General features: G+C 48.5%; 1 protein-coding gene across 1 annotated transcript; it reads left to right on the top strand.

The window, feature by feature from the left end:
- Positions 1–31538: 31538 nt before the first annotated feature.
- On the top strand, positions 31539–136773 carry IQSEC3 (IQ motif and Sec7 domain ArfGEF 3). Its single transcript, XM_047067193.1, is given in 15 exon segments — positions 31539–32095; positions 65644–65727; positions 87470–87749; positions 99126–100255; positions 102262–102423; positions 117890–118012; positions 118469–118635; positions 124001–124140; positions 125255–125380; positions 127344–127443; positions 127620–127781; positions 130617–130709; positions 133007–133056; positions 136338–136670; positions 136672–136773. Coding segments are annotated over 15 exon segments (3609 nt in total).
- The last annotated feature ends 1906 nt before the right edge of the window (positions 136774–138679 follow it).

The raw sequence follows: 138679 nt of genomic DNA, 5'->3' as shown, positions 1-138679 counted from the left end.
ACCACCACCATATCAAAACTGGGTGTGTTTTCTCACAAAAGTGCTACTAGATAGCCCCCAACCCAGACCACCCAGTTCACCCTCTGTTTACACTCCATAAAAGCTCTTTCCCTAATCTGAGAGGCTCATCCCATACCTAATTTGAAAGGTTTCCTAGGAGCTGGATTGTAAAGACATTTAATCTCAGCCACTTGAGCTGCAGTGGGAATCCTTGACCTCAGGTTGGTTGGACAAAGAAAACCCACTGTCATCCTAATGTGTGAACACTGAGGCCCTATCTGCCCTTGTTGGCCTGCCGGGTCACTCCATTTATATGAGATATCCAGGATAGGGAAACCACAGAGACAATGCAGATTGGTGGGTGGTGGGAGCTGGGGGGAAGGGAGAATGGGAAGTTGCAAACTTGATGGGTGCAAACTTTTATGTTGGGGTGATGGAAAGGTTTTGGAGTTACATAAAAGTGCTGATTGCACAACATTGTGAATGTACTAAATGCCACTGAATTTTTCACTGTATTTTATTTTTTTTTAGTTTATTTGTTTTTTAATTTACATCCAAGTTAGTTAGCATATAATGCAACAATGATTTCAGGAGTAGAATCTGGTGATTCATCCCCTATGTATATAACACCCAGTGCTCATCCCCACAAGTGTCTTCCTTAATGCCCCTTGCCCATTTAGCCTATCCCCTCTCCCACAGCCCCTCCAGCAACCCTCTGTTCTCTATATTTAAGAGTCTCTTATGTTTTGTCCCCTCCCTGTTTTTATATTATTTTTGCTTCCCTTCCTTTATGTTCATCTGTATTGTATCTTAAATTCCTCATACTAGTGAAGTCATATATTTGTCTTTCTCTGACTGACTATACTGAATTTTTCACTTTAAAATGGTCCCTTTTATATGCCTTTTGCCTCGCTTAAAAAAAATGACAGTGGGGTCTAAGAAGTGCTGTGTAAGCATTAGCTATTATCCAGTATGCATTCCTGGACTTCCCCAAAGGAGGGCCCAGCCTGTGTCTTATATTTTTGTAGCCTCCTCTGTGAGGAGAGTGTACTGGATGTGAGATGGAATCAGAGAAATTGAGAGCTTGAAAATACCTCACGGGTCATAGAGATGATGGTCCGCCAACAGAGGAGAGAAGGGGCAAGGAGGCCATAGGCCGCAGGCCTTTCCTGTGTGTCAGGAAAGACACAACAGCGTCCCTTGTCACCATTCTCTCAGCACACGCTTATTGAGTGCTTGCCCCATGCCTTCAAACACGTCAGGGAAACAGACACTTGAGCAGATGATGGCCAGAGTGTGATCGTGTTTCCACACAAGCAGTGGAAGGGAGCATCGGGCTCTCAGAGGCTTGGAGTGTCCAGTTAAGATTGCTTTGTGTTGTGCCACATAGAAACCTCCCTGCAGGGTTTAAGTGTTAGGAGTTTCCTTTTCCACATTGTAGGAAAACCGGACGTAGGCAGCACAGGGCTGATACTATGGCTTCATGGTTCATTGAGGAACCTGGAATTTTCTTTCTGCTCTACCCTTAGCACATGGCTGTCATCCTTATGGGTGTAAAATGTGTGCTCCACTCCCCAGCACTGCATCTGAGTTCCAGGTGGGAAGGCAGGAAGCACAAAGCAAAAAGGTAAAAGGCAGATATGAGCCCAGTCCATTCTCATTCTCTCTCTCTCTTTTTCAAGCTTTACTTATTTTTGAGAGAGAGCATGTGCAAGCAGGGGAGGGGCAGAGAGGGAGGGGGACAGAGGATCCAAAGCAGGCCCTGAGCTGACAGCAGTGAGCCTAATGTGGGGCTTGAGCTCACCAGCCATGAGATCATGACCTGAGCCAAAGTCAGCTGCTCAACAAATGAGCCACCCAGGCATGTCTGTTCCATTTTTTGAAAGCTTCCCTAAGAATCTCTATCCAGCAACTTCCTCTTACATTTTATTGGCCAGGACTGGATCGTATGCTCTGCTAACTCCAAGGGAGTCTTGAGAAGTGGGTATTTTTCACTGGGTACATTACTGTCCTGAACAAAACTGAGATTGTACCAGGAAGAACGGGAGAATGAACAGAGGGCAGTCAATGGTGCAGTGTTTGCTAGAGTGACCTAGAGCTCATTCTGGGAGTTGGGGGTTGCCCAGGGAAGTCTTTCTATAGCGTGTGATGCCAGAGATGAAGTTTAGAGGATAAGTAGGAGTTACTCCGGTGAAGCAGGGTGGAGTTAAAGGCGTTCCAGGGGCACGAAACACCAGGAGTGTGTCAATTAAGGTAAGCTGAGCTACTGCAACAAAACGCAAATTACATAACGTCTCACTAATTAATGGAACGTCCAAATCAGTTGCCTGGTTTTCCTTCATGTTTTAACTCAGGGACACGGGCGCTTTCCGCCTTTGACTCTGCCATCTTCAACCTAGGGCTTTCAAATTTGCAACTTTCCTTAGAAGGGGAGAAAGAACATGAAGAATACGTGGGTGGTTTGGAGGAACAGGCCTGGAAGCAGCATACAACGCTCTTACTCATATTCCATTGGCTAGGGCTTGTTCAAGTGGCCACATGTAACTGCAGAGGAGGCTGGGAAATACAGTCTATCTATTCTCCCCAGAGGAAGAGGTAACCAGTTTGTGCAACAATGATCAGGATGTGAGAAAATGTACACTTGGGAGCGGAATGGGAAATAGGAGACAAGACCATAAGCAGTTTGATGTCGCCGAAGTTCAAGACAGAGAGGGGTGGGGATGAGACTGAGAAGTAAGTGGGAACCAGGCCACAATACTGGGTACCATTTTGGGAGCTCCTACTCCATGCCAGGCAATACACTTGGTACTTTACATATATAATCTCAGTTATGTGGCACATCTGAGTTGTGGAGAAGAGGTGGGAGATGGTCTATGTTTATTTGTCTTGCATAACAATCCTATTTCCTAGAAAATGTATAGAGCTTTATTGTGTGCAAAACATAAGTACATGTACAATATTGAATACTTACAAGAATCTGGTGAGGAAAATATTCCCATCATCCCCATGAAGTGTTGGAGAAAAATGAGACTTTGAGAGGTTTAAGAACTTGTCCAAGGTCAGACAGATCCACCTCTTAATAAGCACTCTCATCCACTATATTATATTACCTCTCGAAGAGGGTCTCATGTGTCCTAGTAAAGAGTCTGGACTTGAGCCAGCATGTGTCAAAACCTTGGGACCATAGCCATTGGGTCTGGAAAAAGCCATCTCATTCTGATGCCAAAACTGGGCTCCCTCAGAATTGCTCAGACTTACCTATAATCAGTGGCAGCAGGGGCAGGAAGGACTTCATGAAACCATGGATGTGTTCTTCTTGGGGCCGCACCTGGCTCTCCCAGGTGAGGAAGGTCCCCATTTTCAGAGGGGACAGGGAGCTTCAGTGCCCCTCTCTGAGCCCAAAGAGGTAGTCCTCCTATCAGCCAATACTGTAGAAGAAGCCAGAATTGGGGGTGGTAGGAGAGCTGTAAGGTATTCGAGTGAGTCATTTTGGGCTCAGAACTCACTGTGCCTTTCCTTTGAAAATGGAGACCTTCCTCACCAGTGAAAAGAGAGAGGGGAGTGTAAGTGGGACCAGAGGCAAGGCCAACTTACCCACCAGGCACAGTAACAATACTTTCAAGGGACCACAAAAATATTTTAATTAAAATCAGAAAAGAAAAATGAACTGTAGATTCAGGACGATATTTTAATATATAGTAATATATTCATCTATATGCCAACATAGTCATAAAACCTAATTTTTAATATTTTTTACGAAGTAAGGTCCTCACGAAGGCAAAAGTGCTGTCTATGAAAGTAATAATGAGGCTGGTGGGTGAAAGTGATGGAGAGACAGGGAGGTGTGTGTGTGTGTGTGTGTGTGTGTGTGTGTGTGTGTGTGTGTGTTTCAAGGCACAGATTGAGGCCCCGGAGTTTTGGGCTGTCATGTCTCCAGCTCTTAGACTCACAGTCATACTTATGGTCACAGGTTGCCAGTGTCCATCTCACTGAACTCCACGTACCACGACAGTCTCTAAGAAACTTGCACCCTGGACCCTGGTGCCCTGCCCTGCATGGATCTGCATTACAGGAGCTGTACCCCTCCTTTCCTGGCACAGTGTCCACAGCTCTGGAATCCCACTTGTGTGGGAGCTGGACATAGGGCAGCAGGACTAATCCTTGAAATAGCTCAGGGAGGATTATCCCAGCCTCTCAGCAGCAGGCTGCACAGCCGGGCTCATCCCCAGGGAGGAGGAGGCCAGAGCAGGGTGGCTGCCCAAAGTAGGAAGACTAGGGAAGGTGAATACCCAGCAGAGGTTCTGCATGGGGCACTGCGAGAAGGGGGGCCTAAGGGGTGGAGCTAAATCCTCAGAGGTGAGATTATGCAAATCAAGACAATTCCAGGCAGAGATCTGAAGCTTGAAAAAAATCCAGCGGTGGGGGGTGGGGGGGGGAATAACTTAAATTATAAAAATTTTAAAGTATGAAAGATGAAATAATCCCTTAAAGTACTTATTTAACAACCAAGTCATTCTGACACAATAAATCATATGTGAAATGTCCTCTCCCCACCCACACACACCCAAGGCACCCACCTTTCCTGCCCCCTCAACTACCATTCAAGCTCTGGCAGCTTTTCTTTCTTACCATCTCATAAACCAAGCAAGTACTGAAATCCTGTCTTCTCCAGTAGATGACAAAGATGGCAAGTCCCAATTTTCTGGAGCCCAATTCAGTGTAGGGAGAATACCTCCTGATCCTGAAAGCGTGTGAATCCGCTTAATCACTATGCAAATTGGCCTTCTGGTAAGCTCACGTTTATGCATAGAAATGATAATCCAGATAGAAGGACCAGGTAAAAAGTGGGCTAGGGGAGCCAGGGATTGGGTATGAGTCATGGGTGGCTCCCGCAGGTTGGAGATGGGGGTGCAGGGGGAAAGGGAGGCTGTTGTTTCAATGTTTGGGTGGACATGCTGAGGACAGGAGGGTCTGGGTAAATCTGGGTGATTGGAGAAAGCAGAAGATGAGTGGTAGATCTGGGGCCCAGACTGCAGAGGCCTATGCTCTGGTAGACAACAGTCATTTGTGGGCATTGAGCACTTGAAATGTGGCTTGTGTGTGCCACTAAGGAACTGAACTGTTAATGCACTGAATTTTAAGTAACTTAAACATTAATTTTAAAATGGATTCAGTTATTGGAAAACTTAAATAATGTGTGAGACAACCTGGGTATGTGAATTTACTTTTTCAACCTAAATTTTGTGGAATCTAAATACAGACTGCGTTATTTCCAATAAAAATTGAGGATCCCAACTGAAATGTGGTATAAGTGTAAAATACCAATAAACTTTTGGGACTTAACATGAAAAAAGAAAATTTTCAAGTTATCGTTTATAATTTTTAATATAAGTTTAGATATATAGATTATATAAATAATTTCACTTTTTCTTCCCCCAATTTTTTTTTCTAAGTAATCTCTAAGCCCAACATGGGGCTCAAACTCACAACTCCAAGAATCCAGAGTTGCATGCTCCACCAACTGAGTCAGGCAGGTGCCCCAAAATTAATTTCACTTTTAAAAACCTTTAAAAAATGTGGCTACTAGAAGCTTCAAAGTCACACATTTTGCTCACGTTATATTTCTTTTTTTTTTAATTTTTTAATTTTTTTTTTTTTGAGAGAGAGAAAGACAGGGGCAAGTAGGGGAGGGGCAGCGAGAGAGGGAGACACAGAATCCGAAGCAGGCTCCAGGCTCTGAGCTGTCAGCACAGAGTCCGATGTGGGGCTCGAACCCACGAACCATGAGATCATGACCTGAGCAAAGTCAGATGCCTAACTGACTGAGCCACCCAGGCGCCCTAACTCACATTATATTTCTATTGAACAGCTCCTCCCCAGATGTAAAGGCTGTTAACTCTGGCTTCAGATGGAAGAGAAAAATTAGTAAAGAAGGGCAGAAGGCTTTCTAGGACAGGGCCGAAGATAGCCTGGTGGTAGGAGCAGGGTGGTGGGGGAGAAGGGAGAACAGAGACAGCTTGATGTGGCTATGTTAAAAATATGTTTCAAGGGGCACCTGGGTGGCTCAGTCCATTAAGCATCCGACTTCAGATCAGGTCATGATCTCTTGGTTCGTGAGTTCGAGCCCTGTGCCGGGCTCTGTGCTGACAGCTCAGAGCCTGGAGCCTGCTTTGGATTCTGTGTCTCCCCTTATCCCTGCCCCTCCACGGCTCGCTCGCTCTCTCTCAAAAATAAATAAATAAACTTTAAAAAATCTTAAAAAAAAAAGCATTTCAGGAGGCGGGCCGTGTCTGTTAGTTTATATCCTGAGGCTTGGGTACCTCTATACCCCTAGATCCATACCCCTCAGTGCCGCTGTGGCCTCCTCCCCCATTCTTTGTTCCTGTGCTGGCAGAGTGTGTCCCACCTATAGTGGCCTAACCATTACTGGGCCACAAGCTTTTCCAGCACATGGATCATTGCTTCTTCCTCCTTGTAGGCACAGTATTAACATCACACCGTAGTTACAAGTGACATTTAGCAAATATTTTGCTGACAGATGGAATGACAGTCCAATTGCTGTTCGCTTCAGTGGACTAACCAGTGTGTGCTGGGCTTAAGAGACCTTAAGGAAAGAGGAGGATGGGCCCTGAGAGATGGGAGGCAGAGGGGCCAGAGCCTGCTTGGGGAGGACTGTCCTCATCCCCTGGGGAAGTTCCAGGGAGCCCTAGGAAGTGGAAGAGGACCGTGTCTGTGTCAATCTAATAACAGCCTCCCAGCACATCTTTCATCTGGATTTTTTTTTTTTTTTGCAGTAGCTTTCTAACTGGTCTTCTGCTTCCACTCTTGACACCTTCAGTCTGTTCTCAACATGGCAGCCAGAGGTGTCCTTTTGAAACATGGTAGGTCATGTGATTCCTCGGTTCAAAACCCTTATCTGAGAGTAAAGCCCTAGACCCTTAAAATTGCCTATGTGGAACAGCCTCTGAGGTGACCCCCATGATCCCCACTGCCTGGTGTTCATGCCCTGTGCAACTCCTGCCCCTTGAGCGTGGACAGAACCTGTGACTTGCTTCTAACCAAGAGAATACAGCAAAGGTGACAGGACAGGAGTGACTACATGTACCTGATTACATTATATAAGAATACAAAATTGTAATAACATGTTGACAGGGGCAAGCCCTGGCTGCCTTTGAAGAAGTGGGCTGCTGTGTTACAAGCTGCCATATGGAGAGGGTCGAGAGGGCTGGGCAGCAAGGAGCTGAGGCAGCCTCCGGTCTGCCTCCACAAGAACTGAGCCCTTCCATTTCCATCCAGCAGCCTGCAAGGAACTGAATGCTGCCATGTGAGCTTGGAAGCAGATTCTTCTCCATTCAGGCCCCGGATGAGAACCCAGCCCTGGACAACACTTTCTGTTTTTAATTAAGATATAATTCACAAGGGCGCCAACTTCGGCTCAGGTCATGATCTCTCAGTTGGTGGGTTTGAGCCCTGCATCTGGCTCGCTTCTATACGTGTGGGACCTGCTTCAGATCCTCTATCCTCCTCTCTCTTTGCCCCTCCCTTGCTCACGCTCTCTCTCTCTCTCTCAAAAATAAAAATAAAATATTTTAAGAAATAATTTTTAAAAATATATAATATACCATATAATTAGCCCTTTTAAGGTATAAAATCCAGTGGGTATATAGTATATTTAGAAAATTGGGCAATGATCACCACTATCTAGTTCCAAAATATTTTCATCACACTGGAAACTCTATATCCATCCCATCAGAGGTCATTACCCATTCTCTCCTCCCCTGCCCAGCCTCCCCCCTCCCGCAAACCACTGGTTTCCTTCCTGTCTCTGGGGACATCTTTCCTGCTGCCTTACAGAGGACCCAGTTCACTCAAGCCCAGACTTCTGCCTTCCAAAAACTGTGAGATAATAAATGTGTGGTGTTTATAGCCTCTAAATTTGTGGTAACGTTATTGCACAGCAATAAACAAGGAATACCGATTTTGGTGCTGGAATGGGGATGCTGCAGTAACAAAAAAACGGAGGAATGTGGGAGTGGCTTTGGAAGGGTGTGGTGGGCAGAGCTGGGAGAAATTTTGAGGAGGTGGTAGAAGGAGCCAGGATTGCCTTGATTTGACTGTTAGCAGCAGTGTGGACTTGGAGGGCTTGCCAGTGAGGATTAAAAGGAAGTGAGGATTTTATTGATAGCAACTGGAGGAAGGGGTCCTCATTAGGTAGCGGCAGAAAGTTTACAAACATTGTCTCCTGCAGCTCTGTGGAAAATAGAACATGTAAGTGATAAATTGGTTAATATAGCTGAGATTAACAAGCACAACACTGAGGTGCTGCCAGGTTGCTTCTAGCTACTTCTAGTAAAATGTGAGAGCAGAGAGATAAGTTGAGGCGGAAAATGGTTTAAAAACTGTTGAATGTCAGCACTCGATTTGGAAAATTCTCGGCCTCCTTACATAGCAAAAGGTGCTAAAATTAAGAAATGGCCTCCATGCACATGGAATAAATAAACACTGGTTTAGAAAAAAGGCAGAAGGTGTGAGGACACCATCTTTTGTTAGAACATCATGAAGATCAAAGGATCAGAGTAGTATTGAGTCACACAAAGGACTGTTTCAAGAGATTAAGGATGTGCCTCCCAGAACCTTTTAATCTAACCATGGGGCCTTGAGGAAGCTTAAGTAAGTTATCCCATGGCCATCTGAGCAGGAGCTGGGTAGAGAAGGGCTTATCTCACAAAGATCTGGGATATAGCTTTTGCCTAATGGAATAAACCCCACTGAAATCCGCAGAAGACACACAAAGTTTTTGAGAAAGCTGTTTCAGCAAGTGCACCGCCAGCTTGAACTGTAAGGAATAGAGTGCAAAATGAGAGGGGGCTGTAGGATCTTCCAAATTCTGCTGGCAAGAAAAAAAGCTCGTAAAACTACTCAGGTACATGGGGTATCTGCATGCCCCAGTAGGTTGGCTCAGGTCATGATCTCATGGTTTGTGAGATTGAGCCTGGAAACAGGCTGTGTGCTGAGCGTGGAGCCTACTTGGGATTCTCTCACTCCCTCTTCCTTTGCCCCTCCTCCCTCAAAATAAATAAATAAACTTAAAAAAAAAACCTATTCAGAAGCAAATGCGTATGAACTTTCATGAGAAAGGAAGGATGACCCAGAGGACAGTACCCAGAAAGCAGAGCCAAGAAACATGGATTATTCTCAGGTCTTAAAACCTAATCAGGGAACACCCAGCATTTGCTCATCTGGATTTCAGAACTGCTGTGGACCAGTGATTCCTTTGTACCTCCTACATTACCCTTTTTTGAACAAGAATGTCAATAGCTGTTATCCCACCATTGTATGTTATGTTTATGGAGGCAGATAACTTCGTTTTTTATTAAAGTTTATTTATTTTGAGAGAGAGAGAGGGCACAAGCAGGGGAGGGGCAGAGAGAGAGAGGGAGAGAGAGAGAATCCCAAGCAGGCTCTGAGATGTCAGCACAGAGCCCGATGAGGGGCTCAAACCTACGAATTGTGAGATCATGACCTGAGCCAAAACGAAGAGTTGGATGCTTAACCAACTGAGCCACCCAGGCACCCCAGAGGCAGATAACTTTTATCTTTCGTTTTACAAGTCAAGTAAGAGGAACACCTAAAGGAAGCTCATCTATACCTAAACCTGCTTTAGATGAGTTTCTGGACTTTGATCTTGGGGGGGAGGGCATGAATTTATTTTGCAAATGCGATGGACATGAGTCACTGGGGGACAGAGGGCAAAGTGGACAGACTCTGAGGTGACCCCCATGACCCCCACCTCTTTGTATTCACACCATTGCATAATCCCCTTTCCTCAGGTATATGGGCAGGACCTGTGCCTTGCTTCTATTTGATAAAGTTCACTAAAGGTGACAGTTTATATGTGATTATGCATCCATGATTATGTTATATAAGATTCTACACCTGTCTTGCCAGGGCCCTGACTCCCTTGCTGGCTTTGAAGAAGGAGGATGCCTTGTTGGGATCTGCCATATGGTGAGGGCCATGCAGTAAGGAGCTAAGAGATGCCTCCAGTAGATATCCAATTGACTGAGGGCTTCCATTCAGCAGTCTGCAAGCAACTGAATGCTGCCACATGAGCTTGGAAGCAGATCCTCCCTTAGTTGAACCCTATATAAGAACCCAGCTCTGGGGCGCCTGGGGGGCTCAGTCAGTTGAGCGTCCGACTTCGGTTCAGGTCACAATTTTGTGATTCATGAGTTCAAGCCCTGTGTCGGGCTCTGTGCTGACAGTCAGGGCCTGGAGCCTGCTTTCGATCCTGTGTCTCCCTCTCTCTCTGCCCCTCCCCCACCTCTCTCTTTCAAAAAATGAATAAACATTAAAAAAAAAAAAAAAGAACTCAGCTTTGCCCAAAACTTTGACTGCAACCTTACAGGGAATCCAGTTAAGCTGTGCCCAGGCTTCCAGCCTGCAGAAGTTGTGAGACGGTGTGTGTCGTTTGAAGCTGCTACATTTGTGCAACCCGGCAATACAGCACTGATACAGCCTAAAGCCCCTTCTCAGTCTGAGCCTCCCCCACCTTCTCAGGGCAGGAGTGCCACTGGGCCCCAGGTTCTCTCTACCGTAGCCACATGGTCCCTTGCTGGTCTTCAAAATCACCAGGAAACACCTGTGTCCTGTCTTGGCACTTGCTCTCCCTCTTCTGGATGCCCTTCCTGCACATAAATACATGACTCACTCCTTTGCCTCATTCAGATTATGGCCTAAATTTCACCATTGCAGTGAGGTCTTCCTTTGTCACCCTTTAAAAATTGTAGCACACCTCTACCTGTCCCCAACACTCCCTACCTCCCTTTCTTTATTTTTCTCCAATGTTTTTTTATCATCATTTTTGCTCATTTTATTTTTTACTGTAGCGTTCCCAGATCATGGGATGTGCTCATTAAGTACTAGGAGAGAAAATAAATGAACCATAGGGATTCGTGGATGTTGGGGATGGTTAGGATAATGAAGAGGAAGAGACTGTAAGGCTGGAGGACATTTTCTAGCTGGTAGATTTCTATTGAGTCTAACTTCTAACGTACTTTCCCTGGACATACTCCCTATTATAGAAAATCTGATCCTGCAAGTTGGAGCTGACTGTGGGTCTATCCCTATGTCCTATAAAATAGCAATGGCTATAAACACCGAATTACTTGAAGCATGTCCAGGGATTAACACCTAGTAAGTGGTTGGCAGTGATGGATATGCCTGTCATCTGACCCATTGTACACATGCGGACACCCAGATCCAGAGAAGTCAGTAAAGTTGACTAAGGTCACTCATTTATTTTATTCCAGATCTAGGAACCAGAAAGGCACTCTCCTGACTCACAGTCCACAGTTGAAGAAGGGGCTTACCAGGAAAGCTTCCCTAGGAGGGGTCAACCCACAGCAGCTGTGAGTTCAAATCCAGCTCTGCCACCAAAGTGCCCCATGTCCTGGTCAAGCTTTGTCCACCTGAAGAGAAGCTGATGTTACCCACTGAGCTGAAGGCGGGTCACTTTCTGACCAGACAGAGAAGATGAGGCGCTGCATTCGCCGGATGCTAGAGGCCCCATGTAGACACACGAAAGGGCAAGAAGCCCTGACCCACAGAGGAACAGGGCCCTCTGGGAGCTGGCCAGACAGGCAGGCAACTGGGGAAACCACAGGGCCCTCCACAGGCCTTCCTCTACACTTCCTTCTCTCCTCTTCCTTCCTCCTTCTGCCTGACTTCCTCTTTGACTCTCTGTCCCTCCTTCTCTCTTGTTTCCTCTCTTCTTTATCTTCTTCTCTTGGGTTTCTCAGTCCCTCCCTTCTGCTCCCTCTGCTGCCCCTCTTCCTGCCTTTCTCAGCCTCCTCCAAGCCCAGTCTCTGTGAGGCAGCACACCCCTCTCCAGACCCCAGAGCTGGTTGTGGTCTATGGGGAGCTTCAGTCAATCTGTGGAGAATGTGTGTACATGGACTGAAGTAATGGACTAAAGTAATTCCTGTGCATGGGGAATGCTTTGCTCCGACTTCTTCCCAGCCAGGTCAGTGACGGAGGCATCTGCACTGGGGTCTACACTTCAGAGACCAGTCACAGCCAGAGGTCAGGACTGCATTGTGGGAAAATCGATGAACCTGTTCCTCTCCTAATCGAGCTGTGTGACTTTGTGAAAGTCACCTAACTTCTCGGACCCCCACTTTATGTGCAAAATAGAAATAATAACCCACCTCAGTGGGTTTTTTGAGGATTCAGTTCAATCAAATAAGCATTTCCCTAGCAATTTCAATGTGCCAGACACTGTGTTAGTTGCAGAGGAAAACAAAGATGGATTAGATATGCGCTCAAAACTCAAGGCAATTGGGAGAAACTGACATTTGAATTAAGCTTTATTCAAGCAGAATGAAAAACGCTAAAGAGAGGTGTAGGAAAATGTACTATGGGAACAGAGGAATATGTGATGAGCCCTGATTGGGGAGAAGGGTGAGTATTTCAGAGGTGTTTTGTCAAACAGAATCACAATAGGCAAAGGGAGGGATGGAAATACAAAGACCGAGGAAGGGATGTGAGCCAAGCTATGTAAGCATGAAGAGGGATAGTGTTTGGAGGAATGTCCTGGTTTGGATAGAATATAGGATATGGGAACCTATACACATAGTGAGAGACAGGAAAGGTAACTGCTGTCCCATCGTACCAATATTTTTTAGGCTTTTAGACCTTTTGATTGTAATCCATGTTATATCTCTGGTCAGCACATAAATATATACATCTATGTATAGATAGACCTAACTGAATCAGAAATTTCAAGAGATAGTATCTAACCTTAGCACATGTTATATACTCTACTTTCTTTTCTGTTCTATTTACTTTCTTTTTTTTAACGTTTATTTATTTATTTTGAGAAAGAGAGAGAGTGTGTGCAAGTGGGGAAGAGGCAGAGAAAGAGGGAGAAAGAGAATCCCAAGCAGACTCCATGCTTTCAGTGTAAAGCCTGACACAGGGCTCGATCTCCCAAACTGTGAGATCATGACCTGACCTGAAACCAAGAGTCAGATGCTTAACTGACTGAGCCACCCAGGCACCCCTTTGATTTCATATTTTTAAATGACCCATTACATTGATTTCATGACCCACTACTGCCCGAGTTTTGCAAAGTACTGCCGAGGCAATGGGAAACCATTGAAAATTTTGTAAGAAGGTAGTGACACAACTTCCTTTGGGAACCCCCTCTGGTGGTGGTATGGGGAGTGGTGAGCAAGGGTGGGATAGGAGGCAGAGTGAGCCATCATGTGGCCGTGGTCACTGTCCAGGAGAGAGCATATCACCAGGGCTGGGACTGATCAATGAGCCCCAGGAAAGAGCTTTGAATGTAGTTGTCCTCAGCACATGCTTCTGGAGTTGGAAAGTGTGAAGTGCTGTCTGTGGCCATGTTGAAATCCCTGGAGGATGAGGGCAGGAGACGATCGTTCCCCTGGAGCAGATCTCACGGTGGCTTCTGGGTGTGCGGCAGGCCCAGGAAGAACCCCCAACCCCGGCCTGTCATCTTGCTAGGGCTTCCCTTGGACGCAGTGATGACTGACGAAGAGAATATGGCAGAAGGCCATCCTCACGGTGATCCCCATCCCTTCCACCTGCATGTGCAATCTTCTCCATTCTTCCACATGGTTTTTCAGATCCAGGCCCAGCCCTCCAGCTGCTGCCTGTCTTCCTCAAAGAATAGGACTTGGGGTCCTATTCTCTGGGCTGTCATTATGCTCAGCCCCTGACCCAGGACTCTGGATGGGGCAGACTGAAAAGAACATGTTCCTTAATACCAGATAGCTTGGCTCCAGGCCTCAGTTTTACTACTTAGTAGCTGTGTGATCTTGGGGAAGTCACTTCACTTCTCTGAGCCCCGTTTTCCTCATAGTTAAAATGGGGTCGACCATACCTCTTACCCGTTGATAAGATTCGCGGCCGCAGGTTCTATTTTTCTCTCTCTATCCTCTTCACTTAGTGAATCTTATCAATACTTGTGACTTCAATTTAAAAACATTTTTTTTTTTTTACTAAAGCATAATTCACGTAAGTAAAGCTCTCCCGTTTTCAGTGTCCAGTTCTGAGTTCTGACACATGCATGTGGTCAAGTAACCACCACCACAATCAAGATATAGAGCAGTCTCATCCACTTCCAAATCTGTGCCCTCCTACCACATGGCAGTCAGTCCACCCCGCTCCCCCTCTCATACCACTGACCTGACGTCCATCACTAACGATAATTTTTGCCTGTTCTAGAATGTCACATAGATTGAATTATACGTATGCACTCTGTTACATCTTTCACTAAGCTTAATATTGTTGACATCCATCCACGTTGTTACAGGTACCTGTAGTTTGTTTCTTTTTGTTAAAATCAGTATTTATGGATATAGCACGATTTGTTCATCCATCAATCGCTGCACATTTGAGTTGTTTCCATTTTGGGCTGTTATGAATAAAGCTGCGATGAACATTATTTTTCAAGTCTTTGTGAGGACAAATGTTTTATTTCTCTTGGGTAAATATCAAGGAGTGCAATTGCTGGGTTGTCTGTTTAACTTTTAAGAAACTGCCTTACTGTTTTCCAAGATGGTCGTACAATTTTACATGTCTGCCAATAACGTACCAGAGCTCTGGTCATTCCACATCCTGACTAACATTTTGTTTTGTCAATTTCTTAAAGTTTTGGCCCTTGTAGTGAAATGGCCTCTCACTGTGGTCTTCATTTTGCATTTCCTTAATGACTAATGATACCGAGCACTTTTGTTTTCTTTAAATAGGCTTCACACCCAGCACAGAGCCCAACACAGGGATTGAACTCACAACCCTGAAATTAAGAGTCGGATGCTTTGCCGACTGAGCCAAAAAGGTGCCCTAATACCTAGTACTTTCTATGTACTTTCCAGCTGTCTGGATAGTCTGTTTTGTAAAGTGCCTATTCTAGCCTTTTGCATGGCTGAAATTTTTTATTAGCCAGTTTGCTTCTGTCCAAACGCACTTCTGGGCTCTGGATAGATATGCCCAGGGTATTCTTGATGCTTCTGCTTAGATGTTTCAAAGAGACCTCTGCTGAACAAAAAGGTAAACTCATGACCTTCTCCCCTACTCTTCTTTCACTCTCCACCCTTGGTCCCCCAACTGAAACGTCTTTTAGAAATAGCCTCACTTTCCACACAGTGGCACAGACCAGACACTTAGGGGTCATTCCTGATATCTCTCCTCCTCTATTCTCTGGACCCCAACAGCTCCGTCTCTTTTCTTTCTGCCTATCTCTTAGCACATTCAATCTCTCTAACCCCACTACAGTCTATGCCACCATCTCTTATCCAGTTACAGCAAGAGCCTCCTTTCTAAAGAGTCTTCCTCTATTCAGGCTGTTCTAACATATGACACTTAGTGTCAGACCTTTTTAAAACACAGATTTGATCACATTACTCTCATGTTTAGATTCTTAATGCCTTCCCATAATTTCTAGGATAAAGATAAATTCCTTAATGTGATTTGTAGGTTTTCTTTTAGCTACTATGCCAGGCTTTCTCCTATCTCAGGGCCTTTGCACATTCTGTCCCCTCTGTCTGGAACACTCTTTCCTTTTCTTCACCTCACTAACACCTGCTTATTCTTCAGTTCAGACATCACTTCTTCAGAGAAGTGTCCCCTAATTCTGAGGCTAGATGAAGTCCTACTACTATATGCCCTTAGAGAACACTATAATTTTCTTACTTAGCATTTCTCAGCTTATAAATATATATGACATTTTAACTTTCTAGTTAATGTCATTTTAAGTTTAATAATAATTTAAGTTATTGGGGCACTTGGGTGGCTCAGTCAGTTAAGCGCTTGACTCTTGATTTTGGCTCAGGTCATGATCTCACAGTTTGTGAGTTTGAGCCCTGCATGGGGCTCTGTGCTGACAGCATGGAGCCTGCTTGGGATTCTCTCTCTCTCTCTCTCTCTCTCTCTCGCTCTCTCTCTCTCTCTATCTCTCTCTGCCCCTCCCTGCTTGCTCTCTTTATCTCTCAAAATAAACATTAAAATTTAAAAAAAATAAAAGAAAATAATTTAAGCTATTATTATATTACCATTTATCTTTATATTATATAATGTAAATTTTAAATGGAAATATGAGCATTTAACTCATATTTGAAATCACCAAAATTATATGATTCACATTTCGTAGCTTGTGCATGTGTATGAATTTCATTCTTACAGAACAATGGAAATGCTGCACAAAATAAACTCCAATGTTTTTATTTCACTTTTTGACACACTCACATTCTACCCGCATGCTCTACCTTTGAGTTGTTGATGAGTAAGTCAGGTCTGAAAGGAAAAAGAGCTATAGGTCACCCCCTCCTTGTATGTAACCATTTTTAGCCTAAGTATGGGCTAATATAGGGATGTAACAACAGTTGGAAAGGGTATCAGAGGCTCCCTTGGTCATTCGTGTATTCTCAAATGTCATTGCTTTCTTTCTGTGTACAGTGTAAGTTCTGGTTTGAATGGAAAGCATGGCCTCTCAGGTTTTTGGGTGTCCCTACTCATCAGTCATGGACATCCCTTCCTTGTGCTCTGCCCATAGTGTGGGTTCACCAGAATTCTGGGATTCCGGGGCACTGAAAAGGCTGAATGGGAATGGGGTGGCAAGGAATGGCAGACATTCATACATGTCTTCTGTCTATGTGCATGCTCCATTGTCCCACTGGACTTCAGTTAGAAAACACAAATTTCAAGTTGTCATCATTAATGACTTCAGGATGGGGACAGCAGAGCATCATACTTAGTGCAAGTCTCAAGCACAGGACCCTGTGGCTGCACAGATCACACTCTAATGAAGGTGGCCCTTCCTAACATACATACATAGTGCTCAATAAATACACTCACATGAATGAATGAAGGGTTGTCACCTGATACAAGAGACAGTTCCTTTGGTTTTGATAAAAATTAAGGACCTCCCTCTTCTACTACCTTGGAGAGTCAAGGCAAACTTCAGATGGGCACCACTGCCTGGAATTCCCTGTCTTGGGGAGAGACACTTCCTCTAATATTTCAAGTGGAATAAGAGAAAAGGGAGTGAGGGGGCAGAGAAAGCCTGACAAGTCTCGCCTGTCAATTAATCACTGCACTTTGCACATACAGCATGTAACATCTTGTAGCCTGTGCTCTTATGACATGGCCTAAGTGTGAATTAAGCTTCACAGCTCACTGCCTTCATCCACTTCCTCCCCTCCCTTTCAGCCTCCACCCTGGCTCCAAGAGAGAGCTGAAGATGCTCCTTCATTAGCAGGGGACCTCTCAGACCCATCCTGGAGGGGATGGGGAGCACAGAAGCTCAGCCAAGGTTAGACTCACAGGCTGCTGGGGGATGCTCAAATTGTCTCTGGCCTTGACTTCTGGTCCACAGTTTGGCCTATGAAGGAAGATCTCTGAGAACTGTAAAGGCCAAGAGGTAGAAGACCTCAGCTCCAGATCTGGCTTTACTCTACACACTCGGTTGTGTGACCTTAAGCAACTGATATTTCCTTCCTGGGCCTTGTTTTCTCCTCTGTCCAATGAGAAAATGAACTAGATAAGTTACCTACAAGCAGTTCCCAGAACCTGCAATGTCTCAAAAATTTCACTGGTTAGGAGAAGGGAGAGTCTTCCCAACTTCAGTCAGTGGTAACAACAACAACAACAACAACGACAGCAACAAAAATAATGGCAGACACTTACTGAGTACTTATGGCCCCAGGTGTTAAGTGCCTTACGTGCATTAACTCAGTTAGTCATCACAATATTCCTATAAGATAGATTTTACCCATTTTCAGATAAGGAAACTGAGGATCTAAATTAAATGACTTGCTCAGGGTCACATAGCTAGTAAATGACAGAGCAGGGATTTGAACCCTGGCCCTAGAGTATACTTACTTAACCACACTCTTCCCGTTTTATCTAACTACCTGCCCATCCATCCACCCACCAATCTGCCAATGCATCCATCCATCCATCTATCAATCCATCCACCCATTCATCTGATTTCTGTGTAAGAGTTTATATGATAAAAAGGATTCTGCTGAAAAAATTATTTAAAAAATAATAAAAATTTGAAAACTACTGAACATCACCATTCAAACTGGAGAAGCCCTAAAGGGTGGGGTGCTTCCCACTTCCTGGGTCATTCTTAGAGCAATTTCTGTGGGTTTGGGGTGAGAAAGAGTTGGCAGCAATCAGAAACAGAGAATATTTTAAAACAATTTGTCAAACGTGACACCCACAGCTTGTGTGTAGACAGAGGCTATGTAAGAAAGCTCAGGCAGTTTGGATCTGGCTTCCCCCCTCCTTCCTTCTTTCTTATGTCCCCTGTTCTCCAGGGAAAATAGAGCTGGAAGGGGTTTAGGGATTGACTTGTATAGTGAAACTTCAGAGGGCTGAACTAGACCAGTGGGAGAAAGGGAAAGGAAAGCATGTCACAGCTCAATAGAAGAAATATCTTCCTAGCCATTTTGCCATCCTAAAATTAGATAACCATCTTGTGATGCAGAGACTCTGTTGTGGGAAAATTTGGGCAGAGACTGGTGATCAGGAATGATGTGGTGGGGATTCTTGCATTTGGGTGTAAGGGTGTGCTAGAGTAGGTGAGCTCCCAGGTCCTTTCTCCTAGATCCAGTGACTCAACCTCCACCTCCTCACTCTACTGTGGGACTCCTGAGGTCCAGAGAATGGCACACCTTGGCCCCAGCTCTGGAAGCTTATCAGGAGCAGAGAGAACAGATTAAAACCAGTAACCAGGATTCTAGACCTGCAGCTCCAACTCGAAGCTTTCTCAAGTATTCTCTCTCTTTTTTTAAGTTCATTTATTTATTTTTGAGAGAGTGAGAGTGAGAGCGAGCACACAAGTGGGGGAGGAGCAGAGAGAAAGGGGGACAGGGGATCTGAAGCAGCCTCCAGGCTCTGAGCTGTCAGCATAAAGCCCATTGCAGGGCTTGAATCCATGAACCATGAGATCATGATGTGAGCTGAAGTCAGATGCTTAACCAACTGAACCACCTAGGTGCCCCTCAAGTATTTTCAGTGACACCCCACAAAAGTCCCCCTCAAAGAAGGAGGAAAATTATTTCTATGCCCTTCTCACTGTAGGTCTTTCTGGATTGTCTCAATGTGCTTGTCATAGAGGCTGTGACCTTCTCCAAATTTAAGACAGTCCATTTACTGGGGCTAGAGATAGGGAACAATAAGGGAGGGGTGTTCCTACCTTCTGCTGAGCCTACGGATTCCATTTGGTTTACTTCCCTAACAATTTGTTCACTACTTTCCAGTTCATAAGAGCATTCATAGTCATGAGCTCAGGGAATACCAACATTGACCCATTTCACAGATGACGATGGGAAGCTCAGAGAGAGTGACTCACACACGTGCCATGACCAGAGGGGTAAAATCAGTTTTATGACTCCAGGAGCCACTCCTAAATGCTAAAAACTATTAACATTTACTCTGTACCTGATATTGTCCTACTACAACAACCCCATGATACCCATTGCATAGAGATTCAGACCAGTTAGATAACTTCCCCAAGGTCACATTGATTGGAAAAGGAAGAATGAGGGTTCAAACCCACATCTGCCTTTTCCAGAACCTATGTTCTTTTCCATGACTCTATTTCATTCTTAAATCCAGAGAAGCCCCAAGAAAATGGTATCTTGGGAAAGCAGGGTATGAGGGGTCTGTTCAAGCCAGAAATCTTGGGAGGCCTCCACAATGTCTCAGAACCTGGCAGAACTAGCATAATCCATCAGGTGGGCAACTAGGGATGAATAGGGCTTCCCTAGCCCAAAAGCTGATAGCAAGAAGGCCTCAGAGACTTCTTCTGAGGCCCGTACCATGAACGGCATCTCCTCAACTGATCTTTGCTATGTGAGATGTGGAAAAAGTCACCTCTCAGGCTGCATTTAAAGGAAGCCCTGGCTGAAAAAAAAAAAACCAGAACAGCTTTGTCTGAAGGGGGATTTCTGGCTCTGTTATTTACTAGCCTTGGGAAAGTCACTATTTCTTTGTGCCCCTGTTCCCTTTCCTGTAAAATCGGGTTAATAAAAATATTCCATAGGCATATTGTGCGGACTAAATGAGATCGTGTATCTGTGAAAGTACTTTATACATAATATAGCGCTAATTACTTAGTAATAAAGTTGATTTTTATTGGACACATGCTCTGTGCCAGACATTGTTCTAAGTGCTTCACATGCTTTATTTCATTTAATCACACATACAGCATAAAGTCATTGCTGATCAACACTCCCCCAAAGTATTGTCTCCACGTTGGATGTCCTAATATGTGGTGCAAAGGAAAAGGGGTAGGAGCTTAGAATGGGAGACTTGGGTTCTAGTCGTGCTTCTGCCTTGACTGGCTGTGTAACTTCAAGAAAACTACCCTCCCTCTCTAAGCCTTGTTTGCCACATCTGAAAAACATGCATATCTTGCTCACCACTCACTGTCAATCAAATAAAATGAGTATGTGTTATTGCACAGCACATGCACTGTTTACTTATCCTTAAAATAACCTATGATACACATTTGGTTATTATTTCCACTTTATAGTTGAGGAAACCAAGGCCCAGAGATACTTAAAAGCATAAAGTGAAGTACAAATGTTGGCTAGAATTATCATCACTATTATCATACAACAATAAGGCAACACCTGTGAAAACAGATCCAAAAGGTTATAAGGAGAGACCATATTTACTTTACTTCCCTGTAGGCTGATAGCCTAATGTATTTCTATCCCTGGCAACAGAATACATAAGAAATATATGTGAGCCAGGAGAACTTCTTGTCTGTGGGGCTTAGTTGCTCTTCTGCCCGGAGGCAGAGGGTTGGATGAAATGATTCTGAGTGCCCTGTCCAGTTGTTAAGAATCCATCAAATCTTCTGGACAAGAGCAATACTGCCACTTTCGACCCCATCCCCCCAGCCCCACCTGCCCATCTGGAGAATTGTCCAGTCAGAGTGAGGTGTGAAATCTGTGGGCCTTCTGTGCTGATAGGAGAGGATTTGTCACCAGCCATGGCAACACCCTCTGTTCTTGTCAGGTAGGTGGGGAAGGAGAGAGGTACCCTGAACCAGAAAAACCAAATGCCTTGCTATTCCTGCAATGAGACATTGATCATCAAAGACCTCATAAATATCCCTTCTGCTCCCATAAAACTGCCCTAGAATTAGGACTTTACAAATGTATATGTCAAAGTTAAGAGGAAATCTAGAAATGACTTTGTTCTACAGTCTGTTTTTATATGTTTTTATTGTTGTTTACGTATACATGTAGACAAGTACACGCACAACACACAATTTAACCAAGGTCCCACCATGTCATTTCAAAGGAGAGACATCTCTTTTAGGAATTCTTCCCTACAAGTAAGCATAATTGGTCATTATCTTCTCCCCAACTGCACTTCTTCATTCATTAAACATATTATTTGAACATCCATTGTGCTCTAGGCCCTGGGATTAGTGCAGATGTGGGGTGGGTGTTCAGATTTATAAGGCACTAATTTTTGCCCTCCACAAGATTGCAGTCCAGGAGAAGACACCTATACAGATAGCTATTAACAGAGTAGTGAATGCCAGAAAGAGACACATAATAAGGTGTTTTGAGAATCTAAAGAAAGAAGAGGAAATGGAAGATACTCATGGTGTAAATGGCATTTTTACTGAGACTTGGTGGGACAGGATTTAGATATGCAGGGATTCAGGGTGAGGAAGCCACGTTAGCCAGAGTAGAAAGTACAAGAAAGAAGAGTGTTATTGGATTTGGGGAGGAGTAAATGGTCCGGTTTGACTGGAACCTACCTGGAAGTGACGGAACATAATGCTGGAAGATAGTCTAGAATGCAGTGGCAGAGAAAGAACAGTCTGAGCACTGGAGAGAAAACACATGGCATGGCTCAGGGAAGGGTAATCCCAAGCTCACTCTTAGGCCTGTCTCATCCAAGGTTCCTCACTTCTCACAATGTATGAGAGATGAGTCTGTGCATTAGGGTCTGAAGACAAAGTTCCAGCTGCAGCTGTCCCATCTAACAACCATCCTGCTTCAGAAAAGTCACAGCATCCTTGGGCCTCAAATTTTGTGTCCTAAGAGGGGAATCATAATCCTGACCCTGCATTCCTCAGAGGGTGGATGTGAGGATCAAATGATAATGCATATGAAGAGGTCTTGCAACCTGGAAAGTGCCACACAAAAGTAAGGCATTACTTTTATTTCCCTCTAGTCCAGGAGTCCTCCACATTTAGAGTACAACAGAATCACCTGAGTACTTGCTAAAAATGTAGTTTTTTGGCTTCTGGCCAGTTAAAAAATTTTTTCTGGCCAGTTATTTAAGGACAGAAGCCAAAAATTAGGACTGCACTCGCCCTCCTACGCTCAACAATTAGAAAATTGTTATATTCCAATATAAACATATATTTGAAATCCAATTTCCAGACATTGGAAAACTATCAGCACAGGATTATGATTCTTGAGACAAGGAAAACAAACTAGGTGAGCCCTACAATCATCTTGGCTCACTGCCTAGAGAAACTTTCAAGATTGTAGGACAGGGAGAGGGAGCCAAAGCAGGACATGATGGTCTCTCTGAGTTGAGGACACAGAGAGTGGAGGAGGCTGGGGTGGCTGGAATCTATAGGGCAGAGTACCAGAGAAGAGAGAGTTACATAAAGAAAGAGCTCCAGGAATCTGCAGATAGCCTTCTTGAGTTTGCTAAGCCATACATACACAGAGTGAAACTCTATGTGACTGAGTAATTAATGACTGTGGGGGGTTAAGGTGAATAATTTCAGGGCTCGGACAGACTGGAAAAGATTAGAGTTCTGAACAGCCAGACTGCAAATACCTTGATGCTGTCCAATCAGTTGATAGAATGATCACATCATAGTAGTAAGGATAAATTAGACAAGAGTAATGATTACTCTTAGACTTGCCTTATATAAAGCTTAAAACAAGTTTTGAGAGGATTGAGTGGGTCCACAAGTAACAACTACCTGCAAAAACAAAGTCCAACACTGTTTAAAGGAAAACAACAAAATTTATCACTCAATAAACTCACATTCAAACCATCCAGCTTAGAATGAAAAAATCACTAGATATGTGAAGAGGCAGAAAAATAAGACTTCAAACTAGAAGAAAACACAAACATAATGAGATGAGAAATGGAATATATAAAAAAGAGCCAAATGAAACTTCTAGAAGTGAAGCTATCTAAACTGAAGCACAGACAGAAAAAACACACACAAAAAATTGAGGCCCACTGATCTGTGGATCAATATTGATCAGGTTAGATAGTTTTTGCTGCTATATCTTTAAGTTTATTGATTTTAAGAAACTGTTAATGCCCCCCGAGTAAAACCTTCATTTCAAATATTGTATTTTTACCTCTAGAAGTTCCACTTATTTTTTTATATTTCTCACTTCCCTCCTCATTGTATTCATTGTATTTCTTTAAATACTTACACATATTTATGACAGCTATTTTTAAATCTTTGCTAATTTCACCTGTCTTTCATTTCACATGTTGTTTCTACTGATTTTTCTTTTCCTCATATTAGATTATAACAATGATTAGATTATAACAATGATTAGATGATAACAATGATCATCATATCCAATGATCCCTGGAGTGTGGTGGCTCAGTTGGTTAAGCCTCCGACTTGAAGGCTCCAGTCATGATCTCACAGTTTGTGAGTTCGAGCCCTGTGTCAGGCTCTGTGCCGACAGCATGGAGCCTGGGGCCTGCTTTGGATTCTGTGTCTCCCTCTCTCTGCCTCTCCCTTCCCCATGCTTTGTCTCTATCCCTCAAAAATAAGTAAACTTAAAAAAAACAAAAAGAATGATCACTGACTTCTTACCACAAAATGTAAGCCAAAAGACACTGGAACAATATCTTTAAAGTGCTGGGAAAAAAATCAAAGTCAAAAACTCTATATCCATGAAAAAGAAATTTTCAACAATTGAGGAGACATAAATAATTTGCCTGGCAAAAAACAAAAACAAAAACAAAAACAAAAACAAAAACAAAAACACAGCAACATAACAGCATGTGTCACCAACAGACCTGACTATACAACTATACAATATGTTAAAGTTCTTGAGATGGAAGGATAACGATACCAAATGGAAACTTGAATCTATAAAGAAATGCAAGTGGCCAAAATGGCATATGTATGAGTAAATTAAAAAGATATTAAAATTTTAAAAAGTTTTTTAAAGATAATTGACTTAAGGTAAAAATGATAGCAACGTATTGTGGAATTTATAATAAATATAGAAGTAAATCTATGACAATAGTAGCACAGAGGGTGAGAGAAATAGAAACAAACTGTTGTAATGTTTTTACATTATATGTGAAATACAATATTTGGACATAATGGGAATTTATTTTTAAAATTTTTTTTAACGCTTATTTATTTTTGAGACAGAGAGAGACAGAGCATGAACAGGGGAGGGGCAGAGAGAGAGGGAGACACAGAATCTGAAACAGGCTCCAGGCTCTGAGCTGTCAGCACAGAGCCCGACGCGTGGCTCGAACTCACGGACCGTGAGATCAGTACATCATGGGAATTTAAACAACAAATATTGTAAACTCTAGAGCAATGACTAAATAAATAAATGAGCAGGTAGTGTCAACAAGCCACTAGTAGAGATGAAATGGAGTACCAGAAAATATGCAAGCTAAATGAAGGCAGGAAAAAGATGAAAAAGAACTAAGAACAAAAGAAACACATAATAAAATAGCAATACAGTAGATATAAATCTAACCATATTGATAATTAAATGCAAATGATCTAAGCATGCCAATTAAAAAACAGATTGTCAGGCTGGATTTTTAAAAAGCCAGTCCAAATACATGTTATGTATAAGAAAAAATACTTTAAATTTGAAGATATAGATAGATTAAAAGTAAAAGAATGGGGGGGGAGGGATGTAACATGCTGTATTGTGTTTCTGTGGCCGTCCAAATTTATTATCTTACAGTTCTGTAAGTTAGAAATTTAACATGGGTCTTACTAGGCTAAAATGAAGGTGTCAGCAAGGCTGCATTCCTTTTTGAAAACTCAAGGAGAGAATCAGTTAGCTTGCCTTTTCCATCTTCTGGAGACCACTCATAGTCCTTAGCTTATGGTCCCTTCCTCCATCTTCAAAGCAAGCAAAGCAGGTCTAGTCCTTCTCACATCACACTACCCTGACCATTCTTTTGTAGTCATATCTCCCTGTGACCACAACCACAAATGATTTTCTGCCTTTAAGGAATCATGTGGTTATGTTGGGCACAGGTGTGCCCAGAGCAAAATCCAGGACAATCTCCTCGATCTCAGGGTCCTTAATTTTAATGGCATCTGCAAAATCTCTTTTGTCATGTAGGGTAACATAATCACAGGTTCCTGGGACAGTATATGGACATTTTTGGAAGCCATTTTTCTGCCCACCACACATGCAAACATTAATAATGAGAAAGCTGTGGGGTGCCTGGGTGGCTCAGTCAGTTAAGTGTCTAACTTTGGCTCAGATCATGATCTCACGACTCATGAATTTGAGCCCCATGTCGGGTTCTATGCAGACGGCTTAGAGCCTAAAGCCTGCTTCGGATTCTTTCTCTCTCTCTCTCTCTCTCTCTGCCCCACCCCTGCTTGCGCTCTGTCTCTCAAAAATGAATAAATGTTTAAAAGAATTTTTTAAATGAGAAAGCTGGAGTGGCTATCAGACAATTGCACACAGACATTCATCAAAATAGACCATAAATTAGACCATATAAAAGTTCCAAAATTTTCAATAAATTTTAAAAGATTGAACTCCTATGGATATGTTCTCCGACCGTAAAAGAATTAAATTAGAAATGAATAATAGAAAGATTTGAAGATATGAAGAGAAATTTTAAAAATATTTTGCACTGAATAAATAAGAAAAATTTAGGATACAGATAAAACAGTGCCTGGTGAGAACTTTAGAGCTTTAAATACTTACACTGAAAAAGAAGAAAGACTTAAAGTCAATAATCTAAGCTTGCATCTTAAGAAGCTAGTTTTAAAAAAGCAAATGGAGGGGTGCCTGGGTGGCTCAGTCGGTTAAGTGTCTGACATTGGCTAAGGTCATGACCTCATGGTTTGTGAGTTCAAGCCCCACATTGGGCTCTGTACTCACAGCTCACAGATCAGAGCCTGGATCCTGCTTCAGATTCTGTCTCTGTCTCTCTGCCTCTCCCCCACTCAATTTCTGTCTCTGTCTCTGTCTCTCTCTCTCTCAAATATAAATAAACATCAAAAAAATTTTTGAAAAAGTAAATGGAAACAAAAGTAAGTAGAAAAAAGAAAAAAGAAACATGAGAGCAAATCAATGAAATAGCAAATGGACAAACAATAAAGAAAAATCAGTGACACCAAACACTGGTTATATGAAAATATAAAAATGGATAAATATCTAGCCAGACTGACTTTTAAAAATACCCAAATTATCTGGGGCGCCTGGGTGGCGCAGTCGGTTAAGCGTCCGACTTCAGCCAGGTCACGATCTCACGGTCTGTGAGTTCGAGCCCCGCGTCAGGCTCTGGGCTGATGGCTCGGAGCCTGGAGCCTGTTTCCGATTCTGTGTCTCCCTCTCTCTCTGCCCCTCCCCCGTTCATGCTCTGTCTCTGTCTGTCCCAAAAATAAATTAAAAAAACGTTGAAAAAAAATTAAAAAAAATACCCAAATTATCAATATCAGGAATGAAACAGGAGCCATCACTACACAGCCAACAGACATTAAAAGGCTAATAGGAACATATTATAAACAACTTTGTGCCAACAAGTTTGACAACTCAAATGAAATTGATACATTCTTGAAAGACACTTGTATTCATTTCTTATTGCTGCTGTTAGATTATGACAAACATAGTGACTTAAGGCAAATTTATTATCTTACAAATTTATTATCTTACAGTTCCAGAAGTCAGAAGTCCAAAATGCGTTTCACCTAGCTAAAATCGAGATATTGGTGGGATTGCATTCTTTCTGGAGGCTCTGGAGAAGAATCTGTTTCCCTCCCTTTTCTAGCTTTTATATGCCACCTGCATTTTCTGGATTCTTCTCCCCAGATAGCATCTGCCCCATTCCGACATCTGCTTCTGTTGTCACATCTCCTTTCTGACACTCTCACGGCCCCATTACAAAGACTCATGTGATTACATTGGACCCATCCAGATAATCCTGGATAATCTTTCTATTTCAAGATCATTAATTTAATCACATATTTAAAGTTGCTTTTGCCATGTAAGGTAGTACATTCACAGGTTTTGGGGACTAAGACAGAGACATCTTTGGGTGGCCATTCTCCCTACCAGAGGCACAAATTACCAAAATGGATACACAAAGAAACTTATTGGTTGAATGGCCCTGTATCTATTAAAGAACTTGAATTTGTAGTTAAAAATCTACTCAGGGGCGCCTGGGTGGCTTGGTCGGTTAAGCGTCCGACTTCGGCTCAGGTCATGATCTCACGGTCCGTGGGTTCGAGCCCCGCGTCAGGCTCTGTGCTGACAGCTCAGAGCCTGGAGCCTGTTTCGGATTCTGTGTCTCCCTCTCTCTCTGCCCCTCCCCTGTTCATGCTCTGTCTCTCTCTGTCTCAAAAATAAATAAACGTTAAAAAAAAAATTTTAAAATCTACTCACAAAAAACCCTCCAGGTTTGGTTTCAATGATGAATTATATCAAACATTTAAGGAAGAAATGAACTTTGACTCTTCATAGCAAACACAAAAATTAACCTGAAATAGATCACAGACCTAAACTTAAAAGCAAAAATGATAAAACTTCTAGAAGAGAATACAGAAGAACATGTTTTTGGCCTTGGGACAGGCAAAAAAAAATTTAGATAGGACACAAAAAACATTAAGTATAAAAGAAAATGTTTTTCTTTTTCAAGTGTTTTTCTTCATCAAAATAAAAACCTTTGTTCTTCAAAAGACAATGTTAAGAAAATTAAAAGGAAGATACTGACTAGGGAAAATATTTGTAACGTATACATCTGACTAAGACTGCTTTCCAGAATATATAAAGAACTCTTACAACTCAATACATAAGAGAAACAATTCAATAGAAAGAGTAGGCAGACAAAATAGATAAATGGCTAATAAGTACGTGAGAAGATACCCAACAGCATTAGTCAGAAAAATATCTATTAAAGCCATTTTAAAGCTACTACTCACTCAAAGTGATAAAGTTTTAAAAGGCTAAAATTACCAAGTGTTAGTGAGGATGCAAAAACACCTGAACCTCTCATACATTTCTGGTGAAAATAAAAAATAGTACAACCACTTTGGAAAACAATTTGAGTTTCTTATTAAGTTAGATATATATTTAGTATATGACTCAGTAATTCCAATCTAGGTTTTTCCTCCCAATAAAACATATGTTCACACAAAGACAGCTTTATTCAAAATAACCAAAACCTAGAAACAACCAAAATGTCCATTTTCAGGTGAATAGATAAATTATGGTTTATCCATACCACATAAGATCACTCATAAATAAAAAGGAACACACTATTGATACCATAACAGAATAAATGAACCTCAAAAGCATTATGCTGAGCACAAAAAAACAAACACAAAAGAGTATATACTCTATGATTGCCATTTACAAGAAATTCTAGAACAGGCAAAACTAATTTATCTTGGCAAAAAGCAGATGAATGGTAGACCAGGACTGAGGATAAGAGCAATTGACTGCAAAGGGGCATGAGGTTACTTTTTTAAATGATGTTAATTTTGATTACATGGGTGTATATGTTTGTCAAAACTCATTGAACTATGGTTTCAAAGTGGGTGCATATTATTACATGCAAGCTGTAACTCAATAAAGTGGATTTTTTAATAAAAGAAAAAAATTAAAATTAAAAAATGAATCACATCCCTAGTGATTCCAACACAGCAGGACTAACATGGGGCCCAGAAATCTGCATTTCTAACAAGTCCTATGGATAATAATGCAGGCTGTTTTACTTATAGACATAGTATTGTCTCTATGAGCACCCAACTCATGTAGAACAAATCAACTAGACAAGCAAAGAAAATTCAGAATAAAAGTGTTTCAGTTTTTGTGTACTCTCGTTCTATCCCTCAACTCCCATTCTTTAGTTGGGGGATCATTACCGAAGGATCCTCCCTGGTACTCTGTTCTCCCAACTGTTGGCTCAGCTGTGGATAAGCCTCCTTCCTTCATTCTTTACAAAAGGAAATTTCCTAGGAAAATAAATGGGAGGAAAGCAAAATAAAAACATACTGCAGGTGCAGAGAAACCAATATATTTGCAGAGCACATATCCTTTCCCATAAGGTCATTCAAGTCTGGCACCAGATGGGCTTGGCTGGCCCAGCTCACTGGACACATGGTATTCACAGATAGGCCTACCTTGGGGGAACACAACCTGTGTGGAGAGTAGAGCAGTACAGTAACAGATATGCTAAGAGCACTTATAGCCCAGAGGAAAAGGTCATTTCTCTGCCAAATTAGATTAAAGTGCTCTATTTCATTCCTGAGTCCCTCCTGCTGTCTCACATATCTTCTCCATCTTCTGCCCCGCTCCCCCGTTCTGTCTACCTGTTGCAATCTTTTCCATCCTTCCTAACTTAGCTGAATAACAACTCTTCCTGATCAGATCACCATAGTCAAACACAATCTATTCCTCCCCTGAGCTTCTATGGCACTTGGCTTGAAGAGCTCTCACAGAAATTTTGATTTGTATTTTAGTTGTTCATGTGCACACCATACCTATTGTATTTGATTATAATCTCCTTGATTATAGAAACCATAAATTTATTATCTATGCTAGGTATAGCCTGCATAGTTCCTAGTACATTACTTAGCAATTAATGGGTATTTCATGTACATTTGTTGTAGTAACTTATGAATTATTCAGTTCATGCTGATTCATATCTCTGATCTTTTGCTCATTCTGTTCCCCCTTTCTGGAAAATCCTTTCCACTTTAAGTGTTACTTTCTGCAAGAAACTTTCCTAGATACTCCAAGCTGTTGGGCTCCTGTAGCACTCTGGGCATATCTCTATCTTATAACATACAACCACCATCATATATCAAAATTAAGTATTTACTACCTGTTTCGCCTACTTAATTGTAGAAGCCAAAGATTCCGTCCTAGTCATCTTGATCTTACCATCACCTAGCTCAGTGTTTGTTAGGAGGATGCATTTCATAAATGTTTTTCTTTTTTTAATTAATTCATTTATTTTGAGAGAGAGAGAGAGAGAGAGAGAATCCCAAGCAGGCTCCACACTGTCAGCACAGAGCCCAATGTGGGGCTCGATCTCATGAACCGTGAGATCATGACCTTAGCCAAAATCAAGTGTCAGCTGCTCAACTGACTGAGCCACTCTGGTGCCCCCATAATTGCTTTTCACACAGAATAATCTCTTCAGAAGTTTCTGGAAGCATGAACCCATGACACACAGGGTTTGGTATATTTAGTTCATGTTCATATTAGAGTGGCCAAAATTGTCCTGAGGACAGTTTTGTCCAGAGAACACCCAGCATAAACAGACATCTCACCCTAAGTTTCCTCTTGGCTGAATGAAGGACTAGATGTTCTTAGGGTCCCCTATAGTTCTATGACTTTTGTGTCTCAGGGAATTCCCCAAGAGAATATATTGTTTAGTACAAAAGGGGCAAGTGTGACTTCTCCCCAGAAGGTCTTTTTCAAATTTTTAAAAAATACTTTTTATGTTTATTTATTTATTTTAAGAGAGAGAGAGAGAGCGAGCGGGGAAGGAGTAGAGAGAGGAGACAGAATCTCTAGCAGTCTCCCTGCTCTCAGCGCAGAGCCCAACGCAGGGCTCCATCTCAAGAGCTGTGAGTGAGATCATGACCTGGGCGAAAGCAAAAGTCAAGGCTTAACCTACTAAGCCACCCATGCATTCCAGAAGGTGTTTAAGGTGACCCCTAACCTCTGGGATGGCTGGACATAGGAAACAGAAATCATGACCTCTCAGAGTCCCATGACTTCCTCGTTTTAAATACATTTCTCTTTCCTTTTGCCACTTTCTCTCTCCCCCGCCCCCCAACATTCTCTCAGTCTCCCTCTTCTTTCCCTCTTTCCTTATCTGCTTTTCTTTTCCTACCCGTTCCACCGCACTCTCACAGCACAGGTACATCTACCTCAGCCGCTTTCCTTTTCTCCCCTGATTTATCTATCTCCAGTCTCTCGTTTATGCTGCCCCCGCGCCACCCGCCCCTCGCCCGACTCCCTCAGTCGTCTCCCTTTTCTCCTGTCAGCCCTGCAGGAGGCCGAGACTCCTCACGAAGCCCGGAGGTGGGAGGGTGGGTGGGTGGACCCTGGAGCCGCGGTCCCGCCCCTCGGTGCGTGTGTGAATGTCTGTGTGGCCGTGACGCGGCGCCGGCGGCTGGGAGGGAGGCTGGGCCCGCTGGAGAGGGAGGTGAGCGGATCGCTGGGGCTGCTCGGCTCCTGCGCGCCCTCGCGCTCCCCGCCGCCCGCCGAGGCGCAGGCAGGGCGCAGGCGGCGGCGGGCGGCATGGAGAGCCTGCTGGAGAACCCGGTGCGTGCCGTGCTCTACCTCAAGGAGCTCACGGCCATCGTGCAGAACCAGCAGAGCCTCATCCACACCCAGCGCCAGCGCATCGACGAGCTGGAGCGGCGGCTGGACGAGCTAAGCGCCGAGAACCGCAGCCTGTGGGAGCACCAGCAGCTGCTGCAAGCCCAGCCTCCGCCCGGGCTCGTCCCTCCGTCGCCAGCCCCGCTGCCCGTCACCCCGGCCACAGCCGCCGCCGCCGCCGCCGCTGGGGCCCAGGAACCGCTCCAGAACCACGGACAGCTCTCGCCCGCCGCGCCGCAGCCTGCGCCGGAGCAGCCACCGCTTCAGCACCACGGACAGCTCGTGGTGCAGCCCCAGCCGGGCCCCAGCAGCAGGGCTCACGCACCCCAGTCTCCCCACCAGCACCCAGTGGCGCCCGGGGCCGTCGCCGACAAGGAGAAAGAGCGTCCCCCGAGTTGTTGCACTGCCGCTGGAACCCTCCTTCAGCACAAATCCCCCGCCGCCCTCGGCAAGGGCGTCCTGAGCAGGAGACCCGAGTGAGTGGGGAAGAAGGGATGGGGACTGTTGTGACAGACAGGGAAGCAAATGGGTAAAAGGAGGAGATAAGGGGAAAACCAGGTGCACCTAAGAGTCTGAAGGACTAGAGTAACCTGAAGTGAAGAGATGAGCAGATGCTCGGAGGTAGAAGTGTGTCAAGGAGATTTGGGGGAAAAGAGGGATTGATATCAGTGTTTGAGAGGGCTGAGGGGATGCTGGAGCAAAAGAGAGCATCCAGACCATTACTGGGGGCAAAGGAGGAAAGAAATGGGTTTTAAGTTATCAGGGATACCGGTTTTAAAGAGGACAAGATTGGAAGGAAGTTTTGGTGAAAATTAAACCAAAGAAAAAAGAACAGTTGAATTTTTTTAAGTTAGGAAAAATTTGGAAGGGAGTTTGGGTAGTAAAATTATTTGAATGGAGAGTGAGATATGAAAAAGACAGAGGCTTGGCAAAGAGACATGTTAAGAGCTTTAAAACGGCTAGGGTCTAGGCGGAGTAGAATTGGAATCTGAGAAAATTTAGGATGCAGGGGATACAGTTGAAAAGCAGGTATGATGTGAGAAGGCAGGGGACCTGGAGGTAGAGGAAGATAAAGGGTGAGAGAAAGCATTTCCCAGAGGAACGAGTCTGGCTCTTTAAGTGATGCAGTGGGAGTCAAAGCCAGGAGTGGCTCTTTGGGGGAAGCTTACTCTGCTCTGACCTGAGTGGGCATCTTTCTTCTGAATCCCCATAGAACTAAAGGGGTGCAAAGACACATCCCACCAAGCCAGTGGAGGACTGTGTTGTAGCCTGAGGTCTCAACCTGGCTATAGCTTTTTCCTCTGACTCAAGGAGGATTTCTGTGTAGGGTGGTTGGCAATTGTGGAAAGGGAACAATGATGAAAGGGATAGTTGACAAAAGGAATTGTTGGTATTTGGATGTTTAAATCTCTCTGTTATGGCTGGTGACTGCAAATCTTGTTTCCGCTTGGTTATCTGGTGATAATAGGAATCCTCATGTTGGGTCCTGAGAGAGATATACTCATTAACCCCAGGGAGGGACTCTAGAACCTCAAGCTCTTTACTTTCAGTGTCTGTGAACTAGGGACATGGGAAGAAGAGATGAAAGAGGACTGGAATATTCCCACCTCTGTACTGGAAAGGCCGTGACATATCAGCTTCCTTCCTCTGATTATACAGGTGATGGGAGAACTGCATGGAAGAACAGCTCAGGGGAAATCAGTACCTAGTCAGCACCTGCCCCTGACAATAGTGATGCTAAAGGAAGAGCGGGGTGGGGAGAGGAAGGAGGAGAGCCAAGAATCCCACCTTCATCCAGTCTCAGCATGTTTTAGGTCTGCAGATACTTGTGAAGATTTGGTGTATTCCTTAAAAACTCATTTTCTCCTCACATCTACATAGTTAGAGAAGTTGGGTCAGGATATGTTAGCTCACAGGGTAGATTTGACTGGAACCATGGGCTCTTAGGGGTGAAGATCCAGGATGATCTGGCTTGGCAGACGTATAGCACTTGATTCAGGCCCCAAGAAAATGCGGCTTTCTTCCCCAGGTCCCTCAATGGCCCATTTGCTCTTCCTTCAGTTTCATGGTTTTCTTTCCTTATCTGGCATAAAAAGCAGAAAGCCAGTTTTCCCTCAGTGCCCATGGTTCAAAAAAGATAATATTCTTACAAGGTATTGCCTGGCTTTTCCCCCAAATGGGGGGGGGGCGGGGGAAGAACGAGTCCATTCATTTCCCTGGGGGCAGCCACAGTTTCCTGGTAATTATTGTTCTTCACCTGATTCTTCTCCTCATGCCCTTTGATATCTCCCTTCTCTTTCACACTTTCTTTTCATCCCTTCAGGGAAGCATGAGCAAGAATGATTTAGTTAATTTTTCTTGGAGGACTTTACTGTGGTCCCCAAAGTAGCTTAGAGAGCCCAAACTCTCCTTCCCAGGTGCTCTTGCTGGGAAACCAGGGATTTAGGAATCACTTGGATTCCTATCCAGCCTCACAAGTCAAAACCAGAGACAAACCATAGTGTCCTCATCTTTTCTTCTCCTTTGTCCTGCTTTTGCTTCCCATAGGAGCAAAACAAAAATAAGAAGTAATTAGAATGGTGGAGGAGAGTGGAAGTTGTTAAAAATCTTTCCCTTAGAAAGTTGTGCCAGGCAATAAGAGGTTAATACCACAAGTGGCTCCTTCCTTCCTCCAGATCCTCCAGCTTTTCCCTCTGCTCTCTCTGAGGCTGGATACCAAGATACTTAGAGAGAATGCCTTACCTCCTCCCTGCAACTCTCTCTCCCCTTGGGTGTGAATCATGGACATCTTGGCTGGCTGAATGCCTTTTGTGCCTTTTGTGCCACTCATTTCTTTCCACGGTTCTACCTAACTTCAACCTAAGTCCCCCTCCACCCCCACAGAACCTCAGGAATAAATCATTGTTGCTGACTACGTGTTTGGCCCTACCTTGCTTTCTACCCGTGACCCCCATTTTGTATGGCTGTCATCCTCTGCCCATACCTCTCGATGGTGCAGGGCTAGATGCAGCCAGCAGGCAGAGAGAGAGAGAGAGAGAGAGAGAGAGAGAGAGATATCTTTATGGATAGGGTGAGATGAGGAGAAGAGCAGAGCCAGCAGCCCTCTCCCTGGTGTTTCTCCTGGGGAGCTCCCTGCTGAATCAGTTCTCTACTGGGCATGCTGAAGTAGGAAGACGATATGGCAGATGAGGTCTTTGGATCATAATTTTACTGAAATCTTTTCTCATTTTTTACTTGTCCTTCTCTGGCCTCGTTGTAGTAAGAATGCAGCCCTGGTGAGGTTGCTGAGGGTTGAGTGCGGGTTACAAGGGCCCAGGCATTGTGTTAGATGCATTATCTTCCCACACGGTTTGTCTCTTATCCTCAGAACTCCTCTTCCTGCCCAAATCCAGGAGAGGCAAGAGCCTTGGGGAACCTGGAACCAAAAAATAATGGATCATTTAATTGTCATCAGATCTGCATTAATATGCAGCCTGGCCTCTCTCCCTTCTTCGCTGAGGGAGATGGGAAGGTGGTGGCCCTGGAGGTCAGGCCAAGGAAGCAATGATGAGGGGGTGAGTGAGTGCAGACATACCATGGAAGAAAGATGCTGGAGGGGTTAATGTTCTTTCTCTGCATGCTTCCTGGCTCTTGCTAAGCTCCAGCCCCCACTGTTTTTGCCTCTTAATGAAAGCAGTGATCTAGCTTCCTCCTCTTTATTTTTTCAATCAAGGCTCACAGCATCTACAGAATTGATTATCCCTTTTCCTGGCTGGAGTCAGAGCCTCAGCCTGATCTGGCAAAGTCTACTTCTTGCCATGGAAGCACATGACCCTCCCTGAGGCTACTGCTTCAGTGTGACCACAGCTCCTCTGTCTGAGCACATGCTTGCACACCCACCCAGCCATGCATTTAGAGCTGGTGGATCCCAGGGCTTTCCCGTGTTTCCCAACCCTTAAGCAGAGGATTACTGGAGGCTGGGTAAGATTCCTGAATTGTGAATCAAATTCAGCTCCTACACCCACCTCCAAGTAGCCATGAAGTCTGGGTGGCTCAGTAGTAGCCCCTGTCCTCTCTTCTCTTCCTTCGTCCTTTGTCTTCCTTTTATACTTTCTCTTCCTCACCACTTTTTCCTTTCTCTTTGTCCTTCCTTCTCTCTTTCCTCTTTCTTCTCTCCCCTCAAACTCTTTCTCTCTCCCATATTTTCTTCCTTCTATCTATCCGTTGGTTCCACGTAAGCTGCCCAGGGAAGTCTCCTCTTCTCTACTCCCATCCTTTAAGCATGAAATAAATCTTAGGTCAATTTTTGAGCTCCATGGTATCATACTGACTGGAGGCTGAAGGATAGTTAGAAAGTCATTAGATGTGCTTCTTAGCCTGTTGTCTAAAATGCTGATTGGAGCAGGTGTCTCTGCTCCTACTGAGTCAGGGTTGTCCTCCTGGAGATGGCAGCTCAAGTCTGGCCCATTCTGAGAGCTATTAAGAGATTGTGAAGGTCTGTCAGTCAGTCAGCTGTATTTTATCTAGTGTCCGGTCCATTCAAAACTGTACACCCTGTGCTGGGGAAAAACAGGAAAGAAGCAAATAGTCCTTGTTCAACATACATGAGACATATATCAAGAAATATCTAAATAAATATAAGCAGATTGCTGCTGCCTAGAGCCACCCTCTATCAGAAGAGAACAGGGTGAAAAGGGGGAGCATATAAGTCATATTGAGAGCCCAGAGAGGTTATCTTGGTTGGAGTCAAGGGTTTATGTCAGGAAGAGTAAGAGCCAAGGGTAGCTGGAAGGAGGACAGAGCCCTGAAGATTCAATTCACAGAGATACCTGTATTGCATATGAACATCATCCCATCCCCTAAAAGTACAGTCCCCCCTATCCTAATCACCTCCTACTAGGCTAAACCCTTTCAACAAAGAAGGGCCTTGATACTCAGAGTCCTTGTCTACCTGTAGCTGGAAGGCCTGCTTTGCTGGGGAAGCAACGAGAAGGTCAGTGCTCACCAAACTGCATATCCTCCTTTTCTTCCTCTACCCCCAGCAAGAAGAGGACTTCTTGCCGGTCAGCTGGAAAATGGGGCCAGAGTGAAGGCTCACCAAGAGGAAGGAGTGTGTGTCTTTTTGCTCACCTAGAAGCCGGCACAAAGTAGGCACTTATAAAGATCCTCTGTCCCCTGCTTGTACAAGAGCCCAGACCACTGCTCTTTCCAATTTTTCATCCAAAAAGAACACAATTCAAGAGAAACAAGTTACCCCTACTTCAGGGAAAACCCACTGGTCTCTGTCCTCCTCACAAGCTCCCTGTGCCTTGCTCCATCCTGCTCTGTCCTTCCATATCCCCAAGCCCTTCCCAGGCCCACAGAGTTAGCACCATAAGGGCCCCATACAAAGGCATCCTGGAACATTTTCCTATTAGCCTGAAACCAAGCAAGAGGAGCAGCAGTTGGTTCTGCTGATTCAGCAAATATCTGTGCAGCCTGAGTTTCAAAGGTCACTTACGAGAAAAGGCAGATGGGGTCAGGTCTGGGTGGAGAGCTAATGAAAGTGAGGCTGATATGGGAAAGGAGGGGAAAGGTGGGATCAGCAGTAGGACCTGTGGTCCAGAAAGAGACTTGGATCCTGAATTTAAATCCTGTGTAAAGATTTTTAGACAGACTGACCTTGTTGGGGACCCTCAAAACTTTTCACTGGGGCCCAAACGGACTCTCTATGGCCCTGAACACTAAGCAGCTGCTTAGTAAGAGGGTTCTTATAAGAAGTCCTGGGGACACTCTCATTGCGCCTGGCAGATCCCCAAATGCAAGGCCATCTGGCAGGATTTCCAAGGCTTGGGCGACTGCAGCACCTTCCTCTTCTGCTTCTGGAAAAGCACAAAGTGTAGGTTCTCATACAGGCTGGAAAGGGTTTCTTGTTTCCATGGAGGAAGGTGGTCACCTCCATTTCAAGGAACATGGGCATTAACAAACAAACAAACAAAGATCAGGAATAGAATGAGGGAGAAATTAGGTTTTTCAGGCTAAAAAGAACTTAAGGAAACCACAGAATCACAGAATTTTCAAGACCTAGGTGGTTAAGAACATGGCCTCTGTGGGGCACCTGGGTGGCTCAGTCGGTTAAGGGTCCGACTTTTGATTTTGGCTCAGGTCATGATCTCACAATTTGTGGGTTTAAGTTCCGCATCCGGCTCCATGTTGACCATGCAGAGCCTGCTTGGGATTCTGTCTCCCTCTCTCTCTGTCCCTCCTCTGCGCTCTCTCAAAATAAACATTTACAAAAAAATTTTCAAAAAGAACATGGGCTTTGAAATTAAACAAATCTGGGTATGAATCCTGCTCTAACATCTACGAGACTTTACATTCATTGTTTTCCCTCTTTAAGCCTCCGTTTTTTTCATTTATAAAATGAGAAGTAATATATACGTTGAAGAGTTGTTGTAAAATTTAAAAGTTAAATAGTATCATTTGTTAGTACTGTTCAGGACACATAGTAAGTGCTTAATACATTGTAGTATTTCTACAGATAAAGAAACCAGGGCCTAGGGCCCATCCACAGTCAGACCACAGTGAAAGACTAGAATCCAAGTTCAGGATTCCTCCATCCTTCCAAGCCTGCTTTCCACCTGTGCCCTTTTCTCATCTACCCCTCTACCTTTGGACAATGCATACCCAAGCTATTGCAGATATGAGAATGTGGAGCTTACCCTGAAATGCAGCCAAGCAGGACAAATCCTCTAACCCTTGGTGATCCGTGATGAGGTCCCATGACTTTATAGTTGGGAAATACTTCCTTAAACTCAACTAACTGTCTTCTGTTGCATCATTGTAAGATTATTTGCACTTCTCCTAAGGAAATCAAAGGGATCTGAATTATCACCCAGTGCCCCATGGTGATAAGAATGACCTTGCCCATTTTCTAAGTGGGGAAACCACAGTCTCATCTAGTATATGAACTTGTCAAGGATTAAAGTAAAGGGTGAGGGGAATGGAATCTGAACCAGGAGAATGCTTGCAACTTCCCTGGAATGAAAGCTATATCCATTCTTCCAAATTCTTCCATCCTGGGGATGGAAAGGTAGATCTGCTCTTTGCTTACCTCTGAGGTCAAAAAGTTGCAAACAACAGCAGAGATTGACTGAGAAAAGGAGAGTCTGATGTGTTGTGGGATTTGGGGTGGTGGTTGAGGGGAAAGGCAGGGAGCTGGGGGAGGGCTCTACTTTCTCTGATCAAGGCTAGAGAAAAAAGAACTTTCTTAGATGAAATAACATCTAGGAGAAACAAAGAAACAAACAAGCAAACAAATAAACAGAAAAGAGAGTGGGCTTCTGAAATTCCATCCCAGGGTGGTTGTGACTGTGAGGCCACCACAGGCAAAGCCTGCTATGTGTGGCCCTGGGCACCGTGGGGGCATGGGCTGTTCTGCTGTTGCTCTTTGTTTGGAATATCCCATCTGGGAGGGTTATGTAACTCTGCAGGACCAGTGTATGTGCTGAGTGGTACCTTTTGTCACCAGCAGGCAGTCAGGCTACTGTGGACAGAGGCCATGCAGTCTTGTCCAAGTCCCTGCCCACACTCTGTGCTGGCATCAGGCCATTCCCTCTGGCCACAGCTGTAGGGGCCGGAGGGCTTTAGGAGCTGGATCAGGGTCCTCCTGCCCTTAGGGGGAGTCAGAGCTGGAAAGGTACTAAAAAGTCCTTTGGTCCAAACTTCTCATTTGGCAAATGAGAAAACCGTGGCCCGAGAGGTGACTGATGCTTCCAGATGCATCAGTGGCAGAACTGGGCCTAGAACTCATCATCTGGTTCTCCTGACACTATACGGTAATGGGCTGTGGGCGTACAAGGCCAAACCTACAGCTAGTTATGGCGACTCAGGGGACCCAGGGAGGTCTCTGCCTTCAGACTAGCTTGCCTGTGCCAACAACTCCACAATTAGAGATTCCTTACGATACTTCAAGGTTATCCCCCTTGTTAAAATGCAAATTCTCCTAGGACAGGAGAAAAACAACACATTTAGCTATATCAGCCTTCACACTTCAGCATGAAAGAGGTTTTATTTGAGCAGTGTCCAAGAGCCGATTTGATAAGGAAGGAGGATGCCATGGTGGCACCGATTGACTAAGGGACCAGGCATGAGGCTCACAAAAGGTTGAAGGGCTCATGGGGGAGGCTGTTGAAAGCCTAAGTGATTTTCAGCTCTGCTGTATTTTTCAGGGAACCAGCACTGCTTTGCTTGGATCTGGCAAGCGAAGGGGTAGGGGGACCCATGGCACTCCTGCACTGGCGTGTCTTGGAAAAGTAATTATCTGGGTCGTAAAGGGATACTTTCTCAGTGAGCTTCATGTGCAAGTCATAAGGCAGGAACTTAAGGAGCATCCTGACACTTGGTAATCTCTTTTGATCCTTTTTAGGATCTTAAAATACTTTTTTAGTTGGCAACTCTATTGGGGTTTGCTATGCAGTGGGAACCTGTGGACAGGAAGGGTTAACAGAAAGGAGAGGTTGGTACTTCATGGGCCTGGAACAAATGGGGGATGAGAGGCTACCTCAACATCTCGTAGGTGCTTGATGAATACTGCCTGAATAAATAAGCTCTTAATATGTACGATCCAGGCCGGCTCAGCAGTTGCAGAGTGGAGGGAGGCAAGGGTATGGTGTCAGAGCTGAAGAAGATCTCAACTGGAGGGGAGGCCCCACAGGGGAAGTAGGTTGTACGTAAGCCCAACAGCCCAGTTTCTGCAGTTAGTATGCGTGAGAACCTAGATCAGTGGCTCAGCTCTTAAGGCCAGTTGGGGAGTGAGAGGCATATGAGGGCTCCTCCCAGCTAATAGAGCCCACCCCCATAGCTATCCATGAGCATGGAGAAGCCTCCCCTCCCACTGCCCCCAGCCTCTGACCCCAGACCAGTCTGGTCCTGAGCCTGGGAAGCTGTGTTAAGAGTTAAGCATGAGAAAGCCCTTTGAGTGTTTCATCTCAGGGCCACCCACACCACCCCCCTGATCTGCCCTTGGCCTTGTCAGAAGGCTGTATAAGAAATAGGCAAAAGGTTTATGATGATGGGAGAGAAAGGAAACCCAAACTGTGGCCATGTGTCCAGGTGGAAAGAGAAGAGAGAGCTGGATTCTGGCCTGGGAGAATGCAATGGGAACCAGTCTCAAGCTCCAGGCCTCTTTACTCCTATTTCTCTACCAGACAGTATCAGCTGTGTTGATGGAAATGTCAGGACACTGCAGGGAGGGTGAGTGGATGTGTATAAGGTGTGGACGTGCTTGCAGGACTGAGTGGGTGCAGTTGTGCATGGGTGAGTGGGTTACTTGGGCTGGGGAAATGGATCACAACGGACACCATATAAAGACATGCAGGTCTCACAGCAGAACTCAGCGGGTCTTCCCCCCACTTCCCCAGGACACCCCGCTCTGGTCATACTGTCAGAACTCTGGGTTCTATCTCCTTTCTCTGCATGACTTACTTCATCTCTCTTGGCTAGCCAGTTTCTGCTGGGTCTTCCCCTCCGTAAAATGGGGTGAGTCTATAATGCCTCCACTCCCTCACTCTGTTGCAGGTGTGAAAGAGACCTGGCCTCCAAAGGCTGTGAGCTCCTGAGAGGAAGGCTGTCTGGAGGGTGGGCAAGTGCAGGGGTTGGGGATCTGAGACTTTCTATTGAGGTACCGTGTTTGGAAGTTCAAGTAGCCTGCAGCGGTGTGATACATGGAAAGCTGCCCTGTGGTTTTCCCTGAACCTGACTTTGGGTAGCTTCGGCCAGGGCCTGGTACCACATGACCTCTCAGGGCTTTGGAGCCATCAGGTCAAACCAGCTGCCTCCCTGCCTCCAACCAGGAATACACTCCCCATCCCAGGCAGAGAGGCAAGGGAATTCCACGATTTCTTCCTTGATAAATGATTCCAATGCACCACGATTTTCATTCAACACATCAGTTCAACCCAGTGATTATTTTAAAGCAGCAACAGCAACACAAACTCTGCAAAGCAGTTGGGAATCTCTTGCTTGTGTCTAGTTTCAGTATTTCCTGTGCACAGTCTGGTCTTTACAGAGATACCCTGGATGCTTCCGAACCGGCTTATTTGGCATCTTTGACATTCTTGGGGCAACTTAAATGCTAAGAGGCAATCAGGGAGGGCCGGGGGCCCAAGGGTATTCCAGAAGCAGGCTGGACTCTGACCGCGAAGTCAGGACCCCTGAGTTCTGAATGCTGTGCCCACCCTCACAGACCCCAAGTATAAGCTTGGTGCAAATCCTTCCCCTTCTCTGGGCCTTGGTTTTTATTTTGATCAAAGGGGACAATCACTCTTTGCTCAGCTCTTCAACTCTGTCTCCCCTCGATTCGCCAAGTCCACGAAAAGGAGAGCTGTTAGGAGGTTGCTGCAGCACGAAGGACCTCGCTCACACGTGAAAAGTGGCTTCCAAATGATAAGAGCCTTAGGAAGGGAGCTCAGGAAGGGGGATAGAGGGAGACTGAATTCACTCTCCCTTTCAAGAAGATAAAGGAGACCCCTGCAGTGTAGGGCGTTCCCTGCAGGTCGGGGAGGAACGAGGTGAATGCTGCAGAGGCTACCAGCTGTAAGTGCCCAAGGAATTTCCACCGGGCTCCCTCTGGATTTTGCATGAAAACCGGGAGCAGCTGGAGGGGAGAGCTCAGGAATCAGGAACCTCTGCCCCCCGAACTCGCTCGGAAAGCCTGGGGAAAGCCCTTCCTCCTCTGGCCGCTTCCCCGGGGGCTTCTCCATGGGGAGGGCGCGTGCCGCCGGGCTTTCGGCTGCGTGGGCGGCTTGGCGAGCTGCTGACAGCAGGATGGAACCTCCGGCCCCCGCGCCGCGCCCCGCCCCGCGCCGAGCTCTGCGCTCCCCCGCGGGGGCGGGCACCCCGGCCGGGGGAAGCCGCGCGCCCCCCGCCTCCCGCGCGGACGCGCCCCGCGCCCCCAGCCCTCCCCCGCCCGGCGCGGCGCCGCTGAGTCACCGGCTCCGGAGGCGCAGCCTTGGCACCTGTGCGCTCGGGCTCGGCCCGGCCCGCGGCGCCCCCGCCCGCCTTCCGGGGGCCTGGCCGCGCTCGCGCTGCCGGCCTCCGCCTGAGGCCGCCCTGCCCCTCTCCCTGGTCCCCTCTCCCCGCGCCCCCGCCAGTCTCTCGAGTGTGACCGTTCCCCTCGGTATCTCTCCGCCCCGCGAGCGCACCGCCGCCCGCCCACGGCGTCTGGGAGCGCCCCCGGCGCCACCGCCGCCCGCGCCTTCCCGGGAGCCGAAGGGGAGGTCGGGGGGCCTCCGTGCTGCGTCACCATGCGGCCGCTGCTGCTCCTGCTGCCGCCGCCCGCGGCCCTGCCGGCTCCCCCCCCCCCCCCGACCATGACCTCTCCGCACGAGGGTGCGGATCCTTTCCCAGGCCTCCCTCCGTAGGCCCCAGCCCAGGCTGGTGTGAATGGATCCCCTTTGGAGAAGGGGAGAAGGCGGGGGCGGCTTCAGGGATCAGGATGGTGCCACCGAGGTCCGACTTCTACACAGCATCCACCTCCCCTAGCTTCCCATGTACCCAAGACATGTCGGCGAGAGAATCCCGGCTGTAACTTAGCTTCCCGTGTTTATATTTGTGCTTTATAGGATCACATAATCTTGGGATTCTGGCCCAACCTATGATGAAGCATATGGCTTCATTTGTAGCACTAGGTTTGAATCCTGACTCCGTCATGAGCTGATACTCAGTAGCGACAGGCTTGGTTTTCGTATCTGTAAATGCGGATAGGGATAGTCCTAGCTTCATAGGATTGCTGTGGAAATTAAGAGGAAATGCCAATAAAGCACCAAGCAAGGCAAGTGCCTGGCACACAGTAAGGACTCAAAAGAGCATAGTAGTTGCTGTTATTTTTAGGACCTTTGGAGTCAGAAAGTGGTTTTTGAAGGTAGAGCGCTCTTCCTTACCTCCCTGTGGCTTCCAGAGGGTGCAGAACAGGACGACTTCTTCACAATCCCTCAAACATTTGAAGAAGGGTCATCTCTTCCTTTCCTTGCCTTCCTGTCCATGATCCACACCCACCCGCCACGCCTGTCTTTTTTTTTTCCTTTCAGAAGAACACACCTAAGCCTACCACTTCCTGTTCCACGTGGCTTTGTGGGTCACTCTGTGTGGCCACCTCATCACTGCTTTCTAGAACGCAGGAGCTAGGAATGAGTCCTTAGCCCATGGAGGTATGGGCAGACCAGCCTGGGCACAGGGAGCCCCTCCCTCACCCTGTACCAGCAGGGCAGGTTCTGGATCCTGCCCAGCTTTGGATGGCACCTGGGAACCCACTGGCTTTCTCAGCCCCTGGCCACAAGTGGGACCTATCAAGTGAGGTCAGCGAGGGCTGAAGGACTCTGTCCTCAGACTTCTGGTGGCCTGTACTTGTGCAAGTGGCTTTCGTTTTAACACCAAAAATGCTGAACGTTTCACCTGGCCCTGTTGGTTTTCATTTTGTTAATTTATTTGTGCTCTTTTTAAAATTTAAATTACCCTTGGGGCTCCTGGGTGACTCAGTCACTTAAGTGTCAGATTTGGGCTGAGGTCATGATCTGTCGGGTTGCTGAGTTGGGGCCCTGCATCAGGCTCTGTGCTGACAGCTCAGAGCCTGGAGCCTGCTTCAGATTCTGTCTCCCTCTCTCTGCCCCTCCCCCATTCATTCTCTCTCTCTCTCTCTCTCTCTCTCTCTCTCTCTCAAAAATAAAATAAACATTAAAAAACTTAAATTTAAATTACGCTTTTCAAATAAATAATACATAGCACAAAATTAAAAAATGCAGGAGTTGATAGTGAAGTGTCTCCCCACCCCATTTCCAACCCCTTCATCCCCATTGCCACCCCCAAAAACTACTGTTAGCAGCTTCCCATGAGTCCTTCCACGGATAGTCCATGTACATTCAAGCAAATACACACACATACATAAATGTTTGTATATATTTGTGTTTATGTGTGTGTGTTTCTTTTTACACAAATGACAGTAAGCTATATGCTGTTCTGCACCTTGCTTCCTCCGCCTAATATCCATTTGGTGATCCTTCCATATTCAATATAAAAAGAGCCACCTTATTCTTTTATAATAGCTGTAAAATATGCCATTGCATGGCTGCGAATCTGAATTCTTTCTTCTTGTCTGCTGAAGTTTGGAAGGCAAGCTCTGGGTAGCCTGCTTCTGTGTAATTCTTTGGGGTGTGTTTTTCTGAGAGGTGGGTGGGTAGGCACACATTACCTAGGAGGGCTATTTCAACTTGGACCTCCATCAGCTGCTGTAGTCTCCTGCAGACATTGGTAAATCGCGGTGGAAATAAGATTCAGGAAGTGTACTTCCTTACCTGAAAAGTCTTCACCACTCTTTTAGCTTGGCTCCCTTTGTTGCCTACGGCCATCAGGATTGGGAGAGCTGCCAGGGTGTTATAATCTCCTTCATATGAGCTGAAGGTGAGTCCTAAAGCCCCACCTCCTTCAGGAAGTCTTCCTGGACTGACATGAGGAAGAAACTGAGGTTCTCATCACCACTCTCCCTACCTCCCACCCCTGACTGAGTATACTCCAGTCCTTGCAAAGTATGAAATCAATTCTTTATTCCTTGGTTTAAAAGTGCTTGTTTTCTTCTCTACATAAGTGTATATTCATGGCATGTGTGTTCTTTCACTTAACAAATATTTGATTGTCTACTGTGTGCCAGTTACTACTGTTCCAGGCACTGGGGTACAGTGGTGAACAAAATATCCTCAACTCCCTTTGTGAAGCTGACAGACCAAAAACTAAGCAAGATTAAGAATGAAACCATACAGCACATCTGATGGGAGGGGTGTTCTGGAGAAAAATAAAACAGAGAAGGGGACCTGGGAGTAAGGGGGTTTACAATTTCAAACAGGGGACCCTGGGAAGGCCTCCCTGAGAAGATAAGACCTGAGCAAAAGGCCTGGAGGGGGGGATTCTGTGCCATCGGGTTGGGGGGTGGGGTGAGCGCTCACAGCAGAGGCAGAGTCCTGGTGAGAGAACCCACCTGGTTGTTCAAGTAAGACAGGAGCAGAAGGACTGCAGGGAGAGTAGTCTGAGGCAACATCGGAAATGTTGGTGGGGCGTGGGGAAGGTGGGAGAGTGCAGGGGTGCAGCAAATCCTGCTCACCTGGGATCCATCAGGCTGTTTGGAAATGTGTGGGGATCTTCTAGTTGTTACAATGGCTGACAGGGTTGATGGGGAAGTGCTGAGGGGCAAGGAATACACTTAACATCCTATAGTGCACAAGACCGTTGCCATGGTGAAGTATGTTCCTGCCCAAAACACCAATGTTTCTTTTTTTTTCTTTAAAGTTTATCTTGAGAGAGGCAGGGACAGCACAAGTGGGGGAGGGGCAGAGAGAGAGGAAGAGAGACATTTCCAAGCAGGCTCCATGCCCTCAGCGCAGGGCCTAATGCAGGGCTCAAACCCAAGAACTGTGAGATCGTGACCTGAGCCCAAACCAAGAGTCGGATGCTTAACCGGCTGAGCTACCCAGGGGCCCCCAAATACCAATGTTTCTTGTTGAGAAACACTGATAGGGTCTTGACGTGCATTGTGATGAGTTTGGCTTTTACTTTCAGAAAAACTGGGTTAAAAGGAACCTTGGCTGCTGGGTTGAGTTTCAGTTGAGAATAGCCTGAAGAGGAAGAAAGCCAGAAGCAAGGACACAGGCAGGACATTGTGGTAAGGTCCAATCGAGAGATGGAAGTGGTGTGAATCTGGGGTAGGAGCAGTGACGGTGGTGACAAGCAGTCGAACCAGCAGTATTTCCTGAAGGATCAATGCGGTGTGTGAGAGAAAGAGGATTTGAGGGTGAGTCCAAGAGTTTGGGCCAAAGTTATTGGAAGGAGGAGATGGGGAAGTCTGGACAGGGAGAGACGAAAGGTGAGGTCTCAGACATGTTAAGTTTGGGATGTAGACGCCCAAGTGGAGACAATTAGTAGGCATTTGGGACGGACTGGACGTATAAATTTGGGATGGCTTTGAAAGCCCTAAGACTGGATGACATCCCCAAGAAGCGAGAAAATACTAAAGAGGACTAGGGATGGAGCCTTGGAGCACGCCAGTTTCAAGAGAAAGGCTGGAGAAGTGTGCAGTGTCCTAGCACAGAGGTGTTTCAACCAGGAGGGGAAGAAGGTGGAGGCAAGCCCTGGAGTAGGGTGAGAGACGAGAACTGCCGTCAGCCTTAACAGTATTGAGGTAATCAGTGACCTTGAAAAGCATAGCTTTGGTAGCACCACGGGGGAGCTTGATTAGTGTGGGTGTAAGGAAGAAGGGAAAAGAGACAAATCAACCAAATGTGAGGTGTGGAACTTGAGTAGGTCCTAATTTAGGCCAAACAACTCTAAAAAGACATTTTTAAGGCAAACAGGGAAATTTGAACACAGATAATGGAGAATTATTATTAATTTAGTTAGGTATAATAATGATCCTCTTATTGTATCTTTTTTAAAGTTCTTATTTGTTAGAAATATATTCTGTCTAAAATGATATTATTTCTGGGGTATGCTTTAAAGTCCTCCAGCTGGGGCGCCTGGGTGGCTCAGTTGGTTAGGAGTCTGACTTGATTTTGGCTCAAGTCATGATCTCACAGTCATGAGATTGAACCCTGTGTTGCGCTCTGCTCTGGACGTGGAACTTGCTTGGGATTCTCTCTCTCCCCGTCTCTCTGTCCCTTCCCCTCAAAAATAAAATACTCCTGCAAAAACTATTGGGGTAAAAGATTGGTAAAATGTATGTTTGAAATTTCCCTACTAAGAACTTTAAAGGATGACAGAACAAGAGGAACAGTAGACAGTGAGTATAGAAAAGTCTTTGATGAATTTTCTTATAAGGAAGAGTAAAGTAATGGGTTGATAACTGGAGGGGGACATGGGTTTAAGACAGAAGACCGCTCTGGAAGGTGGGAGAAATCACACATTTGTTTCCATCATGCAACAGGCGACTATACTTGCTGACCATCTGCCACAGAATGGCCCTTAGCTGAGCCCTGTAGGGAAACTGAGGAAGACTGCATCACTAGAGGGAAGCCGCAATAATTTAATCAAAGTGAACATTTTGTCATGCGCTTGCTATGGGCTAGGCACCGGGTTAAGTGCTTTACAGACTTATCCTTGTATATGTGCTGATGACTGCTACAGTGGGGGATGAGGCCAAAGAGGTTAGGTAAGTTGTCCTAGGGCAAGCAAGCGTCACGAGGTGGTATCCACACCCAGACCCAGGCAGTGTGATTCCAGCAGTTGGTATCTTCACCTCTGCTCTCCACTGCCTTCCTGCAGATGATGCAGTAACAGGTATCCAGATGGCTAAGAGATGCACTCGCCCCTGACTCCGCCCTGGAGACTGTCATTCACAAGGCGGTTAGTGGAGGGAGGGCAGCCGAAGGTTTTTTAAATGAAACTCTGAGGATTCTGATGCTGCTCCCTGCTTAAGAACCATTAGAATAGATCGGCCCAAGCACACTCATTTATCAACACATATACACAAATATTCACATGAGTGCTGTGAATAATTAGACTAGCTAGGGGCTGGGAAAATATTAAAAGATAATGAACTATGCTGTATAGGAAAGAGGAAGGTGGAGAGAGGGGAGCTGAGCACATTATTGTTACTTAGGGATGGAAAAATCTTATTTAGTTGCCTCAAGGGCTGGAGTCATATCTGTATATTCATTTAGCAAATATTTATTGGGCACCTACTGTGTGTCAGGCTCTGCTGCAGGTGCTGGGAATTCATAGTCAGACAAAGACTCTGCCATCACGGAGTTCATATTCAAGAGAAGACAGGTATTAAACAAGAAAATGACCATATGTGTGTGCATATAAACTCATAAGGACTCTGAGGGATAATAAGGGGATGACTGGGGGGGAGGGTAGTTTTGCTAGGCAAGACCTCACCTAGAGATTAAATAAAGCTAGGGACAGAGCCATGTGAAGACCTGAAGGGAAAACATTCTGTGCAAAGGCCCTGGGGCTGGAAGACATGGATGTATTCAAAAAATAAAAGAAGGGAAGGGGGTGGGAGAGATGGGGTTGGAGGGTCAGATGGGGCTTCCAGAGGAGTCTGGGGGGTGAGAGACAAATGGGAAGACATGGGGGTGGAACTTTGAACAGGGAAGGGTGCACTACTGTGGCAAACTGAGTTGGGAGTTCAAAGAGCAGAAGAGGGAGAGCAGTTCAGCAGAGAGAGCCCTAGAGTGCCATTCCCAATCATCTGCTATTCAGTCATTTATTCCGTCTTTCTTTCAATATCCGTGTGCTAATTTCTGCTATGTGCTCGGCATTTATGTCCATCTACCACCTCATTTTATCCACACACCCCTGATGGGAAGGTATTATTATCCCTATTTCACAGGTGTGATAACTGAGGATCAGAGAGGTTAAGGTGGCCCACCCAAGGTCACACAGTAAGGTGGTGTCTTCAAGATTCCCATGCAAGCTTTAGCCTCTCATACCCTGACATAGCCATCCCCACTCTAGGGGAGTCCTCTGCAGCATGAGAAGCGCTTCCCCTAGGCAAGTCCTGATGGGGAACCTGGCTCAATGTTCAGGGACAAAAAGGTTGGTGGCACCATGCCCATGTGACAGTTGTTCGTGTTGCTGCAGCTCTGAACTTGGCCTTTGGCCCACTCATCTCTGCCATGCCACACAGGACTAGGCTAGAGGACTGGCAGAATGCCACCCACACATAGCCACAGATGGATGATTTGTAGGTCCCCATGGAACATCATATCCTTCCAGGACCCACATGGTCAGGAGGGTTCATGTAGGGGCTAGAAAATCCTTGGGCTCTGTGGTGTGTGTGTGTGCACGCACATGACTGCACATGCAGAGTTGTATGTGAAAATATGTATATATGTCTATGTGTGTCTACATACGCAAGAGTGAATGCATGTGCATTCGCGTATTGTGTGTGCATAGGTTTTGTGTGCATAGGTTTGTATGTGCATAGGTTTGGGGAGTTTCTATTGAGTGTGAGACTTGGAGTATATTTAGGAACCATGTGCATTTTTGTGAGAGTTGTGGGTGTGTTCACAAAATGAGGTGTGCGTGTTAAGGAGTGTGTGCACATATGTGTGTGCGCAATGAGGAGCATGCATGTATATTTATGTGTGTATGAATCTCTGCACTCCCAAGCAAGTGTCTGTAAGCACACTGAGTGTTGGTGTGTAGCTGGTTCCCAGAAGCAGTGAGTGTTTCTGTGGGTTTGTGAATTGGGTTGCAGCACATGAGCAGGGCAGGTGGCTAGGAGGTAGTTGAGGTACAGGATTGGGGATTGGCTGGATGGGGTTTTATGTTTCTGTCTAATTCCAAATCTGACTATGCTATAGAGGGCAAGATCAAGGCTCTTGCTGTCACAGCCCAGAGGCCATCTCCCCTGCGATGCCTGCCTTGGGGTTGTAGGGCAAGGCAGGAGCGAGTGCCAGGATGCAGTAGACAGCAGTGGCGGGGCATGGGGCTGGAGTCTTAGCTGTGTCTCAGGAGTCATCAAACCTCCCTTGGCCTTAATTTCCTCGTCAGGTACATGGCATTAATATTAATATTAATTATTATTATAATTACATACTATGATTATTTTTACTACCATTATTCACTGGGATTATTCATAGGGCACTCAAAAATGTTACGGTAAATCAGAAACACTGACAAATGCAGCCATTGTTATTGACCAGGATCTGCCTTCACCATTCCTGGAAAAAGCAGTGAATGCCCACAATTGACTAAGGGTGGGTGAGTAACACTGTGTAGGCGTGCTTCTCTGGTACGAGGCAGGATGTGGTGTGAAGCAGCCTCTGTGGCTGGCATGGGCTGGGTGGCTCCGATCCGTCCTCTCAAGCTGGCTGTCCCCTGTAGCCAGGCACCTGTCTGCCAGGTAATAGAGAGATCTCTCATGAGAAGAGCTGGTGGGATGCAGCCGAGCGCCTGGCTCTGTAATTCTTGCTGAGCCGCCCAGCCTGGCACCGGGAGTTCTGCTGGCTGGCTCCCTACAAAGACGGCTGGACTTCAAACAAGTAGGCTTCAAGATAGGCGACTGAATGGCTCGGGGGTTGCTGGCAGGGCCACCGTGCTGGGCAGGAAGGAGAGAGGGCAGCAGGAAGCTCAGGGGCTCAGAGGAAGCCCTCATGCCTGAGGCATGGCTGGGTTGGTGAGCGTGGAGGGAGGAGGAGGTTGGGGTCCCCTGGCACACTCAAATGAGAGACCGACTTTCCTGGTCTGAGTTAGGCTTCCCCCAGACTGCCACGTTGATGCCAAGGCTATGTGATATTAAGCAAGTATCCTGTTTCTCTGAGCCTCCTCATCTGTAAAATGAGGATTAAATTGAGGCAACGTCTGGAAAGGGCTTTGTACAGCTGCACATTTGATAATAATGGTGGACAGGTCTCTGTGGCATGTACTTGGGCTTTTGTTGACATATGTACGCGTTTCACGAATGTGCATGTTTAATTCCCCGTTTTTCTCCAGCACCCTCGGTAATAGGGACTTTATTCACACATTGAGTCAGCAAATGATATCTACTGCATGCCACGAGCCAGACTGCATGCCATCCTGGATGGAGAAGCTAATTGGTCCCAGGCGCTGCTCTGCCCTGTAGAACTCACTCTAGTATAGGGAAAGGCATATACATAAACACTGGTGACGCAGCGTGGAAAAAATTGATGGTGCGGCCCACTGGGGTTGGAAGGAGGCTGGCATGGGAATCCAGAGATAAGAGGGTCCAGCCCAGACAGGGGCAGGAGCTGAGGCCAGCAGGGCTGGGGTGCAGGCACAGCAGCAACGGGGGAAGGCTTTGCAGAGGTCTGGGTGCTGGGCCCTGGAGGGTGGGCGGAACCTGGAGATCTGGAGATCAAGGCAGCCTGGGATTTCTGGTGGAGGTATCCGTGCATTTCACTCTGTTTCCTAATGATATAATTCAGAGATGGATAGGGGCTGATATTGCAAGACTTTGCATGCAACTCCAGGGCTGGGAGAGAGGAATTCTGGATCTAGGGACAGCAGGGACATATTGACGTGGCCAGGCACACTTCTGAGCTTTTTAGATATATTGGTTCATTGAATCCTCATGCTAACCCTTGAGGTAGATGCCATTAGCATCCTATTTTACACTTAAGGAAACTGAGGCTCAGCAGGCCAACCTATTAACTAGAAAGTAGCAAAACCAGACTCTGGAGTCTGGACTTGCCGTGGCCTGTATTGGTGCATGGTCCCCGTATCGGTGCATGGTACGGACTTCGATTTTGACTCTGCTCTCTGCTAAGCATTGCACTAGCATGACATGGGTTATTTTGTTTGATCTTCACAATAACCCTATGAGGTAGCTTCCTTTATGATCCTCCCTCCTCACAGCTGAAAATCTGAGGCAGAAGAAGGTCAGATGATCTGCCCAAGATCTCACAGCCATCCCAGTGGAAAGGTAGGGCCTGAATGCACGTCTTCCCAAACCTCCAGCCTGCTTGCTTTCCATGGGACTATGCTACTTCCTGTAGTTTAAGGGGCCTTGATGGAATTCTTCCCTAGAGTATGTGGCTCCCTCACTGCTCCATGCCAGTGCACCCCTAGGACCCGAGGACCTCAGTTCAATACTCATTCCACCCCTTACTGGCTGTGTGACCTCAGGGAAACCAGGTCACATCTCTGTTCCTCATCTGCAAAGGGGAATAACTGGCTCTAACTCACAAGGTGGTACAAAGGGTAAAAGATAGGTGAGAAAATGCTATATAAACTGTGAAGTGCTGTAAAGAAGGGAAGAGACAGCAGCACTGTGTGCCCATCACTGTGGTGAAGGTGACTGATGAGGACTGCACAAGGCAACACCAGCAAAAATAACCAAGTGGGATCACATCAGACTAAAACGCTTCTGCACAAAGAAAACCCTCAACAGAGGGAAAAGGCAACCTACAGAGTGGGAGAAAATACTTGCCAAACATATGTCTGATGAGGGGTTAATATCCAAAATCTATAAGATCCCCAAACATCTGGCTAAAAAATGGGCAAAGGACCTGAATAGACATTTTCCAAAGAAGACATATGAATAGCCAACAGGTACATTAGAAAAATGCTTGGCACCACTAGTCGCTGGAGATATGGACATCAAATCCCCAATGTATCCCATCACCTCATAGCTGTTAGGATGGCCATCATCAAAGAGGCAAGAAATAACAAGTGTGGGTGAGGTTGAGGGTGGAAAGGGGGCCCTGTGCACTGTTGGTGGGGTATCGGCTGCAGCCACCATGGAAAACAGCATTTTCTCAAAACCTTAAAGATATCATACCATATGATCCAGCGATCCCACGTTGGGTATTTACTTGAAGGAAACTAAAACTGAATCTGAAAGAAATATCTGCACTCCCCTGTTCATTGCAGCATTATTTATAGGAGCCAAGATAGGGAAACAGCCTAAGTGTCCACCAACAAATGAATGAATAAAGAGTGTGCTGTAGATATACACTGAAATATTATTCAGCCATGAGAAAGAAGGGAATCCTGTCATTTAAGACGACATGGATGGACCTTGAGGGTATTACACTGAGTGACATAAGCCAGACAGAGAAAGACAAATACTGCATGGTATCACTTATGCATGGAATCTTAAAAAAAAAAAAAAAAAAAAAAAAAGTCAAACTCAAGAGTAGCACGGTGATTGCCAAGGGCGGGGGGCTGGTGAAAATAGGGAGAGTTTGGCAAAAGGGCACACCCTTTGAGCTGCAAGATGAATCAGGCCTGAGGACCTCATGTAAAACATGGTGACTATACCCAGGCCGACTCTGCTGTCGGTTTAGCAAGCAATGAACAGGTAATCAGTGGCAGGCCCTGTGCACGTGCATAGGGATATAGACACACACAGGGCCCAGAGTTGGCCATTTGGCTGGAAAATGGAACAACTAATTCAAGAATGGAGTGACTGCCATTTATTATACACTACTGTGGGCTATGGGTGAAATTCCTAAAGTATATTTTCTCATTGAGTTCCTTCAACTATCCAGTGAGGTACTACTATTATTATGTCCATTTGAGTGATAAAGGAAGATGTTCAGAGTGGTTAAGAGACTTTCCCAAAGTCACAAAGCTTAGTAAATGGCAAAGGAGCTATGTACGTCCAAGTCCTCCTGATTCCAAGCCAAGGTCTTTCCCCTGTGCCTGCCACCTCCATGAAATGAAAACACTTTTTCAGAAGGGCACTGTGGTGGTCTGAGACATGGGCTGGGAGGTGGAGCTGCAGTCAGGAGGCCATAACAACGAGTGGCTCCACCCCGGTGTGGCCTTCGGTCTGCCTCATGCACAAGGAGCTCTTGTGCCGGTTGCTTCTTACGACACTCAAAGCAACGCAGTGAGGGAATGGGTTTCACAGATAAGGGGAGAAGCTCAGAGAGCTCAAGTGACTTGCCCAAACCACACAGCTAGATGCCTTTCTGGAACTTGCACCCAGGCCTCCTATTTGGCTGACTGCACATCTCCAGCTCTTTCCGTGGCAGTAAAATAACTTGGGGGCTAGAACCAGGCCTGGGTTCAAGTCTTACCTCAACATCTTCCTAGCGGTGTGACTTTGACCCTGTTACTAAATTTCTCTATTCATCTGTAAAATGGGAATAATAATATCTACCTCTCCAGTCCATCATTTCATGGTTATCGTACATCAAGTTTCTAGCAGGCAGGAAGTGCTCAACGAGTAAATGAACAAGCAAGCAGTTATGGAGTGTTATTGGCTCTGAGCTCTGTCGGGGAGAGAAAGGAGGAGAGGTGACCCTTTCTGTTAGGAAGAGAATACCCTGATGCCTTTTTAAGGAGATGTGAAGGGAGATGGGGTCCACTGTTTCTCATTTGAATTGAGTGAAAAACTTGCAAAATCCACATGTAAGTAACTACAAGCCACTTCCTTTCTCTGCCCCTGGCTGCTGGATCATCTGTAAGCACTTGCCTTACTAAGATCTTTCCAAAGCCTTCTGTGGAAGACTGTGCAGTGGCAGATTGCACCAATGAGCAAAGAAAATCTACCCCTTCGTCCGTTGCCCCCATGCCTGGAAGAGGGGGTGGGGGCCCAGGAAGAGGAAGTCAAGATGGCACCCTGGTAGGTCTCTGCTTGCAATAGCGCTGTGGTTGCTGAGTTCCTCAGTGACGAGGACTAATAATATCAATAATAGTCATTATAAGATTTTGCATCTGTGCAGGGTTTATTATGTTTCTCCCAAGGCAGTTTCACATTCAAAGTCTTATTGAATCCTTATAATTCAGTGACATAAACAGGGCAAGAATAAGAGCCTCATTTACCATGACTTGACCTTCCAGAGGGCCCACAGTTTTGAAAGGGGAGCTGGGTCTCCAGCTTAGCACTGTTACCGCTGCACTTCTCAGGGGCTCTCGGCCCCAGGCCCAGCTCCAAAATTTCCCCCATTCAACCATCCCCACCCCCAGTTTCTCATTGTCCTAGTTTCTGGCCCCCTGGACTCCTTTTGGCTCAGTCATGAGCCATCTGGTCTCTGAAAATCCAATCTAGCGGTTGAAGGAAAGGAAAAATCCGGTGTTTTTTATTGCTGCTTGGAGGGGGGTTAATAATTAGGTGATCTGGGGGCAATGGGAGGAAGAAAGTTAGAAAAGAAATTATTCTAAGGCCTCTTGATGAAGTATCAAGAAGTGAGAAGGGGGAGAAAAAGATTTTAGTCTTAAAAACATCAGCTGTATTAAGGCACAAGTACATACAATGAAATTCACTGACTTCAAGTGTATGGGTTTAGACAAACCGTCTACAGTTCTGCAACCATGACCTCAATGAAGCTATAGAACATTTCCCTCACCCCGAGGACTCCTTGTTCCCTTTTGCAGTTCACTGTCTCCTTCCCTTATCACTGAGACTGATCTGATGTCACTGTTGTTATATTGCTCTTTCTAAGAAGTCATACAAATGGAAGTCATACAATGTGTAGACTTTTGTGTCCAGCTTCCTCCATTTAGTATGATGCTCTTTTGAAATTCATCCACGTTGGTGCACATATGAGTAAGCTTGTTCATTTTATTGCTGAATAGTATTCCATTGTATAGATATACCACAATTTGCATTTACCGGTTAATGAACATTTAGGTTGTTGCTGGTTTTTTTTAAAACATGTATTTTTATTTTATTGATAAAAATTGGCTCTACATACATTTAGAACACCTGGACCATATGTGTGCAGGATAGATCATTTCCTGAATTTATAGACAGTGCTTGGTGAGGACATGTACCTGTGCCCTCCTTGTATTAACTCTGGGCCAGTTCTACTCCCTCCTACTCCTCTGGCCAAGGTGCAGATGCTCCCAAAGTGGGAACCACTCATTTTAGTCACATGGTTTAAGACATGGATATTCAAACCAAAATATGGTGTTTAACTTTATTCATTGTATTTTATTTTACTCTGGTAAGAACACTTAACATGAGACCTACTCTCTTCAGTTTTTAAATGTACAATATAGCCTTGTTAACTACAGGCACAATGTTGTACAGCAGATCTCTAGAACTTACTCATCATGTGTAATCAAAACTATGCCCACTGGTTAGCAATTTCCCATTTCCCCCTCTTCCCCAGCCCCTGGTAACCACCATTCTAGTCTCTGATTTTATGAGTTTGACTATTTTAGTTACCTTCCATAAGTGGGATCATGCTGTATTTGTCTTTCTGACTGACTTATTTTACTTAATGTCTTCAAGGTTCATCAATGTGGTCATGTATTATAGGATTTCCTTCTTTTTAAAGTTTGAATGGTATTCCATTGTATGTATATACCACATTTTCTTTATCCATTTATTCATTGATGGACACTTAGATTGCTTATAATCTTGGCTATTGTGAATAGTGTTGCATTGAATATTGGGGTGCTAATATCACTTCAAGATCCTGATTTCAGTTCTTTTGGATAAATACCCAGAAGTGGGATTTCTGGATCATATGATAGTTCTATTTTTAATTTTTTGAGAAACCTCCATACTGTTTTCCATAGCAACATTTTGCATTCTCACCAACAGTGTACAAAGATTCCAATTTCTACACATCCTCCTCAACACTTGTCATATACATATGTTTTGATGAAAGCCATCATAACGGGTGAGGTGATACCTCATTGTGGTTTTGATTTGTATTTCCCTGGTAATGAGTCACATTGAGCATCTTTTCATATACCTGTTGGCCTTTTGTTTGTCTTCTTTGGAGGAATGTTTCACTCAGGTAAACTCAACTCAGCTCATTTTTAATTGAGTTATTATTTTTTTTTTGCTCTTGAGTTGTAGGACTTTCTTATATATTTTGGAAATTAATTGCTTATCTGATACATGGTTTGCAAATATTTTCTCCCATTCCGTATGTTACCATTTCACTCTGTTGTTTCCTTTCTGGCTTAATGTAGTCCCACTTGTGTATTTCTGTTTTTGTTGCCTGTGGTTTAGGTGTCCTATCCATGAAACAATTGCCAAGGCCAATGTCGTGAATCTTCCCCCGGTGTTTTTTTCCTTCTAGGAGTTTTATGGTTTCAGGTCTTATGTTTAAGTCTTTCATCCATTTTGAGCTGCTTTTGTGTACAGTAAGATACAGATCCAAATTCATTATTTTGCACGTGGATATCCACTTTTCTCAACCCATTTGTTGAAGAGACCCTCTTTCTCCCATTGTGCATTCTTCGCACCTTCATCAAAGATTAATTGAATGTACATGTATAGAATTCCCAGTTTTATTTTACTGCTGTGAACGTTTGGTGCTATGAATAGTTTTTATCAATCTATGTTTATATTTATCTTGGGTAAATACCTAGGAATGTGATTACAGGGTCATGTGGTAAGTGCATGTTTAACTTTGTAAGAAACTGCCAGAGTGCTTTCTGAAGTGTTGCACCATTTTACATTTCCACCAGAAAGACGTGTGTGAGAGTTCCAGGTGCTCCACACCCTTTTCAACACTTGCTATTTTCAGACTTTTAAATTTTACTAATTCTGGTGAGTGTGGAATGGTTTCTCATGGAGGTTTTAATGTGCATTTCCCTAATAACTAACCACTTCATTAGTATATTTTCTTTGGCAGAGTATCTATTTTAAATCTTTTGTACATTTTTTTCCATAAGGTTGTTGATCTTATTATTAAGTTGTAAGGATTATTCATTTTTTAAACAGTGTCTTTCAAAGAGAATATTTCTTATTTTGATGAAGTCTAATTTATTAATTTTTTTCTTATGATCTGTGCTATTTATGTCCTAGCTAGGAAATCTCTGCATACTCTAAGATACACATTTTCTCCTGTGTTTTCTTTGAGAAGTTTTAAATGGTATCTGCTACTTTAGGTCTATATTCCATTTTGTATTAATTTATATATAAATATGGCACAAGGTATGAGGTTAATTTTATTTTATTTTAAAATGTTTTAACGTTTATTTTTGAGAGAGAAAGAGGGAGACAGAGCATGAGAGGGGAGGGGCAGAGAGAGAGGGAGACACAGAATCCAAAGCAGGCTCCAGACTGAGCTGCCAGCACAGAACCCGACACAGGGCTCAAGCTCACAAACCACAAGATCATGACCTGAGCTGAAGTCAGACGCCCAACTGACTGAGCCACCCAGGCGCCCCGTTCTTGTTTTTCAAAGTTGTTTTGGCTATTCAGCCTCTCCCACCCCTCAGGAATAGGAGTGACCTCTGAGCAAGGGAGTGACCTTTTCCTCCTATTCCTCATGTTTAGATAGAGAAGACTTCCCGGAGGAGGTGAAAAAATTAAGAGACAGTGAAAAAAAATTAAAGGAGCTCAGTCTTCAGGCTCTGCCAGCCCTAGTGATGATGGTACCAGGAGGGGTAGGTGTCAGGGAAGTGACGGGAAATGATTTTATAATTTCTGCCTTTTCCTGGAACTCAAGGAATCTTCTTTGGAGAGGTTCCCTGGTGGTTAGATCTGCTGTGTTCACCTCAGTGAAGGAGAGGAGGGGGTTCCTCGTTCAAAGTTGCTCCTCTGGGATCCTGGTTTTGCCTCCTTGATTCTCCTACTGGGAGTCCCCCTTCTTCATGCCTCTACTTACTGTGATATTGTACACACCATTAGTTCCTCCAAACTACTCCACCATTTTTATGGCCATGCAGTGGAATCCTGAGTCTCAAACTGAATATAGATGTGGGAAGTGATAGGTGTACAGTGTCCCAGAATTTCGAGGGCCTGGCCCTGGCTAAAGCTTTAATTAGCTCCTAGCTAAGTGCTGGTGCCCTGAGTGGTGAACACACTCTGCCTCTTTGCTGAGGATCTCGGGGACATTTGTTGAAATTCTGAACCTGACCCCCAGGGCACAGGTACACCTGGTGGCAGGAACTGGGGTGGGGGGGTACATTCTCTGCCATACCTGCATACCTGGGTCATGGCTCTGAGCCCTTCTGGTTTCTTCCCTGTCTCCTTCCTCCTCCTCCCCCTTCTCCTCATTCCTAGGGGCTATAATCAGACATTTGAGATCCAGACAATTCCCTGAACACTCTGATTTGCCCCAGGAACCAAGGGCTGGAGTGAGGGAGATGAGGGTGTCTGGAAGACGGAGCTGGGACTTTGGTCAGGGAACTACTCTAGACAAATTACTTCCCCACTCCATGCCTCAATTTTCTCATTTGGGAAATGAGGGGTCAGATTCAATTATTTTCCTTATTGCCCTTTTACAAAACTAGATTAGTTGCATTAATTATTTGTCCATAATCTATAGATTATATGTAATCCATAAGCAATAATTTATTAGATCAACACAAATCCAAGATAAAAATGTCCATGATCTGTCCTGAAATGACATTAATATTTGTGTAGGTTCCTGAAACTTTCTAGTCCTTGTTCAGGTACATATCCAATTTTAATGTATTTACAATAATGTCATGAGTAGGAATTTATATTTAACATTTTCAGCTAACATTACACCAAGCATATTTTTTCCTTTTCCGTTTTTTGCCTACTCTGTCCCAGTGCCTTCTTGCTGAGGTAGCCAGTGTGAACAGCTTAGTTATATATGCACTTAGATATATATATATATATATATATATATATATATGCATATATATATGTAGAAATACAGCGCAATGTATAGAATAGGCATTTGAGGGAGAGGGGTCCTTGTTTATTTTACAAAACTACATATGCTTCTCTGAAGCTTCCTTTTCTCATTTAGCCATACGTGTGGAAATCCATCCAGGCCAAGAGATATCACACATAATTCCATATAGAGGTACAGTGCACAACTCCCTGGTATAAAAGAAGCTATCCCAATTCATTCAACCATGCCCTGATTGGTGGGGACTCGGGTTATTTCCAGTTGTTTTGTTTCCCCCACTGAAAACAATGCTGCCACAACATTTTGTACAAATACTTTTGTGAACAGGTTACTTACATTTCTAGGGTATAAAATTACAGAGGTGGGATTGCCAGGTCAGAAGACATGTGCTCTTTTTTTTTTTTTTTTTTTTTTGAGAGAGAGACAGAGACAGAGACAGAGACAGAGACAGAAAGCAAGCAGTGGGGTGGGGAGAGGGGGAGAGAGAGAGAGAATTTTTTTAAAAAATTTATTTATTTAAATTCAAGTTAGTTAACATACAGTGTAGTATTGGTTTCAGGAGTAGAACCCAGTGATTCATCACTTACATACAACACCCAGTGCTCATCCCAACAAGTGCCCTCCTTAATGCCCATCACCCATTTAGCCCATCCCCCCACCCATCTGCCTTCTAGCAACCCTCAGTTTGTTCTCTGTATTTAAGAGTCTTTTACGGTTTGCCTCCCTCGCTGTTTTTATCTTCTTTCCCTTCTCCTATGTTTATCTGTTATCTTTCTCAAATTCCACACAGGTGAAGTCATATGATGTTTGTCTTTCTCTGACTGACTTATTTTGCTTAGCATAATACCCTCTAGTTCCACTCACTTTGCTGCAAATGGCAAGATTTTATTCTTTTTGATCGCTGAATAATACTCCACTGTATATATATATATTCTCTTTCCATACTTTGGCTATTGTTGATAGTGCTGCTATAAACATTGGGGTGCATGTGACCCTTTGAATTAGCATTGTTGTATCATTTGGATAAATTCCTAGTAGTGCAACTGCTGGGTTGTAGGCTAGTTCTATTTTCAACTTTTTTTTTTTTAATTTTTTTTTCAACGTTTATTTATTTTTGGGACAGAGAGAGACAGAGCATGAACGGGGGAGGGGCAGAGAGAGAGGGAGACACAGAATTGGAAACAGGCTCCAGGCTCTGAGCCATCAGCCCAGAGCCCGACACGGGGCTCGAACTCACGGACCGCAAGATCGTGACCTGGCTGAAGTCGGACGCTCAACCGACTGCGCCACCCAGGCGCCCCTATTTTCAACTTTTTGAGGAACCTCCACACTGTCTTCCAGAGTGGCTGCACCAGTTTGCATTCCCACCAGCAGCGCAGAAGGTTTCCCCTTTCTCCACATCCTAGTCAACATCTGTTATTTCCTGAGTTGATAATTTTAGCCACTCTGACTGGTGTGAGGTGTATCTCATTGTGGTTTTGATTTGTATTTCCCTGATGATGAATGATGTTGAACATCTTTTCACGTGTCTGTGACCATCTGGATGTCTTCTTTGGAAAAGTGTCTACTTATGTCTTCTGCCCATTTCTTCTCTGGATTATTTGTTTTGTTTTGTTTTGTTTTTTTGGTGTTGAGTTTGCTAAGTTCCTTATAGATTTTGAATACTAACCCTTTAGAGAGAGAGAGAGAGAGAGAGAGAGAGAGAGAATCTTAAGCTGGGTCCACACTCAGCTCAGAGCCTGACGTGGGGCTTGATCTCATGACCATGAGATCATGACATGAGCCGGAATCAAGAGTCAGAAGCTCAACCGACTGAGCCCCACAGGTGCCCGACATGAGTTCTTTTTTTTTCTTTTTTCTTTTTTTATTTTTTCAATATATGAAATTTATTGTCAGATTGGTTTCCATACAACACCCAGTGCTCATCCCAAAAGATGCCCTCCTCAATACCCATCACCCACCCTCCCCTCCCTCCCACCCCCCATCAACCCTCAGTTTGTTCTCAGTTTTTAAGAGTCTCTTATGCTTTGGCTCTCTCCCACTCGAACCTCTTTTTTTTTTTCCTTCCCCTCCCCCATGGGTTTCTGTTAAGTTTCTCAGGATCCACATAAGAGTAAAAACATATGGTATCTGTCTTTCTCTCTATGGCTTATTTCACTTATCATCACACTCTCCAGTTCCATCCACGTTGCTACAAAGGGCCATATTTCATTCTTTCTCATTGCCATGTAGTACTTCATTGTGTATATAAACCACAATTTCTTTATCCATTCATCAGTTGATGGACATTTAGGCTCTTTCCATAATGTGGCTATTGTTGAGAGTGCTGCTATAAACATTGGGGTACAAGTGCCCCTATGCATCAGTACTCCTGTATCCCTTGGGTAAATTCCTAGCAGTGCTATTGCTGGGTCATAGGGTAGGTCTATTTTTAATTTTCTGAGGAACCTCCACACTGTTTTCCAGAGTGGCTGCACCAATTTGCATTCCCACCAACAGTACAAGAGGCTTCCTGTTTCTCCACATCCTCTCCAGCATCTACAGTCTCCTGATTTGTTCATTTTGGCCACTCTGACTGGCGTGAGGTGATATCTGAGTGTGGTTTTGATTTGTATTTCCCTGATAAGGAGTGACGTTGAGCATCTTTTCATGTGCCTGTTGGCCATCTGGATGTCTTCTTTAGAGAAGTATCTATTCATGTTTTCTGCCCATTTCTTCACTGGGTTATTTGTTTTTCGGGTGTGGAGTTTGGTGAGCTCTATATAGATTTTGGATACTAGCCCTTTGTCCGATATGTCATTTGCAAATATCTTTTCCCATTCCATTGGTTGCCTTTTAGTTTTGTTGGTTGTTTCCTTTGCTGTGCAGAAGCTTTTTATCTTCATAAGGTCCCAGTAATTCATTTTTGCTTTTAATTCCCTTGCCTTTGGGGATGTGTCAAGTAAGAGATTGCTACGGCTGAGGTCAGAGAGGTCTTTTCCTGCTTTCTCCTCTAGGGTTTTGATGGTTTCCTGTCTCACATTCAGGTCCTTTATCCATTTTGAGTTTATTTTTGTGAATGGTGTGAGAACGTGGTCTAGTTTCAACCTTCTGCATGTTGCTGTCCAGTTCTCCCAGCACCATTTGTTAAAGAGGCTGTCTTTTTTCCATTGGATGTTCTTTCCTGCTTTGTCAAAGATGAGTTGGCCATATGTTTGTGGGTCTAGTTCTGGGGTTTCTATTCTATTCCATTGGTCTATGTGTCTGTTTTTGTGCCAATACCATGCTGTCTTGATGATTACGGCTTTGTAGTAGAGGCTAAAGTCTGGGATTGTGATGCCTCCTGCTTTGGTCTTCTTCTTCAAAATTCCTTTGGCTATTCGGGGCCTTTTGTGGTTCCATATGAATTTTAGGATTGCTTGTTCTACCTTCGAGAAGAATGCTGGTGCAATTTTGATTGGGATTGCATTGAATGTGTAGATAGCTTTGGGTAGTATTGATATTTTGACAATATTTATTCTTCCAATCCATAAGCAGGGAATGTCTTTCCATTTCTTTATGTCTTCTTCAATTACCTTCAAAAGCTTTCTATAGTTTTCAGCATACAGATCTGTTACATCTTTGGTTAGGTATTTTCCTAGGTATTCTATGCTTCTTAGGTATTCCTAGGTATTTTATTCCTAGGTATTTTATGCTTCTTGGTGCAATTGTGAATGGGATCAGTTTCTTTATTTGTCTTTCTGTTGCTTCATTGTTAGTGTATAAGAATGCAACTGACTTCTGTACATTGATTTTGTATCCGACATGAGTTCTTTTTAATTTCCAAAACAGCTGTAAAACTTCACAACCACACAGGTGGGAGACAAGGGCACGTTTCTCCCCACATTCACACCAGCACTTATTGTAACTAGTCTTTTGAATGTTTGCCAGTATGGTGGTTGGGAAATGGCATCTCAGTGCTGCTTTAATTTGCACTTCCCTATTGACTAGTAAGGTAGAGCATCTTTCCATCTATTTACCAGCGCTTTGGATTTCCTCTTCTGTCAACTGGGATTCCTAATCTTTGCCCATTTTTTCTACTGGGTCTGTCTTTGCATTATGAATTTGTGGGATCTCAATGTAGGATATGAAGGCCTTCTGTCAGAAGGATATGGCCTTCTGTCAGATGTGTTGCAGATATATTTTCCCACTTTATCATTTGTTGTTTGGCTTATGAGAGTATCTTTTTCCATACAAGATGTTTTCATTGTATGTAGTCAGATATGTTTCTTTTTCTTAATGGCATTTCAATTTCCTGTTTTGTTTTGAAGTCTCCACAACACATAAACTGTATTCCTAAGTTTCCTTGTAAATCTTCTCTTGTTTTATGTTTTCTCACTTAAGCATGAAATCTTTCTGGAATTATTTTTGTCAGATTAAGGTAGGCTCCAACATTATTTTCTTCCATGAGAAGAGATAAACTCAGCAGTTTCTTTCTTTCTTTCTTTCTTTCTTTCTTTCTTTCTTTCTTTCTTAGAGAGAGAGAGAGAGAGAGAGAGGGCACAAGTGACAGCAAGTGAGCAAGGGGCAGAGAGAGAGAGAGGATCCCATGAGGGGCAGAGAGAGAGGGAGAGAGAAGCCGGGCTTACCCAAAGCGGGGTTCATATTTTACCCAAAGTGAGACTCATGTTCACCTGAAGTGGGGCTCCAGCTTACTTGAAGCTGGGCTCTGTTCACCTAAAGCCGGGCTTGTGTTCACCCAAGGTGGGACTCGAACTCACAAACCATGAGATCATGACCTGAGCTGTAGTCAGATGCTTAACCATTAGGCACCCCAAACACAGCAGTTTCTAATCTATGCTCTTATAATCCTGGGGCCCCCAAGAGACACATGGGAGGAGGCTACCAAGACTGGGACCAGCAGATCAAGGAGGCATAGACCTCCAATTCCCTGACCATAGAGGGACCACCTTCGTTGTTTTACAAAATGGGCTTCCAGGAAAGATTGGGTTTGGACAAAGTGTTCTGAGGCTAACGGAAGTTTTAAAAATGTCTTTTGGGAAATCTTTGGGGGCCCTCCCAGGTCTGTCATTCTCTGACTCCATGATGGTGAATGCTTGCTAAGGGAGAGAAGACCACATGTCAGCATACCTTCATCCAAAATTAATTTTACTGTTAAATCCCAAGGTGGCTCAAAGTAGATATTAGAATCACAGAGTTTTAGAGATGGAAGTCACCTTGAAAATCATCTAGTCTAATGGCTCTCAATTCTGACTACCTTTTGAATCACCTGGGACCTTATAAAAAGTCCTTATAAAAAGTCCTGGACCTTATAAAAGTCTAGACCAAGTGAATCAGTCCCTGGGGGTTAGGGCCCAGGCATTGATGGTTTTTAAAGCTCCTGGTGATTCTAATAAGCAGCTAGGGTTGAGAACCACTTCTCTGGTTCAACTCATTTACTTCATTAGTAAATAAATTGCGGCCTGGAAAAGGTGATGAGGTATCACACAGCTGGCTAGCTGTAGAGTTGGCACTAGAATTTCTATCTCCGCCTCCGGGTTAGCGTTTTCATTTGCATCAAACAAATCCCTCATCAAGCACCGTGCCTTGGATTTTCAGCCAGCAACCCTAAAATCTCTGTATGAGTGCTTTCTACCTTCGCATACGATCAGCTTAAACACATTCCCTGCATACAGTTCTGTGCACGATGGGTGAATAGACCTAGTTTGGCCTTGCCAGATCATAGTAGGGAACGGGGTCATAAAGAACTATAATGATAAACGGGAGGGCTGAATAAATGGTACATCCTATGCAGAGGACAGGGCCGGGGATGGGGGGTGCTCAGAAGGAGGAGGAGGAGGTGGTTGATGGGAGGTCCGGGGACTGCAAGCAGGAGGTGGTGTTTGAACTGGGCGTACTGCATGTTGGAGAAGAGCCAGAAGCTCCTCCCTGGAGTAATGTTAACACAGGTTGAAGGGTTCTCGGGTCAGGTGGTGGAGGATGTGTCAGTGCCAGCTGGGCCCAACATGTCAAGGCCGCCCCTGACCTTCTCCCTCTTGCTCTGCCCTCAGGAATGAGACCGTGCTGCACCAGTTCTGCTGCCCAGCCGCTGACGCCGAGCAGAAGCCCGCCTGCTCCGACTTGGCCTCCCAAAGGTGGGAATGCATTGGTGGCCGTCCTCCCTTCCCCACCCCCACTGTCCTTCCCCTCGAAGCAAAGCACACTGCACAGCGCCATTCGGCCTCTTCCTCTGAGTCCTGTGTTTTTGTCTGTCTGTCTGTTTTTACCTCCTGCCTCATGCCTTCTATTGCTCTTGCCTTCCTCTGGTCCCCAGATGAGCCATTCCCAACTCTGGAGGCCATTATACCCTAATGTTCAAATGCCAAACTTAGGCTCCTTCCCCTAAAGAGCCTACATAAAATATCATCTTTTTAGAAATCAAGGGAAGTTAGTTGGATTATACACAGAATATATAATCACGTGGTAGGGTGTCTGGCACTAAGCAGGTGCTCAGTCCAGGGTTGTGCCTGCCTTTTCTATGGTAGCAAAGATTTCTTCTTTTCTTTCTAATCTTTCTCCTCCCATAAAAGAGCCAAGATGACTGAGTTTTAATTGTCAGGCTTTTCACTGAGTTAGCTGTTGACCTGGGAAGGAAGGGGGAGAATGTTGAGTCAGGGGTTGGTGTCACTGTCTCAGGCCTGCTTCATCTTGTCGTGGGTTAGTCATAGTCCCTTTCTCGTTTGTTAATTTTTTTAATTAAAGAATTTTAAATTAATTTAACTATTTTAACTAGCAAAATATCAGATCACTTCCTAGTCACTGATGACATCTTAGGGTAATAAAACTTAGATATATATACATATATTTGATGGAACGGGCCCAGCATGCCAATCTAATCAGACAGAAAATGTGAATTTTACAGCACATATTTGGGGTCTCTCCAATAATGCCAACAACATAGCTGTCTTCCGCAGGGAGTAGTCATCGTCATCACAAAACCAAATTGTTTAGCTTTTACGTGTACTATAAACTTTTCCTTTTAACGTGGAGTACCTCCACCTCTAAGTTTCTGTGCGGAATTATCATCACGTTTGCAAAGCCTGCACGGGAAGGGCGGTGAGTAACAAAGTGCTGAATGGATACAGAAACGCTGCAAGGCTGCGGGCACCGCCTGCTTCCCACAATGTGGCCCCTCTCCTCCACAGCTGTTTGCTGCAGACGTCTTACAATGTGGGACTAACACCTAACAGCCGCCTGAACAGGTGCTCAGAGAGTTCTTTGGGTTTCTTAAGCTCTAGACTCCCCTGGAACATAAGCGTAGGTAAATAATTCTGCGCCACGCAGATCATTTCCTCAGCTAGGGTAGGAGAAATGAGGAGTCACTCTGAGTAGCTGAACGCGGACCCTCTCCCCTCCACCTCCCATTTTGTGGCCCCTCCTCCTTGCACTTCTGTGCTTCTGTCTGTCTTCCACCTTCACCTGTCTCTCTGCTTCACCTCTCCCATTCTGGCCCACATCAAATTCCTCTCCTGTGTCTACATCCCGGGGCCTTGGTCACGCTTTGTTCTCTTTCCACCAATTCTTCTTAGTTCTGCACATTTCTCTCTCTTTTTTTACTTGTTTCTTATGTCACTGGGAGTCAAGATACTTGGATTCTGGCCTGAACTTGGCCTCATCTACAGTCTCCTGTTGTTGGGATGAACTTGGGCAAGTTGCTCAGCTCCCCTGGGCCTCAATTTCCCAAGAGGGTGGTCTGTCAGGAAAGTAACACTGACGCATAATCTCATTGGGTCTTTCAGCTGCTCAGTGAGGTTAGACCAGGCTTTCTCGTCCCTGTCTTATTTGAGAGCAGAGTACGTTTCAGAGCACTCAAGGGCCCTGCCTATAATCACGTGGCCAGAAAGTACCAGCGCCCAGACTTGCCCTGAAGGCATGTCACTCCTACCGCTCACCATTTCTTTGTTTGAGACTGAGTGATTCCATGATCTTTCCTCCTTTATTCCTTGGAGAGCACTAGGTAGGCATCAGAGATGGTAGCTATTGACACAAAGACACAAAATCACCCCTGAAAGGCATCACTACTCATGTTCCCTTAAAGGGAAGTCAGGGCTGGGGTGTAGGCAGGACTCTGAGGTGTCAGAGTCAGGCCAAAGCAAGTGGCACTTTGGGATCCTTCAGTCCAGGGCTGAGGGAGGTGTGCTTGTTCCGAGGGTGACCAGGTAGGATCATGGAAGGCAAAGAGAGGGACGGAGCATTGTGCCCATGCCCTGGGTGGTCTGTGGGTCAAGTTCTGTGCCCGGGGACATAAGAACAAGTAAGGCCACTTGAGTTCTGGAGGATCTCCCCATCTAGTTTCCAATTTCCAAATTGGAAATGGCTCACCTGGAAACTGGAAGTAGACAGAAATGGGAGAATGTGAGGGCAGGAGAGAAGAGAAAAGAGGACAGAGAGCGGAGTGGCATCAGGATGATCTTCGAGGAAAGAGACAGAGGGTCCTGGTTCCTTCCAATGGGCTGTCACTATTCAGACACACAGCTGAGTCTTCTTCCTAAAAATCTCCTCCTTGGCAGGCGGGGAGAAGGGCTGTCTAGTCTGCCTCCCACCCCGTCAATCCAGCTCCATTCAGTAAGCATTTAATTGCTACTACCCAAGCACAAGGCATCGGCGAAGATGGATGACAGGGTGCCCTCAAGCTCAGTCCTAGGGGTGTGGCAACAGGAATCCTTCCTTGGATTTTCCATGGTCATCCTTTCTCTCACTTCTCAGGCCTCTTATTCCTTCTCATGCCCACACCCCTCTGCCTGCCCACCTGCCCTGTGGCCCTGGACCCTGGTGGGAAGGGATGGGAGGGGCTGGTGTGCCATGTGGGAGAGAGTGACAAGTGTATGTGGGGCAGGGGAGGGGTGCTCCCCCATCATGGCTGCCAAGGGAATAGGCCTCTTTCTCAAGATTTGGAGTGGGAGGGTAGGAAATCTATTATCTTAGTTTTCCCTTGAAAAGGCAGGTGCCAAGGTGGGGGACAGAGGTGCTCTGGGAGGGAGGGTAGGGGGATGTTCGGTTATGGAGGGACTACCCTCCTGCAGCCCTCCCCTCTGGGTGGGACAGGGAGACTTACGCCCAGTTGGTCCAGACCTTCAGCTGTTGTCTGCCTCTGTTCCCAATTATTCCAAGTTGTTCTGTTTCATTTGTAGTTTCCTAGAGTGTATTTCTGCCTCTCTGTCTGTCTGTCTATTTCTGATGTCAGTTTCTTGGCTTCTCTGGGAGGAGGCCCTCTGGATGTTTTCTGACAGTCCAACAATGTATGTGTCAGTCTGTCTGTTCCTGGCTTCCTGGGGGGATTGCATCCTAAGAACGTTTTCTCCCATTAGACCCCCACATCCTTGCTCCTAACCCTATCTGTGACCCCTTTACACCCCCTTATCACTTTCCTTTAACCAGGTGCCCCACCTCCACAGAGCATAGCCCACACCTCCCCAGGAATTTCTCTGTGAGAACCTGCCAAAGTCAGAGATTGGGCTGAGGGCTAGCGCAGGGTTGATGGGTCACAAAGCCCTCTGGGCCACCCTGGGAGATCCTGGGCTGGGCTGCAGGGCTCTGAGACAAGCTAGACTCTTGTCAGTCTGGCTTCCCACCAGCTCAGCCAGGCTCCAGCCCAATCAGCCTCTGAATCTTCTGGGGATAAGCCCATTGGTTTGCACAGGAGACCCCAATAAGAAATCTAAACCAATTGATCAGGTCTCAGGGTCACTAGGACCTTTGGTGTGTGACCTCAGAGCTGGCTCCCTGACATTCTTCCTCTGCACCCCAGCTGAAGCCAGTGGTGATCAAGATCAACCCAACTTGAGGGGTCTGTCCTCTTCCTGCCCCACTCCAAGCTGTGGGACTTAGCAAGAATCCCTTTCTTAAGAACTCTGGACAAATCCCATGGGGGCCTCACGGCAGCTGATCACCCACAGCCCCATTGGTCAGCCAGTGGAGAGGAGCTGCCACAGCCTGAGGCAAACCCTCAGCCCAGAGGAGAGACTAAGGGGCCAGGAGAAACCCTCACCCCTCCCCAAGAGACAGATAAGCCCCAGCCCTGGGTTGGGGGGTGGGCGTTGCTAGGACAACCTGCCCCAGCCACCTGAAGAGAAGCCTTGAGGGATGGGGTCAGGAGAAACTCTACCTTGGGATGTGGAGCCTGCCAGGGAGTGATACCCCAGGAGGTGGGAACACCCAAAGTTGAGCAAGTCTGGAAGCTGGGTTTCTGTAAGAAAGGAGCCAAGGGGTGGCATCAGGGACTGGGGGGCAATGGAGTAGTTATGGGGCTGGCAGAGGCCTCTGAGGGGATGGTGAGACCACCAGGGAATGGGCCTGGGTTCACACACACACACCCCACCCCCCCACCCCCCCCACCCCCTGCCCAGGCAAACCTCTGTGCTTACCAGGGCACTTAGGCCCTCAGGTGAGAGCTGGGTGGGGGGCGGCGTGGAACCCAGAGCCGGGTGCAGTAAGTGTGTGTCAGGCTCTTTCTTCTGCCTTCCCTACCTCCTCCTGCTGCTAGCTAATGACAAGGGCTTTATTCTAGGGAGCTGAATAGACTAGTAATTGCAGCCCTACTTCCAGTCCCATCCCTCTCCTCCCTCTCACGCTCTCCCTGACAATGACCCTGGAACTGGCCAGCCACCACGCAGCATCCAACAGAATGGCAGCCCATTTGTCTCTGTGGGTGGCAATGGGGCCGAGTGGAGGAAGATTGCCTTCTATTAGTGTAATGAGAGGAGGCTTGTAAGGGTGGGGTGGCGGCTCAGCTAGGGGAAGCATAGGGAGGAAACAAAACAACTCCCTCCCCTGGGGAGCCCTGGGGAAGAAGGTACTCTGGGCCCCAGTGAACTCAATGACTCACCCCTGTTATTCGGTCCTACCTGCCCAGCCTTCCTCCAGGATGGAAGAGACACTAATATTTCTTGAACATGCCAGGTATGTTGCACTAAGCACTCTGAGTATTTTATCTCAATTCTGTGAGATAGCTGTTATTCGAAGTTTTAGATAAGGAATCTGAGATGGAGAGAAGTCCCGTGTCTTGACAGAGGGACCTTGCTAATCAGTTCTGGAACTGGAAGGTGAACTCAGGTCTAACTCCAAAATGCAACCACTTTCCACAGAGCTGCTGCTAGGGTTTTTTCTTTCTTTCTTTCTTTCTTTCTTTCTTTCTTTCTTTCTTTCTTCCAGAGCACAGGAGAAACCCTTCTAGGCATTTCTTTTGATCTTAAATAACATCTATTTTCTCTGATTATAAGTTATACTTGCTAGTTGTTGGAAATGTGGAAAATACAGAAATATAAAGAAGAAAATAATTGAATTCAGTTATATAGAATTAACCACTGTCAATATATTGGGGTGCAACCTTCCAGGGTTTTATTTTTCTAAGCACTGTATTTTACATTTACCCCCCATAAAAAAAAAATTTGTAGCCTGCACTTCCCACTTAGTATATGGTGTCCAGAGAGAACCTCCCGCCCTAAGCAGCCCCTCCGAAGCCCCCATCCTTTCCTGGCGCTGGTCTGCACCTGCTAACCAGCCCGCAGACTGGGCGGTGGGTGGCCGTGAGCTCTGCTGGAGGCTGCACTCCCTACTATATCCTTGAGGAAGGGATTTCCTTCCAAGGATGCTGTCTGGGAGAGCCCTTCGTTCGCATCGCTGGCGCCTCTATCCCGCCTCTTGGCTCTCCCCAGCTGGCCTGGGGCATGATCAATGGACCAGCCAGTGTTTACTCAGCGATTACGGAGCAATTAAATTCTCAATCGATACAGTTTAGTCTTCAAACAGCTGGGCTAGGGAGCCTCGGCATCACGCGCCAGCTCCATCAGTCACATCCCCAGCTCTGGCTCCGAGGCTGCCGGGAATCCTGCCCCACCTGCAGTGGAGAGGGTAGGGGCTCATTCTGGGACTGCGGAACTCTGTCCCCTCTTCCCTAGAGAAGCACAGAGAAGACACGCTTCCCTTCTAGGCCTGAGTGGGGCTGGAGGGTCGGCCCACCTAAGCTGCCCAGCCCCTAGGCTCTGGGGTCTCTGCCTTGGCACAACAGGAAGGCAGTGGGCAGCAGGCAAGGCCAAGGGGAAGTTGTCTGGTCTCCTCAGCGTCCCGCGGGTAGTTCCCAAAGGCCTTGCAAGGGTTGGGATCATGTGACCTAACACAGTGTTCTGACAGTTCCCATGATGACCTGCCCTGGAATGGATCATCTGATTGTGGGGCCCAGGTGGGATTCCTGAGGATTGAGGACATCAGTCTGGCCCAGGACACAGCAAACCTGGACTCAAGTGGCAAACAGCAGGGGGAGGAGCGGGGCTGCTCCTTCTTATTTGGGCTTTCTGAGCAGGTTAGGTTTGCTCACCAGTGTCCTGAGGATTTCTGTGTAGTTATGGCAGAATCTGCCTCGGCTGGGCTTTACACCTGAGGATAACCACAGGCAATGGCAGAAGAATTTGGTCCTGGAGCTAGAGAAACCTGTTCCCTGACCAACCATGTGGCCTGTCCCTTCATGTCCATGCTTTTTGTCCCATCTGTGTCTTCCCTGCCAGACTCAGGAGGCACAAAGGACAAAATAGATGTCAGAATACTTTGATACCCTGCTAGGGGATGGCCCCCACACCCATACCCCCAGTTCCAGAGAGTTTTAGGAAAGCTTTGTCTTGTCATGGTTTTTGGCTTTCTGTTCAGTGAATTTTCCTCAGCTGCAACGTGAAACTTGTGTTTGGAGTCAAGTATTTGCCCAGGCTGATTTCCTCTTGTATTTTTCCCACCCAGTGATCCTCTAAGACCAGTCTCTTCATGAGACCTCCGTTGTCACCAAAGGGCATTTTCAAACTTCCCTGTCCACAGGCCTGGGCTGGGGCTGTGTCATGTGAATGAGGCCAGGCTTGGGCCCACCTTCAAAGAGCTGTGAGTTAGGACAGACAGCTTTCTGTCAGCAGTGTGTTGAGAGATGATTAGAGAATTCCTCTTCAGTCTGTATTTCTATTTTGTGTCCCTTACCCATGAGAGAGGGAAAGAGAACACTGGCTGTCAGCTAGCGAGCCCTTGCTACGTGCTAGACAGATATTAGCTTAATTCCCACCAAAGGGTCATGAACTGCTTTCAGTCCCAGGTTCGAGGACAGAGTGAGGATCAGAGCTGATGAATGGCTTGTCTAAGGGCAAAGGGTGGAACTAGGATTTGAACCAAGTATCTATTGCAGGTGCTGCCACCAGAGTCAGGTGACCAAAGAAGGGGGGGTGTTCTCAAGCACAGGAAGTGAAAGCATGGTGGGGGAGTGAACAGCAGGCTCTTACTTCTCCTGCCACAGGAAGGGGGCTGCTTAGAGGGGGCTCCTCAAAGAAAGCCTGGTTTGTGAGTCAGCGACGGTGAAGGCTGGCCCTCCACCCTACAAATGAGGCTTTGAGGACTCTAGGCACCTGGAGGTAAACACATCAGAGCAACCAAGCTGAAGACAGGAATAACTGGGAGAATATTTTCAGGGGGAGAAAAAGCTTCAGGCTTTATTATTTAAAGAAATAAACATAACTAAGTATACTACTCCCAGAACAACAAAATGAAAGCCACCACAAGGAACATCTAACTATCTCTGTCCCGCTGGTGTTCATTAATGCACAGTTTTGTCCAATTTAGGGAAAGAGATTCTTTTTTTCATTTCCCAGAAACTTCTTGTTTGAGTCTTTTGGGTAGTCCTTTTTTTTTTCATTCCCAGAAAGAGTAACCTCTCTTTGCAAGCCTAGAGATTTTTATTTTTTTTAATTTTTTTTATTGTTTATTATTTTTGAGAGAGAGAGAGACTGAGAGAAAACAGGGAAGGGACAGAGAGAGAGGGAGACACAGAATCGGAATCAGGCTTCAGGCTCTGAGCGCTCAGGACAGAGCCCGACGCAGGGCTCGAACTCACAGACCGTGAGATCATAACCTGAGCTGTAGTCAGCCACCCAACCGACTGAGCCACCAAGGCACCCCAAGCCTAGAGATTTTTCTAACCTCACTCTTAGGCCTTTTTGGTTTGGGTTTGTTTTCTCCTCTGAAAAGTCATCTTCACCCATTCATTTGTCTTTCAACCAATAACATGACCATGACAATAATTTATAATTTCAGTGAGTGTTTCTGATATATGACAAAAAGGCTTTAAATCTGTTTCATCAAACCAAAAGAGAGGAGATCATCATAGTCTGCAGCAAGTGGTTTAATCAGACCAGGCATTCTTAACGATTCTACTGCCTTTGACAGAGGCCTTGGAACAGCTTAAGGAAGGAGATTCTTAGAGATTTTGTGTGTGTGTGTGTATGTGTGTGTATGATGATTAAAAAACCACAAAAAGAAAACAAAAACAAAAACCAGGAAAGACAGCTGTCTGTGAAGGAAGACTGGCATATGATGCTGTCCCTGACAGGCAGAAGAGCTAGCAGGAGTTATTGCTTTTGAACCGGAGGGTTTCTGGCTGGAAGGGACCCAAGTGATACACCACTCTTTATCACACAGATAGGAGACTGAGGACCGGAGGAAGGTGCCTTGCCCAAGCTCTCCCAGCTGGTGACGTGCCCAACAGGGTCTAGAACTCAGGCTTCCTGAAGAGCTGGGGCTTTCTACCACCAGCTCAATGCCTCAGTTTCCCCAGCTACTACATAAGGGGGTGAACCGTCTAATGCCCAGGGTCCCTGTGGCAGTAATTCTGTAAGAAGACACTCTGCCTTGGGCCGAGGCAGCAGGAGCACCCGGGAGCATTTACAAAGCAAAACAAAGGGCAAGTGGCATGACAGGAACATGGGGGACAGTGGACCCAAGAAGCAGATGGGAACGGCAGCATCCAAACTCGTGCGAGCACACATAAGAAAGGAGAAGCGTCAAGTGGGCCGGTGCACGGGTTCTGTCTTTCTCTATTCTACTGATTGTTAAAACACAAAAGGGAATTTTCAAAAGGAGGAAAGCTTCGCCTTGCTCTGAGTCGTCCAGGCTCTCACAACCACCTTCTGTCATTTTCCCTGGTCCTCACCCCACTCTCCGCATCCAAGGGCCTGCCTGGGCGCTGGACTTTGTCCCCCGGGATGCTCCAGGAAAGAGCCCGATACCCGCTTCCCTTCTGCCATGCATGCAGCTTCCTTCATTCCAAGGACAGAAATGATGGAAAATGAAGGAAGTTTCGGTGGAAAGCTGGTCATAACCTTAACTAACATGTGTACAGGGTGCTCCGGGTTGTAAAACTCCTTCCCAACCGTTCACCCGTCTGATCCTCACCACAAACCTGTTAAAGGCCACAGGGGCAAGAATTACTGTGTCCGTTTTCCAGCTGGGGAAATAGGGGAAAGAAGCAACTTGTTCAGGTTCCAAAGGAAGAAGCTGACGGAGATCAAAACAAGCCCGCATAAAGAGAGGGGCTGCAACAAACGGGGGGCATTAAAGCCTGCTTCCTGCCTGTCACTGTTTGAATGCACTGCCTCGGCCATGCTCCACCACCCACAGAGACTGGCAGGATCTCAGCGTGGTTCCCATGTTCCACGTCTAGGCTGCAGGTTGGCAGGTTTGGAGAAGCGATTAGGTGACCCTGAGGTCCTCGGATTTCAGGGGACCTGGCTCACCAGAAACAGCATTATAAGAGACTTGTATATTACTATGAATTTATTAATTCATAATGAGCAATGATACCAATGAACAGGATACTCACAATTACTGATTAATAACGAACTTAAAAATATGAGAGTCTCTTTTCTTCTCCAAGTGCAGAGGGATGCGCCAGATGAGTTTTGTGGATGCCCTTCTAGGTTGGACAGGAAGATCTGAGAAGTGGGAAGGTAGTAAAATAGTACCCTGGGCTCGAAGATAAATTCAGGAAGACTTCAAGGAAGTACTAGAATGTGGAGCGGTTGAGAACACAGACAGAGCAACTCAAATCCAGGTCTAAATCCTGGCTTGGCAACTTACAAACTCTGTTACCTTGGTTAAATTACATAAACCTTCTCATCCTCAATTTGCTTACCTGTAAAATGGGGATAACAGGAACAGTTACCTCTTACAGTGGTTGAGGTAGTTAAATGAGATGATTCCTGGAAAGGTGCTTGGCATATAGGAACCACTCAGTAAGTGCTATTTGACAGCTGGATTTTTCAGGAGCAGAGAGGGAAAAATCAATCAAGATCCAGGAGTCCCAGAGAAGGGGACTGGAAACTCAAGTATGACTAGGAAATGTTTAGAAAGAATGTGCTGACTACTTTAGGAGATGAGGGTCTAATGGCAGAGCCCCTGGTATGGCAAGTAGGAGGGGACACACTACCTGGAATGTTCAGAGTCATTGAGACATGCCCTTCAGAAAGAGGGTCTAGTCCCTCCTTTGGATGGCAGGTGATGGGCACGGAGAAGGAGGCATCTTTCAGATGTTTCTATTCAAGCCTAGCCTGGGACATAGGCTGCTGGAAAGAGCCCAATATCTGAATGAAAGAGAGACTCTCAGAATTAAGGGACCAATTTGGGGAAAAGATCAAAGAAGCTAGAGACCCAGATGAATGCCAATCCAGTAGGGCCAACGGGCCCAGAGAGGAGATTTTCTAGACATCAGGGCAGGAGAGGAAATGATTTCACCCAGCACCAGGCTGTCACAGTGCAGGCTAGGATGAGATTAAGAGCAGAGGCATTTTATCAGAAAATTCTTGCCAGCTGACAGTTTGTCTGTTCTCTTAAGAGGAGGAAATGGGAGCACCTGGGTGGCTCAGTCAGTTGAGTGTACAACTTCAGCTCAGGTCATGATCTCATGGTTGGTGAGTTCGAGCCCTGCGTTGAGCTCTGTGCTGACAGCTCAGGGCCTGGAACCTGCTTCAGATTCTGTGTCTCCCTGTCTCTCTGCTCCTCCCCTGATCACACTCTTTCTTTCAAAAATAAATAAAGATTAAAAATTTTTTTATTTAAAAAGGAGGAAACGGTCGAACCCTTTCAGGGAAAGGTTTATGGCCTGGCACTGACCCCTGCCCTGCCTGGAGGGGTGGGTGGTTCCCCAAGCTGGGATCTCTGAGGCTTCTTCCCAAAGCCAGTGTGCTATGCATCGTCCCTTCATCCTAAACACGTTTGGAGAGACGTGTGAAACCCGCAGACATGTAGAAAATAGCACAGCCATTCTGATACTTGTGAGCTTGTGAAGGTTTCTTCGGTAGCAAGAATGACTGAAGCTAGACATTAGGAAGAACTTCAAGTCGGAAAGCAAAAGATAATGAAGGTGACTGAAAGGAAATAGGTCAATAATCTTGTTCCGTAGAAACTGGATGGATGGCCAGAGCAGTGTCCTACACTACCGGGCATTTGCCATTTCCATCTCTTGTGTCACAAGACTCCTGTTTGGGGTCAGCACACACCTGACTGCCACAGACACCTGTAGGCCATCGGATACCTTTTCCCTGGCTTGTGGTGAAGTTGAGTCTGTGAGGAGCTGGGAGAATGTCTTTCCCTGGAAATAGCTCAAGATCCAAAAAAACATCTGCTCTGCTGGGGTGAGGTAGGGCCAATCTGAGTGGGACAGGAGGAGGATGGAATAAAGGGACTTTATAGCCATGAGGAAACAAAATAGCTGGGCATGGCCCAGCCTCTGGGATGCACTGTGTGTGTTGCGATCATCACCATCCCTCAGAGGGACCCAAGAAGGATTAGATGAGGTCTTTGCTCTCCAGGGAGTCATCGCTCTTGAGCCAGAAGGTGAGGAAGTGCGACATGCCCAGATGAAGGAAGGAAACCTACATTTACAGGGGATCAGTAGGTCCCAGAAGCTTAATGGACATTGTTTTGTCAACTCTCCCAACAGAAGAGGAAACAGGCTCCGAAAAGTTAGGGAACTAGCCAAGACCACACAGCAAGTGAGTTGTTAGATTTTAAACCATGGTCAGTCTGGTTCTTCATCTCCCACTCGTTATATCCTGCTGCCTCCCAGCCCTTATACCTCCTGGCAGGCTTCTCTTGGCATCCTCTGTAACTCAGAGCTTCAGAAATTATGCTGTGCAGAAAAGAGCACTACTTTTCCATTTAAAGAACTCTCTCACAAGAACGTGAGAGAAAGATAGTTCAAGTTAAGGACTGTTCTTTATTCTGAAGTCACTTCCTTCCTACCTTTTCATATTCGGAAACGGAATGAGGTTTTTGCTTTTTTGTTTTCTTGTTTGAACAGAATAGCATGTTGGAAATCCTAAAAAGGAAAAAGATAGTTGTTCATTATATAGGGCTTACTGAGCATTTTACACACCTTAATTCTCCCATAGAGAAGAAAGCGAGGCACAAGGTTAAGCAACTTGCCCAAGGTCACACAGCAAGTCGATGGCAGAGCCAGCGTGCAAAGCCAGGCTGTCTGGCGTGGAGTCCTACCTGCTGCAGCGCTGTCCCCATCTGTGCACTGGCCAACATTGCCTGTGGCCTCCTGTGTTCCCTCCTCTCAGGGACCCCAAAGCACTCACACCCTGGACCTGGCTCCCAGCTGGCTCATGGGCTGATGTCTTTCTTGAGTACACCTCTCCCAGCATCACTTATGTGGCTCCTGAGAGTCACCGTGGCCCATGGTAACATACCCAGACCATGGTGGTGGTGGTGGGGCGGGGGAATAGGTCCTTAAAGAATGAGTCCATTTTCTTTCCTAAAAGTCTTCCTTGCTGAGACAATGGGTGCAGCTCAGCTGCGGCCAGATCCCTGCCATCTTTTCTGTCCTGCCAGCATGGAGTTGCAGGCCATTGCCCTTGGAGAGGGGCCTCCTGACCTGTGTGGGGTCTGCAAGATCTCGAGTGTTCCCAGACCTGCCCCGTGAGCACACTATGCAGGCTTGGTGCTGCTGCAAAAGCAGCCACCGCCACTTACGTAAGGACAAGGAGGAAATTTGCCCCCAAGGAAAAGCAGGAAATAATAAACACAAATTCAGGACAAAGATTCCTTTGAGAAGAGGAGAAGGAATATGTGAGGTGTCAAAGGCTTCTAATGTGCCATTTCTTGAGCTGGGTACAAGTGAAGATTTTTCTTTACACTTTATATATGTTACTCATATTTCCATATGTAAAATGGCTCATAATAAGAGAAAAAATTAAATAAAATCCAGAGTTTCACTAGGCTGTAAATACGAAGTGTTCCCTGCACTGGCTGTGTGACGACTTTAGGCTGTGTGTCCAGAGATGGTTTTAAAGGCAGTGTTTCTGGAGCTTCCTTGCAGGGTTGGGTGCCATGAGGATGTCAGGCATGGGACGATCTCTTAGGGACGATAACACAAGCAGACATAAACGGTGAAGAAATCTGAGGTGCATTTAGGGGTACAGTGAGTTCTGTGTCTGGGCTTAGAGAAACATGCATTTGTGAAATTGTGTGCTGTGTGTCAGGGAAGGGGCAGAAAGCGGGTAGGATGTCCTTAGAGCCTGATTTTGTTACCAGATCTATGCCTATTTGTGAGAAAATAAAATGCTCAAAATATTAGGATTCCAGTGGCAAGAAGATGGTATTAATCAGTGTGGCCAGTTTAGGAGCCTGTGAGGGAGGTGTCCAGAGGAAACTTCTAGATGAGATTTCCCTGGAGGACAGCAGGTTCTGATGTGCCCAGGTGCTGCTGTTCCCTTGTGGGGTGGGCTGAGTAGGGGAGGCTGATGCCCACACTGGACATCTGGGGACAGTCTGCCTGGGCTGCTTCTGTGACCTTCCTTGAGTGAGCACCACGGTACTGTGGGCCTGGATATGGGGAAGGCACAAGTCCAGAGGACTGTGGTTCCTTTGACAGGAAACCCCTACAGACAAAGCAAACCAGCCAGCACTTTTTTGGAACAGCTATGAGACCAAAGCCCAGAGTCTCCAAGGAGCTGACAAGAGAGAGCATCACTTACTCTCTCAGGGCCCTTGGGAGAGGGGAAGGAGAAGCATCTGTCACAGTCAATGAATCCAGGGCAGTTTCTGCAAGTGGATGAACCCAGAAAGCCACAGCTGCCCTCCTCCAGGGGTTTCTATTCTGAGACCTGGCTTCCAGCTTGGATAATGGAGGTCAAGGAGCCATGGGCTGGGGCAGGTGCTGCCATGGATTAAATGACGTAAGGGAAGTAAAGGGAGGCTTATGCTGTGTCCTTGGGTGTTGAGGGCAGAGGAGCCAGAGCCCAGCCACTGGGCAGGGATGGTGCAGTGTGGGCCTGGGGCCCATGGAGAGGAAAGGAGAAATGGAGAAAGCTGAGCCTCTCCTTCCTTCCAGATGTCAAAGCATTTTGCAGAGACTGTCCATTTCATGATGAGGAGACAGAGGTCCAGAGAGAAGTGGCATGCCCAAGGTTATACCAAATGCTGCGGGCAGAAGCCAGATTGGACCTTGACTCACAGCCCAGTGTTCCTTCCACCACCTGGAGTAGCATTTTCTAGCCTGTCCTTAGAATGAGTACAGAGCGACTCTGTTTCCAGCACTGGCCCTCTGTTCACCTCAGATTTCCCCAGTACTATCTGGGACCCAGAGGATGCTTGGCTTTCCTTGCTTGGTGCCTTTATTCTGACCATCTACGATCACCTTATTGATTCAGACATGGGAGATAAGGAAGTGTTTTAGTAAAGGCTGAAAAGTCTTCAGATGCGAGCCATGTTGTTAGCTTTTTTCTGCAAAATTCCTAGTTTCTTTGTCCCAAAAGCACTTTAAGAAAGGCAGGCAGGGGCACCTGGGTGGATCAGTTGGTTAAGCATCTGACTTTGGCTCAGGTCATGATCTCGCCAGGTTGTGGGTTCAAGCTCCGCATTGGGCTCTGCACTGACAGCTCAGAGCCTGGACCCTGCTTCAGATTCTCTGTCTCCCTCTCTCTGCCCCTCCCCTCCCCCACTCACTCTCTCTCTTTCTCTCTCTCTCTCAAAAATAAGCTTGAAAAAAAAAAAGAAAGGCTGGCAGAGTTTGGGCTAATGTAGTGCAATTGGTCAGGACTTCTGGAGGTTCTTCCCACATGAGGAATCCTTTAGCCCCCCCAAACCCTCCTGGCAAGGTCTCTAGTAATCACTGCTTTAGTCTTGCGCAGATGGGAAAACAGCCTCCCGCGGCCACCCACCAGCACCAACACCAACAAGCCCCTCAGGAGGTGGGCCTCTAGGTGCCTCCTCATTCCTTTCTCCACCTTCATGCCAAAGGCCATCACTCAAGCCAGCCTCCAGTAGGGCAGCATGGACCTAAGTGCCCTCTCCTGGCTCTTGCACAGTTCTCCAGTTACCTCCATCCTTCCAGCTCCTGGCAGGGGGCGACATGGCCTTGCCTGGGAGCCCAGGGAGGACACTCACTGACCTGAGTCAGCTCCCTGGCAGAGGCTGTGTGAGCACAGGGTCCTGCCAGGTGCATAGAAAGGCTGTATTTCCAGGACACTTGGGTGGCTCAGTCAGCTAAGCGTCCAATTCTTAATTTTGGCTCAAGTCACGATCTCATGGTTGCTGAGACTGAGCCCTGAATCCGGCTGTGTGCTGACAGCACAGAGCCTGCTTGGGATTCTCTCTCCCTCTCTCTCTCTACCCCTCCCCCACTCATGGGTGCACTTCCCCCCCCCCAAATAAATAAATAAACTTAAAAAAAAAGAGGCCGTATTTCCCATTGTGGCCAGCATACCAGCCTATCTATGAATTAATTTTACCTTTCTCACTCTCTTTGAAAGGAGATATTCACATCCCCACTTTGCAAATGAGCAAACTGAGGTACAGAAAAGTTAGGTATCTTGCCCAAGTCAGCTAACGAACAAGTTGCAGAACCAGGGGCCTCACTCCACTCAAGCTCTCTTACTTGTGAACAAGGATGCCGTCAGTGCTAGGATAACAGTAAACAGTGTCTGAAAACTCTCAGGTGGGTGGTAGCCAAACACTTTGTACGACCAGAGCTGCCTATGGCCCTTGGCACAGTCTTCAGCGTATGGCAGATAATCTGTGATCATCTCTCCAGAATAGTGTTTTTAGCCTGGGTCTATGGAGTCTCTAAGGCCTCAGAATGTGAAGGTAAAATTTGGCATGTATGAAATCATGTGCATTTTTCTGGAAAGAGAGCCCAGAGCTCTTTCAAGGTGTTTCAAAGGTGTTGGGAAACAGGAAAGGTTCTACAGGTGTGTGGGCAGGCAGACCCAGGTAATCTTTGCTATCTAGAGAAGAAGGAAGAAGAAAGAAAAGCTGGTTATGTCACTGATTTGGTTCTCTGGGAAGCAGACTCTGAGTTGAGGGTGCTGAATGTTTCCTAGAGGATGTGCTTGGGATCAACACACACGGAAAGGAGGGCAGGAACATAGCATGGGGCAAAAGAAAAAGTCCAAGTGACAGAAGTCCAACAAAATCCTCAGCCAGTCCCAGGTGAGCTCTGGAGGGAGAATGACCTACCAAACTTGCCCCATGTTAAGTAACAATGGCTGAGCCTTTATATCCCTGCCTCAATCAGTCACTGGATTCCGACAGCTCTGGGAAGGACGTGACTTTGGGCCAAGGAGACACTGCCTTTGAGACACTCCCTGAAGGAGCTGAAGGGGCTGACAGCAGAGGGCAGTCTCCCAGAGCTGGGCAACAAGTCAGTCCTTGAAGGAGAGTCTGGGTGGTGCATCACTGACCCTACCTCAGTACCTCTGCCCTTGGGAAAGTAGTAGAGATTAAATGATGTCCATCCATCGACCTGTCCAGCCATCTATCTTTTCATTTAACATTTATTAAACATGTATTATGAGCCAGCCCGCTGTGATTGCACTGGTGATAAAAAGGTGTACATGGCATAGTCTAACAGAGAGAGACACATCAATGAATAATTAGAACACAAAGTGGTCATTGCTGAAATAGAGGCGAGTGCCAAGAATTATGAGAGCACATTGGAGGGTGGGACTGATTCTTCCCAGGGGCAATGAGTGTGTCCTGAAAGAGTTGACAAAGCAGAGAAAATGGGGGTGGGAGATTAGGATCATGGAGAGAAGACATCTCAAGGCAGAAGAAGGTTGTTGAGAGACATAGTGGTCTGGGAGGGCTTGGCAGATTTGGGGAGAATTTCAGTGTGCACAGAGTGGGTGGATCACTTGGTGGAAATGTGGCTGGAAGGGGAGGTTGTAGTAAGATCACAAGTGCTTCTAAGTCCACGCTGGTGGACCTCATCTCAGGAGTATTGGGAAGTCACTGATGGGTTTTGAGCAAAGTATTGACATTAAAGTATCTACATTTTGTGAAATCAGCTTTGATAGCAGCGATGATAGGATGGAGTGGTCACTAGAACTCCAGGGGAGTCATATATATGCCCTGCTCTCCGGGCCCCTATCATCCCTCCAAGCACAAGTCAGCTTCCCACATAGGTGACACTCTCTGATGTGATGTTCAGTCCCAACACACAGGTCATTCTGGTCTTGGGCACATGTAGTATTCCTCTGAGCAACTGCTATTCCCCCAATTTCTCAAAGACTTTCATTTGCCATGCTCAAATCCTGTCTTTTTCTCATGTGTGGAATAACCCCCATTCATGGCCTGAGTCCTTGTATTTTTATTGGTCTAATGTCATATGGGTGCCACCAAAGCCTTCTCAGAACCCTCTTGTTTTGGTGCCACCTACATTCTTTTTCCCTTCTCAAGTGGGTGTCCCAACCCAGGAAAGATTCTTGTGACTAGCATCCCCTTTATGTCATCAGTCACACTAAGTATCTCTAGGCTAGTGGGCTGCCATTCAAGGAATCTGTTTCCATACAGCTGGATAATGAGCCCAAGATAGCTAACATCACCAGCCTCTCTCTCCCCTCCTCTCCCTCTCTTCTCCTTACAAGAATCTATGCAGGTCATGGAGTGAATACCATTCACATGATTCCTGTCCAAGTGCCAGGCTGCCTGAAATCTGACCCACTGGGGACAGCAGCTTCATGATATCAGGTCAGCCCAGTAAACTCTAGACACTCAAGGGGGCACAGCCTGTGTCTTGCAAAGTGTGATGTTCTGGACATTGGAACAATGGGCTTACGGTTCCATAAGAGACTGGGATTGAAGTAGATGATCTCTAAGTTGAAGTATATGGCCTTCTAGCTGCAACAGCTAGGATGAATATTCTAAACTCTTTCACTGGACCATTTTTATAGATGGGGTACAGAGAGGGAAAGAGAGGCTGGGAACATTCTTTTGATGAGAAGTTTTAAGTACTCAGGCCTGTACAGCTCCCTGAAAAGTGACTACAACACAGATCCACACAAGGAGCATTGGACAAATGTCTGCCTAGGGCATACCTCATATTGTGACTGGTACAGCCAAGGAGACTTCCTGTAGGTGGTAGATGTGTATGGATTCATCAGAGGTGATGGATCCCATGATTTGTGATCCCCAACACCAAGGTCCTTCAAAGTGTTGTTGCTCCAGTGGGTGGAGAACAAGGGTGGGAGGAAGTCTCTGTAAGCCAATTTGCCTTTGCTTCTCTCCCTAAAGACCATGGAAGTTAGTCTGGAGGCCTGGGAACATGAGCTATGATGGAAAAACCTTACTGTTTGTTTTGTGAAGGTTGAAGAGGGCTAAATGTTGAGAACCCCTTCTCCTTCCACATAGAAATTCTCCATGCTGTTTTTCTGGGAATTCCTTTGAGACTCCATGCTGTAGGTTTCCAGCTCCAAATACTGCCACCACTGTGGTCATCATTTATCAAGGACTACTATGTGCCAGGCACTGTACTAAGTTCTTTGCAAGCTATATTTATTCCTCACAGCAACCTTGCAAAGGAGTTAGGATGCCTGTTTTGTGGAAATAGAGGCACAAGGAGGTTAGGCAACTTGCCCAAGTTCACATAGTAAGTAGCAGAAAGAGGATTCTAACCCAGGTTTTCCTGACACCAAAGCCCATGTTCTTTTCTCTGTACTGTATAATCTTAAACTTTGCCATATTGATGACATTAGTTCTGAGTCTCCCGTAGCTACTTTATACCACACAAGTGAGTGGAGAAGTCTAAGGAGGGAAGGCAAGGACAAAGTCCTCTTTCTAATACTTTTCATCATATACTCGGATTGAGGGGTGTGTCATAGTCTCTCAGATCCCTTTGCATAGAGGTGGGCAAAGGCAGAGTTGGTTCCATCAGCCAGACAGTCTGGAACCTTGGGGCTGGTGGGCCTTGGTGGACTGGCTTTGGCACTGGAATCCAAGCTTCCAGAATTCCAAGCTTAGAGATAAGTAAGTTCTCATCATGTGACAAGTAAGGAAAACTGACACAGAAGGATGAACAAATTACCCAAGCCACAGAGCTAGTTAGAAGCATTATGTATGCATCAGTGTATGCGTTGGTGTGTGTGTGTTGGGATGTGTGTGTGTGTGTGTGTGTGCGTGCATGCATGCATGTGCATGTGCATGTGCTAGAGATGACAGTGAGGGGTCTCCTAACTCCCAGGCACTATGAATGAGTTCAGGAGACAAGGCCTTGGAGTCTGACTATATTCAGAGGGGTGGACCACAAAGAAGGCTATTTTTAAAATCTGTTTTGGTTTAACACAAGTAGTTTATTTGGGATAAGGTGACTCCAAGAAGTGCCAGTGTGGGGGTGGGGGATGAGACACAGAAGAGAAGGAAGCCAATACATGTTCATTAATGATCAGGTCATGACTTTGGCCACTGGGCATTTTTGGGAGATGGCATGGAATGTGCTTTGGAGTTATTCTGCTCAAGGGATGAGAGGCCAGAGTATTTATTCACCTGCCTTCATCATCACTGGTTGAGTATTGTTATTGGGGGGCATCAACTCCCCCAGAACCTCTTGCCAAGCAGACTCCCACAGTAAAAGAAAGCATAGGGCTATTTTGAAAGGTGTTTGTAGTCCTGAGTAGCCACCAGTTCTCTAAAGATTCTGGAAAACGTTTTAGGGTGAAGAGGCTTGGGCATTAGCACCAAGAACAGTCTGGAGAAGAGATGTATGTATGACACTGAATGGTGCCCCCAGGCCCTGGAGGCAGGTTGTGATAGGAGAGGGAAGGGCTATATCTGTGTGCCCTATGGGAAGAATGGGTAAGTCTTATGACAAGATGAGTTGCAGTCAGATCTTCAACCAGTGAAAACTGGTGAAAAAAAAAAACCATATCAGATAACTAGAGCTCATCCAACTATACAACTCGATTAATGGCCATACAGAAAGTGATGGAGGAAAGAATCATGCATATAGAGGGTTTCCTTAGGGAGTTTGGGGCTCCTTGTTGCTAGGGCCAGCCAATGTACTCTCCTTTATGGGAGCAATGAGGCCAGGAGTATGGGGAGGATAGATGGAGATTGAGTGGAAGGGTTCGCCACTCATCCTTGGTTATTCTAGTACCAGGAGGCTCCAAAGTTGGGTGAAAGCAACACGAAGAGGTGTCTTTTCTGCCTGTTGATTTGGGGGCACCTTACATGGAGGCAAAACTATAGAGGAAAAAAATACCCTAAGTATTGCCTGGCTTTTGGGCCAGGTCACCCCACCTTCTATAAGAAAGGGAGATTGGAGGGCTGGACTAGGTGACATTAGGGTCCCTTCTAGTCCTGATCTTCTATCTCTGTCTGCTGTCCCTTGACTCTTGCTCTCCCTTCAATTCATCCATCAACAAGTATTAACTGAGCACTGATCATCTGCCCAGCATTAACTGGGGAGCAGGGATAAAATAGAATATAGGTCCTGGACTCTAAGAGGCGATAGATGGGGGACATGAGTTAACACTGACTGAGCACTTACTCTGTGCCAGGCAGTGTGCTAAACACCTTATATATACTGACTCCTCTGCCCTCACCATAACCTGATAAAATAGGTACTAGTACCTCCACCATACAAATGAGGAAGCCAGAGATGGGCTCAGAGGAAAAGCAACTTAACTGAAGCCACACGGTGGTAGAGTATGGATTTGAGCCCATGCTGTAGCCACGACGCTTCTGCTCCTGGGAAATAGAGATAGACTCTCTAAGTGCAGCTCCTAGCGTGCTAGCAGATGGAGCAGTCAAAGCTGGAGTTGCTTGGGAAAGCTTCATGGACAGGTGACTTAGCACTTGGCCTTGAGGGAGGGATGGAACTAGGAGACTGGCCAGGGAGGGGAGCAACCCGAGTGTATTAATTCCCCAGGGCAGGCTGGGGTATGACGGCTCCAGTTAGCAGGTATCTCCTTAGGGTAAGGAGGTGGGCAGCAGCTATGGCTCAGCCTCCTGGGGGCTCCATGGGAGGGGAGGAGAGGCCAGGAGCCAAAGACAGATCTTCCCCTAGACCCAGCAGGGCAACCACCCTTCTCTTCACAGACCCAGTCCTAAAAAGCTGGTGTCCGCCTGGCCTGGAGGGGCTTTATGCTCAGACCAGGCCTGTAAGCATCACTCCTTCCCCACAGTCATTTGGGCAGCGTAAAGATGGAGCTGGTTCAGTGTGTGGATCAGCTTCTTTCCAGCTGCCTAAGCCACTGGCCAGGGAACCAGACCACTGATAATGATGATAGTTAACACTTATATTTAGCAAGGACCCTGAGCCAGGCACTGTCTTAACTTTAGCTAATGTAAGCCTTCCAACATCCTTATGAAGGAGGTACTATTACTGTGACCATTTTATAGATGGGAAAACAGAGGTACAATGAGGTTAAGCAGCCTGTTCAGGTTCCCATAACTAATAAGAGTCAGAGTCCAGATTCCAACCCAGGAAGTCTACTCCTACCTACTCTGCTCTACTGCAGAGCAGAGGTTCTAAGCAAGCAGAGGTTCATGAGCTCTGATCATAGCTGCTCCTTTCCTCTGCCTGGGATACCCTCTCCAAATTCAGGCTCTCTTCCTTGCCTGAAGCTCTTCCCTGCCAAGGTAGCCCCTCCCTAGAGGTGACTTCAGGAGGCACCCCCAAGCCCCCACCACTAGGAAGGCCCATCGCTGCCTGAAAGGCCAGGCCAGAGTGCCCAGTCTCTCTCCTCACCCCGCACCCACATGCACCCTGTCCCCCTCCCCCCCCAACCGAGCACCGTTGCCTTTTGTTCACAGCGATGGCTCCTGTGCCCAGGCCGGTGGGGGCATGGAGGACTCCGTGGTGGCAGCGGCGGCGGTGGCAGCCGGCAGACCCAGTGCCCATGCCCCGAAGGCTCAAGCCCAGGAGCTGCAGGAGGAGGAGGAGCGGCCGGGGGCGGGGGGTGCCTCCCCGAGGGCTGGCTCCCACCGCGCGGCCTCCCCCGGCCGGCAGCAGCCTGCCTTGGCGACGGCGCTCTGCTCCCACGCCCCTAACGCCTCCGATTACGAGCTCTCCCTTGACCTAAAGAATAAACAGGTACCCAGGGCCTCCAAGGGGGGCGGGGAGGGTGGTGAAGGGGCCCTGCCTTCGGGGGCTATCCAGGGTATCTCCCCACTTGGGCCCACCTCTGCTGTGCTGTAGGCACGCCTCTTTTGCCACTAGTTCTTCCAAATTGAGCTAAGTGTTCTGCCCATCCCCGTAGCCCAGTTTGTCAGTCAAGCAGCCTCAACAGGGCCTGGGCCACACCCTTGCAATGCCTGTCCCTTAGGCAGCGTGTCCAGAGGTCTGCTCCTCTTGCCATGTGCAGGATGCCTAAATTGCCCTCACAAATGTCTAGGCAGGTGGCCCACTGTTCTCTGGGGAAGCCCCTACCTCCACTGCTGCTTAGAAGAGATAGCCCACTCACATGTCCACCCAAGGAGCAAGCCCCATGTGTAGGCACACTTAGGTTCAAATGAGATGCAAAGATGGTGGTCTCCTCTGGGTAGACTGAGGATTCCCAAGATAAACCAAAGTCCCCTATTGGAGAACAAATTCCATTTGTGTGTGTGTGTGTGTGTGTGTGTGTGTATACTCATGTGCATATGCTTAGGGAAAGATATCATGACTGAATTTTGTTAAGAAAGAACATTGAACTTGGAGCCATAGACATAGGATCCACCCCTTGGTCTTGCTCTAGTTAAGTCTGTGACTGGGAATGCCAGTTAAGCACTCTGGGCACTGGTTCGAAATTGGGAATTAGACCTTGAATCATCTCCAAATGTGTAGGTTTTAAAGAATCATTCTTTAACTCCATGGACAAAGTGAGTTTGGGGAAGGAAAGCTAGTAGAAAGGTCCCTAAGACTGAATCAGGCCAAACCAACTTCATTTCTTTCCTTCAGCATCAAGGTCGGCTGGAGGTGGAACATCTGGTTTTCAGTAAAGTATTTAACAAAATCTCCCATGATATATATGTGGACAAGATAGGAAGTGAATCGGATGACAATATAGTCAGGTGGGTTGTTTTCAAACAGAATTCTCAAAAAACGTTGGTTTTTCCATCCATGCCGTTTCCTGGTGCCTTGAGCGGTGCACTGTCCTTGGTCCTGTTCAACAATTTTTGACAAGGCACTACTTTCTAGTGACATAAAGCTAAAGGGAACAGCTAATACCTTGGTGATAGAATCCAAGATTTTGTAGAAATCTCATCCAGACATAAAGATTTAAATGAAAAAGTCTAAATGAAACAGGGAAAGAGCTAAAGTTCTGCTCTCAGCTTTGAAAAGCCCACAGCATTAGTATAAGATAGGCAGGCTTGGTCCTGGGAGAGAGAACTTGTGGCTTCGGTTGACTGTAAGCTCAAGATGAATCAATAACCAGTGAAATGGCTGCCAGAGAAGTGAGTATAGCAGCCTTCACAGGAGGGTGGATAAGCCTCAGTATAGGGGAGCAGCTGGCTGGAGCCCCACACTGGTTTCTGGTCAGGGCCTGTCTGGAGCCTGCCCTTGGTTTTTGGGGCTTCATTTAAGACAGAAGTAAGAATCGTGAGGATTCCAAGGTTCTCCTAAGAAGGAAAATAGGATTGGCTGGAGTCATATGGAGAAATTGTAGACGTGAAAACAAGTTTTAAATATGGAAGAGCTGGCATGTGAAAAACGGATTTGATATATTTTCTATCATTCCAGTCAAAAATAGTGGTACTAACGTATGAAAGCTACAGAAAAGGAAGCGTTTAGCTCAATTAACAATTAGAGCTGTTAAAAATATAGAAAGTCCTGCTTGTGAGGTAGTGAGTTCTGTGTTACCGGGAATGCCCAGGCAGGGGCTGGAAGACAGTCCATCTGGAACACTACAGTGTGATGTGGGTGGTCAGTTGGCCCAGATAAGAAGTATTCTCAATTCCACATGACTATGCTCCTTGAGGACAGAGATCATGTCTTACCCATCTTTGTACCCTTCCCCCAGCATCTAGCAGAGTTTCTTGAACATAGTAAGAGCCCTCTGAGTGAATAATTTTTGAACAACTATGATGTGCAAAGCAATAAGAGAGTGGGGTAACAAAGAGAAAAAAGTGCTCCCTACTTGCCCCCCAAAAAATTGCAGTGCAATTTAATGAATATCCGGTGACTAATACCAAAAGAAACCTGTACTTCAGCTTAGGCAGGAGAGTTAGTTTAATTCTGACTGACTAGGTGGCATATGGAGAGCGATACAGGCTTCTGATTGGCATCATGGGCCTTTTTATAGTAGACACCATTCTGAGAGATGGGTTTGCATGTCAAGCCAGCAGGGGTGGGGGGGGGAAGTTGAGGGTGTGACAGGCACTTTTATGCTGAGTGAATGCAGCTTCAGGGAATAGCGCATCTCCTCTGGCTCATGTATCTCTCTAGGCCAAGCATAGGCTGGGGGCAGAAGGAAGAGGGCAAAAAGTGAGGGGGCTAGAGAAAAGTGATTAAAAACATGACACACGTTTATAAGAGACTGAGCTCAACTCCTGTCTCTTCTGCAAATGAACTGTGTGATCTTGAACAAGTTGCTTAGGTTCTCCAGGCCTCAGTTGTCTCTTAACTCTTTGGGGCTTCATACACGCTATTCTCTGTGCCTCTACCACTAACGTTCCTGCTCCCCCCCTCACTTGGCACTCGGCCTCAATTTGTTCTCCCTCCTCCTCCCTGGCAGCTTTCCCTGCCCTCCCAAGGCTGCATTGGATGCCCCTTCCCAGAAATCCCCTAGTACCCAGGGGGTACTGTCATCTCCCTTCAGCCCTGTATCATCATTCCCTGTTGACTTGACTCCTCCTAGAAGGCTGGGCCCATGACTCATTCATCATTATATCCCCATCATTATATCATGCCTGACACTGTCCCTGGCATGAAGAAGATATGCTCAGGGATGGAAAGGGGAAAATACTAAGTTAGTGACCTGAAGAGGGAGAGGCAAATGAAGTCTGGGTCCTGGACCTGACTTTGCTATAGGTTTCTTTAAGATCTAGGATTTAATATCTGATTCTGTCATCTCCACCAGTTGTGCAAATCCTATAGTACTTACACTAGAAAGATCTTGGGCAATCATTATCTCCCCAGTCCACCAACCTGCCAGGCCTGCTCCATCAGCCAGTCCAGAATCTCAGGCACTGCCTGTGGTTCCTTTCTGTCCCCACACCCCTCCCCTGCCCCAGATCTGCTCCATCCCCAAGCCCACTGATGCTACTTCTTAACTATTTCCCAAATTCCACCCTCTCCTGCTAACCCCACTGCCCCCACCCCAGGCTAGGCCACCATCACTTCTCACCTGAGCCCCTGGAGAAACCCCCACAGGTTCCCCTACTTGGAGCTGTGCCTCTCCTAACCTGATCTCCACCCTGTAGCTGAGCCCTCTTTATAGACAGCACATCAGATGATGGTATTTTGCTGTGTGAAAGCCTTCCATGGCTCCTCACTGTGTGTAGGACAGATTTTTCCTGGTTCTTCTACCACCTGACACAACCCCACATCCTGCCCCACTGCCACGCAGGGTTCCTGCCATCCCCACTCACCTTTCTCCAGATCTCTGTGCTATGGTTTGCCTCTGGGCCTTGCCATATTTTATTTCTTCTGCTGGGAATACTCACCACCTGTCCCCCATCACACTTCACCTGGGTGATCTCTACTCATACTTCATGTCTCAGGTCAGCATCCCCAAGCCTGGGTGTGTGCTTTCACTGCGTGCTCCACTGCTGACTCCATGCCACCTGGTAGCTGTCCCACTCGTACAGGCAAGGACTATGTCATTCTCAGGGCTGTCGCACAGTTGAGCGGATTGTGCACAGAACACCTTCGGAGGGGCCAGTTACTTCATGGTCTGTGTGAGGAGTGAGCACTCCCTAGGGTTCTGTGTTAGGTGATGATGCTACTCTTGCTCACCTTTGTTTCCCCACACAGCACAGTCCCTGGTGCCTAGGACATGCTCTGTACTGGAGGAACACATGAGAAAAAGAAAGAAAGAAAGAACGAAACCCGCCTCTGGGTTTCCCTGTTCTCCCAGCCCCTAGGGCCTCACCCCACAATCACAGTGGGAAGAAGTGCCAGCTTCTCTGGGACAGCTTTTCCATCCTCCATTCCCTCTGCCCTCAGCTCCCTCACTTCATCTCACAGTGAGCCCAGGGCTACAACCTAGGGGGACAAGGAGGGAGCATGTAGATTCCTTTGGAGGATCCTTTAGAAAAGCGGTGTGGCAAGGATACATAGGGCACCCGAGTGGTTTCCAAATTCATTCAGGTTCTCTAGGGAGTTTGTATCCTGTTCTGTGCCACCGTTGAGGAACAGCTCACTGGAGCTCATGTGGGTTGTCCAAATGGCATCACTGTGTATGCTGTCCAAGCCAGGGGACCATTCAGCTACGGTCAGTAGCATCCAGGCCCTGCCCCCCACCCAAGTCAGGTCCTGGGTGGAAACCATGTTCTCTTTTTGGAGAGCAGACCCTTCCACAACAGATCTCCCATACCTAAGCCTCAGGGTCCAGCCTCACCAGGGGATACCTTCAAGGGGAGAGATTAGGGTTAGGGTTAGGGTGGCCATGTTTCCAATTCTCTGGGTCTCAGTTTCTTCACTTGTGAAATGAGGGATTGTACCGGAATATCTAAGGCTCCTTTCTCCTCTGAAGGCAAGAATCCCACCAGGGCATGGAGGGCACCTGAGGACCAACCCCCAGAGCATGATGGTGAAGGCAATGCTCATCAGGGATAGTCCTTCTGTTCACTTGCATCTGGTTCAGGGAACAGAATTGCATTGCTGTTCTGTGCAAGGCTTGGGACACCACAATACAAAAGACACAGGCACAGTTGTCAGGGAGCTCATTCCAGAGATGGGCACTGACTCATAACCAGTACTAGCTAGCACTAATAGCATTAACTATGTGCCAGACATTTGCCATGCAATATCTCCCCAGACCTGCATAATATCCCAGTGAGCTAGGTACTACTACTATCTCCATTTTAAGAATGAGAAAATCACGGCTTAGCAATATTAAGTAACCTGCCCAAAGACACATCTCTAGGTGTGCATTCCTGGTGCAGCCAAGACTGGGACTCCACAGTCCTTGATTTTATCCAGAGTCTTCCACAGCCTCCTCATCCCAGTGAAGGGGTAGGTTCCAAGGAAGCAGTGCACAGGGTTCTGTGGGAGCACTGGAGACAGCAAGGAGCCCAACCCGGGGTTCAAATCAGGCTCCCCACAGCAGCTCTACCTGAGACAGTCTCTGTGATCCAGGAGTAGCTGAGCTGTCGTACCCCCTACCCCTAGCTGGCTGTAGTCAGAAGAGGTTCCCAAGAGCAGCCCTGCTCTTAGGCAGGCCTCAGTGCCCTGCTGTGTTGAATGCTTGCTGTATTTTGGACAGTTGGACAGGGAGGTGGGCACACAGGGAAGACGCGGGGCTCACAGCCTGCCCAGTGCAGGCCGGCTTCCCTTGGGGCCGCCCTTAGCATCTCCAAGCTCCTCTCTCCCCACCCTAGACTGTCTGCTCCTAAGCCTCATGTAAGGCTTCCCTTGCCAAGTTCTGCAGCCTCATTCCATGTAATGCTTTAACATTCTCAGCTGGGAAATCTTGGATCAGAGGAAATCCTTGCTCACATGTGAAAGCCACCCCCACCCTGGCCTGGCTCCCTCATTCCCCAGCACTGCAGCCCCCCTGCTAGCTGCTCTTCCTCCCTCACCCTGACTTGGCGACCATCTCTCAGCGGCCCTTCTCAGGCTCAGCTGCTGCAGCAACCTGAAAAGAGGGAGCATGTTCTAATTAACACTGAGAGGCTCGTTAGGCAGACAGAGCCCCCTGAGCCCCCCTCCACAGCTTCTTCTGGCAGAAGCAGAGAGATTGCTCTCTTGGGAGGAAGCGAGGCTACAATTACCCATGATTCATAGGGTTTAGGGAGAAGTGAGATGAGCTGTTCTTAGGCCTGTGGGCCCAAAGACCCCTCCCCACCGTGGGGACCACCCTCCCCCCATATCCAACTCTCTTAGCTCTCTGACCTGGCCTTGGTTAAGAAAAGGGTTAGGGGCGTCTGGGTGGCTCAGTCGGTTGGGCGGCCGACTTCGGCTCGGGTCATGATCTCGCGGTCCGTGAGTTCGAGCCCTGCGTCGGGCTCTGTGCTGACAGCTCAGAGCCTGGAGCCTGTTTTGGATTCTGTGTCTCCCTCTCTCTGACCCTCCCCCGTTCATGCTCTGTCTCTCTCTGTCTCAAAAATAAATAAACGTTAAAAAAAAAAAAAAGAAAGAAAAGGGTTAGGGTTGTTGGGAGGGCCAGGCTGGGTGGACAGAACTGACCTGGGACGCTGCCAAGTTCCCGAGCTCTGTGGGAGGGAAATGTATATGTATGTGTCTGAGAGAGTTGTGGGGGAGGGGGAGGATGGAGCATTTGACTCCAAGCCCGGATCCGGAAGAGAACCTAGATTTTTATTTCCCCTGGGACATAGAACAGAGTTCAGTTTAGTTCATGTCCGCAAACATTTATTAAGCCCTAACCATGGCTCTGGCTCAACACTGGGCACCAAGAATGTAGAGACAGATAATACCATCCTTCCTGTAAGATACAGTCCATGGGAATACAGAGAGCATGGAGGGTGGCAGCGAAGGATGGAAAGAAACAGTGGGGGACAGTGCAGGCTGGGGTTGCAGCAGGCACGAGGCTGGAATAAATGGGAGATGGTTGTGTTAAATGCACTGGAACAAATGGAGAAGATCCAACAACTGAATTCAAATATCATAGTGAGCACTTGGTCCTTGCCAGGCTCTGGGCTAGGTGCTGTCCATGGATCAGGGGCCTCGAATAACTGATGCTCTGTTGGAGTCAGGGTAGGGGGTGTGGAGAGAAGGAAGGGTGGGTTAGTTAAATATCACAAAGATTAGTGGAGAAAACTGGGCATTCAAGAGAAGTAAGAAACAACGTTCTCCACAGGCACCTAAAGTGGTAAGATCCCTGTCTGGTTGGGAACTGAGGAGGCTTCACAGAGGATGCCCATTTGAGGCAGGTCCTGAAGAAAGGAGAGAACATCATGGGCTGAGGGACAAGGCTGAGCAAATGCTCAGAGCAGGGAAGCCTAGTGTGGCTGGGGGAGGAGCAGAGGTCGAGCCAGCATGTACAGAGGCTTGGTGTAGTAGTAGAAAACGGGAGGTAGGCTGAGGCCAGATTGCTCAGGGTCGGAAGGCCAGCAGGAAGCATTTATATACTTATTTGGGGCAATGCTCTCAAGCAGCTGAACGTCTGTATTCACATCTGCTCCTCAAGAGCCTTCATCAGGGTAATGTAGTGTAGGATGGAGGGTGGGTGTGAGAAGGGAGCAGGGAGGCAGTGGGGAGGCTGCCAGGGTGGTCCAAGTGGGGAGTCGAAGAGAGCCCCATGTGGCAACAGTTTGGTGGAAAGGTCAGGATGATGCAAAAGGTTTTGGGGGTGGGGCAGGTGGTGGAATAAAGGCTTGGAGGCTGACAAATGCAGAGGGTGGGCAAAGGAGGATGCATGGACAAATACAAGGTTCCCAGACTGGATAGCATAACAGCCAAAGTGCTGTAAGGCAAATAAATCATCGAGAGCTGATTCGGGGAGGTGGGGCAAGGCAGTGGCTTTATATAGGTGAACAGAGGGATCTAGGATCAAGCCTAGGAATTGAAATTTGAGAGTCATTCACCGAATCATCATTGTCATCAAATAGCTACCACTTACTGCACACTGATTATGTGACAAGTTCATATGAAATGATTCAATTCTCATAACAAGCTACAGAGTCTGCAGGATTAGCTTCATAACAGATAAGAAAACTGAGAGTTGGAGATGTTAGGAAACTTATCCAAGGCCAACCAGCAGAGAAGAAGCAGATCTGGGGCTGATTATCTCCCCTAAGGCTTGTTCATCAGCCGATTAAAGTACAGTGAAGTTATGATAGTGGACAAGGTTCTCACACAAGAGGTGAGAAGATACTAGCCTGCAGGACAACTTAGAGTTGCCACAAAGGCTCTGCCGGAGATAGTTTCCCTCTTAATTAGTTGTTAATTATCAGCTACTGGAGGCTGCTCTAATGACCTCCAATGTAAAAGTCATGGAAGATGTCCAGAAGTGCATGGGAAAATAATTCAAATGTCTCTGCAGAATGGAAGATGGCACTCATATGACTTGTAACTGGCATGCTTAGGGATTTTGAGGTCAGAATATAGGATGGAAGTGCTGTATGGAAGCAGGCAAACCAAGGTAGACTGGGTCATGAGAGCCGAGGTCCAAGTTTCAAGGTGATAAAAATACGAAGAGCTGCAGAAAAGAGGGAGGAGGAAGGTTGAGGATGGACCCTCAGGTTTCATGAAGAAAGGTCTCTGGTTACCTTCATAAGAGTCATTTTAGAAAACCAGTGGGAGCAGAAGACCGATGCTGGGGGCTCAGGGCATATAAACTTGGATCAGCCATTCGCCATTTGTTCACGGAGTGAGGCAGAGGGTGTAGACTAGTGTTCCAAGAGGTTTGGTGGAAAACAGAAAGAAAGATATTGGGCTAGTGCCCCAGAGCTGGGGAGTCAAGAGGAGTTATGATTTAGCCTGGGGAGATCTGAGAGGGTCTGTAGGCAGGTGGAAAGGGGCCAGTGACACAGTGGAGTTTGGAAACACAAGTGAAATGCATCCGCTACAGGAAAAGAAAGTTATGGGTTAGTTAGGGTGGTTTTTGAGAGTCACAAAGATAACTTTGCAATTAATTCTTTAATCCATTCAATAAATATTCCTTGAAGGCTTCCTGTGTGCTGGGCATTCTCCAAGCACTGGGGATAAAGCAGTAAACATGGCAAAGTCTCTGCCTTCATGGGGCTTACAGTATAGTGGAAGATTTGATGAACCAGGTTCAAGATATTTAAAATCTTGTTTTCTTCTCTGCTTGGGTGACACTGGGGACATTGGCTAGTAGAAGTCTCCTAGGGTTAGTCCAGCCAGCCTTCTGCCTCCAGATAGGATGATACTGTGCCAGGGGGATGGACATCTTTACCATTCTGGAAACATTTCAGGCAATGGGATTTCATACCTTCCCTCTGTTGCCAATGGCATCTCATAACCTGAAGAGAATGCTTTTGGGTCTAAGGTTTCCCTTGAAATGTGAATAGGCCAGTTGGGAAAGAAATATGAATTCCTGCCTGGTGTCAGTTTCTCATGGGACTTGAGGAGGGATAAGAGTGTGACAGAAATTGACGGAAGGAGAAAGTTAAGTGGTCAGTTTCCCTCACTCTCTATAACTTCCCCCTTGGAGGGCTCTCCTGCCTAGTCAAGGCCAATCTCCATTCCAGACCTCAGGGAGCCTGGCAGGGTTCTGCAGGGAGACTGAGCTGAGCTCTCTCCCCTCTGACATGATTTCTGCAAAAGCAGTGATGAAATGCCTCTGAGATGTCAGAAATTTCTATGTTTCTCTGGAGATCCTGGGTACATGATAAAACCCCACAGGCAGAATTCTGATGGTCCCCCAGATTCCTGATGCCCCTTTCTGAGATTCTTGCCCCCTGGTGTGCACATCCTGTATTGTTCCCTTCCCTTGAGTGGGTATGGGACTAGGGCATATAATAGGATATCACTCTGTCATTAGGTTACCATGCAGTTGACCTTGACCAAATCCAAAGGAAATCATTCTGGGTGGCCTGACCTAACCAGGTGAACCCTTTAAAAGGAGGTGAAGCCTCAGAGACACTCCTCTGGTTGGCCCTGAATGGCCAAACTACTGTGTGGCCAGGAACAGCAGGCAGCTGTAAGTGAGGACCTCAGTCTTAGAATCTCAGGAAACTAAACTCTGCCAACAGCAATGAGCTTGAAAGAGGACCCTGAACCTTGTATGAGACTGCAGTCCCAGCTGACATTTGATTTCTTCCAGGTGAGATCTCAAGCACAGAACCCAGATGAGCCATGCCCAGACTACTAACGTACAGAACTATGAAAAAATAAGTGGGTATTGTTTTAAGCTGCTGAGCTTGTGGTAATTTGTTATGCAGCTATAGCTAACTAATACACTTGGTGTGAATTTTAAGAGTATCTTGAAAGCCCTTTAATATGAGGATCATGAAGACATTCTGCTTAAGGCCTTGTATCTCGTGACATGCAAACACTTCTGAGGGGAGTCATACAGGAGGCCTTATTGGCCACTCAAACCTCAATAAGCTGAAGTTTCCCAACTATCTTCCAAGAGGACAGCTGGATTTGGGAAGAGAGACAGCATAATGCCACTAGGTTTGGGGTTGGGAAGGGCCCTGAATGGCAAGACAGAAGAGCTGAAGGCAAGATTGAGGTCATCTCCTTTTACCTGGGATTATCCCTGGGGTTTGGGGTTGTATCTATGAGATTTTCTGGTCTAGAAGGGTGCCTCTGCTGGTCCAGCGGTGGGGGGCACCCACAGGGAAGGAGCCCAGGAAATTGTTGGCATTGTGAGAGGCAGTCACTCCAGCTGCCGTCCCTGGTGAGCCTCCTTCAACAGGAGGCAGGTTGAAGCATGGTACTGAGGGACAAAATTAGCCTTTCTATCTGTCCCATTCCATGACCCTGGGAAACATGGTGAAATATTATTGGTCACTCATATCTCATCTAGTTAGCATCTACTATGTGCCAGCCCTAGGGCTGGGTGCTAGGAACACAGCGTTAATCAAACCCCAGTCCCAACCGCTATGATGATCCCAGGGTCAGGGATTTCCGCAATGCACTGATGTGAATGCTGAGGAAGAAAGCAGGTGAACAAGGTGTAGCAGTGAGTTGGGGTTTTTTTTTAGCATTTCTTTTTAATTTTTAATTTTGTATTATTTTAAATGTACACACAAGTAGAAAGAATACTGTAGTAAACTCCCAGATAACTACGATTAACATTGTTTCATCTAACAGTTCCATTTTTTTGATGAAGTATTTTAATACAAATTCAAGATAACTTGTGTGTCACCCATAAGTGTTTCCATATGCATCTCTGATATGAGCATTTAAAAATGACTACCACAGGGGCTCGTGGGTGGCTCAGTCAGTTAAGCCTTTGACTTTGGCTCAGGTCATGATCTCACAGCTCATGAGTTTGAGCCCCGCCTCAGGCTCTGTGCTGACAGCTCAGAGCCTGAAGGCAGCTTCGGCCTGTCTCCCTCTCTCTCTGCTTTCCCCATGCGTTCTCTCTCTCTCTCTCTCTCTCTCCCTCAAAAATAAATAAACATTTAAAAAAGTAAATAAAAAAAATAAGTAACCACCACAACAAGCAGAAGTAACACACCTGTCCCCTGCCCCCAGGACATGGCCAATCCCTGGAAGCCAGTCCCACATCCTATCTCTCTAGGAATCTTGGCAAGTATCCATGACACGCTGGGAGTGCTCAGACTTGGCCCTTCCGTACCCGCCAGCTGTGCACTGCCGGGCCCCGCCAAAGCTTAGTCGGTGACTCCCAGTCCTAACTGCGCTCTTCCTCTCTGGTTCTTTTCGCAGATTGAAATGCTAGAACACAAGTACGGGGGCCACCTTGTGTCCCGGCGCGCCGCTTGCACCATCCAAACCGCCTTCCGCCAGTACCAGCTCAGCAAGAACTTTGAGAAGATCCGCAACTCCCTCCTGGAGAGCCGCCTGCCGCGGCGGATCTCCCTGCGCAAGGTGCGGGCGCCCACGGCCGAGAGCCTGGCGGCCGAGAAGGCGCTCATGGAGGGCTACGGCCTCATGGGGCTGCCGCTGGTGCGCTCGCCCTCCCTGCCGCCCACCTTCGCGGGCACGCTCACAGAGCTGGAGGACTCCTTCACCGAGCAGGTGCAGTCCCTGGCCAAGTCCATCGACGACGCCCTGAGCACCTGGAGCCTCAAGACCATGTGCTCCCTGCAAGAGAGCGGCGCTTACCAACTCCACCAGGCCCTGCACGCGGGCGCGGGGCCACCGGGCCTGGAGGCCGAGATGCGGGAGCTCAACAGCGCCCGCCCGGCGCCCGGGGAAGAGGCCGCCGAGGTCGCCGGCCTGCCCCAGGGCCACAGCAGCACCCTCATGATGGCTTTCCGGGACGTCACCGTGCAGATCGCCAACCAGAACATCTCTGTCTCCTCCGCCACGGCTCTGTCGGTGGCCAACTGCTTGGGCGCGCAGACCGCCCAGGCCCCGGCAGAGCCCGCGGCTGCGGGCAAAGCGGAGCAGGGCGAAGCCCCGGGGCAGGAGCCCCCCGAGGCCCCCACCACGGGTCAGGGGGGTGCTCCCGCCGAGAACACGGGCGCAGAGGCCGGAGCCAGCGCCGCCTTGGGCGCGCACCCACCTGGGGCTGCCCAGGCCGTGGTGGAGGGGGCCGCGGTAGCGGTCTCGGAGGCAGAGGCAGAGGAGGAGGAGGCCGGGGAGGCGGGGAAGGAGACGGAGGCCGAGGCCGGCGACAACTCGGAGCAGCTGAGTAGCAGCAGCACGTCCACCAAGTCGGCCAAGTCGGGCTCGGAAGCATCGGCCTCAGCCTCCAAGGAGGCCCTGCAGGCCATGATCCTGAGCCTGCCGCGCTACCACTGCGAGAACCCCGCCAGCTGCAAGTCGCCCACGCTCTCCACAGACACGCTGCGCAAACGGCTCTATCGCATCGGCCTCAACCTTTTCAACATGTGAGTGAGCACCCGCCCTGGAGCTCAAGGGACTCCCGGGCCGCAAAGAAGAGGCGGGGGCGGGGGCCGGAGGGGGAGGACCTGTAAAGGTGAGCAGGGAGCCAAGTAATTGTCCTCATCATCCCAGTTGCCTCCCCCCCACGTGGCGTTTGTGCCCAGCCTGCTCCTTGAGACACTGTGTAGGAATACACGTTCTATTTTTCATTGTCACAAATGTATTTTAAGGATTAGGGACAAAACGACACATCGAGCCCCGTGCTTTCACCACTATTACTGCTTACGATGAAGCTAGGACTTGAAAAGCGAGAGAATTTAAAAGAAAATACAGTATTCAGTGAATAATAGTACTGGTCGTATGAGGATTGAGCAGAAATCATTCAGGTAGGACACGGAGTTAGGGAAACAGCATTATCTTCTGGGGAGGATGTCAAGGAGACAGGAGAGGATGGGCGAGGAGGCAGTGAGCAAAGGCCAGTGGGGTGGGAGAGGAGCGACCTAGAATAAGGAATACAGATTAAAGGCAGGAGAGGGACGTGGATAAAAGGGGGAGACAAGGAAGCTGGGGTGAAGCAAACAGAGGGGGGACAGAAAGAGAACAGGAGAACGGAAGCAGAAAAATGGCATCCCCAGCCAGACACCCAGTCAAAACTGTCCTAGCAACTAGAATGTATGCAGCTGGTGGCAAGCACATGTCGCTACCATGGAAGCCTCGAGTATAGGTTCACTCATCTCCACCCTCCATTCACCCCTTCCTTCAGAGCCCTGAGCCAGGAAATAGAACACCCCTTCCAGCCACACGGACGTGCATCTATTCACTCAGCTGTTATCTATTGAGTGCCATGACACGGCGACCACAAAGACGGGTAGGACGCATCCCCCGGTCTCAAGAAGCTTGAGGAGGGGAATAGCGCCCGTTCATGGCTCACCTTGCATAAGACATCTTGCTAACTTCTGAACAATATCTACAGGTAGCATTACTGTGCCATCTTATAGAAAAGAAACAGGCTCACACAGGTCAGGCGAGTTGCACACGGTGACGGTGACATAGCCGGTGAGCTTCAGGCCGGTCTGGCTGCTGGTCCCTCGTTCTTTCCTCCAAGTCAGGCTGCCCCCTGGTGAGCCCAGCCCCCACCCTCACACCTCCACAGCACAACTTCTGTGTGCACGCTCACACGCACACAGATACCGCGATCCCTCAAGATAGTGGTTCTCAAACTATCTGTGGTGAAGGACCAGTTTGGGTTTTTACCTGACATATTGTGGGCTGATACTTCTGTAAAATGCAATAAAAATGAACTGCTAGAAAAACAATCACATGCTTGGTTATCCTGAAAATGTCAAAGTGCTATAAAAGGTTCTAAATGCTTACCCTCTCTCTCCGTACTTGTCTTCTCCTGAACCAATAAGACACAGTTCAGGGAACAGCATGGATGTGCAGACCACACTGTGAGTACATTTGCCTGAAGACACGGCACCCACACCCACGTGTAGAGACTGGAGCCTGAGAAAGTAAATGGTGGAGAGCAGGAGTCTATGGACACTATGGACAGTGTGGTAGGAGAGCTCACCTCAGTCCCCCAGTCTCACCCTCCTTCCAGATTCCAGGCTGGGAACTGAGTATAGACAACAGAATACAGACAGGGAGGAAGGGCTTTGGTGGCAGGCCTCAGGGCCCTCAGGGAACACAGAAGAACACCGCTCCACCTGTTCCGGAATTCACTCATTTTGGCCAGACCTCCTCCAACCCCTTCCCTCCCCATGCTACCTTCACTCCTGGTGTGTGTGTGTGGTGGGTGGGGGGGCGGTGTGCAGGAAGGTGAGGCTGTGGAGAGAGGTGTTTTGGATCCAGAGCCCCCTCTGCAGTGGAAGGAATCCTAGCATTTCATAGGAATTCTTCCCAGAAACCTCCAGGCACCTTTATGGGCTCCATGGGCTGGAAGAAAGTAGTCATGGATGGCCTTGGCTCACTCTCTACTCCTTCTTCCCACCTCTACCCGCACCCCTAGAAACCCGGACAAAGGCATCCAGTTCCTGATCTCCCGAGGCTTCATCCCTGACACCCCCATTGGAGTGGCCCACTTCCTGCTCCAGCGCAAGGGCCTCAGCCGGCAGATGATCGGGGAGTTCCTGGGTAACAGCAAGAAGCAGTTCAACCGCGATGTGCTGGAGTGAGTGCCCCTCTCCCTGGCCCATCCACCTAGGGTCCCCTAGGGTGCAGGGGAGTGAGCAGGACCCCTGGAGTCTTGGCCCAGTCTTGACCAGCCTCTGTTTCCCCCTCCAAAGTCCTGCAGACATTTACTGAGCGCCCTCTGGCAGGGTACCATTGAAGGAACCAGGGGTACAGGAATGGTCAAAGGAGACAAAAAGGCCTCCCTCCCTGCTACCCTCAGGGGGCAAGAGAATGAGTCTGGAAAAGAAGGGGACTATGTCTGCACTGGGGCCATCTCTACCTGGTGAAAGGCCTCAGCCCACCCTCTAGCGGGCATCTGCCCCGCCTCCAAGCCCCCAGAGGCTAGCCTGCTCCCCACATGGACTCAGTGTCATATTGGTGGAGGCAAACAGGAGGCAGAAAAAAGAAGTTAGACTGAGGGTTTTTAGAGCAAGAAATAGAGTGATTCTGTAAAGATATGTTTACCACCAAGATCAATAGATGGGGGCAGGATGAGGGGACCGCCGCGTTCAGCTTTGTTCATGTGGAGGCTTGAGCACATGAGAGTCTCTTCACACTCGCCACCCCGGGAGCCACAGGGCATGGGGTGGCATCCCTGGGGCCTTGGAGCCACCTCTCCCCTGGCAAAGAGAGGGTGAGGCCCCATGAAGCCTGATCCAGTCTCCTTAAGCTCACTTCCTTCTTGAAGGTCACCATGCTGTAAGAAGCCCCCCCCCCCCGCCACCCCACTTCCCCCCTCTCTCTTGGGTAGTCAGCAGAAGTGTTTCCTCAGAAGTGTTCCTGAGAGACCTCTTTCCTTTGTACTTGCTCTCAGAACAGCAAGGGCCTGCTACATGGGGGCAGGGGGCTCCTGCTCAAGGGTTTGGGAGCATGGGCTGACTGGCAGGGTTGTCCATGTCCCTGGAGTGGGAGCTCAGAGACATGGCTTCTGTTTATGAAGGAGTTTTGGTGCTGTGTCTTTCTACAAGTCCCTGCTCTCTGGGCCTGCATTTCCACACCTGTAGAGTGGAGGGTTTGGATTATGAGGGGTAGACCAGTTGTCCTCTGGAATCCCTATCACATTTCTAAATTCACTGGTAGTTGTTTCGCTGAGTACAGTCCAAAGAGCAGGGGCTTGGACCCAGCTGAGGGACCTTGAAATCCCCGGATGCCCCTTAGTTGACCAAGCCCATGTCCTGCCTCTGACTCTCGGCAGCTTTGGACATTCAGACCCCGCCCCCCTCCATTAGGTCTTAAGATGCTCTGAGTGCCTGCAAAGAAAAGTAAACTGATAAGTGTGCAGGGTTTCCTTCTCCCCCTCCTTTCCTCTCCCTCTCCCTTGGGCTCCCCTTCCTCCCCACCACTACCTCTGCTATGCAGGGGGCCCTGAGGGGATGCCCTGAGGAAATGATAGAAAGAGGAGAAAGATCAGGTTTTCTTTGTCTCTTTCCTCACCTTGTTTTCTCCCATCTGGCTCATCTCTCTGGCCTTTTCATTGGCTATTGTACCCGTTCTACTGGAGGGGGCATGGGGGGGGGCTGTGCCTCATCCTTTAGTTCTTCCCAGCTGCCCCCGCCCCTGGGTGACCCTGCTTTGTCTCTCTGCTCTGAGGGCACAGGCCCTGACTGCTGTTTCTTCTGCCTTCCCCAGTCCCTGTGTGTCTGGCCTTGAAATTCTGACCTGCTAGGCCCACAGTCACCTGGAGTGCTAGGAACACATGCTTTTCCTCCAGCCCCGGTGGTGCCTCCACAGCACAGTGCAAACTGATTACCATCCTCCCCGGGAGACTGAGTGTGCGGGCTGGAGACAGATCAGCACTGCAGCCCGAGCTGGGGACCCGGCTAGCAGCTGAGGTGGGGATCTGGCTCTGGATGAGAGGGCAGTGTGTGGTGGCAGGAGAAAGCCGGGCCTGAGAGGGCTTGCTCTGAACCCTGGCTCTGATCCTCGCATGCTGGGAGGCCTCCCCTGGGCCTCAGTTTCCTCACCTGTAAAGTGGGAGGGTCGGGCTGTGTGCTCCCAGAGGTCCCTTTGACTCCTGTGAATCTGTGGTCTTTCCCACTCCACAGGGCCTTTGTAGCACACTGGGATCATGCAGAATTGTCTGCCCTAAACATCCAGGTCATGCTTTGTCATGCTACCGGCTCATCCCAGAGCAGCCCGCAGGCTCCAGAGCAGTGCTGGGGGACCAGAGTTCTCCATTCGTTCCACAGATGTTGAGTGCCTACTCCGTGTTGGGAATGGGGCTGAGCTGGGCACCCGTGACAATGTGGGATGGGGGCAGTGAGGAATAGGCTTGGCTGTGGCCTGGGGGGAACTTACAGACCCAGGTGTCAAGGGGAGAGAGGAGAGGAGGAGTATGGAAAGGAGACAAAGGGCCAAGGAACCTCCAGCAGGCATTGTGGTTTCAGGAGAGTGGAGTGCAGACCAAAGCCCCAGTCTGTCCCAGTGGGTGCCTCAGCCCCTCGTGTTTTGTTCTGCAGCCATGCATGCCCCGGGTGCTGAGACCCTGGCATGCTCAGCCGCTACACGTAAGAGCTCCACAGAAAGGAGCCTCTTCACCCAAGTGCGCGTTGCTGACCGGCTGGCTTGTCTCCTGTGGGGCGCCCACAGGAGATGGAGAGCCAGGAAGGGGCAGGCACTCGCCGGGGAGCCAGACGTTGGGGTTCGGAGGGTTTCCCTGCCACCCAAGCCAGCTATCCTGCACCCTCTCAGGGTCTGCTACCTCTTCCTTCCTCCCACCAGAGAAAACACACAGTAACAAAGTCACCAGTGCCATTTCGCTCAGGCTGAAAAGGCTTCATTGGGATTCCACACAGCTTCCCTGCCCCCGCCTGGTGACATTCAGCATGTCGCGTCCGTTCTGTACAAAGCTGCTTGCTGAATAAAAGGACATAAATCACCCAACCCCTTGGAGACTGAGACAGCCCCAGCCCCAGCACTCTCCAAGATGCAGCCAGGCAAGAAGAGGAGAGGGTAGAGGCTTCTAGGAGGGGATGGGGTGGGACCCCCACCACGACCAACTGCTTGTGGGCCTGTGGAGGGAGGGAAGAGAGAAGGGGCTGAGCAGAATCCACCTCAGGTGCTGACTTATGTCTGAGCACCTACATCTGATGTGGTGACATTGCCTCCAGAATCTGACCCTTGGTGCCCTTGGAAGCTGATCTCTTCACTGCTTAGTACCCTGTTTCCATGGAAGATACACTCCAAGAAGGAATGTATTTAACCAGGATTTATCAGATAATAATAGAAGGCATTCTGAGTGCAAAGGGCCACATCCATTCCACTGGTTACCTAGGAAAGTTTTGGGGTTTTTTTATCTTATTTTTTTAAGTTTATTTATTTATTATGAAAGAGAGAGAGAGAGAGAGAGTGTGGGAGGGGCAGAGGGAAAAAAGGAGAGACAGAGAATCCCAAGCAGTCTCTGCACTGTCAGCACAGAGCCAGATGCGGGACTCGATCTCATGAATGTTGAGATCATGACTTGAGCGGAAATTAAGAGTTGGATGCTTAACCGCCTGAGCCATCCAGGCGCCCCAGCTTTGGTTTGTTTTTAAAGGAGAAACCAGCCTGTTTCCTCACTTGTCAAATGGGAAAAATATTACCCATGTCATATGAGTTAAAATTTTTAAATGCATGTAAAGTGCTTAAGTCAGTGACTGATGCTTAGGAAGTTGTTTATAAACATTAGCTATTTCTGTTATTATTTCTCCCACTTGAAAACACAAGGCATTGAACACCTCCCCACCCTGGCCAGGGAAACCTCAGACCACCCCATGTCTGGTTTGGGATCAGGTCTGTTCCCCGGACAACGAGAACATGCTGAAGCTTGCTGGGGAAGGGAGAGCTCCTTTGGGGACCGTCCTGCACTCTGGGGAAGCCCCCTCTGGTGCCGAGGAGAGAGGGGCAGTGTTGGCTTAGCAAAGGGAGCCAGACATCAGCTGGGGTTAGGATCCGTTGGTGCTGGAAGCTTCTCTCTCTGTTTTCACATGGCTGGGAAATTTGACTCTGCTCTATTTCCCTTCTGAAATGTTCGCTTCAGCAGGTTTGAAGGCCAGTGGATGGGGGAATGTTCCACGCTGGCTGTGAGTGGTCCCTTTTCTGGGCTGGGTGATCTTTTCCAATGTGAATCACATACACATGAAGGGCAGCAGTGTCTGTCCTTTCCATAGCAGTGTGCGAAGGGCAGCTCTTGGGTTGGGTTGCCAGAAGAGTTTCCTGGGTGTTCTTTCTCTCACTGTGTCTACTCCCATCTTTTGTTCAATATTAGAGTTTGACATTTTAGTCAGATTGCATTATTTCATTTCCTTGGAAATGTGTTGGCCAGAGTGTAACAGATTTGTTCTTCTTAGGGGACATTCAGAAATGAAGACAGATTGTCTGTCAAACTCAACAGGCTGGAAGGCTCTAGCCTTTCATGGCTAGGAAGAAATTACTTGAGAATATCCTGCCCATTGTGTCACGTGTAACCTCAGAATGGTTACTTTATTTCTGAAGAATTCCACTGAAGGAGAGAGGAGGCTGGGGCCCATGCAGACCCCTGTGGGTCTGGAGGAGGGTGGAAGAGACACCGGGTAGGCAGGGATAGACTTTGGGGTTATTTCCACTGCTTTGAAAGTTTGACACTGCGGCCGCCCAGGGGATGGAAGGCGGGAGTCTCTTCTAAAAGTGAAGTCTTTAAGTTTATGATCTTGACCCCTCACCTCTCCAGTGCCCTTCCCCCTTGCCCCCACTGCCCCCATCACACACACACACACACACACACACTGACAGATGAGAGACTTTCCTTAACAATAAAGAGTCATGAACATTTCAGACCCACTTACTCCTATAGTGGAGATTTTTGGACCCCAAGCATGGGGTGAACAAGTCCAGAGTGGAGACTCCCTTTGGCTTGGTCACGTTAGCATCTAAGTTGGGCTTTCATACAAAGACCTACCACCCAGCCCCTTCCTGATAGCTCGGGTCCTAGCTCTGGAGGGCTCTTGACATCCCTATGTGATTCTCAGGTGTGGCTTCAACCCACCACTCGTTGAAGTGGGATTTCCTGGGAGCAGGATTCTAGGAAAGGGGCTTCCTGAGATTACATTCTCCTGGGGTTTTTAGGAGGGCCAGCTGCGACTGAGCAGGCTGTGAGACATAACACTGACAGCTCACATCTATCAAGCATTCGCTGTGTGCCAGCAGGCACTGCGCCAAGACCCATACATGCAAAATCTCATTCGGTCTTCACAGCAGCTCTGTGAGGTGAGTGCCGTTGATCTGTGCCAAACGTGGGAACAGAGGAACAGAGATGTTAGGTAGCTTGCCCATAATCACAGAGCTAACCAATGGCTGAGATCAATGATGGCAGGCACAATGGTTCTATAACCCAAGCCGTCCTCCCCTGTGCCTTATCTCAAGGGACGTGTGGTCCAAATGCCTTGTAGTTTTTGTCAGACCCCAGTGGTGAAATGTAGTGCTGGAAGACCCCTTGCAGGGCCTGCTGGTCCAGCCGTCTCATCTCACCCGGGCAGAAACTGAGGCCGGGAGAGAAGAAATGACTAATCCCCTGGCCAGTGGCAGATTGAACGAAATCAGGCACTATCCCGTCCCTTGACTCACCTTTGCTCGCTCTGCTCATCTGAAAAGAAAGCGGGACTGAGAAACTGATTCATAAAATCTCAAGAGGTCTGAGCTAGAACCAGTTTCCCCTCTCCCTGATAGATGGACATTTTAAGGAGTCAGATGAATGTCTAGAGATGGAATTTCAGGCAGATGGAACTGTTCATGAGGGAAAGGTCTTAATACCTATGCTAGAATGGACTTCAACCTCACTTACTTGGTATGTCAACTCAGACTTGGTCTCTAGGTGCCTAACGAAAACTGTCATTTCCTAAGGTCTGTTACAGGCCAGGCACTTAATATAATAAAATGTCTCTTTCAAAACTCATAACCACCTGCCCACTAGATGTTATAGTTGTCCGCTCCATTCTGTAGATGGAAAAAGGGAGGCATGGAGAGGCTAAGGGACCTGAACTGAAAAAGGCTAAATGATGGGAGCCAGAATCAACCCCAAGGGTGTCTGACACCAACAGCTGACTTCTCATTCCACCCACTGTTAATGGCACAGAGCAGTGATTCTCCAAGTGTGGTCCCCGGAACGGCAGCAGCAGCATCACCACCTGAAAAGCTGTTAGCAATGTCAGTTCTCAGACTCCAGCCCAGACCCGCTCAGTCAGAATTCTGGGTTCTGCAGAACTCAGTCAGCAACTGTGGGTTAACAAGCATGCCAGGGGGCTCTGATGCCCACTCAAGTTCGAGAACCCCCAGCAGACAGGGATGCTGCCCCAGGCCGAGCAAAGGGAAAATCACCTCAGACATCCGCATTGACTTCTAATTCACTTGGGTAGTTTAAACTTGGTTCTTTTGGTTCCTGAGTCCTCAAGGTGCGACTGGCAGCCATCCCTTCTGGGGCCCTCCCCGACGAGATTTTTCTTTGTTCCCATGTCACCATCAGGGACGCTGGCAGGTCCTCTTGCGTCAGCTCCCTTCTGCTCTATTTTCTGAGCCACGTTGCACTTTTCCAAAAAGCCTTGACCTTTGTTGGGCATGTTATGAGTTGTGCCTAACAAAAATAACTCTCTGGTGGATGGGGATATTTTTAATTGAATTGTATGAGCCAAGAACTGCAGAAATAAAACCAAGGTTCCTATATCCCATGGCAGTAGGCGGTTTCATTTTCCATCCTAATCCTGAAACCCGGGCTTAGTCTCCTCCCCGAGTGCCAGTGCCCCCACCCGGACCCTCCCGCCCCACCGCCGTCTGCAGCACACGCACCTCTGCCGAGCCTCAGCCTGCGTGCGCCTCACCTTCCAGATCTTTGCTGTCTCTTCTGGCCAATTAAAAATCCCTGCTGCTATCATTACCTATTTTCAGCTCCCAGTCAGTTCCTTTGTCTGCCAGACGCTGTCTTGCTATCATTTAAAAAAATTGAGATGACGAAATTCATTTTGATCACAGTCGTGTATGACGCTTCATTTCCCTGCAACACACTGACTCCACGCATTGATCAGTATTAACAAACAATTTCATGCCAGATCGTACCTGTGTATGCAGACGCAGGGAACATCTGTGCTTCTGCTTGCCCAGCCCCTGTGAGGTACTTGCCACAGGACAGAGAGAGAGAGAGGGAGGCCTGGACAGAAGCTTCGCTCCCCTGATTCACTCATTCGCGGATCCGCAGCGGCACCTCCCTGGGCAGGTGCAGCCGTGCTCGGTTGGAAGCGGTTTAATGGGCACCAGTTAGCCCCGGCTCTCATCACTCACTCACTTGCACGTGAGGCTGAAGGAAGTGGGAAGCACATGTACTCCACCCTGCTTCACCGCCCACGGTCTGGAATCTGCAGGGCCATTTCCTGGGCAGCTCCGTCCAGTCTCGGGGTGAGCTCCAGATGACCTTGGCAAAGCAGGCCTGGCAATCCTGGACCGCCGGGCAGAGCTCCCAGAAGCTCAGGCCCCTGGGCTCCCTCCCCAGCCGAGCACATGCTCAAGGTCCCATTCATTCACCCAGCTGGTCTCTCACTCACGCATTCATTCATCCCGGGAACAGTTACTGAATTCGTATGTGCGCCAGACATGCATGCAGAGGGGAAAAGAACTGCCTGTGCCGGAAAGAGCACAGAGCCGAGTGGGAAGACAGGCAGGTAAATGTTATGACACAGGAGACACCGGCACTGGTGGACAGATGCCTGTCTGGGATAGCACGGAGGTCGAGGGGGACTCCTAGAGAGACGGATCGCTCAACAGGGACCTCCAGGTAGGGATTGGGCGGCAAGAAGAAAGAACACTGTGTGCAAAAGCATGCAGGCTTGAGAGCCAGACTGCAGGAGGGGAGGCAGTACGTGAAAGGGGCAGAAGCTGAGTGGCTAACAGGGCCTTGCTTGCTCGGCTGAGAAACTTGGGCTTCATGCTAGGGATGTGGAAAGCCCTTGAAAAATATAAACAAAGGAGTGAGTGGCAGGACCAAATGGGTGTCCTGGAAGGATTGTTCTGGAACATGACTTGGAGGCAGGGAGGCCAGTTAGGGAGGCTACTGCAGTCACAGACGTGGGGAGAAATTCGAGGAAGGAGGGACCCTTAGCCTGGGCAGTGGCCACAGGAGGGAGGAGTCCTCGGAGCCTGGAGACATGGTGAGGCAGGTGACGGGCTGGAGGAGAGCAGAGGCAGCCAGATCGCAGGAAACAGCCTCCTGAGCTGCTAAGGATTTGGAACAGTCTTTGCATGTGAATATATTTGTGCTCTCAGGCTCTCTAGGGTAATTTGTGAAATTATACCAAATAAACATGCATGTATTATTCAGTTTGGGAGGGGAGATGCTGGGTTTGGGGACATTTCATCTGAAGAATTCCTCAAATCAGATAGTGTCAAGTATTTACTGAGAACATGTTAAAATATTAAATAGCAGCTGAAAGGTGAAATACGGGCAGCCTGACTTCCCTGCAAGAGATGCCAGCACAACCTGTGGTCTTGTGAGTGTTGCCCCCGTGACTGCCATTCAGACCAGAGCACCCAGAGGAATTCAGCAACCAAGGCACTCAGAAGTGTGTTGGTCGACTTCCAACCAAATGCAGAGTCTATGGTGTACGTGTGCCCTCTGGACTCAGCAACGTTGTCTTTTATAAACAATACAGATCAACCAAAAAGAATTAACTGGTTGGTGACTAATAATAAAATTAAAAGGGTGAATGCATCACAAGAGAGAAACACTTAAGAGCTGTTGAAGGGGACATTCAGAGCCAGGAATTGCATAAGGCCACCTAGAAAGAGGTTGTTAAGAGCAGGAAGGGAGGAGTGCCTGGGTGGCTCAGATGGTTACCAGTTTGGCTCAGGTCATGATGTCACAGTTCGTGAGTTCGAGCCCTGCATCATGCTCTCTGCTGTGTGGAGTCTGCTTGGGATTCTAACCTCTCTCCCTCTCCTTCTCTCTCTCTCTCTCTCTCTCTCTCTGCCCCTCCCGTGTGTCTCTCCCTCTCAAAATAAATAAATAAACTTTTAAAAAGTCATTTAAGAAAAAGAAGGGAAAAGGAGCCTGGTGTCTAGTCCTAAGGTAGAGGTGCAGCAGAAGGAGGCCCTTTGTGAAGGAGGTGCACCTTCAGGGAGGAAAGAGTCAACCTAGGGGAGGGTGGTGTGAGGGAAGCAAGAGAGAGGAGTGTTTCAAGAAGGGAATGATTAGCCATGTCGGTGCTGCCCAGAGGCTGCTGGGATGAAAAGTTGGTGCCATTGGACTTGCAACATGTCGGCCGGCGTGGCCTTGACAAGCAAAGTTTCCGTGGAATGCTGGAGGTAGATGCTTGGCTGGAGTGGATTGAAAGGTGAATGGGATTGAGGACGTGGAGACAGCAGGCATAGGGACCACCTAGCAGTTTGGCTCCAAAGAAGAGTAGAGGCAAGGGGTAGTGACTCGAGGCAAAGAAGGGTCCAGGCAGGGTTATAATTTGTAAAATAGGAAAGACAAGACTTTGGGTGCTAAGGACGATGGTTTAGTAGATACTAAATTGGTACTACAGGAAAGAGCATCTCAGACATAACGTGTCCAAATCTGCAGTCTCGGTCTCTCCTTCAGCATAGGTGTCCATCCCATCATGGACTCAGCATAAAAAATAGTACCACCAGGCCCTCAGGTGCTCAAGCCAGGGCTTGGAGACTCACCATTGACTCCTCTTTTCCTCACCTCCCACCTTCCCTCCATTGCCCGCTCCCATCAGTTCTTCCTCTAGGATGTATCTCAGATCGCCCATCCACTTGGTCTCCACCTTAGCCTAGGCTCCATCAGCCCTAACTTGGGCCTTGGCAGTAGCATCCTAACAGGGCCCCTGCTTCATTCTTGTTCCCTGCCGTCCTTTTCCACTCATTCTCCCCCGATAGCCAGAGAAATCTTCATAAAACAAACTGGCTCGTATCACTCCTCTGATCATATCCTATTGTCTCCTGTTGTATTCAGGCTAAACTCTGAAACCCTCTTGTGACTCACAGAGCTCTGTCTGGTGAAACCCCTGCCTGCCTCTCTAGCCCCATAGCCTGCCACTCTCCATTGTCCCCTTTCCTCTCTGCATTGCAGACTCATTGACCTTTCTAGGTCCTTGGAAGTTCTTTCCTACCACAGGGCCTTGGCATATGCTTTCCCCCCTCTGCCTGAAAGCTCCCCCACCCCTCCCTTTCCCTTGGTCAGCTCCTCATCATTCAGGTCTCAGCTCAATGTCATGTCCGTAAAGGGGCCTTTCCAAAATATGAAATACATCTTTTGTCCTCTCACGGAAGCCTGTCCTTTACCTACATAGGATTCGCCACAATTACAATGAAATGATTATTTTTGACTCTGTGTATAATGTTTCTCTCTCACCAGGATAGGGTCTGTGTTTGTGTTGTTTGCCACTTACACCAGGTCCCAAGCACAGCGTCTTGCATACAGGAGGAAATGCATGTTTGTTGGAAAGAAGGAAGGAAGGAAGGAAGGAAGGAAGGAAGGAAGGAAGGAAAGAAGGAAGGAAGGAAGGAAAGAAGGGAGGGAGGGAGGGAGGGGAGAAAGAAAAAAGTCACCACCAGGGGCCAGAGAAAGCACCAGAGAGGGGAAGGGGGAAGAAAGGGGGTTGGGGATTGCTCCCTGCTGTGGCTTCTGGGTGCCCAGGCCAGCTCTGAAACTGAGAGATGGCCTCACAGCTTCTGTGCTGACTGCCAATAGTGAAGTGACTCCCAGCACGTGACTGTGACCATGATGGTGCCCAGTTGTCCCTCCCCTTGGCCCCCCACTGGCTCCAGCCAGGCATCAGGGTAAGACAGCTGCCCCCAGGGCATTAACACTAGATGGGGAAGGAGGCAGGCTTGCCTGGCCCAGGAGATGCCAGCAAGGCATGTGATGTGTGCAGCTCCCCCTGCAGGGGCAGCTCTTTTGTGAGCTGGTTTCTTCACATGGAATACAAAATAACAGGATAATGGTTAATATCGCACAGGATGGAGAGAGAAGATGAAGTCAGGGTGCACTTAGTGACAATTCTCAGTAACATGAGCACAGAGGGCGCTTCCCCCCGCTAGTGTTGGACCCCCGTTGAAGTGGAGACGGCCCCCTGGGGGAAGAGGCCTCACAAGAGCAGGAAGCCTGGCGCAAGCCCCTTTGTGGTCTCAGTTTCACCTTCTACAAAATGGGGAGATTATACACCAGAAAAGACCACCCAGAAACATGTGATGTTTTTCACCTTAAAGATGATCAAAGAGGGACTAATGTCCTTGGCTGTCCTGGGTGGAGGCCACAGGGTGGATTTGGAAAACTGTCAAACAATCTGCTCCCCACCACAATTCCAGGGTGGCAAAGAAGGATGGGGAAGAGGAGATTTTACGTACTGGTAGACACAACAAAATAAGAGAAGCCGTGGGCGGGGGGGGGGGGGCGTGGAGCCTGGATGGCTCAGTCGATTGAGCGCCTGACTTAGGCTCAGGTCATGATCTCAAGGTCTGTGGGTTAGAGCCCCGCGTCGGGCTCTGGGCTGATGGCTCAGAGCCTGGAGCCTGCTTCCAATTCTGTGTCTCCCTCTCTCTCTGCCCCTCCCCCACTCGCACTCTGTCTCTCTCTGTCTCAAAAATAAAATAAACATTAAAAAAATAATAATAAGAGAAGCCGTGGGAAAGAGTGAGAGAAGAGGAGCAGGGAGTGGGTCACAGTGCAGCCTGGGCTTGTACCTCGGGAGAGAAAAGAGAATCAGGCTGAGTGGAGGAGCAAAAGAGTTGTGGATGATGGCAGGATGGCAGAGGCCCCTGAGGTGAGGGGCTGCCGGGACAGGCCTGTCAGGAGAGAGCACAGCCTCAGCCCAGACCACAGGCCCCACCAGGAAGGTATACAGTGGTTCGCTGGGAGGAGGGAGAGAAGCAGTCGGTCATCGGTCATTGCCAGCTCTATTCCAAAGCCAGCCAGAAATGGCGCTGTGGCCACCTGCTGTCTGGGAGCCCTCTGCTCTGCTTCTGGACCCTTCTCAGAGAGCGGGAGCAGTCCTGAGAGGTCACCTGGCCCAAAGCCCAACTCTACAGAGAGGAAGGCATTTGTTTCCTTGGAGACAGTAGTGCCCTGCCGTCACTCAACACAGCTCCTTCCCTCCTGTCTGCGGGTTTTGCAGAACACATTCAGATTTGTTCCCCAGGATCTGAGAGCCCCAGGACACTGCCCGCATTGAACACTGATGCCCCAAGCTGGCAACTGCAGGGAGTAAGGCGGGAATACATGTGTGTGTCCACGTGTGTGTGGAGGGGGCGCGGCATCCGTCTCCACCTTTTTCCTCCCTGACCGCTCTGCAGAAGCAGCCTCTGAGAGCCTGACAGGGACACACGAGTGCCCCTGAGCTGCTGCCCTGGTGGCCTGTGAGTTGCTGGACTCACTTTGCAAAGGCTCCACCTGGGCTGGACCCACCTCCTACCCTTGCACTCAGCTCAGCTACTGGCTTTCAGTTCTTAAGAATCGCCTGGAGAGCTTGTGAAGAATGCGGATTCCCAGGCTCCGCCTCTACATATTCGAGTGGGTAGATCTGGGGTGGGGCTCAGGGAGCTGCATTTTAACAAGCCACTTCGCAACTCTCACAGGGGGTCTTTGAGGATGTGGGGTGTAGACTCTCAGCCCCACGGCCCAGGCATCCTCCCATGAAGTCCTTCCCGCCCCGCCCCCCGTGGCCGGTGACTGATTCACTCAGCACTCCCCAGTCTGTGCGCTGGCGTTTCCACCTGGCTGAGTCTCAGGCTCTGGGCTCATTACTGGAGCTTTTAGCCGCAGCCCCGAGCAAGCCAGCGAGCGAACGCGCGTGCGGGCTGCGTGTCACCTGAGCGAAGGCCTGGAAACTAGGCCATCGTGCTTGGCCGAGCAGATCCTACTTTCTCCCAGCTACCCCTCTGCCTCCTTTGGCGGCCCCCACCGCGGTGCCCAGGCTTCAGGCGGTCACACCCTTGGAGCACTGGGGCAGGGGGCACAGGACAGAGACTCTGAGGGATATGGAGGCCAGGTAGGGGTGCGGTGGACAGGCTGATGGGGCGAGTCCTGGGCAGCAGCTGGATGCCAGGCTGGGGGGCCGGGGGCCATCCTGGGGTCCTCTGGGCTTGGCCAGCCTGGGGCCCACTGCCCTCCCCCTGGGCCTTGACGAGTTAGGCGGGGGCCAGGATGAGCGGGTGGGGCCCCTCTGCTCCATACCCAGCAACACCCACCCCTGTCCAGTCTGTGGTACTGTCCTCCACACCCATCTCCTGTCCTTTTCCACCTCTCTCTCCTCTCTCTGTCTCTGTCTCTCCCCTCATCTCTGTTTGTCTCTTGTTCTCTGTCTCCGTCTCCCCCATTTTGTGGATCTTTCTCTCTCCTCTTTGCCTCCTTGCCTCTCCTTTTCTGTCTCTCTTGCCTTCTCTCTCTGTCCCTGTTCTCTTGGTCTTTCTGACCTGACTCTGTATCCTCTGTGTCTCTCACTGCCTCTACGTCTGTCTCCTCCCTCCCTATTCTTGCTTCCCCGGCTCTAGCTCTGGTCCCCTTGCTGCAGAACCACACTGGTTCACCTCCTCTGACAGCCTCGCTGTCTGGGTCCGTCATGCACGATTCATAACTCCTGGCTGTGCTGGGCTAGGGGATACATGGGTGTGGGCCCCATGATGCTGCTCCTGAGGTTCACTTGCCAGCCTGGGAATGCTCAGGGAGGACGACAAGAACTGCTGAAAAATCAGAGTGGCCTCTCCCCAGGCTGGACCCGGGGGCTGCTACCACCAGTTTCCGTCTCAAACACCCAGACACTGACATTGCCACTTGTCATACTTGGGCCACATTCTTGCCTTGGCCTCCCCAGTGCCACCCTCTCTCTCACTATCCAGGCAGATAAATCTGAGAGAAGGCTGGGCTTGACTATGAGGAGGATGGGCTCCCAGCCTGAAGATGGCCATCTCCCCTGTGGGAGCCAAGAGGGGACTCCTAGCCTCCCCTTTCTAGAAGTCTCAGTGATGCTCTCTCCTCTCTGTTCCCCCCTGAAAGGGGCCACCAGGCCCCTGACCACTGTTGTGTGGCTGTCTCCCATTGCTTCCTTCTAAAAACTGACACCAGAGCCAGGGTTGAGTCAGGATCTCTGAGTCTCCTAGGTGGTGGGCCTTGCACAGGCGCTGGCATCACGGAGGAAGTGGGTCCTGCTTAGGGCTCGTCCCTCTGCTCACACGGTCACTGGGCAAATGTTCCCTGAGTCCCCCAGTATGCTGGGCACCAAGCCACACACTGGGCTCGAGCCCAGAGTTTGCCCCGCCTTTTTGGGCAGGAAGGCAGGCAGCGACCAGGCTGTGACCCTGTGGCAGTGGTGGCCGGGGCTGTGGAAGCAGAGGGGCTGCTGACCCCAGCAGGCATTGTGGTGCTGGGCATGAAACGACCAGGAGAGAGGAGGCTGGACCACAGCACGGGTGCAGAAAGGGGGGAAGTCGGCTCTGGGAGCCTGGTGGCACATGGGAGCGTCTGCAGTTCTCAGGCACATCAGGGCTGCTGCTTGGCCAGACCTGGATCCCTGCCCGCTGCTCATGGCCCTGGGGACAGGCCACCCCAAAGGAGGGCAAGGCAGCAGGAGAACAGGAGGGGCCCTGGGAGGAATGACACTGCCTCGTAGGGGTGACTGGAACCACGTCCCCACCTCCATTTCCCCAGGCACTGCAGGGAGACATTCAGATGCAAACTCTCCAGGGCTAGATAGAGGTGGCATTTCAGAGATAGAAGGGCCCTTGGGGAGCAGGACTCTGACCTCTTTCCTCCTCAGAAAAAGAAACCAAGGCTCTAAAAGATGAGTCTTCACCAAAAGACACAAAAAATTCAGTGGTAAGCCCAGGCTCAGAACCCGGCCGTGTTTGTCACACTGTTCCCCTCCCACATTAGGCTGATTTGTCATTTACTCTTCAGAGGCCACAGCTTCCCTGAGAGCTCAGGGCTCCTTGGCTGCAAGGGAGCTTAGGATGAGCTCACTCCTTTCCCATCTGGCCTGAGGCAGACCCCGAGGGGTGGTACGGGAGGAGGGGTCCGTCACCTGGAAGCCCAAATGGGCACGAGAAACTAGGCTCCTAACAGGACAGGAGCAGATAAGTAAATTGCACTTACTCCTATTTCAAACCTTTGCCTGACTCTGAGACCCTCTGAGGCTGAGAGGAGACGAGCTGGGAGCTAGAGGTGGAAGATCAGCCTCCTTCTGGCTGTGTGGCTCTGGATAGCCCCCCTGGCCTCTCTGGGTCTCAGGCTCTTAGCTATGGAGACAGCAGTCAGCCATCTGCCTCCCAGGGCTCTTGTGCTGGAGGAAAGATGGTGTAAGGGAGGGTCCTCTTAGGTTACCAGAGGGAGAATCCTGGCCACCAGGGTGGGTGGTCCAGTGGGAGAGGGGGCTACACCTTGCACTCTACTCCTCAGCTGCCTCTAGCTGAGAGAGGATTAGGGGCTGACCTCTTCTCAAGAACCCCCCCTCCCGACCTGCCCTCAGCTGTGTGGTGGACGAGATGGACTTCTCCAGCATGGAGCTGGACGAGGCCCTGCGGAAGTTCCAGGCCCACATCCGCGTGCAGGGGGAAGCCCAGAAGGTAGAGCGACTCATAGAGGCCTTCAGGTAGGACCCCCATCCCCGCTTCCCTCACACAGCCCTCAAAACACACGCCTGGGATGTGGGGCACCAGAGATGCTGGGGGGTCCGTCTGGGGCTGGGAGAAGCCCTCCTGGTGGGGCGGGAAGGGTGGGGGGCTGGCTGCAGAGGAGGGAAGGAAAGAAAAGGGACAGGAGCCCTTGAGCTCTCTAGGCTTAGAGCAGCGCCGGGGCCCTCCAGGTAGACAGGGTGCATCCCACCCATCCCCATGGACCAGCAAGTCTTTGGTGAGCATCTGGGTGCGGTGACAGGCTCCATGGCTGTGTGACACCGGGTCCTGTCCCCTCAGTGGGGAAGAGGGCCAGGCTACAGGGACCCGATGCCCTCAGAGAAGTGGCATCTGTCCCCCCCACAGCCCCCCACTTCTGGAGCCCAGGGAAGGGGGAGAAGGGCCTCAGCACCCCGCTTGTGTCCCCACCGCAGCCAGCGCTACTGCATGTGCAACCCCGAGGTGGTGCAGCAGTTCCACAACCCCGACACCATCTTCATCCTCGCCTTTGCCATCATCCTCCTCAACACCGACATGTACAGCCCCAACATCAAGCCCGACCGGAAGATGATGCTAGAGGACTTTATCCGAAACCTGAGAGGTAAGGAGGACGGGGAGGAGGGCCGAGGCCGCTGCTCAGGCTCCGTTCTATTCAGTGTGAATTCTGTGTCTGAGCTGACTGTAGATTATCACCCTAGCAGCCAGGGGCACTGGACACTGCTCTGTGGTCCCAGTCACACACAGCCATCTGGAAAAGTTGCTTGCATGCCAGGCATTGGGGGAGTTTCCAGGAGTCATGGCCACTGCCCTACATCAACCAGCAAGGGCCCCTGGGCAATGCCCCTTGCCCTCCGTGGAACGTCCTCCACTGGTTGACTTCTAGGCCCCGGCCACACAGCTGGCGCCTATGTGTGCCAGCCCTTCCCACCGCACGACAGACGGAGGCTTTTAGGTCTTGGGTCCATGGACATCAGCCTTGCAGATAATTTCATGGCACCCAGCAGCCAAGTCCTTCTCTAAATGACATAGTGCACCACCTAGCAGGGATCAGAGCTAAACTGGCAGGATGTGATGTGTGCTCAACTCACTGGCTTTTTTTCTTCTTTAGCACTTAAGGAATCGAAGCTATACATGCACATCATTTAATAAAGTCAAATCATTCTACACGGCTTGCTACAAAAAAAATTAGTCCCTGCCCCTGTCGCCACTCTTCTGCCACTCTCAACGTTCTTTTTGCCATTTATCGTGTTTCTTCTATATCGCGAAACCACGTGCTTCTTCTTCCTTTTTTTTTTTTTTTGTTCTTATTCTTTTTTTTAAATTGCTATGAAAGCAAACTGTAAGGTGTACAAATCTGAAAGCATGATGAAGTTTATGTTCATATGCATGTGTGATCACAGCCGGCTCTCGTTCCAGATCATTCCCCTGGCCCCAGAACATCCTTTCATGTCCCGGCCCAGTCAGTGCCCCTGTCAGAATGCCAAGGCTCCTGACCTTCCGTCCCCATTGACTAGCTGTGTAGCTCTTGAATTTAATATAGATGGGATGAAATAGTATCTATACTTTGCTTTCTTTTATACCCTGCTACTTGTTCATTTTTAAAAATGTTGAGCATTATCTATTAATTTATATCTTAATCCATTCAGGTTGCTATAACAAAATACTACTGGCTGGGTAGCTTATAAACAGACATGTGTTTCTCACAGTTCTGGAGGCCAGGAAGCCCGAGATGAAGGTTCTGGCAGATTTGGTGTCTGGTGAGAGCCCTCTTCCTGGTTCCGGCTGGGGCTTTCTCGCAGTGCACTCGCCTGGTGGAAGGGGTGGGCTCTGTGAGGTCCTTTTTACATGGCACTGACCCCATTCACGGGGACTCCACCTTTATAACTTGGTTTCTAAAGGCCCCACCTCCTAATACTATCAGTTTTGGGAGCTAGGATTTCAGCATATGAAAGGGGGAAGGGAAACACAGACATTCAGACCATAGCAATTTCATAGAACATGAGCATTAGCCCTCTTTGATCCACCTTCCCCAACCCACCCCCACTAAAACTACCCTGAATCCCCATGATCTTCTTACAGCTGTAGCATTCTTTTTGTGACGTCAGTGTTTATGGTATTAAGACTAGGTAAACACAGTTCAAAGCTGAGTCTTGAAGTATAGCATGATTACAAACCCTTTCTATTTCTCCTTTCCATGGAGTGAATATTGTGTTCTTTTCCCATTTGCTCAACTCTCTACATACCTGCCACTAATTTATCTCCAAACTCCCCAACCTAAGTGTCAAGTTCCTCTCTGCACGTGGAACACGAAGAGGTATTCTTCTTGGGGTCTCTCTCCCAAGAGCCTCTAGTCTCTGCTCCTATCTGGACAGGTGGCTGGGCCAGCTGCATGCAGTCACCTAGGATTCCCTCCACCATCATCCGGGCACCTCCTTTGTCTTGTTCCTGTGTTCGGTTCCTGTATCCTAGATTTCATAGCTGGCTCATTTTTAGTTTTCTTCCATACGAAAGGTACATTGGCCACAAATTTTTGAGAACTTGTGTGTCTGGATATTTGTTTTCTACCTTCACTCTTTTTTTTTTTTTAATTTTTTTTTTCAACGTTTATTTATTTTTGGGACAGAGAGAGACAAAGCATGAACGGGGGAGGGGCAGAGAGAGAGGGAGACACAGAATCGGAAACAGGCTCCAGGCTCTGAGCCATCAGCCCAGAGCCTGACGCGGGGCTCGAACTCACGGACTGCGAGATCGTGACCTGGTTGAAGTCGGACGCTTAACCGACTGCGCCACCCAGGCGCCCCTCTACCTTCACTCTTGATTGGGAGTTTGGCTGGGCATAGAATTCCAGATTGGAAACACTGAACTCAAAATTTTGAGGGCATTGCTCCATTGTCTTTTAATGGACAGTGCTACTCTGCCATTCCAATTCCTCACCTTTTGCATATTATTTCTCTCTCTCTCTCTCTCTCTCTCTGAAAATGTACAGGCTCTTCTCTTTCTCCTTTGTCTTCTAAATTTTCCTGATGTTTCGCCTCATTATGGTTCTTTTTAAAATTGAAGTATAATTGATGTCCTATTAGTTTCAGGTGTACGTCATAGTGATTTGATATTTTTATACATTGGGAAATGGTCCCCATGATAAGTCTGGTTACCATCTGTCACCATACAAACTTATTACGGTATTATTGACTGTATTTCCTGTGCTGTACATTATATCCCCATGACTCAATTTATTTTATAATTGGAAGCTTGTACCTCTTAATCCCCTTCATTTATTTTGCCCACCCCCAACCTGCCTCCCCTCCGGCAACCAACAGTTTGTTCTCTGTATTTATGAGTCTGTTTCTATTTTGTTTTGTCCATTTGTTTTGCATTTAGATTCCACATATAAGTGAAGTCATACTGTGTTTTTCTTTCTGAGTTGTTTCACTTAGCATAGTACCCTCTAGCTCCATCCATGTTGTTGTAAATGGCAAGATTTCATTCTCTTTTATGACTAATATTCCATTATACACACACACACACACACACACACACACACACACCTTCTTTATCCATCATCTCTCAATACACACATAGGTTTCTTCCATCTCTTGGCTGTTGTAAGTAATGCTACAGTGAACATGAGGGTGCAGATATCATCTTCTCTGTACTGTCTTTCTGGCACTCATGTAATTCAGATGTTAGATCTCCTGGTTTGATGTTCTAATTTTTACAGTTTTCTATTTTCCATATTCGTCTTCTGGTTGGACTTTCTTGAAGATGTCCCTTGGCTTTATCTTGCAAGTTTCCTACAAATTTTTTCATTTCTGCTGTCATATTTTTCATTTTTAATAACTCTTTTCTTCTGTAAATATTCCCCTTTTATAGCATTTTAGTCTTGTTTTGTAGATGCAACTATCTTCTCATGTATCTCTGATGGTATCTGTTTGTTTTGGTTACTCCCTACTTGCCTCTATTTCTTCTGGCTTCCTTTTTCTGTTTTTCCCATACTTCTTTCTCTCTTGTGTTATAGACTTTCCATATATACTTGATGAAACTTGATTGTTCTCAAATATTTAAGAGTGAGCTAAAAGGCTGATTAAAAACTCTGTGAGTATGGGTGGGGGGTTCTGAGTGGTGGGCTTTTTCATAGGGTGATTAAATTGAGCTGTTTCATTGGGACACCCTTACTGCAGTATCTTCAGATTTTTCTCTTGTGCTGGTTGATTCCCCAGAAGAGAAATGTCCGATCTGTTGACCAGAGGGTATGAGTCTGGCTGCCAATATTCTAAGATCTTTTGGGTAAGAAGGATTGAGAGGGTCTCTTAATACATAGACATCAACTCCATGCTCCAGTTTTCAGCACAGACTCCCACCTTGGACTGGGCTTGGGTGCCCCCACCCCAGAGTTCCTGGTTCACCTCTTCTAGAGGACTGACCTTCAGTCTGCTGCTGAAGCAGAGGAAGGGACAGGGAGATCTAAATCCTTTTTAGACTGATTATCAACCTGTTTTCCTGTTTCCAGCCTGACCTCACCTCCACTAAAAGTGGGATTCCTGTTGCCACCCATTCCAGAGCCCTTTGGTGGTTCTGTGGTGTGCTGAATAGCTTGTAACTTCTCGGCCGGCTTCAATTTCCACTTTCTCAGGATTGCTCATGCATCCACTTTCCAGGTCATATGGTGCCCTTGTTTCTTCCCCCATTCTCTTTCTCTTTGTGTGTATATGCCTCTTTAAAAAATTCCCTTTGACCAGAATATTCAGAAGGAGCAAAGGTGTGCAACCTGCCATTTCGGCTGGGAGCCTCTGTGTGTTCAGTCCTGGTCCCTGCTCTTTCTTGCCCCCAGCCTGATGTCTTTTAGGCCCCCAGGGGTGCTGCATGGGCTAATTTGCCTGACTTGAAGAACCAAGATCAGATGTGGAAGAAATGGGATTGATACAAAGAGTTGCTCATAGAAGGTATAATGTCCTCTCACTAGGTAGGAAATCTCCTTTGAGGACACTTGCCAAAGTTGCTTTATTTTGAATGTTTCTGTCTTATAGGAGAAGCATATAGTCATTAAAAAAAGATTTAGGAAAGGTAGAATGAAGAAATTTTTTATGGCTTCTCTTTCTACTTCCCAAAGAATTTGTTTCCAAGTCAGTATTTTTTGTTCCTGGAGTCTTATTACTATGAAGTAAGAGATGGGAGTAGAGTGTCCTTACCTGCATTGCTACAGGGGGCTGTCCGGCTCCTCTTCACCTAACATGTAACCACCACCACCTCCCCACGCTCCCAGTGAGGGAAGAATCTTGTCACACATTCTTAGTTAACAACTAATCAGGGGTGGGGATTAGGTGTGAGAGGGAGGAGATCCAAGAGAGAATAAGACAGAACATCAGCTGGGCACCTGGGTGGTTCAGTCAGTTAAGCATGCAACTCTTGGTTTTGGCTCAGGTCATGGTCTCACCGTTCATGAGTTCAAGCCCCATGTTGGGGTCTGCGCTGTCAGTGTAGAGCCTGCTTGAGATTCTCTCTTTCTCAAAATAGATTTTTTAAAAAAACTTAAAAAAAAAAGACAATATCAGCCTTCAAGTTGTTCTCATGGGGGACAGGGAGTGGGGTGGGGGTAGAAAAATACACAGAGCACAAGAAGAACTACAGAAGTGAGGCCCTGAGTGGGAACATGGAGGCTGTATTTGAGGATGAGGAAAGAGACCAGGGAGGTGAGAGTGGATGTTCTGGTTATGGAACAGCAGGAGATGAGACTGCAAATGTGTGTTGGGACCATATTGTAGTAGTTCTGGTGCCTGGCTAAGGAGTCTGTCTTTAATTCAGTGGGGCTGGGAAGCCAGTCACTGAAGGTTTTGCAACAGGGACAGGGCAAAATCAAGGCCACCCCTGCGGAACATCAGCCTGGTGGGGGCTTCCCCTCTCTGGCTGCAGGCCTCTGACACATCCGTCCTCCGCCTCCTTCGCCTCCCCTTCCCTTGCCATGTTGATAGGTGTGGATGACGGCGCCGACATCCCCAGGGAGCTGGTGGTGGGCATCTATGAAAGGATACAACAGAAGGAGCTCAAGTCCAATGAGGACCACGTCACGTATGTCACCAAGGTGGAGAAGTCCATTGTGGGCATGAAGACGGTAAGTGCCCACCACAGAACAGCACTCACCCCGTGGGAGCCACTTCCTCTCCCATGGCTGCCAGGCGCCCCCCATCTCGCACCTGCCTTTGTCTCAAGACCAGCTGACATCTCCTCCCAATCTCCTCCTTCCCTTTCAGAAACACTTTTCCATTATTTGCTCACTTCATAGTAATTGAGTCCTTACTCTGTGCCATACACTGCACCCTCCGTTTTCCCTTACCTCACTTCCTCAGTGCTACCAGCTATGGCAGCAGAGAGGCTGAGGTGAGATGTTGGGAAAGGCTGCCCAGTGGTCTAGGGTTGAAGCATCTGGATGGCCAGATGGGGAGACTTAGGATGGGATGGATACTGGGCTTTCCTGGATGGTCCTACTGAATAGAAGACAGGAAAGAGGCTGAAGTAGGCTCTAGACTGTGGTAAGCCACTGGTGTGCCCCTTAGTTGTGACCTGTGTCGCAGGCAATATGGTCCATGTTGGCAATGATTCTCTGTAGTTTACTACTCATATGTCAGCAGAGACTCTTCATGCCATAAACTGAAAGCATGTAGAGTGGGTTCTGGTATTTGTCTCCAGTTTCTCCTCCCTAAATTGCTGACCTAAGAAGCAGTCTGAGGATGTCGTCTGAGCTCTACACTGAGCTCCTCTCTGCAGGGATGGCCCTTTTCTGCCCAGAGCCTTTCTTGCCGAGGCCTGCAGTAGATTGTTTTACACGCGGCAGATTTGAGGTATCCCTGCAGTCCCCTCCCTCTTGCACACTTGCATTTGGGTGTGCAGTAGAGAAAGGGACAAAGGGGCCACCTTGCAGGCTGCAGCCTGGGTCATGGGGGTTGACAGCAACCAAATTTGACCAATCTGGAAGCTCTTTTCAATTTCCATTCCCCGTGCCTTCATCTCACTTACTCCAGCATGATGAACCCTTCTCCCCAAGCCTTGCTCCCCAAGAAGCATGACAAGGGAAGAGCCCCGGTGAGGCGAGAGGACGTTTAGGGTCAAGTTCAGGCCTTGCAGTAGAAACCTTGGCCTCCATCTGCTTTCCCGGAAAGTGGGTGCTATGGGGTGGGGAGGACTGTGAGCTCCAGGGCTCCTCCCCTAAGTTCCTGCTTCCACCAAAGGTGCTGTCGGTGCCCCACCGCCGCCTGGTCTGCTGCAGCCGGCTCTTTGAGGTGACAGATGTCAACAAGCTGCAGAAGCAGGCCGCGCATCAGAGGGAGGTGTTCCTCTTCAACGACCTGCTGGTGGTGAGTACACGGGCCAGGCCGGGGCCACCTGCTGCCCAGCTCAGCCTTAGCCCTGACCCCAGAGAGGGGCGGGGAGGGCCTCAGAGACTTCACTCAGAATGCCACAGTTAGGGGCTGATTCCTCTTGCATGACACTGTCCCATCATGGGGGGTGAGGTTGCTTAGCCACATAGGGCTGCTTTGTAAGTTATGAAGCTGAGGCTCAGAGAGGTCAAGTGATTTGTTTATGGTTCCACAGTCATGGTGGGAATGAACCAGATCACAGATCATGAGCCTCTCCCACAGTATAAGAAACCTGGAGCGGGACAGGACAGGGATGTGCTTCTCGTCCCACAGCCAGTGGGGGATGGTGGGCCTGAGCGGGGCCTGCGCTGCCTGGGGCCCAGGGGATGCGTGCATGTGTGTGTATGTGCACGTGTGTGCGTGCATGTCTGTGGCGTACTCATTCTTTGTTCTTTGGAATAGGTATCCATTCCACAATATTTAATGAGGGTCAACTATGTACCGGGCATTTTTGTAAGTGCTGGGAAACAGCGGTGAACATGATCGGGTCTCTGTCTTTCCCTTGTCTCCCACATCCTCTCTATCCATGAGTCATGGTGGCACTATCTCTAAAATTATCCCACATCTAACCATCCCCCCCTGAGCTCCACCTTGCACAGAGCAGCAGAGTGATCCTTCCAGAGTACAAATGGGGCCTCATATCTGCCATGTTTCCCATGCCAGGCAAAGGAAGCCCGCACCCCCCACTTGGAGGCCTCCTGGATCTCTGACCTCCCCTCCCCACCCTCCACTCCACCGCTTGCCTGCGCTGGCACCTTGGTCTCGAGAGCTGAGTCCCAAGGCCCAGGCTCCTTCCATCTCAGACCTTTGTTCTTGCCACCACCCTGCCAGACTTTGCCCAGCCACCTCCCTGTCTTCATTCAGGTCTCAATTCAAACATCACCTCCTCCCAGAGGCCCTCCCTGTGCACCTCGAAAGGTAGCCTGCCCAGTCACCTTCTATTCCTTCCCTATTTCATTCTCTTCAAAACACTTGTCAGTTTCTGGAATTACCTTATTTATTCCTTCACTTTGGTTTTCTTCTGCTTATTATGCTTTATGGATCAATCCATTGGTTTACCCCCTGACCGGTCTTGCTCCGCAGCTCTGTTAGGCACTCTGGGGGCACGGCTCTCTCTGGCTTCTGCGCTCCTGTGCCTCCAGGGCCCAGCTGGGAGAAGGTGCTGAAGAAGTGTTTAAGTACTGAGCAACTGGCTAAGTTTCCATTTTAGTTGGGGAGGGAGATAGGAAATAATGAAGGAAACAAATAAACCAGATAGTATCAAATTGGGAAAAAGGTGGTGTGAAGACGATGAAACCCAATGACGGGATAGGGAGGAAGGAGGGGCTGGGGTTAGGGCCAATGTGGTTTGGTTTGTTTTTGTTTGTTCCATGGGCTGCTCAAGGAGATCTCTAAGCAGGCGGCATCTGAGTTCAGATCTAAGTAATGAGAGCAATCCAGCCATGCAGAGAGCCGCAGGGAGAGGTGCGGAATGGGGATAGCATGTGCAAAGGGCCTGCAGCAGGACCAAGCTGGCCCTATTCAGGCCACGGAAAGGATGACAGCAGGGCTTGAACATGAAGCCAGAGTGAGGCAGGGACCAGATGGGGAGAGGCGGGCAATGTGCACTTCTAAGTGCAGTGGGAACAGCCACTGAGGGGTTTTATGCAATACAAGAAACCCCATATTGTGATACGGTATGTGTATTTATATACCTGTTATATGTGTGTGTGTGTGTGTGTGTGTGTGTACATATGCGTGGATGTCAACGTGTGAATGTACCCTAAGTATATAAGCGTGCACGTGTGTTCATGTTTCTTTTTGTGTGTGTGCTCACCTGTGTCCCTGTGTGCTCGTGGGCCTGCGTGTGCACACATGTGTGTACACGCTCAGTGCATGTCTGTCTCCCTCTCTTGAACAGATTCTCAAACTTTGCCCGAAGAAGAAGAGCTCCTCCACATACACGTTCTGCAAGTCAGTGGGCCTGCTGGGCATGGGGTTCCACCTCTTTGAGAATGAATGTGAGTCTCCCTCGGCCCCGGAGATGTGGCCAAGGGTATTGGGGAGAAGTTGGAGGCTGCAGGGAGGGGGAAGGGGGCAAGCACCCCAAAAGCCCCGTCCAACTCTCCACACTGAGCCGGCTCCCGCCTCGCTCACTGCTGCTCACGGCCATGGGGGCCTGGGGTCTGCTTTCCAGATTACTCTCATGGCATCACCCTGGTGACCCCACTTTCGGGCTCTGAGAAGAAGCAGGTGCTGCATTTCTGTGCCCTGGGCTCGGACGAGATGCAGAAGTTTGTGGAGGACCTGAAGGAATCCATCGCTGAGGTGACAGAGCTGGAGCAGATCCGGATAGAGTGTAAGAATGTGGTGGCCGGGTGGGCGGGCGGGCGGGCTCAGGGTCAGTGGGGAACACAGGCTGCTTGCGGCACAAGTCTGACTCCTCGCCCCACTGTGGAGCGAGTGTGGGGTGAGCCAAGGACGCTCCTGCCATCCCGAGGCCACCCCGGCCCCACTGCACCATCACAGTTAAAGCGAGGTGCACATGCTCCGGTGGGGCTGTGGGGGTGTCCCCTGGAACAGGGGACTCTGTGGTGTTTGAGCAACACATCCAAGCCAGCCGACCAAGGCAAGGAGGCAAGCCCAAAAGGCCTGGGGACCCAGGTGCTTCTCTTCCCACTGAACTGCCTTGTACAGCCCCTACCCCTGGATCCAGTCACATTCACGCATTACATCTGGTTGTGTCATTTTCCTTAATCTCTTTTAATCTAGAATCATAGTCCCCCCGACTTTGTTTTTTCATGCAATGGTCTTTTTGAAGAGTCCAGCCTGGTTTTCTGACTATCCCTCGCCTAGGAGTTGTCTTTTTTTTCCCCTAAGGAATGCCTTGATTCTTGATTGTTCCAATTCAGGCATTGTAGAAACTATGTGGGGTCTTTGTAGGTCCGGGTGGTTTGCCAGTTACTTTGTGGTTTAGGAAAAGAGCGGCAGTGGCCTGCAAGCTGTGCCCACTTGCAAGCTTTTGCTGCTTAAGCATAGATCGCCTTTATCGGGAAGTTTAGTAAGAATGGATTCAGAAACTAAACCGGAAAGTACAGACAGACTTCAGGTCTGCCTTATACGGTCACTCTGTTGGGAAGTGGTTCTAAATTAATATAAACCCATTAAGCAATAGGAAAGGCAGTGGGAGTTTTGGGAGCAAGGGACCAACATGACAGGGCAGTGCTTTTTAATCAGCGTTTTTGGAACACCTACTACATGCCAGCAGTTTGCCTACAGCATTCACAGTGAGGTCGCAAGGTAGGTGCTTGTCTGCAGTTCACAGACGAGACCCAGGGCCACTGAGGGATGTGTTTAAGGGCGTGCGTATTAGAAGTGGAGAAGGTGGCGCTTGCGTTTGAGTCTGATTCTGAGGCTCATGTACTTTCTCCTCTGAGAACGACAGAAGACGTTCCGTGTATAATATCGTCAGGAAACCGTTAAATCCGGTTGAAACAAAAACCCACCAGACCAGACCGTACAACTCGGTAACTGCTTGGGTGGTAGGGGTGTACATTCCCTTGTCTGCGCTCTGGGGGCAACCGCGAGCTCAGCAGGATAACAGACAGACTCTTCAACGGCTGGACTGGATGCTCAGAGACGCCACCTTGGCTGTTGATCTTGAACATGCTCAAGGACACACCCTCAAATGTCACTTCTGTCACTGTCAAAATGTTACAGATGGCTCTGCACAGCCCTGGGGAGGCACAGCACACCAATGGGCCCCATGCTTGCTGGAAGAGATCCCTTTTCCCCCATCAGCCCGGGAGCGGCATCCCTGTCCCTTCCAAAGTACAAAGGAGTAGACATTGCCAGAAGCAGTATATCAAGAGTGAATATCATCTCCTGCTGTCTAGAGGGCAGGGGAGCAGAGAGAGAGCCTCACGTCTGGCTGGAAGTAACAGCTGAGAAAAGATGAAGTACTGGTGAGGGAGGCAGGGAGGGAAGGAAGTAGAAAAGAAAGTGAAAACAGTAACAGCTACCATGCGTTACATGCCCGGCACTGGGCTGAATGCCAGACCTATCATATTGTTTAATCCCTGCCACAATTTTCCGTGAGGCAGGTAGGATTGTCCTCATTTTACGAATAAGGAGAGTCTAACAGAGCTTAAGGAAGCTGTCCAAGTTCACACAGTCGGTGACAAAGCAAGATTCGCACCAAGGTCCTCAGACTCTGTGCTTATAATTACGATGCTAATTTCTCCAAAGCCAAGACAGCCCTTTTCCAGGGAGGGACGACCCCCCATTCAAGATAAGTATCAAGTATTGACTGGTGGTGTACTTCAAGCAGTCAGGACAAACTGTTCTGGTTTGGAGTGTGCAGTCCAGTGTCCCTGGCTTCCTGACAACTAGAGAGACAGAAAATGGGACCCAGGAGAGCGGTCTTAATCAAAGGAACTTGAGTTATGTCTCCTGGAAAAGAGACACTGAAGGAGTGATTTAATAATCGTCAAACCTCTGAGGATGGTAACTGGCGCTTCTCTAACACCGCCGAGAGAACGAGAAGGAACAAGTTGACAGTCTAGGGAGAGGAGTCAAGGTTGTGGACAAGACAGATGCCCTGGCCACACGGACTGCGCCGCACCGACACCCTCGGTGGGGAATCTCCTCCCTGGGAGAGCTCTGGAAACCCTGAGGAAGGTCTGTCCCGCTGGGAACAAGGTGGGCAGGCTGGCTGTCACCAGCCATCACCGAGGTCCGCTGGTCCAAGTAATTTGTTTCTGCTATAATAAAAGCTAATATTTATTGAGCACCTGCCTCCAGCCAGGCCTCGTTCTCAAGGGCTTTGATGTATTTCCTCACGTAATCCTCTTAACAGCACTTTGAAGTGGGCACCGATGTCCCCTCCGGTAAGGCATGGAGAGGTTAAGTAAATTGTCCAAAGCCACACAGCTAGGAAGCCCCAGAACCAGGATTCAGACCCAAGCAGCCCACCGCCCTCTCTTTTGCCTCTGACATTCAAGCAGCTAATAGCTTCCCCCCACATAGAGATGGAGAAACCGAGGCTCTAGCTGTGAAGTGGGGTGCCAGACTCAGGCCACACTTTGTAGCGTGTCAGGGAGCCCCCCTCTTCTTGTTCTCTCCTCATTCCTCTTCCACCTCACTGTGCTTGAGGCTGGGTTCCTCTCTGTTCACGGGCCTCTCTGTCCTATAGGGGAGCTGGAGAAGCAGCAGGGAGCAAAGACGCTGTCCTTCAAGTCCAGCGGGGCACAGGTGGACCCACAGTCCAAGCACGGATCGCCTACAGGTGAGCCCTGGTTCTGCTCCGTTGTCCCAGGCCCCAGGCCTACGATGGCCCTGGGCCTGCACGGGGGCCACCCTCTGCCCCCAGCCTGGGGTTCCTGGGGAATTGGGATGAGGAAAGTACTCGTTCCCATGGCCATTTCTTTCTGCTAGGAGCTCCAGGCTTAATCTCATGGGCCTTAGTGGTGCGAGTGAGAAGGAAGGCGTGAGAGGAATGTGTCGATTTACATGCTGTCCTGAGGCCCTGGGTCCCTGTGAAAAACAACCATTCTCCCTGGAGGAGTCAGGCCAAGACAGCCCTAACCCCAGTCGGGGAGCCTCCTACCCACCCCCTCCCACCCCACACCCAGGCTGTCTGGGGACTCCGGTTCACTGGAGGGGGTGACAGGTGTAGTAAAGAGAAGCAGCATGAGCCCGGTAAGGAGGGTGGCCAGGAGGGTCTGGAAATCTTGATCTGCCCGTCCAGTCCTTTCCCTAAGGAGCCACGAGTGCTTTCCTATCCCAGGCCAGAGTCAGCCTGCCCCCAAACCCAGATAAACCTCCAAACCTAACTTCCCAAATGGTTTCTTCAAATTGACTTATGCACTCCAGACGCATCAAGCCAGCCTCAGATTTTTTTTTTGACCACTTTTGGCCACGTTTTCTAGACCTGCTTTATTTCTTCCGTGGACATCTTCCTACTTTCTACCTCTTGCCCCTCACCTTTACCCCCACCCACAGGGGGCATGGGAAGAGTTACCTCCACCCCCACTCTGCAGTCCCAAATAAAAATTAGAGGGAGAGATGGCGTGAGAATTAACTCCCATCCCAACAAACCCCCAGCAAACCATCAGAACTGTTCACTAATTAATTAATTCAGCCATTTATTCTTTCATTTACCCAACATTTATTGGGTGCCTGCTGTGTGTCCCCTGCTAAGCACTAGAAGACCAGGGTTCCAGCAAGACATTAGCTTGAGCTGAGACACTCCGGTGGGTTTCATGCTGGTCCCCAACCCTCAGTTACAGCCATGACACCGTGATGCCGGGACAGACAGCATCACAACACCGGTCACTCAGCTAGGAGATGAGATTCATTTTCCAGACAAGACCTGGGGCTGTTTCAGCTGCATGGAGATTCTCACTCTGATATCATCTTCTGTGTATGGGTTTGACCTGCCATCATGCAGTCACAATTCTCCACCCTGCCTGATTTTTCAGCCGGCCCCTTCATGTCTGTAAGGTCACAGTATACGAGTCGCTGCTTGTTTGCACAGCTGTTGAAACTCCAGAGCCAAACCTCAGTTGTGATTAAGCACTTGACACCCCACCCCACTCTGCATCCCAGCATGCCTCTTCTGGAAGCGGCACCCCCCAATCAGACCAGGATGCATGTCTCCATGGCCTGGTCCATCAGTCACCTCCCCAGTGGGGTTCTCCTAGGTTCCAAATAATGGCAGAGCTCCCTCTGTGCTACAGAAAGCAGGGCGATGAGCACAGCAAGGGAACTTGCTCATGCGTGAGCACACACACACACACACACACACACACATGCACACTGTGTTGAGAAGTCACAGGGGCTCCAGCAGAGGGGCTCTGGGTGGCCTGCTGGGGCAGGGGTGGGAGCCAGGAGCGACTGAGCCAGAAAAAGCTACCACGATGTCCCTGGAGATCTGCAGGGTCCCCGGTGCTGTGCTGGCCCAGTCAGAATGCCCCAGCAGCAGTTACACAGCTGTCATCAGCTAAGCTTAAGCTAAGCATGCCAGGCCCTGTGGTGAGTGCTCTACAGGTCCCCACTCATTGAATCCCCACCACTCAGCCAAGTAGCAGGGGTAGAAACACAAAAGGAACATGGCCCTTCCCTCAAGGTGCCTGTGGCTGAAAGAGGCAGGTTAGTGCAGTGCCCACAAACACACAGCAGAGCCTCCTGATGTCTCTGAGAGCCAAGAACCAATGCCGCCGCAAAACCAACTTCCACAGTCCATACCGGGGAACCTTTGACAGTGGCTCAGGCTGTCAAGACTGAACAATGCTTGCTGAGACTCAGTAATGCTCGCTTAAAAAACCTCAGAGATCTTCTAGGCTGGACTCCCAAGGTCGCACAGCTACTAAGTGGCAGAACTGGGCTCCGACTTCTAGCCCCCGCCCTGGGGCTGCACCTCCGTCAGGAGTGGCATGGTACCCAGAGTCTTCTGGCCACAACGTGTAACTGCAAGGATGCTTGGTATTGGGGGTGGAGGAGTGGGGTGGGGGCTGGGAGGGAGAGGCAGGGATTTGTGTCGGGCTGGTTGGAGAGTGAGCCCTGTGCTCTTTGCATTCAAAGCCAAAAGGGAAGCTGCCCTGGGGGAGAAGCCGGTGGAGAGCACCGTGGAGGTAAGTGGAGGCCTGGTTGCCCAGGTGAGTGGTTCCGTGCACCCCCGCTTGTCCTTCTTCTCACTGTCTCTGTTGTTTCTCTTCTCAGGTATTAATCAATGCCTCCCCAGCCCGACTCACCATTTTACCAATTTCAAGAGATACAATTAAAAGTTACTGCTAGCATGGGTAATGCCACTGTTCCAGCACCTAATAATGCCACAGCACTTTCTGCCCATTCCCCAGCTGAGTGCCCTCCGAGGCCGAGCTCCCAGACCAACACCTGCAGAGATGCCCATGCCGCCTCCGTAGCGACCCCACCCATCCCCCAACCCACTCCCCCAGCAGAGATCGCTCACTGATCCCCCTAGTACCCGCTCTATCAGGGAAGCCACTGTTCCCTTTTCCTCAGTTCCCCTATCCTCCATAGGAGGGAGCCTGGGCCCCTCCAGAGACTCACCCCTCAAGTCCAGCCCCAGTGACCGCTTCCACCCCGGATCCTGCCCTCAGCCGCCTCTTGGGGCAGGTGGAGAACTGGAGGGGGCAGCTGAGAGGGTGGAGCTCCTCCCTGGACCGGCTGGTCCATTCGGAAAGCTGGCCATGGCGTAGGGGTGTGTGCAGGAGCTGATGAGGCAGAACAGGGTTGAGTCATCCTAGGGATTTCACTGGGGGTGGGGAGCACGTAAATTTGAAGACTGTCCGTGTGGGAGGGGGGTTGCCCATCCCCAAGCCACGTAGCCACAGAAGCTGGTCCTTGCCAGGCCCCCAAGTGTCACCTGGGGGGCATTCAGTGGCCCCTACAAGCTTTGCTGGGGCCCAGTCCTCCTCCACTGCTCCCCAGTGAGCCTTCCCCTCCCACTCCTCTGCCAGGCTTCCAGGGACTACTAGCTTCTCACACAGACACCTCCTTTCCCAGCCCCACCCCAAACTGGAGGAGCCCCCACTTAGAGGTCTGAGGGAGGAGCCTGCCCACCAGGATACCCCAGGGGAGCCCCGTGTCTTCCCTCTTTCCCCATGGCCCCCACCCCCCACACACCTGTGTCTGGAGGAGGCACCTTTACACGGAGGAGCTTCCTGCCCCGGCAGCTGACAAGCCCCCAGGGTGGGTATTCCATCCCCTGCCCCCTCTTCTCCCCATCTTCCTGCAGCTGCCCATTCTCTAGCCTTGCAGATAAACACACAAAGTTACCAGCCTTCCGGTTTGTTCTACCAGCTCTGCCCGTGCCTTAGCCTGACCTGCCCAGGGAGGACAAGCGACCTGATGGCCCGTTCTCCCCTCCCACCCTGCCAGAGGGCCATGTGGCTATCTGCAAGGCTGCCACCCCCAGCCAGCCCCAGGGCCCTGCCAGCCTCTGCTCCCCTGCACGGAGGGCAGCCTCGCTGCTCCCGGCCTCTCAGCTGGACCCCAAGCTCTCTTGTCCTCTGCCCTCTCTCGTCATTGCCTGGCCGAGCCCCTCTGGCAGGCGCTTCTCCATCTTCTCTGAGCTGTTCTGACCTGCTACTCATGTTCCATCTCCTCTCTTTCTTTCTCTCTCTTTCTCTCTCTTTTCTCTCCCCTTCATCAGCAGGAAGGTGAGAAGGGGGTCAAAATGAATGTTTTGCTGTCACTTCCTGCTGCTCACTTACCATTAGAGATACGGGATCCAGGCTGGGGTGGAGATGAGGGAGGTGCAGACAGTGGAGGGGATCAGGAAGCGAGAAGTGAAGAAGAGGCGAGGAGGAGCCAAAAGCTGCGGTGCTGTGTGGGCGGGAGGGTCACGGCCCCTGGGAAGAGAAGGCAGGCTCAGGGGGTCTGGATTAGGGCGGTCAGACTTCTGCTGTACAGTCTGGGGGAGCAGGAGGGCAGAAAGCCTGCACCCACCGTTCAGGCCACTTTTCTCGTGGGGAATAACTCAGAATCCATGCAGGCGGGGCAAGGAGCCAGTGCCCTCCGGCAGCGGGGGGCAGAGGCCTTCTGCCAGAATGAGGTCCACAGAGGGCTCCCCAGGAGGAAGGTGGGCCCCAGCAATGCCCTGTGCCTGCCCTGTGTCCTGGCAGGGCACTGAGGGACTCAGGGGCTCCTTCATTTCATTGGGGGGGAATCTCGGGCCTAGAAAACGCTGCCAAAGTTGGAGGTTGAGAGGGAAGAGCAAAGCCTGCAATGTGGATATTGAAGGGGCGGACGGAGCCGGCGCTTGGGGAACTGTGGAGCAGCCCAAGGGGAGGGCACAGGCCCAGAGACTGCACCTTCTGCTGACAATAGGATCTGCTGGTTTAGGTCTCTGAGATAGTTTTGAGCTGAGCCATCTTGGTCTAGGCCTGGCGATCAAGACCCCTCCCCTACAGCATCAATTTTCCCCTCTGTGCTCTTCTGGGCAGCCCATCCTGGGTGACGGTGCCCAAGGGCAGTAGGATGCGTCCTCAGGGTGAAGGTCTCAGCCACTCCAGAAGGCCAGGTGTTAGAAGGGGACTGAGGCATGTTGCACCTACAGGCTGGGGAGCTGGAGGGTGAGGAATTAACCCCTCCCCTCCCAGAAGGTGCTAGCTCCCTTCCTCCCATTTCCTCAACCTCCCCCTGCCAGCAAGAGGAGGCCAGGCTGGTTCACAGTGACTTCCAGGGGCTGAGAGAGGGGGTGAAGATTAGAGTCCTTTCTGGGTACCCTCTCCTGCAGCGGGACACGTTTAACCGGGACGCAGGCTGGGCCAGAAAGGCAGCTAGGGACCACACTCTGGCCTTGGCTGTCTGGGCTGCTTTCACATGCATGGTTTTGGCCTTGGGGATCCAGGAGGATCCGGTAGGTCCAGATCACGTATTCAGGGGGCCCTGGCATTTTGGGTTTGGGCACCTTTGTAATTCGACAGAACAATGAAGCTTCTCCTTTAACAAAGCGGGTGGGAGGAGGGGGCTTGAAAGGCTCAAAGATGACTGACTGTCCCTCAACACAGCTCTGGGAGGCAAGGAGGGGCCAAAGACCATTTCCCCTGTTTTCCAAGCTCAGAGGTGGTAGAGAGGGAGGCAGAGAGAGGTTTGCCTGTGAAATGTGACTGCAGAGCACTGCAGAACCCTAGGGGCGGCTGGCCCAGGTGCCCATCTCACAGGTGAGGAGACGGGCTCTCCCTTCCCCACCCACGGTCGGCACTTGGGTTCAGCAGTCAGGTTTCCTCCAGGTGGGTGGAGAGATGGCGGGTCCAGGTGAGGGCTGGGAGCCTCCGAGGGGCATAGGAGACAGGAATGGTGGGGAGGGAGGCTCAGGGTAGCCAGTCCTAGCAGCTGGGAATTAGTCTTGTAACATTTCATGCTTCTCTGGCTGTTTCTAAACTAGGTGTCAATTCACAACAGGCTTCAAACGTCTCAGCACAACCCCGGGCTGGGGGCCGAGAGGGGAGCTCCGGTGCCACTGCCAGACCCGCAGCCTAGCCCCTTGAGGGAGCAGCCCCCGCCGCTGCCGCCGCTGCCACCCACACCCCCCGGGACCCTGGTGCAATGCCAGCAAATTGTCAAGGTCATTGTCCTGGACAAGCCCTGCTTGGCCCGCATGGAGCCCCTGCTGAGCCAGGCTCTCTCCTGCTACACCTCGTCCTCCTCCGACTCCTGTGGCTCCACACCCCTGGGTGGCCCAGGCTCCCCGGTCAAGGTCATCCACCAGCCTCCGCTGCCCCCCGCCCCCACCCCCCTACAATCACCCCCACCAGTACTGCCCGCCCGGCTCTCTGCTGCACCGGCGCCGCTACTCCAGCGGTTCCAGGAGCCTGGTGTAGACTCTGCCCCCCCCCCCCCACCCTGCTGCTGTCCCAGGAGGGCTGGCCGCTGGCGGGCCCTCGGCTGCACCCAGCAGCCCCCACCGCCCCTTTGCTCGCTGCTCCCCACGCCCTGGCACGATGCGCTACTGGTCACTGATCACCATCATTTTGGAAAGAGAATCCCAATCCCTGGCACCTGGGTTTGCCTCGCCCAACCCTGCTCCCCTCACTCCATTGAGCACCCCTTCCCCCCAATCTGGAGACACCACCTCACTCTCCTGGGGCCCCACACAGCCAGGCACATCCAGACCTCCTCTTCCTCCTGCCACCACTCTGGCCACTTGGGCCGTGGACTGAAGAAAGCAAGAGCTGAGGGCCTAACCGGCTTCTGAGTCTTGAGTGTGTTAGGCCCCAGGCCTCAGGCCAGGTAAGGAGGCTTCCTCTGCTGCACCCCAAAGCCCAGCAGTCTCAGGAGTTTGGTCACACCCTCTGCCTCCTCCCAGGGCCTTTTCCTGCTTTCTCAGGAGCTGGGCCCTGCCTGCCCAGGGCTGCTCAGACTTCAGGAAAGTTTTGAGAAAGGTTAAGAGGGAAAGATCAAGTCGGCAGAGCCATGGAATCGTGAGGTCCTACATCCATAAAATCCAACTTTTAAAAGGGTTTCTTCGTTTTCTAGCCCCAGATATGACCTGGCCAATGCAAAGTGCCCAGGGCGTGGACTTAAACACACACGGGTTCTTCCAATGTGGAAGTACAAACAGGGAGAAGGAGCAGTGATTTGCCCAGGGACAAATGCAGCCAGCAGAGGTAGAATTTGGACCCACGTCCAGACTCCCTCTTGAATGATTTCTGTGGCCTCCAGGAGAGGTTTGCACACATCCACGGGTGAGAGGAGCAGGTGGTCCAGAGGTGCTTGCACGCCCCCTGCTGCCATCCCAAACCAGCCCTTCAGCCTTTAAATCCCTGACCCCCCTCCCCCACCCCAGAAGGTGCCAGACCTGCCTCCAGTAGGAGTGGCTAAAAGACCCCTTCGCCTTCACAATTGCAAAGGAGAGCCAAGCTGGGCTCGCTGACCTCCCAGGTCAGCTTTTATGAGACCCCACGGAACCCAGGCAGCCCAGCCCCAAAGACCTGGGGCAGCAGCATAGCCTGCCCCAATCCCAGGCCTTTCAAGGAAGTTCTGTCCCAAACCAGGCTGGACTCTCCAGTCCTGTGCCAAGAGCTCGTTGCTGTCCTTCATTAAGATTCTGTCCCACTTGGAGCCCATTATCAAAGCATGCCAAGAGATGGCAGTGAATATCGGGCAGGTCTAAAGTGAATCTGCTTCTTCCTGATGCCTACCCTGTGCCCTAAAGGGAGTGCCCTGAGCCAGCTAGGAGGCACAGAGTCCTCCCCCACTCTAGGAGGTTCCAGATGACCTAGTTTCGTGTGCGTGTGCGTGCGTGTGTGTGTGTGTGTGTGGTCACCCAGACGTCAGTATGATGTCACCCAGTGAGTTTATTTCTGGCTGTGTCTTTGTCAGCCTGGTTTCCATAACTTGTGACCAATTTGCCACCTCCTCCCTCGGTGGCTGCCCAGCTAATGTCCCCCGTCCTTGTTGCCCTGGCCCCTGTCCTGGGTCTTCCCTATAACAGGTGGCTCCAACCCACAGCCTTTTGGAACAGACTGGCTGACAGACGGAGCACAAGGATTCAGTCCCCTCTGGTGCCCTTGGCCAAGGCAGGGATCACCCTTAAAAAGTGCAGGCCTAGGCCGCAGGAGTCGGGGACTCAGGAGGGAGTGGATGAAGCTCAAATGAGAAGCCGTGCTGGAAGGGAGTGTAGGCAGCAGGGAGGAAGAGGGGCTGTGAGGCGGCTAAGTGTGCTCATAGGGTGGGGGCCATGAGTGCCGGAGCTGCTGAGAAGGGACACAGTCTCAGCCATCGGAT

Source organism: Lynx rufus, unplaced genomic scaffold (genome assembly GCF_022079265.1).
Source record: "Lynx rufus isolate CCGP_SWC_20201006 ecotype Redwood Valley unplaced genomic scaffold, mLynRuf1.p SCAF_7, whole genome shotgun sequence".
Lineage (NCBI taxonomy): Eukaryota > Metazoa > Chordata > Mammalia > Carnivora > Felidae > Lynx > Lynx rufus.
This window is presented reverse-complemented; position numbering and strand designations above follow the sequence as displayed.